This window comes from Folsomia candida, unplaced genomic scaffold (assembly GCF_002217175.1).
Source record: "Folsomia candida strain VU population unplaced genomic scaffold, ASM221717v1 Fcan01_Sc001, whole genome shotgun sequence".
In the NCBI taxonomy this organism is placed as follows: Eukaryota; Metazoa; Arthropoda; class Collembola; order Entomobryomorpha; family Isotomidae; genus Folsomia; species Folsomia candida.
In genome coordinates, this window is record NW_019091193.1 from 1568974 (window position 1) to 1709357 (window position 140384).

The 140384-nt window shown below is 37.4% G+C and overlaps 18 protein-coding genes and 1 long non-coding RNA gene across 29 annotated transcripts; 11 read left to right on the top strand and 8 right to left on the bottom strand.

Annotated features, from left to right (window-relative positions):
• Positions 1 to 2731: 2731 nt before the first annotated feature.
• On the top strand, positions 2732 to 18532 carry LOC110854074 (phenolphthiocerol synthesis polyketide synthase type I Pks15/1). 3 transcript variants are annotated; one of them, XM_022102475.2, is made up of 9 exons: positions 2732 to 2893; positions 4609 to 5067; positions 5771 to 5849; positions 6761 to 6923; positions 7301 to 7698; positions 8171 to 10769; positions 11609 to 16040; positions 16129 to 17220; positions 17685 to 18532. In XM_022102475.2, the coding sequence occupies exons 1-9, from the start codon at positions 2887 to 2889 to the stop codon at positions 18059 to 18061; spliced, it is 9606 nt and encodes a 3201-aa protein (XP_021958167.2). In that variant the 5' UTR covers positions 2732 to 2886; the 3' UTR covers positions 18062 to 18532. The 3 variants fall into 3 exon arrangements, with proteins under 3 accessions (XP_021958167.2, XP_035705545.1, XP_035705542.1); XM_035849652.1 differs by having other exon boundaries at positions 7304 to 7698; XM_035849649.1 differs by lacking the exon at positions 2732 to 2893 and adding an exon at positions 3826 to 3981.
• Positions 18533 to 19947: 1415 nt separating this feature from the next.
• Positions 19948 to 21121, bottom strand: LOC110863398. The gene is made up of 3 exons (XM_022112697.2): positions 20960 to 21121; positions 20454 to 20814; positions 19948 to 20377 (listed from the first exon to the last, which is right to left on the bottom strand). The coding sequence occupies exons 2-3, from the start codon at positions 20809 to 20811 to the stop codon at positions 20130 to 20132; spliced, it is 606 nt and encodes a 201-aa protein (XP_021968389.1). The 5' UTR covers positions 20812 to 20814; positions 20960 to 21121; the 3' UTR covers positions 19948 to 20129.
• Positions 21122 to 24461: 3340 nt separating this feature from the next.
• On the top strand, positions 24462 to 26012 carry LOC110863399. The gene is made up of 3 exons (XM_022112698.2): positions 24462 to 24776; positions 24924 to 25057; positions 25352 to 26012. Exons 1-3 carry the CDS (start codon positions 24703 to 24705, stop codon positions 25921 to 25923), a joined length of 780 nt encoding a protein of 259 aa, XP_021968390.1. The 5' UTR covers positions 24462 to 24702; the 3' UTR covers positions 25924 to 26012.
• Positions 26013 to 27426: 1414 nt separating this feature from the next.
• Positions 27427 to 29730, top strand: LOC110863400. Its single transcript, XR_002549262.2, has 2 exons — positions 27427 to 27970; positions 29466 to 29730. It is a non-coding gene; the product is annotated as an uncharacterized LOC110863400 (long non-coding RNA).
• A 137-nt stretch (positions 29731 to 29867) lies between these two features.
• LOC118439016 lies at positions 29868 to 31488 on the bottom strand. Its single transcript, XM_035860025.1, has 4 exons — positions 31243 to 31488; positions 30888 to 31165; positions 30730 to 30819; positions 29868 to 30649 (listed from the first exon to the last, which is right to left on the bottom strand). Exons 1-4 carry the CDS (start codon positions 31270 to 31272, stop codon positions 30274 to 30276), a joined length of 774 nt encoding a protein of 257 aa, XP_035715918.1. The 5' UTR covers positions 31273 to 31488; the 3' UTR covers positions 29868 to 30273.
• Positions 31489 to 39990: 8502 nt separating this feature from the next.
• LOC118433413 lies at positions 39991 to 41109 on the bottom strand. Its single transcript, XM_035845337.1, has 4 exons — positions 40581 to 41109; positions 40433 to 40501; positions 40275 to 40371; positions 39991 to 40203 (listed from the first exon to the last, which is right to left on the bottom strand). The coding sequence occupies exons 1-4, from the start codon at positions 40988 to 40990 to the stop codon at positions 40171 to 40173; spliced, it is 609 nt and encodes a 202-aa protein (XP_035701230.1). The 5' UTR covers positions 40991 to 41109; the 3' UTR covers positions 39991 to 40170.
• A 4209-nt stretch (positions 41110 to 45318) lies between these two features.
• Positions 45319 to 50144, top strand: LOC110859372 (thyroid hormone receptor alpha-A). The gene is made up of 5 exons (XM_022108323.2): positions 45319 to 45575; positions 45631 to 46115; positions 46447 to 46630; positions 48526 to 48795; positions 49087 to 50144. The coding sequence occupies exons 1-5, from the start codon at positions 45462 to 45464 to the stop codon at positions 49576 to 49578; spliced, it is 1545 nt and encodes a 514-aa protein (XP_021964015.1). The 5' UTR covers positions 45319 to 45461; the 3' UTR covers positions 49579 to 50144.
• LOC118439300 lies at positions 50001 to 52418 on the bottom strand. The gene is made up of 3 exons (XM_035860502.1): positions 52227 to 52418; positions 51954 to 52024; positions 50001 to 51660 (listed from the first exon to the last, which is right to left on the bottom strand). The coding sequence occupies exons 2-3, from the start codon at positions 52020 to 52022 to the stop codon at positions 50221 to 50223; spliced, it is 1509 nt and encodes a 502-aa protein (XP_035716395.1). The 5' UTR covers positions 52023 to 52024; positions 52227 to 52418; the 3' UTR covers positions 50001 to 50220.
• Positions 52419 to 53151: 733 nt separating this feature from the next.
• On the bottom strand, positions 53152 to 56619 carry LOC118433879. The gene is made up of 4 exons (XM_035846316.1): positions 56520 to 56619; positions 54962 to 55026; positions 54815 to 54885; positions 53152 to 54715 (listed from the first exon to the last, which is right to left on the bottom strand). The coding sequence occupies exons 2-4, from the start codon at positions 55022 to 55024 to the stop codon at positions 53428 to 53430; spliced, it is 1422 nt and encodes a 473-aa protein (XP_035702209.1). The 5' UTR covers positions 55025 to 55026; positions 56520 to 56619; the 3' UTR covers positions 53152 to 53427.
• Positions 56620 to 57183: 564 nt separating this feature from the next.
• Positions 57184 to 59285, bottom strand: LOC110842342 (cyclopropane-fatty-acyl-phospholipid synthase). The gene is made up of 2 exons (XM_022088064.2): positions 58807 to 59285; positions 57184 to 58271 (listed from the first exon to the last, which is right to left on the bottom strand). Exons 1-2 carry the CDS (start codon positions 59246 to 59248, stop codon positions 57475 to 57477), a joined length of 1239 nt encoding a protein of 412 aa, XP_021943756.2. The 5' UTR covers positions 59249 to 59285; the 3' UTR covers positions 57184 to 57474.
• A 5727-nt stretch (positions 59286 to 65012) lies between these two features.
• LOC110842343 (immunoglobulin-binding protein 1) lies at positions 65013 to 66821 on the top strand. The gene is made up of 4 exons (XM_022088065.2): positions 65013 to 65096; positions 65234 to 65377; positions 65454 to 65870; positions 66261 to 66821. Exons 2-4 carry the CDS (start codon positions 65261 to 65263, stop codon positions 66732 to 66734), a joined length of 1008 nt encoding a protein of 335 aa, XP_021943757.1. The 5' UTR covers positions 65013 to 65096; positions 65234 to 65260; the 3' UTR covers positions 66735 to 66821.
• A 1457-nt stretch (positions 66822 to 68278) lies between these two features.
• LOC110863502 lies at positions 68279 to 71138 on the top strand. Of its 7 annotated transcripts, none has more exons than XM_035846055.1 (4): positions 68279 to 68454; positions 69390 to 69436; positions 69551 to 69584; positions 69825 to 71138. In XM_035846055.1, exon 4 carries the CDS (start codon positions 69860 to 69862, stop codon positions 70835 to 70837), a length of 978 nt encoding a protein of 325 aa, XP_035701948.1. In that variant the 5' UTR covers positions 68279 to 68454; positions 69390 to 69436; positions 69551 to 69584; positions 69825 to 69859; the 3' UTR covers positions 70838 to 71138. The 7 variants fall into 7 exon arrangements, with proteins under 7 accessions (XP_035701948.1, XP_035701949.1, XP_021968527.1 ...); XM_035846056.1 differs by having other exon boundaries at positions 68279 to 68448; XM_022112835.2 differs by having other exon boundaries at positions 68279 to 68440.
• A 238-nt stretch (positions 71139 to 71376) lies between these two features.
• LOC110856765 (zinc finger protein 37) lies at positions 71377 to 75621 on the top strand. The gene is made up of 9 exons (XM_022105312.2): positions 71377 to 71424; positions 71496 to 71719; positions 71796 to 71919; positions 71987 to 72176; positions 72254 to 72379; positions 72714 to 73073; positions 73793 to 74074; positions 74409 to 74522; positions 74592 to 75621. The coding sequence occupies exons 2-9, from the start codon at positions 71505 to 71507 to the stop codon at positions 75491 to 75493; spliced, it is 2313 nt and encodes a 770-aa protein (XP_021961004.1). The 5' UTR covers positions 71377 to 71424; positions 71496 to 71504; the 3' UTR covers positions 75494 to 75621.
• A 2282-nt stretch (positions 75622 to 77903) lies between these two features.
• On the top strand, positions 77904 to 83374 carry LOC110863486 (solute carrier family 23 member 2). The gene is made up of 12 exons (XM_022112806.2): positions 77904 to 78396; positions 78496 to 78696; positions 79564 to 79927; positions 80238 to 80364; positions 80431 to 80551; positions 80983 to 81124; positions 81232 to 81345; positions 81897 to 82264; positions 82590 to 82675; positions 82753 to 82808; positions 82956 to 83064; positions 83131 to 83374. The coding sequence occupies exons 1-12, from the start codon at positions 78346 to 78348 to the stop codon at positions 83246 to 83248; spliced, it is 1857 nt and encodes a 618-aa protein (XP_021968498.1). The 5' UTR covers positions 77904 to 78345; the 3' UTR covers positions 83249 to 83374.
• Positions 83375 to 92581: 9207 nt separating this feature from the next.
• On the bottom strand, positions 92582 to 97670 carry LOC110842184. Of its 3 annotated transcripts, XM_035846831.1 has the most exons (11): positions 97535 to 97670; positions 97288 to 97418; positions 94722 to 94784; positions 94550 to 94636; positions 94292 to 94452; positions 94130 to 94220; positions 93925 to 94072; positions 93661 to 93836; positions 93412 to 93571; positions 93195 to 93325; positions 92582 to 93115 (listed from the first exon to the last, which is right to left on the bottom strand). In XM_035846831.1, exons 1-11 carry the CDS (start codon positions 97587 to 97589, stop codon positions 92783 to 92785), a joined length of 1536 nt encoding a protein of 511 aa, XP_035702724.1. In that variant the 5' UTR covers positions 97590 to 97670; the 3' UTR covers positions 92582 to 92782. The 3 variants fall into 3 exon arrangements, with proteins under 3 accessions (XP_035702724.1, XP_035702725.1, XP_035702723.1); XM_035846832.1 differs by lacking the exon at positions 97535 to 97670 and having other exon boundaries at positions 94883 to 97414; XM_035846830.1 differs by lacking the exons at positions 92582 to 93115; positions 93195 to 93325; positions 93412 to 93571; ... (3 more) ...; positions 94292 to 94452; positions 94550 to 94636 and having other exon boundaries at positions 94739 to 97418.
• Positions 97671 to 101417: 3747 nt separating this feature from the next.
• LOC110856456 (carboxypeptidase A2) lies at positions 101418 to 105031 on the top strand. The gene is made up of 12 exons (XM_022104939.2): positions 101418 to 101569; positions 102002 to 102211; positions 102277 to 102358; positions 102443 to 102827; positions 102883 to 103040; positions 103308 to 103367; positions 103432 to 103516; positions 103585 to 103707; positions 103772 to 103855; positions 103927 to 104143; positions 104202 to 104558; positions 104847 to 105031. Exons 1-12 carry the CDS (start codon positions 101490 to 101492, stop codon positions 104959 to 104961), a joined length of 1956 nt encoding a protein of 651 aa, XP_021960631.1. The 5' UTR covers positions 101418 to 101489; the 3' UTR covers positions 104962 to 105031.
• A 998-nt stretch (positions 105032 to 106029) lies between these two features.
• Positions 106030 to 109030, top strand: LOC118433495. Its single transcript, XM_035845470.1, has 5 exons — positions 106030 to 106474; positions 106559 to 106700; positions 106760 to 106891; positions 106962 to 107057; positions 107439 to 109030. The coding sequence occupies exons 1-5, from the start codon at positions 106398 to 106400 to the stop codon at positions 108783 to 108785; spliced, it is 1794 nt and encodes a 597-aa protein (XP_035701363.1). The 5' UTR covers positions 106030 to 106397; the 3' UTR covers positions 108786 to 109030.
• A 1457-nt stretch (positions 109031 to 110487) lies between these two features.
• LOC118433918 (regulatory protein NPR3-like) lies at positions 110488 to 112178 on the bottom strand. Its single transcript, XM_035846423.1, has 7 exons — positions 112128 to 112178; positions 111986 to 112051; positions 111489 to 111893; positions 111086 to 111216; positions 110908 to 111014; positions 110688 to 110818; positions 110488 to 110622 (listed from the first exon to the last, which is right to left on the bottom strand). The coding sequence occupies exons 1-7, from the start codon at positions 112176 to 112178 to the stop codon at positions 110488 to 110490; spliced, it is 1026 nt and encodes a 341-aa protein (XP_035702316.1).
• Positions 112179 to 135696: 23518 nt separating this feature from the next.
• LOC110855813 (cytochrome P450 4C1) lies at positions 135697 to 138872 on the top strand. Its single transcript, XM_022104206.2, has 8 exons — positions 135697 to 135853; positions 136038 to 136193; positions 136273 to 136385; positions 136608 to 137081; positions 137206 to 137364; positions 137471 to 137711; positions 138097 to 138279; positions 138625 to 138872. Exons 1-8 carry the CDS (start codon positions 135841 to 135843, stop codon positions 138780 to 138782), a joined length of 1497 nt encoding a protein of 498 aa, XP_021959898.1. The 5' UTR covers positions 135697 to 135840; the 3' UTR covers positions 138783 to 138872.
• The last annotated feature ends 1512 nt before the right edge of the window (positions 138873 to 140384 follow it).

Genomic DNA, 140384 nt, shown 5'->3' on the forward strand with positions numbered 1-140384 from the left:
ACTACTCAACACCGCCACGAGGTGAATGATTTAATTAGGGACGATATTGATGTTGAAATGCGCATTTATACAATCATACCCTCCATTAAAATTAATTTTTCGTAGGTGAGGCAAAAGTAACAATGGGTGCCCGCAAAAAAGCGTCACCATGGTTACGGCGAAGCCTAAGTATGCTTTCGTATACACCCTTTGAAACTGTCAGCGAGGCTAGAGCCTAAACGGTTAATCCTACGCAAATGGTGTAAAGAGCAATCGTGCAGAGGAGAATTAGGAGATGTGGTTTTTCAATATGCCCGATAGAAAAGTTTTATTCTTCGCTCTCAAATTTGGACTTGAAACCTTAAAATCAAAATTTGAGATACTTGTGCCACAGGACTATATGCATAAAACCTGATTTTATCATGCAGAAATCGGTTGTGCGTCATTTAAAACAAATCCGACTAAGATCGGTCCAAAACTGAAAAAGTTTTGATGGAAGCATCTGAAACCATTCATGTTGCTAACCAAGAATTACAATATTCCTAGTTGGTTGCTACTAGCTATCAATATAACAATTTTCCAAATACAAGTAGTTGTGTTAGGCAATTTTAATTTGCCAAATTAATTGGTCAATTGTAATTTCCATTTTTGGCCAATCGCACAAAAACTTTCTTCCTGATCAGTGTTGGCACGATTATTAATCTATATTAATTACAAATTCTTTTGCAAATTCAAATTTCAATAATTTTATATTTAAGTACTGTGTCAAATTTACAAATTTTAAATTTGAAAATCCTATATGCATATATTTTGGATTTAAATGTTTATAAGTTCATTTTGTAATTTATAATCTAATCCAGATTAAATAATCTTCCTCCCTAATCCAGATTGTTCTCGTGAAATAACTAATCCTCGTAAAACCTAATATCTGAAAATTATTATCTGCTAAATTAATTAAAAAATTTGGATTATTTGATCCTTAATCCGTTTTTAAATTAATTTTGCGACCCCCTGTACATATTTTCAACTAATTTTGTAATGAAAAAGATTCAAGACATTCGGTCTTCATTTCAAAAAGTTTAACAATTTTGAGGTGCAATTAATTGTCTGAAAATGTGCATCACCTAAAATTCATGAAATAAAATAATTTTAAAAAAGCTTGCTTAGGTGAGGGGCTGCTAAAAGTGAAAAACAAGGCCTCTGGCATATCTTTTAAATATCTCGTACCTTTATCATTGTAACAGGAGTTGGTGGCTTTGCATCACCGCGAGGCCAAACATTTTACGCCAAGCCTCTAGCAATAAAGAATATATTCTAAAAAATTCACAAGAACCTAATCTGGGTTCACGTCAAAATTAGCATTTATCACGTTTTAGTTGAAACCGTTTTACTGAAAACTAGTTGTTTTAATATGTAAATAAAATTAGGAAATACCCTCGCGTTGTTATTCGTGCGTCGGCATCTTAATTTTTTGCATAACACCTATTGAAAATTGTGCACATCCATCAAATTTTTTTAGCTACTTGAATTACTATCGAATTTAATTATGAGCTAAATAAACATTATTGATCATATTGGTCCTCTGCATAATAATTTTACAAACTCCACTCAATTTTATAACCCTTTCAAAGCAATAAGTTTGTTTAAGCGTTTATACATATAGACACAATTTTAATTAGCAATAATTGAATTTCTTAGCAGAAAATGTAAGTAATAAACGTCGTGGTATGGTAAACGGTAAAAATGTTTGGCCTCGCGGTGATGCAAAGCCACCAACTCCTGTTACAATGATAAAGGTACGAGATATTTAAAAGATATGCCAGAGGCCTTGTTTTTCACTTTTAGCAGCCCCTCACCTAAGCAAGCTTTTTTAAAATTATTTTATTGTACAACAAAATCCCCAAAAATGGAGAGAGACAGAGAGAGGAAATCGAGGTCTGTGATCTTCCTTTTTTTCACTCGCTCACCTTCCCAGCTTATTGAACCCTCTCTCCTGGAATCTTTAAACTCCTTAAACTTCGTAAACCACGCAAATACATAGTCTCCTAAACACACTTTTACTACTTACTTACAAACATACCTAGTAATTAATACGATTAGCAGGGCATGCATAATAAAACAGAATATGTATGAGTTGTTTTTCCCTCAAATTCAATACTTATCATCATCGATAAGTATCTCGGGTCTTGTTTGTGGCAAGTTTTTGGCTACACTCCAGTAAACCGGATGCCAGCCTCAAACCCGAAATATGCATACCTACCTGTGCCTGCCCACCTGTTGACCAGCATGCAGACCAAACCAGCCAAATGCTAATTAAGTAAGAGCATACATACATAGCACGAGCAGTAAAAAGCAGCACCCTCCCCAAATAAGCGAACCTGATAAACTAATTAATCCCATCGCTCTTTCTTTCTTCGTTCGTATTAGGTAAGTAAAATGCCATGATGAAAACGGGCGATAAGTGAAAAGTTATCCTTCCATGACAATAGTTGCTCCTTTTCGGCGGAAACCTATGCTATTTACATATGTATCTAAGGATTTGGATTTGGCAGGTGGGGGCCAAGTTAGCTTTCATGGATCGCTATTTTACTTATTTTGATGATGGAGAAGTTGCTCGAAAATTAAAAATATCTCTGCTGCAATAAAGGAACGGATGTAAATCACGGTGTACGAAAGATTGGGTTCACTTGGCAGGCGAGTTTATAAATATGGGGTAATCTTCCGAAATTGAATTAGTTAGCAACCAACCGCTTCTTCTGCGTTATCCAACTTTAACTAACTGCAGCCATCATCCGTCCATCAAAATCCGTCAAAATTTAGATTCTCCATAATTCGAGCTCTCTTCGAGTGTGTGTGCAATCATTTTGTGCAATTTTGGAAAGAAGAAGGAAATAGTGAGAAGCGAAAATGTCTGGTGAGAGAATGAAAATTTTTATGATTTTTTTTTCATGCATTCTAAAAAGGGGAGAGCATTTTATGAGTTTTTATGCATTTTTTAAAAAACAAGAAATGATGCAGAGATGGCATTTTAGGGGATTTAATTTCAGGATTTTTACCAAATTAAGAAGCCATTCTCACGGGAATTTCGTGTGCATGCAGGCAGTGACGTAATTTTTAGTGTAGGCTGGAATTAATTTTTATGAAACATAACACACGCGAAATTATTAAATATGTATGTATTTACGTAGGCAGGATAATAATTTAATTAATTAGGGACATTTGCTTTACTTTACTTTGGAGTACATTATTTGGAGATTATTGCGTGTCGTATTTTTTTTGCAAGTACGTACGTATCCATCCGGTCACACCGATTGAGATTTGGGAATTCAAAAATGATACGGATTTTTTTAAGTTGAGGGCTGAGAAATTTTAATTGAGAATCCATGCAAAATTTAGTAGTTCGACAAATACCGAGGTGACTGGTTGGTTTTGGGTGCTAAGAGGGATTTTTGGTGCTTAATTTGGAACACATCTTGTCTTAAAATAAAATACAAATTCGCAATTCTGAGGAGAAAATGTCAGGTACATTAACATGCAGTTATCTTGTTTTAAATAGAAGCAATCGGTACGAATATAAACCGGTTTCCATGGAAACTATGTATGCAGGCAGTGACGTTACGTATTGTTCGGAAAATTTGTTTTGTTATACCGAGTAATCTTTGTAATTATCTTGGTAACATAATTAGTGGTTTGGATTTTCCGAGAGTGAACTTGCCCTAATTTCCGTATTAATTGTTGAATGCAAATTTTCCTCCAAGGAATTTGGCGCGTGCAAAAAAGTAGATCTCTTGATAAATTAAATGATATAAATCCAGGACAAGGTCAAAGTTACACATTCAGCATTCATCATTCAGTCGTGAGAAAAGTCCGGGTTTCGGTTATAACTGTACAGAACACACAACTAAATAAATATACTTGTTGGGAAGAATATTTAGACAGAAATTTTATGAAATTTTGAAGAACTAGAGTTTGGAGTTTAGAATCGAGTGAAAAAAATGTCAAGTAATTTGAAACCTAAATTATAATCGTTTAATTATGGATAATAATATTGGCTAGACGGAATTTTACTGTTTGGGACAATTCACGCTTGGCTTTGTAACTGTGTAAACTTCGTAAAGTTGGGGGCATGTTAGACAAAATGCTAAGGAATACACAAATTATGCAAATGGAAAAATTAATTTCATTTAACAAAAGTAACACAGGCAAAGTGCGTTTTATTAATTAGGGACTAGAATTTACACAGTTTACAAAAAGTGGCAGTAAAAAGTTAACCAATTCATTTGCATTTGTATAAAATTATATTGCAAAGTGTGGCAAAGTTAAGGGATCCCTTTCACCAGTGTAAATTTAAATTAGCTAATTTTTATCTTTCGCAACCTTTTTAAATTTACGACTTTACAAATGTACACAAATTATCTAAACATAACTGTGCACATAGAATACTGCTTTAAATTGCAAAGTTTACTCTTTGTGTGTACCTTGAGTTTACACGGTCCATGTGAATTGTCTAAACAAACCCACATTGAAATAAAACATTTATTTTTGCAAAATTACAAAGTTTACACAGTTCCAATGCACACATAACAAGTTCGATTTTATTCTCAATCTACCCCCGTTTCTAATTTCCAGGCTGTCTCCAACAACGCTGGGTGACCTACGCGGGGAACGATGAGGAAGCATGGAAATGTTTCTTACTCGCGCGCTCGCTTAAGCGGTCCCTCACGACGCGACCACTCTGCGTCATCATCAGCGACAAGGTGTCGCTCGCCTTGGGGCGCAAGTTGCAGGACGAGGTCCTCCAATGCTACTGGGTCGACCCGGACGACCACCCCGGCCTCCAATTCCGATCCGTCGCCAAACTTCGCGCCGAAAAAATGAAGGAGCTCCACAAATCGGTTTTCCTCGATGTCAACTGTCTCGCCCTGAAGAACTGTGACGAGCTGTTTCTCAAGAATGGGACGCAATGGGTGGGGCGAGATGAGAATATTAAGGGGTCATCGCCCCACGCCGCTATTGTGGTCAAGTCGAGATCCTTTGGCCAAACGGAGAAGCAACTGGTCACCGAGTTGGTGGTGCAAGGGGAAAATCGTGAGTGAAAAATTTAAACTTTCAATTATGATTTTTAGACAATTTTGCAAAATATGTTTGGCCAGATTTTAATTCTAAGAGATAGAGAGAAGAGTTTAGAATATAGTTCAGATACATTTATAAAAATTGTAGGCGAAACTTTTAATTATGATTTTGGCATAATTTTGCAAAATATTGCTAGATTTGAATTTTGAGAGAGAAAAAAACTTTTACTTTACTTTACTTTATACTTTTATAAAAATTAGGCTAAAATTAAGTTTGTTCATAAATTTGCAAGGATCGAATTATTTTCTACAATTTAAATTAAAATTGTTTAAAGCCAATATTGGAATGTGGCTTAAATTTACAATTTATGGTTACAATTGAATGGAGATAAAATGTTTCTCAAAGATTTTTCAAATTTGTATTGAAGTTAAAATTATGAAAATTATGGTAGATAAGAACAAAACATTCATAATTTTTTATATCTATATTATACAACGTTTCAGTTTGAGGTACATGGATGCATAAATTTAGATAACATCGTGTAAACCAAGTTCCTCATGTACATATTTCTTTATTTGCACGAGGCTTTGCATGCAAGAAAGCTGTTTACAAAATCCCCTGAAAAGTGCATGTTATGCAATAATGTGTAATTATTACTTAATATCATGTTTCTCCTCCAGTCTTGTTTTCTCACAATCTGCCTCGTGTGTTATTCTAGCTGGAAAATTTTCCATCAAAAATCCCAACCATGTGGAAGTTAAGGAACTAGATTTCTGCTTGGAGGTCAATGTCAAGGCGTAAGTAAAATTAAATTGTTACCTTTAGTTTTAATTTAACCTTTAAATTGACCTGCGACATGGAATTAGCTTAAATTAGGACTTATTGGTTAAAAATGAGATCAAAATATTCATCAGGGGCCAAGTGAGACATTCGACTTAAATAAATTTCTTACACCGATAATTTTTTTAATTGCTTCGTAATTTCGTTTACATTAATTTTTATCAACACGTAATTTCTTGCATCGTGTGATGCGCAATTTCATACCCAGTTTGGTGTGAAAATTGAATTCATGAGCAAAAAGTGTGACAAAAAACTTGACAGAAAGAATAACAATTTCACACTTGCTAACTTAAGTAGCTTGTCCGTCTTTATTAGGAGACACACCAACCATGAGAAAGCATTCCGTGACCACGCTTTGTGTAAATGTACATGGTTTTTTGAGGACATGTGCTTTTCCCATAAAAAGGTTTATTATCCATCAACACGTGTTAATTTGTTCATGATAACTATCTCAAAATAATTTGCGATTCATTAGTTTCTTCGTGGAAAAAGTAATTTTGCAACGACGTTTGCATGATGAGAAAGTTTATTTGGGGAATTTGAGACAAATGCATAAATATCGTATTTAGCTTTCGCAAAATCACAAACAAAATTTAACAAATTTATATAGCTAAAATTTGCGTCTAAAAATTATGGCTTGTAAATTCAAACAACTTTTTTTTCGCCAATATGGATCTTTTTCATGGAGAATTTTTCTCACTAAACTAGCTTATTCCCAAGTTTAATCTCATGTTATTTATAATCATAAAAACATGTATCATGTCACACTCTGACACGAAATCTCTCAATCAATAATTCTGAAGAAATGATGAAATGATGGGGAATATGAGATTTATGTATAAACAATATGTTAAATTAATTAATTCAGCAAAACTCCAACTCCTTTGGGTGGATGGGATTTGAAAATGGTGTGCTTTACCAACGGCCACCCCCACGAGGACATCGCCACTCTGGAGAAACGTGGCCCCCTCGAGGCTGAAATTGCCCGTGTGGTCCGAGGCCTCTGTCCCGAACTTCACTCTGGGAACATGGTAAATTTTTACTTTTTAAATTGAAGTTTTCAAAAAATTGTAAGTTAATTTTCCTTAGAAATATGTCTAAAATTTTGTAAAAGATTGTAAGTTTGCGTAATTTACAGATTTTGCAATGTTACCAAGAAATGCGTTATTTGTCTCATTTTTGCAAAATTTAAATATTTTAGAAATATAAAGCATTTCGATAAAAAGATTGTGGCAAAAACTTACACAAAAAATATTAGATGCATATTTTGTGTATAATAAAATTCTTAAAGCTGTAATCAGCAATTATTTTGTTTTGTACTTATTGCTGAAATTAATAAATTTTTCATGAAATTATGAAATTAAATTATTAATGAAAACTAAAGAAAATTAATTTTAATCACTTTCAGAAGGTCAACAACCAAAGCCTGACCATCCCGTCATCCTGGGAGCTCAACAACTCGATCGCCATTGTCGGCATGGCATGTCGATACCCGTGCGCCAACACCATCGCGGAATTTTGGAACCTTCTCGAACAAGGCTTGGAAGGGATCCGCAAAGTCCCGGAAGGGCGTTGGACCAAGGACAAAGCTTTCATTCGAATGGACAACATGAAAAACACGGAAGCCGGCTTCCTCTCCTGTCCGATCGACACCTTCGACGCCAAGTTCTTCAACACCAACGCGGCGGACATGCATTACCTCGACCCCCAGCAACGCCTCTCCCTTCGCGTCGTGTGGGAAGCCCTGGAGAATTCGGGCATTGATCCCAACACGCTTAGGAACACGATGACCGGCGTGTTTGGCGGGTAAGGATAGAATATTTATGAGTTACCATATTAAATATTAGGGGTATTCATTGCGAGTGTGCAAAAAAAATTGAAAAACTTTTTGCAAGTTGGATACGTGCTACTTTTGGAGATGTCCAAGTTTTTTAATAAATAATATCAACTCGTCGTGAATACTCCTAATGTGCGAAAATAATACACTGGACAAATGTCAGTTTTAGAAATTCTCAAATTTATAAACAATTTTTCAAACCAATTTTGTTTAAAAAAATTGCGCAGTTGCGAATTTTATTTTTAACCAACTCGTCATGAATACCCTTAACGTATGAAAATAATAAACTGGAATTTTGGAAACCAATTTTGGAAATTTTCAAGTTTGCAAATCATTTTTAAACTAATTTTTCTTTTTTTTAATTGCAAACTTATTTTTTTTGTCTTCGTGAATATCCTTAATGCCTGAAAATATGAAACTAATCCTTAATTTTTCTTACAGTTGGTGGCGTAACGATTACAAAGAAATGTTACAAATGCTCGGCATCGCGGACACCGACTTTCTCCGAGGCTACCTCGGCAACGCTCTGGGTCCTCTGACTGCCCGAATCTCCCACTTCTTCGAACTCATCGGACCCTGTTTCTCCACCGAGTCGGGCTGCTCCACCTCCGTCGTGGGAGTCGACATGGCGTGCGACGCGCTCCGCAGCGACGCTTGCAACTTGGCCATCGCCATCGGCGCAAATTTACTGCTCCACCCCTTTTCTCCCAGCGTGATGGAGGGCGTCCTCGCGCCTGACGGCCGATGCAAGACCTTCGATGCCTCTGCCGACGGCTTCGGACGTGCCGAGGGAATCGGTGTCCTCGTTCTGAAGCGATACGGCGACGCCGTAGCGCATGGCGACCGCATCTGGGGTCTGATCCGTGGCTGCGCTGTCGTGCAAGAAGGCACCTCAAAAAGTATCGGGACCCCGACCGTTGACGTCGAAGCGCGCGCCATGGAGCTCGCCCTCGAACGAAGTGGCGTCGACCCGAATGACATCGAATTCGTGGAGACGCACGGCACCGGGACCCCGGTGGGCGATCCGATTGAAGTTGCCGCCGTCGCGAAGGCGTACCACCGCGAGCACGGGCGCGACAAACCCTTAACGATCGGCTCCGTCAAGACAAATATCGGACACACCGAATCGGTCTGCGGGATCGCGGGGATTCAAAAATCCGTCCTCGCCATGAAGAACGAGCTCATCCCGAAACATCTTCACTTAAACAAGCTCAACCCCGAAGTAAATCTGGCCGCCATTCCGGCCCAGATCCCGATCGATGCGATTCCCTGGAAGAGAAGGAAGGCAGGAAAACCAAGGATTGCGGGGATCAACTCGTTCGGCATTACGGGCGCGCAGGCGCACGTGATTGTGCAAGAGCCTCCAACTCCGGATGAAGTTCCCGCGGCAAAACTACCCTTCCGCGATACCCGGGGAACGCACTTACTCACCTTTTCGGCAAAAACGGAAGACGCTTTCCGCGTCCAAGTCGGCAATTATATGAACCTTTTGAAGAACCCGGAGTTCCATGGGGCGAACAGCAAGGCGTTGAAGGACGTCGAGTTCTCCATGCACACTGGGCGCCCCCATATGAACTTGCGCGCCACCGTGGTCGCCTCCTCCGGCCCGCAGGTGATGCCTTATCTCGCCGAGCTTAAAGCCACTCCCGTTCCAAACACCCCGCCGCAAGTCTGCTTCCTCTTTACCGGGCAAGGCTCGCAATACCCCGGCATGGCAAAATCCCTTTACGAAGAAAACATCGTCTTCAAAACGAACTTCGACTGGTGCGACGCCATCTTGAAAAACGAGCACGGTTTCTCCCTAAAATCCGCTCTTTGGTCCGACCAACCCAACGACCAGTTAAAATCCACCCTTTACTCGCAAACCTCCATCTTCTGCGTCGAGCTATGCCTCCTCCGACTCTGGCAGAGCTGGGGCGTCCACCCCGACGCCGTGGTGGGCCACTCCCTCGGAGAATTCGCCGCCGCCGTGGCCGCCGGGATGATCTCCCCCACCGACGCGCTCACCCTGGTCGTCACCCGATCCAAACTGATTGACGCGCTCCCCCGCGCCGGCATGCTCGTCGTGGGCGCCGAGCTCAACACCACGCTTGACGCGATGGACAAGGCCTTCAAGAATGAAAAGAAATGGCTCGACATTGCCGCCGTGAACTCCCCGACGCAAACCGTGCTCGCCGGACCGACCGATATCATCGCAGAGTTTAAACTGTACTGCGACAATAATGAAATCAGAACCCACGTGCTCGACGCGTCCCATGCCTTCCACTCCCGCCTTATGGACCCCATGATTGCCGCGTATGAAAAAGTGGCGGCAACCCTGACCTATCACGAGGTTAAGAAGGGAGCCCCCACCTACATTTCGGGCGTGGAGGGTGGCGTGATCACCAAAGTGGATGCCGCCTACTGGGTGAAACATACCAGGGAACGGGTTCGATTCCTGGAAGCGTCGCATACCGCGGTGAGGGAGAATCAGTCCGTCTTTTTGGAGGTTGGGCCACATCCCGTCTTATCAACGTTGGTGATCAACAATGTCGACGATATTACCGATGGGGTCGTAACGCTGGGGTCCTTGCGGCGCAAGGCGGAGGACTGGGATACCATGTTGGGTTCCTTGGGGAAACTGCATGCGATGGGGAGACCCATAAATTGGGAGAACTTTCACCGCTACTCGAGTGGCGAGTGGGCCGAGAACTTACCCGGGTATCATTTTGAGGAGACGCCGTACTGGATGGGCATCAAGGACGAGGGGTCCACCCCGTTCCACCCGTTGTTGGGGTCCTTCATCCCGAACCCGTCGGAGTTGGCGATCTTCAAGAGTACGGTGAATGTGCAGAGGTTGCCCTTCTTGAAGGATCATAGTCTCGGGGATAAGATCATTTTCCCCTGTGTGGGGTATGTTGATATGTGCATCACGGCCGGATATGCAGCCACGCATTGTTCCGAGGGGAACTATGTGAAGCCAACGATGCCCATGTGCGTCAGGAATTTCAGCATTGTGACGCCCGTCTGTTTGAGCGAGATGGTCCCGACGGAATTCCAGGTGGGTGAAGGGCGAATTATGATTTGGAAATATGTATTTTTTGTTAAATAAGGGAAATTCACGTGGAGAAATTCGTAAACTTTGCAAATATTGCGGTGTAAAATATGCTCATGTATAAGAATATATTTTGAGTGTCAGGTTTCCCACAAGCATTTATCTTGATTGGTAAAATATTCTTGTAAAATTCGCCAAACTACGAGTGAATTTTCACAGTGAGACTGCTACTCCGATTTTGTAAACTGTGTAAAACTTGTAAAGTTTGCAAAGTTTGCATAGCATGCAAATAACATAAGTAATAGTAGTCAAGCCATCGCAAATTAAACATGCCTCTCTTTTGCTTTATAAAAGTTTATAAACTAGTTTTTTTACCATAATTTTCACACTTGCGAACATACGCGTAAGCCTTATGCAAAATAGGTAAACTGTGTAATACAAATTTACATGCAATTTTTCACTAAATATAAAATGGAATGAGGTAAATTTTTCGGAGTAAATTTTTTATCAATCATTTTAAAAATTTGCACACTTTACAAACTTTCTCTTGAGTCTTTTCTCAAACAAGCAAACTGTGAAATGTCAGTTTTTTCACCAAATGTAAAATGAAATGAGATAAAATTTCCAGATAAAATGTTTTGTCAATAACTTTGGAAATTCACACAGTTTGCAAAAATCCGCGTGAATTTCCTGCATTATGCGTTTATAAAATAAATTTACAAATTATGCATTTTGTAGATTTATAAAATAAATTTACAAATTATGCGTTTTGTACATTTATAAAATAAATTTTGAAAAATAGATTTCATCCCCAAAATGTAACAACGTCTCTCTTTCCCCCTTAGGTCATCGTCTCCAAAACCCCCGAGGGCGAAACCCTCTCCACCATCTACACCAAAGTCTTCCTCGACGACGGCACGTACAAATGGATCCGCAACGCGCACGCCACCTTCAACACGTCCCCTCCCCCACCCCCGCCCGCCGACCAGCTGGACCTCGAAGGCATCAAGAAACGCTGCTACTTCCTCCACGAATCCCGCATCTTCAACTACAAAGAACTCGAAGACTTCGGCTTCAACTTTGGCCCATCCTGCCGCACCGTGAACTCCGGCTACCGAAACCCCGACTGTGAAGGGGAGTGGATTTTCCCCTTCAAATCCCACGAAACCGAGGAGGACGCCGAACGGTTCCTGATCCACCCGTGGTGCACGGACCCCATGTTGCAATCCCAAATTATCGCGCTTGGCCTCCTCAACGACGACCAAGTCCGAAAACGTCTCGTGGTTCCCGTCCAAATCGACAATTTCACCTGGTGGGGACACTCCGCCTTGACCGGGTACGTTTACCAGAAGAACACGGCGACCGGAAATGCCGCCTACCTGCTAGATTCCGAGGGAAAACTGATGGTTTCCATGGTCGGGACGGAATTCATGGATACCACGTTGTCCAACATTTTGTCGTTGATTGACTCTCAAAAGAATCCGTATCCTTCCATGGCTGAGACGATTTGGAAGGAGAAACTAGGCGTGGAAGAGAGACGTATCCCCGCCGGGGAGCTGGGAGAACTTAAGATTGATGAGATTGTGAAGGAGGCAAATTCAAAGGGGCAGGAAGACCAGGAGACAAACGAGTTCTTTAACGGGCTGAATCAGCTGGTTGGGTTATACTTGTTGAAGGGGATGAAGGACCTCGGGCTGGATAGAGAGAAGGAGTTTGCTTATCCGGAAATTGGAGAAAAATTGGGCATCGTTCCCGAACAGATGAAGCTTTTCGAGCAGTTCTTACAAGAAATGGTGGAAGATGGCTGGCTCGGAGTGGGCGGGAAAGGGTACAAGATTAGACAAGAGTTTCCCTCCGTGGCGGCGATTACGAAACAGATTGACGCCATGAAGAAGGCATGCGGGACTTGGGCAGGGGGAAAGGTGGATCTCGACACGGTAACGTCGTTAGGGGAAGGGCTCGTCCAGTTGTTAACGGGGAAAGGAGATATGCCCCTAGTGACGGAGAAAACCACACATTTCATGAAGGAATCCGCTCTAGCGGGAGTTTCGAAAGGGGGTGAAATCGTGGAGGCTTCCCTGCTCAATAAGTTGTCCACCCTGGGAACGAAATCGGTCGTCAGGGTGCTACAGGTCGGCGGGCGATCCGCCGCGGGAATGGGCCACCTCATCAAATCCATGGTGGACAGTGGGGTGTCTCACTTTGACTATACTTTTACCTCAAGACACCCCGCCGTTTTGGCGGATGGGGAGAAAACCTTTGACGATACGGGGGTCGCGGTGAAATTCTCGATCCTAGATGTCGACCAGGATCCCTTACAGCAAGGTTATCTTCCCGCCCATTACGACATCGTGATCGCCTCCTGGGTCATGGCGGGTTCGAAAAAGGTGGAGCGAGCGATAGGAAATTTGAAGAAGTTGCTCCGACCCGAAGGATATTTCGTCATGACGGAACTAATCTCTTCCAACAAGGGGCGAACGTCCCCTTCCAAGATTGTTAGCATGGTTCTCGGCGGGATTGAGGATTCCTGGAAGCACGAAGACTTTGCGCTACGTCCGAAAAACTGCTACTTGTCGCTCGAAGGATGGAGCCAACTTTTGAAGACGGCCGGATTCAAAGACCTCTTCCCTCTACGACAAAACAACGAAGGAAACACCATCCTCTTAGCTAAACTTGGGTCGGACAAGGTCGTCTCCAAAACGCAAATCGTCCCCAATGACGACGGCAAGATCGATACTTGGATCCTCTTTGGCGACCCGACCTCCCAACTGGCCACCCATCTCGCCAAGAACCTAACCCAAATCAACTTCCGGGTAATATCCGTCACCCGGCCGGAAGTCGAGGGGGACATGGAAGAGAAAATCAGGGTAATCCTCCGCACCGCCATGTCTGACGAGACGATCAACCTTCACGGAGTAATTTACGCGTGGGGCATTGACGACCCCAACGCCACCTCGCAGTCGTCTTGCGAACCCTTCCTCTACATTGGGAAACACCTGGCCCGCTCCCAACTCCCCCTGCGGGTACTCACCCTCACCCGGGGTAATATGAGTATCGGATCGGGCGACTATTTCCAACACCTCCCACACACCTCCCCCCTCATCGGGATGGCCCAAGTGCTCGCCAACGAGAATCAAGACCTTATCTGCAAGGTCGTCGATATGGACCCGATCCCAACCACGACGCCGCAACAGTGCGCCATTGAAGCAGCCGCGGAACTCTTTACGATCGATGACGAGGTCATGGTCGCTTACAGGAAGGGGACGAGATGCACGCCCCGCCTGAAACCGTATAAGATCAAAACCGCCCCGCTACCAATCCCATCTTGCCCCAGGTACAAATTGGCCCTGCCGGACTCTCATTTAATCTCGGATTTGAAATACATCCCCTGCGATCAAGAATCTTACGGGTATGGCGAGCTCGAAATGGAGGTGAAAGCGTACTGCCTCAACTTCCTGGACGTCCTCATGGTCACGAAACCTATCCCTGAAGTGTTCGACAAATACAACTACGTCGGGGTAGACATTGCCGGTATCGTGACGGCGGTCGGACCCGGATGTACGAGCAAGGTGGGCGATCGTGTCGTGGCGGTGCGCAGATCAGGTGTTTCCATGCCGTCGCATCTCATTTCCCCGCAGAGTTTGACCTGCAGTATTCCGGATGATATGACTTACGCGGAAGCGGCGACGTATCCCATGGGGATTTTGACCGTGGGAACGTGTCTCGTCGATGTGGCCAAGGGTGGTCCGGGAGATATTGTGCTGATTCATACCGCATCCGGAGGCGTGGGATTGGTGGGGATTCAAATTGCGAAAAGCTTAGGGTGCGAGGTCGTCGTGACGGCGGGAAATGAGAGGAAGAGGAACTATCTAAGGAATCTGGGGCTTAAACATGTCTACAATTCTAGAACGACGGATTATCAACACGACATCCGGAAGGCGTTGGGCGGTCGAGGGGTCACCATTGTGTTGAACTCGTTGACCTCTCCCGGCTTCAAGGAAGCTACGCTCAACCTTTGCGAGAAGGGAGCAAGATTCATAGAAATGAGTAAAATGAATATTTGGACAAAGGAGGAAATCAATAAGATCCGGCCCGACGTTTTCTACGAAGTTGTCGACGTTTCTGCCCTCACGGACGAGAAGGTTAACACGATTTCGAAATATATCCATGCCCAAATCCTCGCTAAACCGGAGGAACGTCCCACCCCTGCGCCGGTCGTGTCGTTTGACGCGTCTGAAATTAGAGAAGCCTTAGAATACATGGAGAAGGTGAAACACATTGGAAAAATTGCCTTGATCATGCCCGAATTCAAGTCTCCCGCTGGTGTCGGGACAGACCCATATTTCCCCATCTTTAACGATCGTTCTACCTATCTTATCACCGGAGGATTGGGCGGGATCGGGTTAGAAGTCGCGAAATGGATGGGTACCATGGGCGCCACAACGATTCTTCTGCTCGGTCGAAGCTCGCCGAAACCGGACGCTCTCGAAAAGATCGAATCCCTCCGCATGTCCGGTGTCCGGGTGGAAGTTCGTCTCCTCGATGTGGGCGATGAGGACAAAATGCGGGAACTTTTCACCACCGAGTTCGACGCGAAGGACAAACTCCCCCCGCTTCGAGGAATTTTCCACGCCGCCGGAGTTTTGGATGATGCCACGTACGAAAACCAGACCTGGTCCAGGTTCGAGACCGTGTTCCAAAGTAAGGTGAAAGGTGCCTGGAATTTGCACAAGCTCAGTCTCGAACTACCCTTCTGTCTCGAACACTTTGTCCTCTTTTCCTCCATCACTGCCACGATTGGGGCGTACGGACAGAGTAATTACGTAGCGGCGAATCAGTACCTCGACGCCTTGGTGCACTACCGATACTCGATCGGTCTTCCCGGCGTGGCGATCAATTGGGGACAATGGGGACAAGTCGGAATGGCTTCGAACGTCGTGATTGCCATGAACAAACCGATGACGACGCATCAAGGAATTGCCGCGCTGGAGTATGCGATCAAATCGCACAAAACTCAACTTGCCGCGCACGAGTCGGATCTCGGCGCGATGAAGCAAGCCCTCATTTCGACGAAGGGTTTGTTAGCCGATGTCGAACAAGATGGCGCCGGTCATGTGAGCGGGGAGCTGGATGGGGACGAATTTTGGCGGGAGTATGACGCCTGTACGGATCGTGACGAGAAGTACGATGTCCTTCGTAAATTCTTGAAGCGGCTTATCCGAATCACCCTCCACATGGATAAGAATGAAGAGATCGATGACAACGTGAACTTCCAAGGTATTCGATATATACATATTAATATATATTATTAATTATTAATAATTATTTATTAATTAATTAAATATAATTATTAATTTTCAAAAAGATATCGGAATGGACTCGTTGATGATGGTCGAGATGAAGAACGGACTACAAGCCTCCGTCGGAAAAAGGGTCAAGATATCCATCAACGCTGTCAAAGACTGTAAAACTGTCGCCCAATTGAGCGATCGTTTGGTCGAGTTGATCTCCGGCATTGAAGAACTTCCCGCCCCGACGGATGACGAATTAGTCGCCCTCGTCAAGAAGGATGCCCGCCTTCCAGAGAACATCCAGGTGGACGACGCCCTCGCCAAGACGGCGGGATCTTTGCAGACCGCCTCCACCGTGCTGGTTATCGGTTCAACCGGAACGTTAGGTCCTTACGTCATGCGGGAACTTGTGAAACGTCCCCACATCAAGAGGATCATTTGCGTGATGCAACCCAACCCGCTCATCTCCCCGACGGAACGTTTCCAAAAGGTCTTTGAGAAGAAGGGTCTTCTCTCTTCGATCCCGATGGAGCGAATCACCTGCGTTCCTGGGGACATTAAAGAGCTTCGATTCGGCATGAGCGCTCCCGACTATGAAAAATTGACGGCCGAGGTGGACGTCGTGTTCAATCTCGCCGTTAAAGTCGCGTTCGATGAAGTCTACCGAGAAACGCAGGATCCCAAGAGTTCCCGAGTCGTGAACGTGTTCGGGATGAGAAATGTTCTCCAATTCGCGGTGGATGGGGGCAAGTTGAAATATGTGTTCCATGCTAGTACTTTTGCGGCAGAGACGATGGTGGATGACGAGGGTGGATTCTGGGAAAGCTGGCCGAGTGAAGATGAAGTCTTGATGTTCCCGAATTCGGCGTACTCGATTTCGAAATTGATTTGCGATCGGTTAGTGGAGCAAGCGGTGGAGCGAGGGGTGCCCTGCAAGGTGTTCAGGTTGCCTCAAATTGGCGGGGATTCCGTAACCGGGGGAAATATTCAGCTGGACTCGTTCCTCATGATGAGATGTTTGGCGTACATGTATATCGGATCGATGCATGCGCAGTCAATCCCGCTCAGTTTGATGGCAGTGGATCAATGTGCGAAGTTGTGTGTGGATCTCTTCTTCCATGCGGGAACGAGATATGAGATGTATAACTTGTTGAACCCGCATTTAGGTGAGTGGGAAGGGTTTTTTTGGTTTACGTGGGTTTTCGTAAAGCTCAAAATTTCCGAAATTTCATGTTCTCTTTTTTGCAAAATTAAAAGGAAGCTGGGAGGAATGCAGTTTGCAAATTTATTAACGCTCTCGAGACTTTCATACTTTCTAAACTTTAAATTATAAAAAAGACTGGGATATATGAGAAGAATTAAGTTTGCAAATTTATTAATTTAACATTCACTCGAGTTTTCGCAAACTTTGTAAAATTTTGACAAAATTATTTTTGCGAATATGTGCGAAAATTGAGAGATACGTACATCATGTACGGTACATGTGTGAAGTTTGTGATATATTTATCTGTTTAAACTGGTCGTTAGAAATTTTACAAGGTTTACAAACTTATTTAAAAATTTATCTTATTTAAAAATTTCTCAAAAATAAATTTCCACTAATTTAAATATTTTTAAAAATTTCTCGCAGGCGATGAACGCGAATTTGAGACGCTCGCCCGTGAATTTGGCGTCGCCGTCAAAGTCATGGACTCGTACCAATTTTTGGACAAGTTCAAATCCATGGACTCGAACGACGAAATGTTGCAACTCGTGAGATTCGCGACATCCAAAGATTCCGAACTGCTGCACCTGAAAGAGCAAGAAATGCCGTTCTACACATCGTGGCGAAATGGAAATAAGAGGATCTTCTATTCGAAAAAGTTGGAAAAACTTATCCCCGAACAATACCCGAGTTGCATAACGCCCTCTTGGGACGTTCTCCGAGGTGATTTGAGATTCGCCAAGGACTCCGGTGTCTTCGACCGGTACAAGATTAAGCACAGCAACCCATACCTTCTCTCTTAAGTGTTTTATAAAAATTTCTGAAAATTATGTTTTCTCCGTTTCAAGAAATTTTTAAATTTTCCAAAATATTATTTATTCTTGCTCAGTTTTACATAAAGATTTCATCTGAATTACGAAAATGTGACAAATTAAATTTATGTAGGTATGTATTTTCTACAAAATGTAGCCGTGTCAACTTTCACTTTCTCACAACTGTCACGCCATAACGTGTTCGAATAGAAATATGTTTGCCATGTGCTTGTTTAATTCTGATTTATATTTAATCATGTGAAAAGGTTGGTTGCCTAAGATTAAATTATTATGACGGGTTAACCTTGTGCATGGATTTGGATGCGATGTTCAGATTGATATTGAATTTTTGTTTTTTGTTCTTGTTTGAGGGGAGAAAGTGGAGAAAGTTGGATATTGTGTAATTAATAATTAATTAGTAAGTAGTTAAAAGTATACTGAATAAAAACTGACGTCAAAAAATTGTGTGTGCAAATTTATTAAGTAGCTTCAGCTACTTTATTTAGCACGTGGGCATTTTATAATACAGATTATAAAGCTGCAGAAATTATGATTGAGCTAACATAAACTTTAATTACTGTTTAAAAAAGGGTGGATAAAAATATGAGAACATACCAATTTTCGAGGATTTTTTAAATTTTTAAATTTTTAAATTTTTTTAGCAAACGACGCCATCAAAGTGTAAGAGTGTCACTTCGTAATTTTTCTATAAGGTTTAATAGGTAGAAATATTGGGGGTATTCATTAGTTCCAGTTCGCATGTTCGCATTTCAAAGTTGGCGTTAGTTCTTGTATTGATAAATTTCATATACATAAGTAAATAGGCATGGATTTAACAAGTATGTACTTACTTAATGACTTAACTTGTTTGCTGGAAAAGTAAATTTGTTGAACTTTGCTTTTAGTGGTTGATTTTAATTTGCAGAGGAAACGATTAATCTGTACCCTCGAGCTGGAATGGTTATCTGATTTTAGTCAGTGTGGTGAGACCGATGGTTTCTTCCACCCTTCAGTGAACACTTGTTCATTTATTAGGCGTATAAATCCTGTCTCACTCTGCATAAATAAATGCACAAGCAAATATGTAGATATGTACATATATCGCATATTTAGAAGTTCCCTATGCGATATAATAGGCCTACTCACTGCAAATACTTTTGCAGGCCATGGAAAAATTAATTTCCAAATTTTCGAAAAGAAATTTCTGGGATTTGTGCAAGCATGTATGTATGTCTTACAGATAATATACACATTTAAAAGTGTGGGCATTAAATAAGTGCGTACGTGTTTATTTCGCAAACTATAAATAAGTATTTCATTTTTATGCACTTACATATAAATACAGTAATAAGTAAGTGTTATGTAAGTATGTTATAACTAATGTTATTTTATGTAATACATAAATTATTTACTAATTTTTATATTATGTAATAATGCATCTGCTAATACGTTAAGGCTTCGTTGATGAATGCTTTCAGCACTATTGGACTTTAAACAATTTAATTGTGTTTAATACAAAACCTGCGCTTGGCATGTTTCTAACAGTTTCATATGGAAAAGTTAATATTTATTTCAGTCACATAACCTTCCCAAATTTTCTACTAAATAATTTTTCTATCATCTAATTTGATTTCTATTAATTAACTTTGTAAAAAATCATTAATTTAAACATGAGTGGCATGTTTCTGATTCATAAAGTTTATATGGAAAAGTAATATTCATTTTAGTCACCTTTCCAAATATTCTACTAAATACTTTTTCTATTATCTAATTTGATTCGTATTAACTAAATAATTTTGTCAAAAAATATCAATTTTATTTAAACATGAGCATTATTTCCTCCGTCTTCTTGCGGTTTCAGCTTCTTCCTCCTGATCCTTGGCACTTTAACTTTGCTCTTCTCCAAAACGACGCCATGGACTCGTTTCAAGTGCTGGTTTAGCACGCCCACAACTTCGAACGCTTTTCCGCACTGGTCACAAGAGAAGGGCCGCTCTCCCTATGAATATGAATCTTCAGAAGGGTCCAATGTTCAAATTCTCTATCGCAGTGGGGACATTTATGCATCACGGGGGGAACGTAGCCCGGGGTGTGGGTAGTCGGCGTCGTCGTCTTCATTAAAATTCTTGTCTTCCGTTTTTACGACATTTTGCTGAGAGAAGGGATTATAGTCGTCACCAGCAAAGAATTGGTCATCGAGAGGATCGACATTATCTACTTCGTCACGTTCCATTTTGACTTGCACATTGTCCGGTATAATAAAATTTGTGCCATCTTGTTGTTCTGTCTCTTCTTCTGCTTCTTCTCCTGATTGGAGCAATTAATAGCGAATATTTAAAGAAACAGTCGCTAGTTAATTAATTGAAGTTAAAAAATGTCTCACCTGTCACGCGGAGGATTATGTTACGAATTTGTGAAAATTTCTCTCCTCTCTTATTCTTTAACTGAGATGAAGTGTCAAACATAATGGCCCGAATTTTTTCAACTTTAGTTCCCATTTCCTCCTCCAGTAATATAATTTGACCCTTAATTTCTTCTATTGTGTTAAAGAGAGGATAACAATCTTGGCAAAAGTCGCACATCTCTTCATTATCAAATTGTGGTTGATGAGAAGGTTCGTAATTAGGGTGAAATAGTTTGAAGAGGGTTTCGATTTTGATTTTTTTGACGGATTTTATGGCAATAGTGTCGTCGTCGTTGGCGAAGACTTGTGAACACAGGAGGCACAGTTGGCTCGACATGACCTGAAAATGTAGAATATATACAATTAATTGATTATTTTAAATGAATAGTTAGTTTATTTAATTAGATAAATTGAAAAGCTTTTAATGTACGAATTTACGCAATTTAACATGCGTTTATCTAAACCAAATGCAATCTATCTAGTACCACTTGGATTGTTGAGCAATATGTAGCAGAAAATTAGCACTTCTTTAGTTAATTTTGAAGTTTTGAATTATTTGAAATCAGACGAGAATTTGGAATATTTTTCTTTTTTTTGTTTTTATTTACAAAAAGTTAAGTTCAAAGTTGTCAGAAGAGCAGATTGAGTCAAATTCGTGCCAAAAGAGAAGTCTCAAAATTATGAAACAAAGTATGCATATTGTTACTCCATGAAATAAGAAGTACCTATTTTCATGCAAAACGAACCGCATTGCAATTATAATGAAATCTCTTCCGTTTAAAATCGCAGTAACTTGTTACAAGTAAACGCTATATTTTTATTTATTCTTATCTTTGATTCGTTAACTGATAACAAGAAGAAACATATGTAGTACTTATGTACCTCGTAAAATTGTCCTTTCATAAATTAAATGTCGTTCAGAGTTATTTTCTCTACGAGTTGGACACATTTAATTACATAGTTAGAGTATTTATTTACGACGGGTGGGTTGAACAAGTAAATGTTATCCAATTAGATATCAGGAGATAAAATCAAGCTATTGACGTATGTATGTAACTGTTTATCCAGTGTTTCGGGTTCAAGTACCAACGTGCAAGAAATAACGGCAAGAAAGCACCACTTCTCTAATTATTTAAAATAGCGTTTATACCTAATTAAGTGCATACGCATATTTGCACATAAATATATTTGCCTCCATACTATTTAGGGAACGTATATTGACTAACAATTTTGTACTTGTCCACTTGATTTGGGATATTATAACTTATAATTTATAACACTTCAAGTTAAAGAACCGCTTAGGACTATCGAAATATACATAAATTGTCATAAGTACATAAATACATATACATGTTCTGTCCATGTTTATGTTTGTGCATGTTTTTTTATGTCTACCCTAATCTAATTAATTTCTAATCGATTCTACATAATCCATCAAAATTGTTATTAGTGTAATTTCCTTCATTTCCCTGTCTCATTCTACTTTCAATCGGCATGGCTCACGCCACATTTTTCTTGTCCATTCTCCAATTCCTGGGATATGTTCCCATTTCATTTTCAAAATTGGAAACCTATCCCCAAAAACGTGGCAAGATTTCGAAACTGTTTTCAATTTGTCTGAAGTTCTTTCCCGGTTTGTGTTACTCCTTGCTTTCATTCTCTGTAGTTATAACCTTCTTGTACCGATACGCGTACTGCCCACCGTCAGAAATTTTGGTTATTTTGAAAAGTCGGGGAACATTTTATTTCGTCCTGATCTTCAAATGTTTCACGCATTTGTATTTTTCTTCATTTATCAAGTTGGACATGTTAGTCCAGCACAGAAAATTGGGCCGATTTTGGAAAAACTTTTTCAATCTTACTTTTCAAGTTTCTGGAGGGAATCGATACTATAAGCGATTTATGATTGAATTTTGCCTATTTTTCGGAATAATTGGATACTGGAGTTTGGAAATGTACTATTTCATGCATACCAAAGTTGGGAACGATTACGAGTTTGCGTTTCTCATGGTGACCCCCGTCGTCGTGGGGTATTACCACTCGACCTTTTCGTTCCTCCAAGTGTACGTGTTGATCTGGTATTTGGAAATTTTGAAACGGATTCAAATTGAAGCGAGAAGAAATCGAGGGAGAGGAAAGGATGCGGGAAATAAGCCTATTTTGGTGGGAATACGGTTACTTGAAAAAAATTGGAAAAACGAAGTCAAAAAGTTTCGGGACAAAAAGTGTTGTATCTGTGTATAAGAATGCAAATCATTTATTTGCGTACAATTACACATGATTTAAAATCATGACGATGTGCGAATAATTAAATTGCTAGATAAAATACATACACGCTATTTTTAGGTATGCAAAATTTAAAGACGTATTTTTTTTAGTTTTGTAGTATCTATTACAGATCCAAACCATTTTTTGAAAGCGTTTGAAATTTTTTGTATACCTAAAATAATGGTTTCGGGTGAAAGTAACCAGTTACAGATATTTTGACATGCAATCAATTCAAGGCGCCAAGAGAAATGTAGCAAGCTCGCAAGAAACGGATCACTGATAAAATTAAACGGTCGAACGATCACGCCAAGAATTCGTCGAAATATTTTGACCAGAAATCTTGCAATTAAGTCAATGTAACCGTACTCCAACCCAAAATGATTTACATAGCACCCATATTTCGACACGGATAACGAGGAAACGTTGCTTGAAACCAGTTCGACAAGCTTAATCGATCTCTACTCCCAGGTCGAAGTGCAAGTCAAGGATTTCAGCAAACTGTTCGGTTGCTGGATAACGATGGACATCGGACACAGCGTGTTACGCATAATTTTTTCGGGCTACTTTATCGCATCTCTGCTCGGAAAGAAGGAGCCCATGTTGATGCAAGTCGTTCAAAATTTCCTCACCGTGATGGTCTACTTTTACTTGGTCGTCATGGTGGCGAAAAGAGGGTCCGAGTTGAGGGCGAAGAGCGACGAGATTGTGAACGATTTAGATGCTTCGGTTCGGCGCGAGGGGTTGAATGGAGGAGGGGAATTAAAATTGAGGGGGATTCGGGTCAAGACGAAATTCATGGTATTGGATTTAGGCATTGTCATTCCGGTATGTATATAAGGAATTTGGTCACCAAAATCAGACACGATTTTTAATTTGAAGATTCCGTATTTATGATATTTTGTTTTACAGATAGTAGCAACCATTACGACCAATTTATTAGTGCTGATTCAGTTTCACAGTAGTACATATAATAATGGTAATTGTGACTGCGGGAACAGTACACACTTCGGATATTGAGGATGCATGTACCTCTTGTTAAGGAAGGCTTAATAGCATAGATTTAGCAAGTTTATCAGTTAATTTTCATTTACTATTATGCTTAATACTAATTCAATAATTTCCATAATGCCTGAAAAGTTTCCCTAGTTGGCAAACTCCAAATTTCTGGACTAAAGCATTCAATGCATGCAAGCACAGAACGAGCCATGGAAGATATATGTTTCATTTGTACGTATGTAAATATAAATTTTCTAATGCGTTTTATTTGTCATGATTTGCAATGAGTACATATTTGACGATGTTATTCTTAATCTGTGATTTGACATCGGCATGCAAAATTAATAAAAATTATATGTAACCCACTTTGCTACGTCATCATATTGCTAACGCCATTCACTAATGAATATGTAAGCTAATATGTACATACATAAGTACCAACACACACAAACGACAACTCCAGAATTGTTATGTCCAGCTTTTATTGACCAGCCTGTCTACTGCATATGTATTACACGGCATTCTTTTCTTTCATGCGTAAAGCAAATGCATACACAGAAATCGTCCAATTGTTCATTCACCATTAATAATTAATTTTACCCGTCATCATATTTTGCATTCATTTCATTTATCTCACGAAATTTAAAGGAATCTTTTCCATGGGGTTATTATCCTGTCCTACTTAAATTACCACTTCTTAAGCACTTAATGACAAATGAGTTACTCTTAAAATAATTGTATGAATTTAATAACCTTATTTTATTTAAACGAGATTAAGTGATTTATGGAGAGAAAAATCGTTTTAAAAGTTGAACCATTTAAGTCTTTGACTCTGATACGTGTGCATCATTTCCTCCTACACGAGCATATTTACACATAATCCATACAAATTTCGTTCAGCGATAATTTAAAAAAAAATTTAAAACGAGAAATTACTGAAGCTATACACATTATACATTTAATAATGGATTTCTCTCTATTTGAATTGATTTTGATCTCAATTATGAACATCAAGCATAACTATTATTCTACAAGAAGGTAAAAGATAAATATATCTGTAATTTTGAATTAAATTTTTTTGTGTAACTTTAAGTCCAATATTTGCATTTTTAGTATAGTCTGCCATTAACTATAAATAAGTAAGTATTTATGTATGTAGTTGCTTAAATTTATTTTTTTAACTAGCGGTCATAATGCAATTGACGACATCACGAACCCCATACGATCCGAGCTTGGAGAAATCAATAGAAATCATGAATTAGTAACGACTTACCTTAGTACCATAGATGACCATTCGTCAAACAATGCCATATCTGATAGTAAGCTTTAAAAGTGTACTTTTATAAATCAAGCAGGCATTAATTTCTAGATATTAAAGTTCATACCGCTTGGTATTAAAATTATACAAGACCTTAAAAATGTCTTAATACCAAAATGGTAAAACTTTAATACCAAATTACTCTTATCATGGTACATAGATCTTTCCAATACCATTTTGGTAGAGTCATTTAGGTACATGAATACCGCTTGGTATTATTTTAATACTGGATTTCTAACATTGTAGTACATATTTTGTATGTACAATATTTCTAATTCGTGTTTATTAATTTCAGGAAGAACGGCATTTGTTGCATCTTCCCTTGCTCTCACAGCGATTGGAACCTACATTTCGACACAAACTTCGAATTTGAATTCCAGTCGATGCCTATCATCCGATCGGGATTGTTCATTCTACTCGCGTTGTCTTGAGAACGCTATTCCATGCGGGGAAAATGGCTACGCGACCGGATTTGGGACGAAATATTGCACCAAATTTAGCCAAAATTCGTCCAAATTTTCTCCAAAGGGACAAACGTGGATGTGGAATACAATGTCATGCCTACAAAAGGTCCTTGAACCAATCGCTAATAAAGATACAAATATTTCCATGAATTGCAGCCAAATTAAGGAATTTGCGTACAATTCGCATCCAAATTGTTATGTTATATCAACTCCAGGCGGAGTTTGTCTACTTCCCGTTACAGATTGGGTTGAACTCGTCAAAATTGTGGAGATTGATATGCCTGCTTTAAAACAGGCCGTCAGTGTTGCTAAATCTTGTGGAAAAGTTTATTACGGGAAGATTTTGGCTACGACGAAAACTTTGTATGCGTCGTTGCACGATAAATTGCATTCGATTGTTTGACGTGTGTATTTAGTTCCGGGGCATAATAAATGATATTGTTACTAATTTTGAATTGAAAATTGAATACATTTTAAAGTGGAAGGTTTGGATAAATCTGTTGGAAATTTGATTGCATTGTAAAGTTCTTAACATATTAATCAAGCAAGGCACAGTAGAGTTACGGTTTAATTTTTATTGACACAAACCTTATCTATGTAGGATGTAAAAAAACTATGCAAATGTGTTTATGCATACATAAATACACATATATAATAACATATCGTCGTATTAATTCGAAAACGACGTAAGTGCAGTCGTGTGTTAATTCGAAAACGACGTAAGTGCAGTCGTGTGTTAATCCGAAAAAGACGTAAGTGCAGTCGTGTGTTAATCCGAAAAAGACGTAAGTACACAATAAAATCTTGTAAAAGGACGTAAGTGCAATTATAATTTTAACAACAGGTCAGTTTTTTCAAAACTAATTATATTTAATTAAGTTTAAAATTTAAATTTAAATATGTATATTATATTTATTGAAGTAAATCTTTCATCTTCATCAATAATTCCATTAATAAATAAACTGCGGCAACGCACGGTACACAAGTAGCGCAAAAATACTGAGAATGCGATACAACAAAGAAAACAAAGATTGCCGAATCTGAATTATGTAAAAATAACAAAATAATTGAGATTTCCTCATTCTATCTTGCCACTCTGAAGAATAATGCATCTTACATGTTTTACTGTTTTATCAATCCTAATTAATAAATCAATCTTATGGTTTTATATCTCCTACGTGTTCGATTCAATATTTGTAAAAATCTCATTTTGCCCTGACCACACCCCCTAGGCTCGAGGGTGTGTGTCACAACTCGGGAACACTTACTTTAACTCTATTTCATCCATGGATTCAATTTTTGTAAAAGCCTCATTTTGCTCTGACCACACGCCATGGGAGTGAGGGGGTGTGATCCGATTGGCCCCAAAATATGACGGGATCCTCCCCGTAGGGTCATACGTATGATTCCGCAAACCGAGATTTTGAAATTTCACAACCAATAGTTATATATATACATTCAAAATATATATAATTTAATTTTCGACAAACTCCAAAGAGTTACAAACTTTAATGCATAAATATTTAGCACATTCCAATATATAAATATGTATTTAAACTTACGAAGTAATTTTGAACAAAAACTGACCAGTTGTTAAAGTTATAATTGCACTTACGTCCTTTTACAAGATTTTATTGTGTACTTACGTCTTTTTCAAATTAACACACGACTGCACTTACGTCTTTTTCGGATTAACACACGACTGCACTTACGTCTTTTTCGGATTAACACACGACTGCACTTACGTCGTTTTCGAATTAACACACGACTGCACTTACGTCGTTTTCGAATTAATACGACGATATTGATTTTCGATATGATGATGATAATGCATACTCTGCGAATAAAATTAATGCTCCAAGGAATAAGTGTATACAATTTTTTATGACAATATGCTTAAATAATTTGTGCATATGGCGTTAAGTTAATGTCAAGAACATTTATTATGGGATATATCTAATTTGTAGCACTTCTTCACGTACTTATTAGTTGTTAGTGGTACTTATTACTTTAATCGTGGTTTACTGGTTTACATACTCGTTGCTTGTGGTTCCGAAATGAGAACATGAATGAAACATGATACCAAATACGCTGATTAAGTTCAGCGTATGGTTAAATTTCTCAGAAACTTTTCAATTGTAACTGCTTACTTATCCCGGATTTGGTTGTAACCAAAGAGGAAAAAATGCTTTCGCATGTATTTAATTACTAGCTAATTACCACACCACTAAATATTTACATATGTACTACTTAGGGTACACATAACCACAAGATGAGGAAAAAATCAAATTTTCTATAAAATCTCACGATTTAACGTTTTTTGATTCAGTGTTAAGAATTTTTTTCGTAATAAACAAACAACTTGTAAAATTGAACCTGTTTAATCATGAGATTTTCGTTAGCATTTCTTCTCTTCGCGTTGGTATTGTTGGTCAACTTCAGCGTAAATGGTGAGAAAGTTTGATTTAAGGGGTGATCCATAAATTATGTCACGCAAAAAAGCCCTTTTTTAGGACCCCCCCACTCCTGTTGTCACGCCTTTGTCACGCTCGACGTGACCCCTCCCCCCCTCTTGTCACGTCACGCCAGAAAATCTGAATTTTTCCAATTGCAAGAATGATACATACATGTGTTCTATAAAAGAGGAGCGAGTAGTAAATATGGCGTAATATCAAAACTCACAAGGGAATCTTATGTACTCTGTCACCAGGATTTTGCACAAATTAACTTTATTTGGCCGATAATTATGAAACCATGCCTTTATCATAGAAGATGTAGTACAAATTGCGGTTTAAACCTAATATTTCGGGATAACTGACTATGCGATGACGCCAGCGGTCTCGCTCCGATTTTGATGAAACGTCGATAATTATGTAGCCTTAGGTAAATAATTGAACACGTGTTTCGGGATTTTTCATAATGCTCAGTTTAAACAAAGTTATGATGGAATAAGTGGCCGAAAATTCGCATTTTTCTCCCTCAAAAAAGAAAAAAGAAAAACTTCACGAGAAAAATGCGAATTTTCGGCCACTTATTCCATCATAACTTTGTTTAAACTGAGCATTATGAAAAATCCCGAAACACGTGTTCAATTATTTACCTAAGGCTACATAATTATCGACGTTTCATCAAAATCGGAGCGAGACCGCTGGCGTCATCGCATAGTGAGTGAAACCCGTGTAATTTTACAGATAGGAACAATTGTTAGCTTTATTTATACTCATATTACACCCTTGATGAATTGAAAAGTCATAGCGTGGTAGATTTGTGGATAACAACCTTTTCCAAAATTACTGTTCATTTTTTAGTATTTTTAGTTTTTAAAAGTTTCAAATAAGTTGAAAAAAATCCGCCAAATTTTTAAGTTTTCTACTGCGATACATTTTTTAAATGTTAACATTTTTGAATCGTGCAGTTGTCTTCAATTAGTACCCATTTTTGAAACTATCAAAAATACGGTTCATTCGGACGATTTTTTTTAATTGTGCAAATTTTTGGAGATTTAGTAATGTTTTTTTAATTGTTGAATGAATTTTTTTGCAAAATTATGACGATTTTTTAAATTGTGCAGACTTTATGGCATCATGAATTTTTTAAATTTTCAAATAATTGTATATTGTGCAAATTATTTGAAGATTTGAACAAAATTTAGAAACTTGGTTGAACTTTTGGATGCTTTGGATCGAAGGTTTGATATTCGGTTGGACTTGGACATATATTTCGAAATAATTGCGAAACTGTAGTTTGGTCATAGTCGGAGAATTTAAGTTAGGCCTGCAAAACGTGATGTCACGGATCGGCCGAACCCCCCCTCCCCGTATGTCACACTTTGTCACGGATTCTTGGGACCCCTCCCCCCCATCTTCAGCGTGACATAATTTATGGACCACCCCTAACGTTAACAGCAATTGCATTAAAATGAATTTTTTGTAAAATTTATTTCAGACGCCGCACCAAGAGTTCGCAGGCAAAGCGAGACGTCGTCCATCGACGCGGATGGAAATGTGACCCGCTGCACGCATTATCCGAATGGGGCTTATCGATGTCATACTCGGAGCCCGGTGAAATGGACTAAATGGCACAGCTCCTGGTCAACCAAGTAAACTGAATGGATAAAGCATTTTCAAAATTTTGGAGGACGGATTAAAACATTTTCAAATATTTGTACACAATTCTTAAAGAAATGGTAAATAATTGATTGAATAAAATACATTTTGCGCCCTTTATTGAAATAAAACGTTTGAGAAGTATATGTACGGATTTCCATACTTACACGTAAATATAACCATATACATATATGTACGTTTAAATAAACACCTTAGCCAACAACTAATGGAAATATGTAATATGTACCTATGTCAAAATGTTCACACAAGTATGTACTTCATACCAGTTAATATTTAATAACTACATATTTATATGTATAAATATCCAAATTTGCTTTCAGTCTGAGTTTGGAATGAAAAGATTTCCTACATTTTTCAATAATTGATAATATAGAACATTTTGGGAAGATTATTGGCTGAACAATTATGTATTTGACCGAGAATATAAAAAATACATGAAAAATATATGAAAAATACATAAACGATTATAAATTGTCATAGAATATGTATTTAAATTAACAGAGTAAGTCACAGGTAACGTAATGAAAGAAAGTCAAAAATTTTAATGGGGGGACTCATTAATATCAGTACAAAATTAGATATTTCTAACACCGTCGTTTAATCCTAGAGGGGAAGCATTTCAGAAATTACCCCCGAAATACCCCACTGATGAAACCCCACTCCTCGTCATGCTCAACTTTCATATCGTCCATTTCGTCGTTGACTTCCTGTTTGATTTTAATTCCAGTTTCGCCATCTATTTCGTCATCTTCACGACTCTCGGTGGCAACCATTCGTCCATCGATGTCTCCCTCCGCTGCTGCTGATGAGCCATGCATATTTATCAGATGATAACAAATCTTGTCCACCTCTTCAAATTTCACCCCACAAATGAGGCATTTCCTCTCCCAAGTAGTGTGCACGGTTTGAATATGTTGGCTAAAAGCGTTATACGAGTCGAACATTTCGCGACACGTTTTCACCGGGCATCTGACCCTGTTATCTTGAGAGGGATGGGGAGACCTGGAAAAATTAGGTAATTAGTTTAACCGTTTAATATTCAAGATTTTTTACACTAAATTTAATGGACCACTTTCTCTTACCCTTTAATACTTAATGTCCCTCCACTTCCACTGCCACCAGTGGAATTAGACCGACTTGAACACGGAATATCAGATTTCGCCAAGCATTTACTACTTAACGAATGTATTTGTAAATTAAGTAAATCGTTAACTAATTATTCTAATATGATTGCGTATACCTGTCAAAAGTCTTGTTTAGCTGTGATGATGATGATCCATCTCTCGAAAATGTAGGCCTTGATGATAGGATATTTTGCAGGATATGACTTTTTGTAGGTAGAAAGGGATTTTTAGGCTCGTAAACGTTTGCAGCTAGTTTTTTCTCTGCCCTTTTGGCGTGACCAAGGATGTTTTGGGCCATCTTAATTTCCGATAAAGTCATAAATTTTCCCACCTGTTTGAAAAAAGCAAGCTTCTGAGTCGTCCCAGCAGTTTCGATCCAAGAGAGAACGGTCTCCTAAAATACATTTGTTTAATTAATAATTAGTAATTAATTATATTTAGGAGAAAGAGATGGCCTTATGTGTCGTTTACCTTTGCATTTTCCACGTCGTGTGAAGACATGTTTATTATTATTATTATTTAGATAAGTTAATTTAATAATGGTAACGGCAGCAATGAAGGTTTTATTATTAATTGGGTAACTAATAAATATGTGAAAAATTTGTGGCTCGTTCGGCAGTGAAAATTTGGAAGGTGCTCGTTATGTTCTCTCCTTGCGCCAGAATAATTTTTTAATGAGAGAGGTGAATTGAGACGGGTGAGTTATTCACAACAAATTATAAAAACCATGGAAATAAAAGCATCCATGCTTTGTTCATAATATGGAGTACGAGGACTTCATAAATTATTATGAAATTTTGGAGGGCAATGTGGTCCGAAGGCCGGTTTCAAACCGTTGAAGCTCAAGTGGTTGATTCACAATTCAATTGTATGTGACAATTTTCCAGCCTCTTAACACCTATTAACAGGCTAAACTTAATTGTAGGTGTATGTCATATAAAGGAAGGTGACCGGCAGTGTCCTTTCCGGATTTCAATAATATTGTCTCGATCTGCATCGTTTGCCAGTTGCGGAAAATTTTAGCGTTCGATTGAACAAAATCAGTGGATAAATGGGTCATACAAGATAGATCCCTAAAACGGGCGGCTTAGGTGAAGCGAAGGGAATTGCGATTAAAATACTTGCAATATCAACGAACCATAGCAATATGCAATACCACCACGTGAGCAGTGGTACTTGCATTTATGAGTATCGTGGCCATTTCTTATCCGATTTTGATTATCTCAAAGTTAATTGAAAGCTAAAAATATTTAGAAACTTTTTTTCACAGTACATTTTTGATTTAGGTCCTCAATTTTTTCGTATAAAGCAATGTCAATTTTTGGAGGGTGTTTTTTGAGAATATCTTAGGAATGGGTAGGCTCACAACCGACCAGAGTTGGAATCCAAAAGTAGACCATCATAATTAACTCTCGGCACTTATTTCACAAACATCGGTTAAGAAATGGTAAAGTAATGTGGTTTTGTCACTTTTGAACGTTGTAGTAAATGCATACTTAGGTGTTTTTTTAATCATTAGATCACCATAGCTTCACCTAAGAAAAATCATTCTTGATACTCAAGTACGTACGATTAGAAAAGAAGCTATTATTTATTTTGCTGCAAGGCTAAAGATCCATCGACAGATTAAATAAATTTTTAAGCACATTTTCTGATCTAACAGTTTCTATAAAATAGTTGCCATTTTTCAGAAAATTTTTCCCCAACTTATAAATGTTTTTTCTCTGCCAGAATCAGATTTATGACCTGTTCCACACAGAAACTTCCTATGATCATGGGCGTACTTCGTTCGAAATAGTTTGTCGCACCGACCCGCACTTTCAGCGGGGCGCAGCTTTTCAACCATCGCTTCGACAATTTAATATTGGCGCTCTTTCCCACCGAGTAGCGCCAAGCGGACAACAAGTTCAGTGAAGCGTCGTACGAATCGCCGGCAATTTTGAATTCCGTCAAAAGACAGACCATCCCGTTGATGGCGAATTGAGCATGAATCGTGTAAAGGGCGAAGGACACCCGGCCAAAGTAGCGGAGCAAGGTGTACCAGCTGATGATGAGAATGGTCGTCCAGGCCCAAATCATGGCGGGGGTGACGACATGGGACATACAGTAGTTCATCAGAGTGCTGTACACTTGGTAGCGACGGTAGTAGTGAAGCTTCACTTCGCCGAATGAGGCGATTTTTGTTCTGAAATGAAATTGCATTTTTTTGTAATCAAAGATATTGTAATATTCTGTACAGTTAGAGTCATAATTATCCGACCGGGTTTTGCTCTAGCTTATCCCGAAAGTGCTTAAGATTTTAGTTCTGAACTTACTTTGCCGCCCTCAGCATGAACGTTTTCAGGGAGAGTGTCAGATAAAACATGGTCGCCAAATTCGCCAAGACTCCAACACCCATGACCTGATACCAAAACATGGTTTCGATAAAGCCAGAGATCAGCAAGATGATTTTTTCCTCTGGCGTAGATGGTGCCCAAGTGGTCGAATTGCAGGCGAGGAACTGCCACGAAATGAAGCAGGGTTCGCACGGATTTAACGTTGAAAATATCCCGACCGTCATGGGAGCCGAAAAGAGGGCTAGATAAATCATTAAGGTGTGAACTTGCCACGCCTTTCCGAAAAAACCTTGAGTGTAGACCGTATCCAAACCTGAAATAAGATGGAAGTAAAGACAAATATTAAATTGGTTGTAATGAAACAAATCGAAAATTTCTTACAGTTCAAACACATTTCTATCCACATTAGATAAAATTATAAATCCATAAAATGTATATTAACGTGCTGTAGAACGGGGCGTCGATTTTTCATAACGCCTGTGCACTATCTTTACATGCAAATTTCTTAAACGACGTCAATTTTATAGCGTTTTTCGTTACTTACAGCTACATATATAAATGTACCTTAGACTATGTATGTAAAGTTTTGTTATTAGTTACAAAGCTACATATGTATGCGCTCTAAAAAATAGTTTATTTATTTTCCATTGCTTAAAATAAATTTCCACAAAAACGAATTAATTTTTTTCAAACCCTATTTTGTAGAAATTTGCATTTAAAGACATTTGATAAGTGTGCTGGAGATGCATAGTCTTATAAAACCTTAAGTCGTCACCTTTAAATAAATTCAATTATCGTGCATAGCACCTAAAAATGGTTGACAATTAATTTCACAAACAACAATCAATTCGCTTAATTTCAGAATCCATTTCAAAATTTTCAAATTATATGTTTTTTCAAATCCCTACCCTCCTTTGCCGCCTCTTTTTCCAAATTGTGCGCCTCGTTCATCATTTCCACCGTCTCTTTCGACTTCCTCGTCAACTCAAACCGAAAAAGGATCGTGCACATGATGGGGCCCAACCATCCGTAATCCAGCAGTTTATCCGTCATAACGTATTCCCCCGAAGGCCCCACCTGCAGTCCTGCCATCCTCAATAAAAGCCCGACCAGGTAGTGGACCGTTTTTCCAAAATGAAACAGGTACAATAATTTGGTCACTGTTCGTCTCAATCTGCCCCGCACTCCTATGACCTTCTCTTCTTTCCAGGAAATTTTAAATGGAACGATGCAAAACGCGCAGAGCACTTCGAGCGTTAACAAATTCATTCGATACGCTTTTGTCAGTAACACGTTTCTCAAGCGAAACATGACCTGCCGCTTAAAGAAAGCCATTTTCTCAATGAAACTCGCTTCCTATTAAACCTGATAAAAAATTAGGTGCTTTCCTTTTCCCTCGACTAAATCCGTCCCGGTAACAAGTCGCCCTTTTTCTAGTCCAGAAAATTTCAGATTTTTAATCTAGATTCGTTCCACCCTGGAGTAATTATGTTTATTGCTAATGGATAAAGCTCCCTATTGAAACGGGACACGCAAGCTTTCATCATTTCTTTTTCACTCTTCAACTTGCTCGTGAATATTTAAAGTGGTGGAGGTGGTAGTGGTCGTAGTGATCTGTTATACGAAAAAAACGCGTAATTTCCTGATAATTGCTTCGACTTTGTATGTACTTTGGGCGTTAATTGGAAATAAATGGATTCGTGGGCGCCTTACATAACCCTGCGTGCAGAGAGAATTAAGTGTTTCGTTAAGATTTTTATGATTCTTCAACAAGGGTTGTAAACCAAGTAAGTGGCGAAATTTAAAGTAACGATGCACCAATTTCGACCTTCGGTGTGGTGTGACACATTTTGACCCAATGCGCAGTAAGAGTTCGTAGGTGGGCAGCATGTATAAATAGCTCGGTCAAAGTGTCACGAAAGTCCTCCCTTTTCAATTTTGTTTCATATCTGGAAATCTGAGTGGGAGGGTAAATGAAGCCGGGGCTGCAGTAAATATGTTTGCAAATATGTAGGAAGTACGATCATAAATATGTACATACGTAATAAATGGAAACGTTGTGTATTATCAAAGGTTGAGTAGCGTCTTCATTTTTTCAAGCAAAAAATGATGACATTTATACATACTGTGACAGGAATGCATAGCAGGGACGTTGTTTCGTTCACAAATTTGTGTTTCACTTTCCTTAATGACGTCAACTTGGTGTGAGTGAATGATGTGTATATAGTTATTATTCCGGCCTTAAATTTTTCTTTGACTTACACCTTTGGAAATTTGCCAATAAATTGTATTCATCTTATTGCATAACTTGTTTACTCTTTGGTAATAAATTTTCTCATTCATGTTTCTTTAAGGCTACGTAAATAATTAATGGTGCCATGGTCACCATTAAAGACGAGGTAAAACACAATGGGAAATATTTCGTAGCTTATTTATGCATGCATAGATAAGTACTAAGTATTCTCGTCTTCAAATAATTGGTGACTTGACTGACCTACATCAACTGTGGAGTTTTAAGCCTACGCAATTATTTTTACTTTGCAAATCAAAAGAAAATAGTTTTCAAAGTCACCCTTTTCAGTTTGCAAGTCCACCCTTTTCAATTTTGTTTCATATCTGAAAATCTGGAGGGTTGGTTGGTGTAGAAGAGAGGGAACACAATCTTCTGCAGGATGTATGTTTGTTCAGGGTGGTTTAAATATCACACTACAATGGGAAATTATTCAATGGGAAAAGTCCCTAAATCTCCTACAAGATTTGGGACTGGGATTTTTATTAGTTATTATAAAAACTGGTAGAACACTGATGCCAAAATTCTTAAAATATTCAAATTCAGAGATAAAATTTCGGTAACTAATGGAAATTCACGAATTTTGCCGATTAGAAAAAATTTCCCATTGTAGCGTGACATTTAAACCACCCTGTACATATGAAATAGAAATGTTTTAATCCGCAGTATTAAAGTTTAAGTAGCGTCTTCATTCTGAAGGCAAAAAATGTGATGCGAGGACATTTATTTATAGGGTACTTATGTATGTAAAATATAGACGACCATCTCCTCCTCCCAGAAAATTTTGAAAGTAGCGATGATGCAAAATGCGCAGAGCACTTCAATCGTTCGTTAATAAATTCATTCTATACACTGTTAGAAATCTGGTATACTTGTGCATTTATTGATTTCTCAGAATCAACGTTGCTACCGCTTGGTATAAAAGTTATACCGGTCTGTAAAAATTTACTACCGATATTGTAAAACTTTAATATCTGGCTATTACTATACGGTAGAAACTTCTATACCATTCTGGTAGGGTCATATATGAATATCGCTTAGTATTATTTTAGTACTGATTTCTAAGAGTGTACACTTCTGTCAGTAACGCGTCTTTCATGCGAAGCATATCGTGAAGCATAAAGTAGTCCACTTTCTCCCTTTTTCTTTGCTAAAATTGGAGAGAAAGTCAGGCCTCTACTTTCACAAATGATATTCGACGTTAACTTTCACTTTCCGTATGTACAAGGAAGACTTTCTTGCTACAGATAAATATTCCACCATGGAGTAACTATGTTTATTTTTAATTGATATCCAGACACGCGAAGTTTTGACGAATTTCTCACCCAGCTATTCATTATTGGTACATACGTAGGTAACACATATTGTAGAACAGGTTGCAGTGCTTAGGCAATGAATTAATTAGCTGAATTTTTTGCTTATGTAACTCTGCGTTTGAAGCAGATCAAAAGTTTAGATATACATTTAATGATTCTTTGGAAAGGTTACTTGTGGTGAAAGTGAATGTCCAGCTGACATAAATATTTAACGAACAAAATTCTGAGGCCAATTCGAAACTTTTTCCTGCCATGTACATAAATAAGGGGCCGACCCTAAATTACGTAACACAAGAGGGGGAAGGGGGAGTCTAGGCTACAATGATTTGTGATACAATGATATCCAAATATATCTTACCCATGCTAAAGGGGAGTCTGGAAAATCGCGATTTTTGCGTTAGGTAATTTATGGACGGCCCCTATGCCATGGTCAAGGTCTTTTCTTGTAAAAATAATTCTCAAAACATAAATGCTTTTTGAGCTGCAAAGCTAATTTTCGTAAGGATGACATGCATGGTTTTAGTCTTGCGATGTACATAACATATGTATACATGGTTATGGTAACTTACATATCTAGATTATTTCCCAATGATATTCATTTCATGGACGAAGTCAGTTTTTAATTTCGGACTGTGAAATGCAAATGCTCATCCGTAAAAGGTTCAACATAATTGCTGGGTTGGCAAAAGAATCAATCTGTGTGACAATCTGTGTAAAATTACTGCACTTCCGGAACTATATATATTGGCTATGCAGCTCATGCAATTTATCAATGTTTAATTAAGAAAATGTTTAATTGGCACGCATATAGCGGCCACTTGTCAATCATCAGAAAAAAACATGATCCGGAGGGCTCAGGTATAATTTAAAAAATTGTGGATGTGTGCCATTTTCATGGATACACATGCATAGATAATTACTAGGTTGACTCACATACATGTACATATGTAAGTGTAAGGAAGTAAATTACCAGATACCTATACATACAACATATATAGTCAAATTGGTCCATCTTGATACAATACACACAGGAGTATGAAATTGTGTGACCATATGTACATATGTATCTACATAATATCCGAAAGTCTTGCTTGGCCTAATCTTTGGTCTGTTAATAAAACGTTGGGTATTTTTTAAAAATAACAACCTTGTATTTTTCATTGCCCTGTCGGCATGATTTTCGAAAATGTAATTACAAATATGCCACGCCTTGCCGAAAAATCCTTCGTGTCGACCGTATACAAACCTGAAAAAATGGGGGTAAGAATTGAACCTTTTTGTAACAAAATCAGTCAAGACAAGATTTTTGAAATGCTCAAACAAATTTCGGACTGCATTAAAATTATCAATCTGCATACTTTATTAATGCGCTACAGGATGTCAGGTTAATCAGATGAAAAATCGAAGCCATATTATCATCCTAGCATCTTACCCCCATAGCACCTGAATTTGAACAGCTTTAGAAAATTATTTAAAATTCATTTAATCTTAAAATGGTTGGAGTGACAATCAATTCACTTATGTAACATAAAAAATTATTAGTTGCTGCTTCAAAATTTTCAAATTGTAAATTTTTGTTGAAATTTGTACCTTCTTTTTCTGCCTCTCGTTCCAACGTGTGCGCATCGTTCATCATGGCCACCGTCTCTTTCGACTTCCTCGTCAACTCAAACCGAAAAAGAATCGTGCACATGATTGGTCCCAACCATCCGTAATCCAGCAGCTTATCCGTCATGACATACTCTCCCGAAGGCCCCACCTGCAGCCCCGCCATCCTCAGTCCAAGCCCAACCAGATAGTGGACCGTTTTTACGAAATGAAACAGATACAGTAATTTGGTCACATTTCGTCTCAACGTTCCCCGCACTTCGACGACCTTTTCTTCCTCCCAGGAAATTTTGAAGGGCACGATGCAAAACGCACAGAGCACTTCAAGCGTTAACAAATTCATTCGATACGCCTTTGTCAGTAGCACATTTTTCAAGCGAAATAGAATGTGGCGCTTGAAGAAACCCATTTTTTCTCGTTTTTGTTATCGAAAGTCAGACTCTCACTTTCACAAATAATATTCAACTTACGGGAGAAATGTTCTTTTTTGTAAGCAAATATCCACTTTGGAGAATAATTACATGTGTTATATAAATAGCATAATTACGTAAACAACTGTGCACGTATTTCAGCGTAAATACATTAAATACTTCCTACTCATATGTACATAAGTAATAACCGGTATATAACGCACGCAAATTGTCATAATTGAATATTTCCGTGCTTAAACAATTCATACTTTCAAGCATACTGAATATTGAAATTGCATGCCACATAAGTAAGATTTTTTTGAAGGCAGAAATTACTAGAATGGGTCAGTTGCAAATTTTAAATAATTCACAAGAAAAGAATTGAGACGTAGCGTGTGGATCTGATAATAAAACATGCTGGGGCACGGCTAGGCATAATTATGTAATTTGTGGATATATGTATGCTATTTGGATGGTTTAGTATAATTGCTGGGTTGACGCAAAAAAAGTCTAACGAAAGTGAATTAGCAGATACTTAAGTATACATTCAAACTGTTTACAAACATGCAAATTGTATAATAATTATCTATGAATCCATGGACCGGTACGAATGCGGAAATGACCTGGAGCAACATGCCATTTAATTTATTTTTAGATATTAAATTATACAACGATAATGTATCTATACCTTCTAGGTATAGAACAATGAACGTTTGTAGAATACAGTAGGTATGAATTCTTTGCAAACCACCACAATGGTGAATCAAATTATGCAATGAGACCATGAATGGTTAATGGATTAATCCAAGCTTTCGATACTCCTGGGGTTTGTTCGAACTATTCGCCTTTGTACGTGAATAAGACTTTGGAAAGTATTAAAGGATTTAAGAAAGGGAATAAATAACGCAAACTGTTCAAGACAATGAATGTTTAAAATGATGGTTAAAAAATAATTTATAAAACGCAAACTTAATTCTTACCTATGTATGTGTGTAGGAAACGCAATCTTCACATTCACAAATACGCCAATTAAATGTACAGGAGCTCCGCAAAAAATTATGTAAACATATTGCGGACAGCTTTATTGGTACTAACCAATTCAAAGACCATGATACTAATTAAATATTTTAAGAAATATCCATCCACGTAATAAAATCGCTGGAAATATCAAATTTTTTATGCAGCACGGGAAACGAAAAGATGCAAAATGTTGTACTTGCAATAAAGTTATGCAGGGCTTGTTATTATGGTTTTTACTTTGATAACGGTGATAATGATAAATACTATAATAACAACAATAATAATGGTTTTTGCTTTTATAGTTCATCTACTGTATTTCGAACATCAACTCTAGAAGTATACTAAAAATATTTAGCCACATTAACTGGAAAGAAGATTAGATTAACCGGAATTTGCTTTTGGACACATGTCATATGCGTTTAGTCTCTTCTCGGGTTTTTTCCCAGAGGCACCTAAGGGGTTACAAATTACAAGATGACAATAAAATTCATACAAAACAAAAGCGATTGATATTTATTCTCACGGCGTCATCTTTAGTTTTCTGGTCGTAGTGACCCGCTCCTCCTTCATCGCTATGCTCTCCGTCTGAAAACGGTGATGGGGTTACCAAGCCTCGAATCCTATAAGGGCCAAGACAAGAGGTTTAGAAATTGATCCAGTATTTAATTACGCAGAACTTACGCATAATCATCGGGGTTATAGCTGGATGTGGTGCTGGTATCGGACTCATCGTCGCTGTCTGAATCAGCACTAATATATACATAATAACACTTCGTATTAGTTAATTATAATTTGATGTGAACTTAGGAAGATTTAATTGCTAGATTACCTCCTGTCCTTACACAAAGCGTTGTAGAACATGGTTGCAATGTGTCCCTGGGAAAAGTTGAAGGTCCTAGTTGTGTTCACCGTTTTCTCATCAGAATCCAAAATTTGCAGGCATACTGAGCGATTGAAGGGAGTTATATGACTATTTAACGGTAATCCTATCATCTCTTTAGTTTTAGCCCCTTTTTTAGCTGAACAAATTCTCAGATGTCCTAATTCGACTTTCACAAGACTCTCTTTATTACCGATGACGCAGTGAAACCCGTCCGACAGTGCTCTAACCCTTCGAAAACGGCGAGACAACAAATTATGTTCTGTGAGTCGAATTAATCGTAACGCTCTTATCCTTGTCTTCCGGAATATTTTTGGAGGAAATATGTAAAGGTCCTGAATATTTTGTTGACACGACATATTTAGTAATGAAATGCGCGCGCTTCGTACGCAGAATATCTCAATTTCAACGGAGTTTTTTGTCTCCAGCGCCCACGCCCAGGGTCTCCAGCGCCCAAACGCCCAACGTTGGTCCGCAGCGCCCAAGGTATCCAGCGCTCAAACACCCAATCTCTCCAGCGCCCACGGTCTTGGCGCCCAAGGTGTCCAGTTCAGTTTGCAGTTAAGTACCTGCAAACTGATTCTATTGATTTATCCAGATATAGAAGAAGATTCGAAGAAGATTCCAGATATACAAAAGAATATTACCTGCATAGCGAAAGGGATGGATGGTCGGATATCTATATTTATGTTAAAATATTGACTCATATCGCCAAATTAGATTGCCTACCGAATTGACAAATCGGTTATTGATGTGGGTGAAGTTCACGTGGGACGTGGGAAGATTCAAGGGATATTCTTTGTGAAGTAAATATTTTTCACTTGTTGAATTGTTTGTGTAAAAGAACGACAAACCTATGTATTTGCATATTCATTAACTTAAATTTGCACATTTGTTAAAGTAGAAATAACAATAGCGTTCAAGTATTATGTTTTCATTTATTCGTAGTTTTTCCTCGTGGTCAAACAGATTTTGACAATTGTTAAGTTTATGATCACAAATGTATTATATTGAATAGCACTTGTTGATATTTCTTCTTCTGTTGCTGCAGAAGCTGGTTCACATCGGATCAACCGAATCGATCAATAGATGTGAATGAACAACACTTGTACATATTTATTTATGCATGTAAATACTTATTTTTAAAGTACTTATTTCTTTATTTGATCAGATTTCCATACTTGTCAGTAATAATGCGTCGTAGAAAGAAGACCTTGGTATAAATAAAGCCAGTCACATTTCGAATGGCGAATGGACATAGTTTTCATTAATATTTTTCAAAGAATTCAACTTAAAATGTACTTCTTCATAATGAATTTTATTTTATACATTTGCTTGTGTTTTGTGGAGGGAAGGGTGTTTTCATTTTCCCAATTTTTTAACTCTGTCCACAACTGTTATGCAACCTTTCACCTAAACCATGAAAATCCTGTGGATTTCGAAAGCAACTTATTTTTCAGTAAATTGCACTTCTCACTTCCCATACTGATTGAACCGTTAAACTTTTCCAAGCCACCAAAACTTCCCAAGTACCAAAGATATGGCGGAACACGGTATCAGTCAGGATGTTGCATTATAGAATATATACCCGATCCTACTAATATTTTTGGACAAACAAAAGCAGAAACCATATTACAGCTGGGCGAATTTGGAACATCGAGACGAAGTGTTTCACCACTGATGAAATTTCTGATACTTGTCATTCCATCGATTAAACTTCCTTGGTTTGCAACCATTCTGACGACATACGTTATTGACGCTAGTATCCAAGTATTCCTCGTGATGGATGACTTACAAGAGGAGGAAATCGGTGAGACCACGAATCAACTAATGTATTTCAGTACCAAGTCCCCTTTAAGGAATCAGATTATCCTGGACATTCCAACCAATCGGAGTACCTACCTTTCTGAAATTTTGTACGAACTTATCGACCAAGAAAAGCGGTCATATTGCAACTTTGTCCATTCGGCCGACTTAGACGCCTTCACGAAACATTCAATGACACTTCTAGGGACCAAGTCTCAGACACCTGTTGCATCCGGCCCTCTTGTAGATGTCTACTTGAGGAACGTCTCCAATAAAAAAATTTTCGATTTGACTCATTTCTCGCGAGCGACAACCACCTTGAAAACGTTTAGCTCGATGCAACTCTTAGATTTCATCCTGTTAGAAGACATCGTTAAACGGGGTGACTTCAACTCTTCGCCTCTTTGGAAGGACCGATTCACCTTTTCTACCCCTCGACTTTCCGCCTTGAATAAGTATGTCGAATCTGGAAACATCTTCGTGGTGTGGTTCGATTCACTTGAGTATAACTTCTTGACCTGCGACTCCGTCCAGACGAAGATCAAGTATGACTTTTACCACTCACCGTTTGACACGTGGAGCTGGATTCTCATGATTGCGAGTCTCTTAGCAATTTGTGCGGGAATATCTTCGCCATTCAATGCTTGTCGAGTGCTCCAAAATTTGCTAGATCTTATCGGGGTAACTGTAGAAAAACCTATTTTAACCCCTGGAACCCTCTCAACACGGCAAATATTCCTAATCTGTGTCTGGATTTGGGCCGGGATGATTTTAAACACGGGATGGAAAGCGAACTTTACGACGGAAATGATAACCCCGATAAGGCCGACGTCTCCATTGACGACATTTTGGGATCTGGTCAACTTCACGTTTTACAGTCCAATACCGCAAGCTCAATACTTTTTGATTGAAAATCCTGCAAAAGGGTATCCGTTTCCGCAGGCGTTGGAAATATTTCGAAATCTGATCAATTCTAAAGTTCCCAAAATTTTGGAGTTAGCCAAGAATGCGCTTACTTTGTCTAACGAGGAGGGATATGTCAACTTGGTTCCGCTTGCGTACAAATTTCCCGCCTACTTTCTGGGGAATATGACCGCCCCTTCGTGTAAAGGGAAGGCATACATGGATAAGGCAGAGCGGATTGATGAAATTCTCCCGTATGCAAATAGACTAGGTGCGCGGGAAGTCGGGTTAAGTTTTACGAAAGGGAAGAAACCATTGTCATTTTGTATGAATGGTTGGATATGGTTGCTTGGGGGTGATTCGAGGCGGGCGGAGGGTTTAGTAGAGCGGCAAAGTCGTATTTTGTCTTCGGGGATTTATAATTATTGGTTAGGATTATATACGAGATTTAAACCTGTCAAGCTATTTCAGCATTTTGACGAAACAGAGAATGGAAATCATATAAATGCTTTGAGCAATGAAGGTGAAGCAACGGCGTTAGGATTGGATTCAAACATTTTATCGGTCAAAATTATTTTTAGTGAGATGTGTGCCTTTTGTGTGGGCGTTTTTCTTATAGAATTATTTCATTTTAAATTGGGAAAGAAGCTAATTAAGTATAAGTTTCCGTATATGTATACTAAGTAATTTTAAGAAATTAAGTTTGTGAGTATAGTAAAATCACAAAAAATGTATATACGTACGTATGTATTGCGTAAGAAACATATAAAGTTGATTAAGTAATTAAATTTTATAACTGCATGAATAGCTAAATCTTTGAACTTTATTTATGTTTTCAGTACATGGAACTCGTATGTTGGAGGAAATAATTTAATAACATAAAGTTTAAAATGTGTAAAATGTGTGTATTTTAATAAAACGCATACATAAAATGCATTCGATTATGTTTTCCACACTTGATTGCAACAAAGTATTTTAAAGTACATAAATCGTTATTTTATGTACGCAAATGTTTTACTTCGTCTCATTGAGACTTTAATCAATCACACACACTGAACTCCATTTTTTCATAAATAAACCTACCATAATACCCATTCTTTGTATTAACTTGCACTCAGGTAAAACTCAAAGATATGTGTGAGACATCATCTCACATTTCAACAGCAATCCGTCTAGGACATATACATATGTATGTACATATTTCAGAAATATATTTATAATTTGGAAACAAATCATCAACCTCGGTGGTACACTCTTAGCAAAATGGTAATGAATCATTACCGGCCGGAGTGCACAAATAACTTCGCCGGCACGGTAGTAACGGGTATAACCATATAGTAATGAGGTACACCGATGCGGTATTAAAAATTTACCACTTATTTAGTCAAAAACTCGTGCATCAAAGAGATTTGACGTAAGTACATACACATGTACATATGTACATATGTATGTAGGTATTTTAAATTGAACATTTTTTAAATTTTCGTTACATGACAGCGTTGCATTTTTTATAACCGAGCCACACCTGTTTGTTACATAAGTTTTCGACTTATTTCCCTTTGGTGACAAAACGTCTCCGTAATCATGACCGAAAAATAGGGCAACATATTACATCCGCAGTACCGATTTATCTCCAAGTTATTCAGAGTGAACATAAATATCAATGTACGTACCGAGTTTTGAAGTAAAGGTTTTTATTACTATGTATGTATGTATGTACTTTAGTATAAAGCTTTCATATCAATTGAGGTTTACTCTGTGTACACATGCAATCTATTTAACGCAAAAGCTGCTTAACTATACAAACCAAATAAAGTTAGACACTTCTTCTCTCCTGTATTGCGTGTATTTGTACATACATAAATATGATCTGTTACATACGTAATTTTTTGTACGAGATATCAGTTAAGTGATAATCGTTGTTATATGTTTGTACATACGTACGCTCATTCACTATCCAAGGTCTCAACTCAACCCCAGCTGCCAGTCTACATTTTGACGTAGATTTGCAGACAAATTTGTCATACTTATTTCGCTACATTGCGTCAGTGTATCAGGTCAATTGGCACGTCCAACACATATGCACAATTATCGATTTCTAAATTCAATTGTTTTTACACAATGGTTAAAGTTAAATACAAAATTAAACGAAAATCTCGCAATGATTCCAAAACTAAGAAACCGGTGTCCAAAAAATCTAAAAAATTCGGGGGACGAATTCCTCGAAAAAATATGGTACAAATTTGCTCAATTAATTTCTGAACAGATTTTTATTTGTATTTCCTTTCAGCCATGTGGCGTCTGTGGGGAGAAAGCAAAAGCTCAAAATTACGGAGGCATTTCTTGCAATTCTTGCCGGTCGTTTTTTCATTATTTTGTCATCAACAAGGTCGAGAATCCTACGTCATTCCGACATCTTAAGAAAAATTGCAAATTTGCAAAAAATTGCACAATTAACAAAGTTACGAGAAAAAAGTGTAAAACGTGTCGATTCTTTAAATGCGTAAGCATTGGAATGTCGCCGGTTTGGGTGTGGAAGGAGTATCAAAAAGCACAAGAGCTTAAACAGCAAAGAAACCCGACAAACATTTTCAAGATTGAATTATCAGTATTAAGCGATGAGGATGTTGAAAAAATTGGAAATTTATCAAAATTCTATCAAACGGCGTGCGAATTAATTCCCTACACGTTTCTAACGCGAGAAGAAAATGAAGTCTTGAGCTATACTAAAATCTTTTTGATTGATATTGGCTTATTGTCTACGGCGATTAGAAGGTAAAGAGAAATACACTCTTAAAAATAATGTTACCTTTTGCGAAGTAAATGCACTCTTAATTCTGAGTTAAGTAAAATGTGGGAACGTCCATATATTACGCCATCAAAAAACGCCAATTATTAAACCAGCTACCTACTCTATCCTACTCCTCATATTTAGTTTAACACAAGTAGGCGACCCAAAACCACCCACCCACCTTTTTTGATGACGTAATATATGGACGTTCCCTTTACTCAATCCAGATTAAAATCCTGATCAAGATTACGTTGCACTGAATTTAGTATAGTTTGCTTATTATAATATTAGTACCAGTATTTTTTGTATATTCAGGTTCGTATGTTTTGCAAGGATGCTTCCCGAATTTGCAAAGCTTAGCTTGCACGATCAAGCAAATTTGTTGAGGCGATCGGTCATGGAAATGTTCCTTTTGAGAGAAGTGATAACGTATGATATCGAGAACCGCAAGTTCGGTTCGTACACGGACGAATTCCCTGAGAAATTACCCGTCCTCACGGTAAGCTTGGTTTTCATTTTTCTTCGTTGTACAGGTAAATATATGTTAGATTTCATGCACCTTTTCGCACTTCTTGCAAAAAATATGAGAAATTGACGCCACGAATCGGAAAGAAATCGTCTGCTTAGTGGGGCATATTTCTTGAATTTGTTGCACTCGTGCTAGAAATTATTTCCACCGTAAAATATAAATTTTTGGAAGTGACTTTTTCTACCAAAAAGACTGAACTCTTCTAATTATGTACATTGTTGACAACCTTGTTTAAATTCGTACAAAGCAATTTATCTGCAAACTACTTTTACTCTTATTCAAGTCGCCGGTATTTAAGCGAGAATTAAGCAAGTATGTACATACATTCTTACGATTAGACAACTGGTATTAAATCATTACTGATCGGAGTATATATGTGACTCTGTCGACACGGTGATAACGAACATACCGTTTATTAATGTTGAGGAAATATACATAAAATTCACCACTCAGAAACAAACCAAAGTTATTACAAAATCGATATCAGCACGGAGTATGTATATACTAGGTGGCCCAAGTAAAGTGTTAGTAGATTGAAACGCTGTAGTTTCAACAGTTTATGTGTTACAAATTTCTAGTAAATTTTAATGGAAACCCAGTTAATTTCTAAGTGGAAAACAATTTTTGGTTTTCGAAATTTCCACCCCTAACATTAATGCAGAGCTGAAGACGCGGCCAACAGCCCTCGATTGGAGCACGCTCAGAATCCGTAGCCTAATTGTTCCATTTCGTGGTCAAAGAATTTTTTACAGCTTTCAGGCTTCTACGAGGGTTAGAGCACACATTTGCCCATAACTTTGACCATTTTTCATAGTCCAGAGATTCAAATCCAACAAGGAGGATGACAATTCCCAAGCGGAGATAAAGTTCGGAATTTGATTTTTTAGCCACGCTGACATCATTTTTTGCCCTATGCACTGGTACTGAGTCCTGCTGCAAGGTCCTATCGAATTCATTGAATAGGATCTCACTTAAGGGATGTACTACGGACTTAAAAATATATTTTGAGAAATTTTATTCCTTCACCTTCTCCCCATTTTCAACAAAATGTGCAGGAATTACCCAAATTAGCTCCCACCTGCCAAACCCATCACAAAACCTAGTTAATGTGACTTTTTGACCTTTTGTCTATATCAGAGGATATATTTGACCGATTTTGCTTAGATCAGGTCAACTCGTTTGTTAAAATATTTTCCCGATGTGAAAATTTCCTCATCTGTAAAAAAAATCCTCTTCACCTTTTTGGCGCGTACCGCTTGAGGAGAGCCCTTCATTTCTTTAGTAGGGCTTTCTTTCTGGATATTATCCAGAGGTGGAAAGTACTACATTTTAAAGCCCTAAGCCTAAGCTTCAGTTTGAGCACCTATTGGATAATCTGCGTCAACAAGGTCAGCTCTGAGGCTATTTTCCGTTGGAATTTCGCTGATTTCCTTGGTTTCTATGCTTCAGCGCCTTTACGATGGGCGTGGTCCTTAGAGGTTATCAAAAAATCTTTCTTCGACTGTTCTTAGTCGATCCGGTCCCAACAAAGGTTTTTATAGTCAGTTGGGCTAAATTCAAGTGCACGTTTGACTCCTATCACATTTTTCAAATTCGCTATTTATCTTCCCATTTTTTTGGTGAAAAATTACCGTCACCCGTGTCCTTTCTAGATTTTCTCTGTCGATATGCTTTGCAAACAGTTAAAAACTGACTTATGGTATTTATGCAAAATCGCACGAGGAATCTAACGCAGTTATCAGATTTTCATTATCTCCAGCGGTTTTAAAGTTATTAGCTACTAACACTTAGCCTGGGCCCAGTAGGTATGTGACTCCACTGGATTTTTACACAAGTTTATCAAATAAATATTTTAATTCTTGCAGGAAGACGAATTCATATCCGTAATTCCAAAGCACGTGATGGAACTGTATTTCAACTTGTACAAAAGAATTCGAAGCATTGCCCCCGACGATGAAAGTGTCATGCTTCTCATCCCAATAGCATTGTTCTCAGACTCTGGTGGAAACGAAAATTGTACCGATTTTGATGACAGACCAGCAATCAATTCGGCACAGGAACTTTACACCGCATTATTGGAGAAATATTTAAATGCAACGCAGGGAAGGGACAAGGGAAAGATGCTGTTTCCCAGGGTAAGTTTCCGAAACGATAAGGCAAATTTCAGCAACAAATTTCAAAATTTATTAATCCGTTTCAAATTTTTTATTTGAAAATATTTTCTTCCATATTACGCATTTACATAATCTTAAATCTGTCTCTGTAAAATGCTAAAAATTCAGTATCCAAATTATGAGCCAGAAAACATGCGTGCATATCAAAAATTTGGAAATTTTCACAGAAAGCAATTTTATTATTGTCGTTTCGCAGTTTTTCTAGCTTTTCTGAACGAACCATAACAAATAAAAAAATGTTCCTTTACGCAGTTGCTATCACAACTTAGCGCAATAACGGAAGTGAGTCACCTGCATCAAGGTCTGCCCCTCAACCTGAGCGATGACCAAGTTGATAAAATGCACCAACATTTGCACCGACTTCAGATGAAAACTTGTGAACAACGTGTCAATAACCTTCGGAATGAACAGCTTAACGAAAACAGGACACACATGGAACAACAAACCGGAGAACAAAGGGAGTGCTGCAAAAAATCTGTTCTGTTTAAGAAACCTGTTTCGAAATTAGAAGTTCCCACTACATCCGAACCGGCATCCGAAACACTGCCCGCATTAATTCACACCTTTGTCAACATATCGAATGAATTTGGAATTAAGCAGGATTATTTTGAGTCAGGTCCCCATGTCGGCGTCGAAAAAGCTTTCATGCGTCGAATGCCACAACTTTTGAAGAATCCGTGGGATTCTTTGGTAAATGAGGTGGACAAATTAGTAATTTCGGATGGTATAACACTAAAAAAATGATAAATAGTTGTACACACTCTTAAAAATGATAATAATATGACGCAGTCGGTATTCTATATTAAATAAAGTATACTAAATCCAGAGTAACGTAAGTTTGATAAAGCGTAAAGTTTACGATGGGAATGTTCATAAAATAAATACGTGATTTACAATTTATTTTTAAGAGTGCGCTTTGTCAGCAGTGTTAGTGTAATTTACACAAAATTGAACATGTATGTATGACGTGAGAATATAGATATGTACGGGTAGATGTTTAAATATGTATTCATTAATCCTAAGTGTTGATACTACATATTTATTGTTCTTTCCATGAATTCATTTTACATAGATTTATTTCGAAAAAGCTAAACGACCAGCGCCGTACATAAGTGTCCCTATCACATAAGTACATAAGTCTTGATTATACGTACATATGTACATTATTTATTTAATTAATTATTATTGCATGATTTATTTAATCCAGCAATTATTATTTATTTATACATACTCATTGAAAGATGTGTCACACTTATTGATTTTTAGGCGAAATAAGTAAACGGAGTAAAAGTTTGTCAAAAATCTTCCCACAAACTTTTTAGACAGTTTAAACTGTTCCAAATTTGAACCCTCTTAATATCGGCACATTTTACCCACACTATTATTCTACATCCCCTTATCGTCACCACCCTCACAAATTCGATACGATTTATCCAATAAGCCCAAATCCACCCCCATCTGGACCCACTTTCTCACCGCGTCACACCTAACTTTCTCTTTACTTTTGGCTAAAAATGCATACTGCAAATTAGGAAACGTGGCTGCCACGTGGTCCAAAAATGTCGTCGAGCTTTCCCACTCGTAACAATTACAGACAGGATTCCGTACATCGCCGGAACATCGATCCCTCCCAGATCTCATACCCCGAAACTTAAATTCGTCCCCCGGCGGGAGCGGGACATTTAATTCGCGTAACGTTTCGCACACCGCGATATTTCCCGGGCTGAAAGTATCATACAAAAACCGGACCGTCGCCTCAAAAAAGTTTTCTTCATCGTCCCCTCGTTTAAAAAATGGTACACACTTCATCGAAATTCTTGCCAAGAGAGGAAATTGTTTCTCATAATTGATCTTAACTCCTCTGATGCGATCTTCCGTTTCGAAGTGTAGTCTCATCTTGCTCCAGCCGCACTTAAAGGGGCGTCGACTTATCTTGAAAACCCGGAGTTTTGGCATCATCGGAATATGCACGATAACAGAGTCACCTACTTCCGTGATGTGAAAGTGTTGCAGGACGGGGGCTAAAATCCGGAGTAGGTTTGGACCTATTTGACGACGCGTGGGGTAATTTGCGACGGCGAAATGGAACTTCGCGATATTTAAGATAAACATTTCTGGCGGGGGAATTAGCGAGAGTTCGTCTTCGTTGGGTTCATAAAGAAAGGAAAAGGAGGTCAATTTCGGAAAAAAATGGTGGGGTTTCTTGGCAAATATGAATTCTAGTTGTTTCCATCTCATCATCAGAAAGTGGAGGTGAGTCAGGTTCGGGAATATTGGCGAAATTGCAGAAATAATGGTAGCAAAAGTATCATGATCTAGAAAACTTGCCGAATTGAAGTTTAGCTTGGTGACCGAAGGTAGGATTAAATTTTCCCGCGAGAGCGAGGCAAAGACTTCGAGTAAGTTTTCATAGTGGAACGTTAAGGTCAAAGATGTCAAAGATTTTCCAAAAATGGGGAAAATTTTGAAAATTTTGTACGAATTAATTCCCCATTTTGGAAGAAAGTAGAGCTGTAAATGTCTCACTTTTCCCTTATTTTCTACAGCAAAGTTTTCAAATTGGGGGAGAATCAGGGTGAAATCTTTATCTTTGAGCCAGTCCAATTCGACCCGTTCGTGATACTTGGATCGGACCTGGGTTGTTTGCTGGTACTTTTGAAACGTGGTGCTCGGACGACCGAATAGCAAATTTTTAGCTTGATCCGAGATGAAAACTGTGATTCGAGAGAGGAGATGACTTCTAGCTTCGTTTTCCCATGTGGAGTTGACCCTGGTGGAGGTGAAGAGGTCAGGCGTGGGAAGAAAGGTCATGACCTTGCGTAGAATCTGTAAATAAATAGTGAGGGTAAATATTCATTATTTCTTCGTGTCCTTGATATCTTTTTAAATAGTATATAAGAAAAAACAAGGGGTGAAGCTTCGTATGAAATTCACACTATGAATAGTGAGCTAAGTAACTTGATTTGTAATGACGAAATCTTACGATGCTTATCTAAACATGCCTACAGTCTCGTAACCATGGCAACTTATTTTAAGATACGAAGAAATAATGAGTGATACATAAATAATTTGGTGAATTAGCGTAAATTTAAGTGGGTAATTAATTGTGAAAGGCAAACCTCAGATAGGGAAACGGCCAAGTGGGGGGTTGAATTGTGGTGAAGGGTTGTGCTGGTGGACAAATCCATACCTTTAGAAAATATGAATATTATTATTTTACGTATTTATGTCAACCGCGTATACATATTTGTGCATGGAAATTGATAAATAAATTGAAATAATTTTGCTGAGAGTTCCAATGGAGCCTTATCCAATTTTGTAGGAATTTGTATGTTGGTGATGACTCCAATGGAAGCTTTAACCAGGATACAAATGTCTCTATATGGAAATACCTTGGTAGCAACTTTTCTTCAAATTTCTGGTTAGTTTTGAAACGAAAATTTATTTCCTAGCAGGGCAACCGATTTTTATGTCGATGGATGGAGGTAGGTTTTTACACTAAATATGTACAACAAGTAGATCAACATTTATCCTAGGCATACATATGTATTTACATACATGAATGAATGTATGTATGTACATATGTACACTTTTTTGTATTCTCGGGTAAAATATTTGTGAAAGGGTTTGAAAGGATTTTTAGACACATTAAATTTCTCAGGTCATGATTTCCACTAGATTATGTGTATGTATGTAAATATGTACATAGACATGCATATATATATGTACATACGCTCATCCTTAGTGTGACGTGCCTGCGCAATTGTACATTAAACGAAAATATTATATGTACATAGGGATGTATGAAGGTAGGTATGGACCTGTTGAATTCCCAAATTCCCATGCGTATGTAAATATATTTGTATATTTGTGTATCGTGCCTGATTTAAAAGGAGCGATATATTTAAGTAAGTTATGTGGTCAAGTGGTACACAAATTAACATACTATATGTTAATGTTATTTACAATATGTACAAATGCATGCATGCAGGTATTTAAATATATGTGCGGTATCTATATACCAAAAGTATAGTAGAATTCGACGAAATAACCAAAATGCAGGGCGTGCATATGCATGTATGGGAACGTTCGTAAAATACGTAACAGCAGGAGGGAGAGGTCGTTTTATTGCAATACAAATACATACAGGTCAACTTGCGCCACATGCTAAAGCGAGGGTGTAACCCGTTACGAGGGGGAACGGACAGGTAAAAAATTCTCAATTTTGCCTTACTTATTTTATTTATGAACGTTCCCTCTGGGTCTAATGTATTTATTTAGTTTACAAAACATATGTAGAACTGAAGGTGCATTTATTTACTTTTCAAAAGGGTAATATTATTGTTCAGAGTGTGCTTTGTCTAAGTAACGCTAAGCTAATGCAACTTAAACAAAATTGAACCAAGGTGTGGGCAGACATGTATTACATCTTGGTACACAAGTAGCAATTTTTATTTATTTATTTGTATGTATGTATGTCACTCAAAGAATTTTCACTGAAATCTCCCCACGTAATTTTAAGAATTTCGTTCGAACTGCTTGAAATTTTTACCCTCTTCATCTCGGGATATTTTACCATTATTTTTACACCGTTTATCTCTCTTTATCCTCACTAACTCTATACGATTTGTCTAACAAGCCCAAATCCACCCCCATCTGAACCCACTTCTTCACCAAGTCACACCTAACCTTCTTCTTACTCTCGGCTAAAAATGCATATTGCAAATTTGGAAACGTGGCTGCCAAATGGTCCAAAAATGTAGTCGAGCATACCCACTCGTAACAATTACAGACGGGATTCCGAATATCGCCGGAACATCGATCCCTCCCAGATTTCATACCCCGGAACTTAAATTCATCCCCTGGCGGAAGTGGGACATCCAATTCGCATAACGTTTCGCACACCGAAATATTTCCCGGGATGAAAGTATCATACAAAAACCGGACCGTCCCCTCGAAAAAGTCCTCCTCGTCGTCTTCTCGTTTATAACCTTGGGTTACACACTTAATCGAAATTTTTGCCAAGACGGGAAATTGTTTCTTGTAGTTGAGTTTTACTCCTGTTAAGGAATCTTCAGTTTTGAATTGTAATGCGATTCTGCTCCCGCTACACTTATCAGGGGGGCGACTTCTCTTGAAAACCCGGAGTTTTGGCATTATTGGAACCTGGACAATTTGAGGGCTACTTATCTCCGTGATATGAACGTGTTGCAGGACGGGAGCTAAAATTTGGAGGAGCTTTGGACCTACCCGACAGAGCGGGGGGTATCCTTCGACGGAGAATTCGAGCTTGACGATATTTACGAAAAACATTTCAGGCGGGGGAATTAGCGGGATTTCGTCCACGTCGGGCTCATTCTGAAAGGAAAACGAGGTCAAGGCGGGAAATTGGCGGGGTTTCGTGACAAACAAGAATTCTAGTTGTTTCCACCCAATCATGGTGAAGTGGATGTTAGTCACGTTCGGGAATATGGGTGAAATTGCGGTAATAATGGAAACAAATTTCTCATAATCTTCAACATTGTATGTATCGACCTCAAGCTTGGTGATGGAAGGTAGAATTAAATTTTCCCGGGAGAGCAAGGCAAGGAATTCGGGTAAGTTGCCATCTTTGTTTGATATTTTGTTTACATTGTCACTCAAGACTAATGTCAAGGATTTCAAAGACTTGCCAAATGTTGTGATAATTTTGAAAATGTGATACAAATCAGGTCCCAAATTTAGGGAAAAGCATAGATCTAGATGTCTCACTTTTCCCTTCGCTTGGACAGCTAAGTCTTCAAGTTGTGGGAAGAGGCGGGTCAATTTGCTACTCCAGTACACTACGACTCGTTCGTGATAGTTGGATCGGACGCGGGTTGTATGCAAATACTTTTCAAACCTGGTGCAAGGATGATATATAAAGTATAACAACTCTGAGATTGGCTCTGTGATGAAAACTGTGATTCGAGATCGCAGATGATTTCTAGCTTCGCCTTACCATGCGGTGTTGACCTTGGTGGAGGTGAGCAGATCGGGGGTCGGAAGGAAGGTCATGACCTTACGGAGAATCTGTATACATATAGTAATAATTTGGTGAATTAGATTAGAATGAATTTGAGAAGGTAATTAATTGTGAAGTGCAAACCTCAGGTAAGGATACGCCCAAGTGGGGGGTTGAATGGTGGTGAGGGTTGGTGGGAAAATCCATATCTTTAGAAAATAGGTGATTGTTTTAGATACATATGGTTCGGTCGGAAAGTAAAGAAACATTTGAAAAATGCCTGTAAAATCCGGAAAACTTAATTAATTCCAATGACACTTTTTAGGGTTAAGAACAAGGTCCTTATCGTTCAATTTTTTGCTTCATATGGTCCATAGACCCCCATCCTTCTTATCTGGCGAATTATTTGCCTCGCGGTCCCCAAAAGTGCTTTGCCACTCTTTCTCGCTACCTCTTTTGAGGTTTGTGTCCAAATGTGACGGAATCTTACCAAGTTTTTGGGTGGTTTTGTTCGACAACTATATTCTCTCTTGCATAATGCCCAAAATCTTTCAATTGGTCTTGCCCGAGGGACGTAGGGAGCATATTCCTTTTTTGCAACAAAATCGATTTTTTTCGACTGCAGGTAGTCCAGAACAACTTTTGAAGAATGACACGTTGCTGTGCCCGGTCAGAAAAGTACATTACGATTATTGATAAAGGGTATCAAGATCTTCTTTACACAATCGTTCAAATATCTCTCCGAGGTCATGGTGGCTGTGGTCACGAACGGCTTTGAGACGTCCCCCAATGAGTCCAATGCTTGCCCGATTATGTGCTTTGTGGGGAATTTTGACTTCGGCGTGTATTTGAAGGAATCTTTAAACGTTTTCTTATTAGTACATGAGTAGTACTTCCTCGCAGGGACTTCATCTGGATCATTCGAGCAATTGGTCTCATCATTCATGACCAGATTCACGGGCATGTTTTGCTTGACTCGTTTTTCAACAATCTGCCGAGAGTTGGGCTTTGCTCATTTTTGCTGACCTTGGTTGTACTTTGGTGCAGGTGTCGCCCTATTGGATTTGACCCCCAACTTCGTAGGTTTAATGTCATGTAAACTTAATTTTGATATTTTCAATTTGTAGCCCAAATTACTATCTGATATCCCAAGGTTATTTTTGTTTTCCTTCTGAACTCTACGTATCACTTTGGGGGTCGCTACACGAGCAGGACCATTTTTTAATTTTTTGAATTCAGCATTCCTCCTCCCCTCATACATATCTAAAACTCTGCAAATTGCTCCATTATGAATTTTTTCTTTTTCGAAGTGGCTATTAACCATTATCCGGACGCGCTCGCACACTTTTTCGTAGTAGTGACAAAAATTTTTTGCGAGTTCCTCTGAATTTTTTGTTCTCATTTTTGAACTAATCGAGATATCGACTTCCGGTTGTCTGATTTGGATAGTCAATCGCATGGACTACAAAACTACCGCGTTCCAACTCAGTGACAATTTTTCTTTCAGACAAATAAATATACTTTTTCAAGTGTTTCTTTACTTTCCGACCGAATCCTAATATGTTAAAATAATGAAAAACTTTACACATATCGTCGCTGAATCGCTCCAAATGAGCCTTATCCAATTTTGTAGGAATATGTATGTAGGTGGTAGCCTTAACGAAAACTTTAACCACGATTCATAAATATTTTTTATAATTACCTTGGTAGTAAAGTTTCGGCAAATCTCGGGATATTCGTTCAACAAATTTTATTTCCTGGCAGGCCAACCGATTTTGTTGTGTGGATGAGTGGAGGTAGGTTTTTACACTGGATAAATATGTATGTACCACAACTAGATCAACATTTATATGCATTCATACATGCATGAAGAATGTATATACATACATACTGGCACTGGGGTAAAATATTTTTGAAAGGGTATGAAAGGATCATATATGTATGAGCGATCTTGTAAGGATGTGCTATTCCATGTGAAAGGATTAGACACATTAAATTTCTCAAAGCATGACTCCCTCGCATCGCTTGGATAGTTGGGACTATGCTCTATGCAAGTACACAGAGGACGGCGTGCCTACCGGCATTTATAATTCCACCCCACCCAAATCCACACCATTTCACATCTGCGCTCCCCCCAAGTAAATTTCGTTTCCCAGAAAATAGTATACTAAAATAGCTTTGAATTGTATTCCATGAAATTTTATGGAAGCCACCAGGAAATAAACTCAGATTGGACTTTGGCATTGACCATGGGAAACGGGTACCAATATGTATGCCTAATATGCGTCTATCTAAGGATCCTAAGTATTCATGCATAGGTAATCCATACACGCAAGATTTTCATTTATTTTTCACTCATTATTTATTTTGATTTTCACGCAAGAATCCTACTCAAGATTTTCATTTATTAACAAGATAAATGTACATACATAAATAAATATTAACATATTTACATAAATCAATGTTGTATTTTTTAGTGAGCATATGAAAACAGGTAAAGTAAATGATCCAGACCAGCTAAACATTCAATTCGATCATTTATGTACGTTCCTTCAAACTCAAAACCTAAACCACCACTTGGAAACCACTCTAAAAAATATGCTACTCATTTTTACCTAAAATTGAACACATCCTAAATGACAACTTTTCCCCTCCCCCTACCGGGCAGCATGATACCCACCCTTAATCCCATCCTTGCTCAAAACCAACTGCCACAAATGCAAACTTCTCGTCTCAAACAGTGCACTGCTCGACTGCAAATACAATTTCCACATGGTGTGAAACCTTTTTCCATACCTCTTCTCAAACTGCCCCCAACTCTGGTCGAATTTTGCTTCCCACGCGTCAATCGTTTTGGAATAGTCAAACCCCAAATTTTGCCAGTCCTCGATCACCCACTTGTCCTCGATGGCCCCACAAAGTTCGAGATAATGGGGACAATACGAATTCCGGAAGATGTACTTATGCAACCAGAAATCTTTCGGGTTTAGGGAATTTAGCAAGTTTCCAATCGTATGGAGTAGAAAAATGCCATCATTTTTTAACAGAGATTGACACAAGGTGAAGAAATCTGCATAATTTTTGACTCCGATATGTTCAAACAGTCCGATGGAAACGATTCGGTCGAAGGAACCGGTCATGTTGCGATAATCGGTGAGCAGAAAGGTGCAATTTGATAGGTTTTCCTTTTTCGCTAAATTTTGCGCGTATTTGATCTGTTCCCGCGAAACGGAGCAGCCGACGATGGAAACGCCGTAGTTTTTAGCGAGGTAGATTCCCAAAGTGCCATAGCCGCAGCCCATGTCGAGCACGGACATTCCTGGAGAAAGGTTGAGTTTCTTGGCGATCAGGTCCATTTTCGCGATTTGGGCGTCCTCCAGATTTGTAGCGGTTTTCCAATAGCCGCACGTGTATTGGAGGTTAGAATCGATCATGGCGGTGATGATGGGGTTGGCTGAAAATTCGAAGGGGAAAAAATGTATAGATTTTAAAAGTATAATTATTTGAATAAGTTTCATTTTCAATATTCCATATGTGCAGTTATGTAGGTTGTTAAATTATTTTCGCGTTAAAAAATGTGCCAGAATTTGTGATTACGATAGCAAATTTCTAATATTTAACTTGCACAATGCGTAAAAAATGTCTAAATAAGTATGTATTACTTGAAAATTTGGGAAAATTTTTCCAACATGAAAAATATCTTGTCTTCTTTTTTTCATACATTTTCATAAAATGGGCATACTCAAGTCAACGCAATACGAATGTATGTACATACATAGATATAAATTCAGCCCTAACTTCATTCCAGAAACGTCGTTTCCCCCTCCAAAGTTCTTAGTCAGTATCCTTCTTTGGATAAAGTATCCATCCGAACGGAGTCAGAATCATTCGTTTCGGTTTGACTATTTTTTAACCGAAAAACTCGGATTCACTTCGGACGGATAATTTTTCAAGCGAATAAAACCCGTACAAATTTCTTATCCACTCACCATCATCATAATGCGATTTTCCCACCTCAAACGCTCTCGCTTTCGTTTGAAGGTTAAACGCCTTGAAAATCCAGGCCAACGGATGTGCAAACTCGGCATGTCTCCGACTCGAAAAAATGATACTCACAAAGCCCCGAAAGTCCTCGATATCCCAATCTCCATCTAATCGACCCTCCATCAAGCCGTAGCTCCGCTCGATGGCGACCCGGGTGTAAAACCGTCTTCCATTTATGACCTGAATGTCCGTGGGGCTCGGGCCGTCCACAATGATCCCCAGCTCGGCCAACTTCTCGTCCACCATTTTTTTCGTGTAGGTAAAAAATATGGTGTAAACGACCGTCAGAATTTGCGAATATAGCGAAAATCCGGTCAAAATTAGAAAAAGGGCGAAATCGGAGACATATTCGGTCAGAGTTTTTTCCTCCTTGGCAAAAAAACCCATTGCAAAAAAGAATGACACGTTGTGCACAGAGGAAGTTTGTGAGATAACTGATTGTTTAATTGTGAGTATAATTTTATTATTAAATCTCTTTTTAAGCGTGACGATTAGTTAAGATTGATTGGATTTAAGGAGTTAGTAAGTACTTAATTAAATATTTGGAGAAGTACCTTAAATTTAGTTGCGTAACTTTGCGTAAGTAAAGAAATAGTGATGCATTTTTTGTTTGTTTTGGGTACATGATTTTTGAAATTCTGATGTAAAGGTTATTTTTAAGGTAAAAGTGGTTTTATATAACATCTTGTGAAAGACGACTGCTTGGATTTTGCATTGAGTCTGGTTCAGTTCCTTTTATTGTTATTACTTTGATCTTATTGTTCACAAGTGTGGCGACGTCTGCAATAAGTTTAAGAAGCTTCCCAATATTGGTAACCTACATAGTTATTTTCCACTTTGCTTTTTTTAATCAAGCACAAATTGGGTGACAGTTTTCTGACCTATTGCGTGGAACATGGAGATAAGTGAGAAATATGCAGGCATATGTAGTTAATTTCTAGCTGATGACGAGGAAAAATTGGTTTAATTTCAGAAAGTCAAATGCATGCAAATATTTAAGTACGCGTTTTGTCCCCAGATGTGTATTTTATTTGTATCTTTATAATTTAAATGAACGCATATGTAAACTTGGAATTCGAATATTAGGAAATATGTTGATAAGCATTATCTGTACAACGATTCCGACTAAATATGTAACTCAATTTCCACATGGTCACCAAAATATCTCCGACTTTTTAAGAATCGTGATAAAATTGACTTCGATGCACATTGTCCAAAATCGCCAGATTTGAGGAAAAAAGTCCCCGAGCACTTTTCTCCTAATATTTTTGCATATTCTGAGCCCTAGGTGGCATAGGATGTGTTCATAAAAAATTCGACGAGCCACACCCACTTTGGGTGAGGTTCTTTCCTTGTGGGTTTATGGCCAATCGCCCAAACGAAATTTGTAGCCCAAGCGATTATACACTTTCAGTAAAAATTTCAACCAAATCGGTCCATAAACCAAAAAGTTATTAAGGGTAAAACTTTGGCGAAAGGCAAAAAGGGCCTACTTTGGGGGCGCGGTTGTCTGAGAGGGGCAAGTAAAGAACTCCAGAAAGCATTGCAAATAGTGATCCCCAGGTAGATCTTCTCAATCCAAAAAGAACTGAGTTTCCATATCTGCCCCTTTCCAAGATATAAGGCCGGGAACATTGAAAAAAATCTTGGCGAAATTGTCCAATACGGGCGAAATCAAACATGACGTAGAGCGATAAAATTTAATATCTAGCTTCAGCTGGTCATAAAAAGTACGTCGCAGGTGAAATTGAGCCATGTCGTCATGGAACGATATCGACATGTCGAAATTTCGACATGACTGTATAGCGCTCAAATTCAAAACAAATACTCCCCTACCTCTCCACAAACGCATACAATTTTTTTTTCATGTCGACATCCAATTTTGGAAAAAATTAAATTCGTTGTGAATTTGAGCGCTATACAGTCATGTCGAAATTTCGACATGTCGATATCGTTCCATGACGACATGGCTCAATTTCACCTGCGACGTACTTTTTAGGACCAGCTGAAGCTAGATATTAAATTTTATCGCTCTACGTCATGTTTGATTTCGCCCGTTTTGGACAATTTCGCCAAGATTTTTTTCAATGTTCCCGGCCTTATATCTTGGAAAGGGGCAGATATGGAAACTCAGTTCTTTTTGGATTGAGAAGATCTACCTGGGGATCACTATTTGCAATGCTTTCTGGAGTTTCTTACCCTTTCAGAGAACCACGCCCCCAAAGTAGGCCTTTTTTGCCTTTCGCCAGAGTTTTACCCTTAATAACTTTTTGGTTTATGGACCGATTTGGTTGAAATTTTTACTGAAAGTGTATAATCGCTTGGGCTACAAATTTCGTTTGGGCGATTGGCCATAAACCCACAAGGAAAGAACCTCACCCAAAGTGGGTGTGGCTCGTCGAATTTTTTATGAACACATCCTATGCCACCTAGGGCTCAGAATATGCAAAAATATTAGGAGAAAAGTGCTCGGGGACTTTTTTCCTCAAATCTGGCCATTTTGGACAATGTGCGATGGCCCGACTAAGGTTCCCGAGTATTCCTAAATTTCAATGTCTTTTTAAGACACACACCAATGTGTAGGGCAAGGTAAGCTACCCTGAGGTTGGATCACATCAGGTGTAATCTTTTGTTAAAATATTCCCTTAAGATTAAACAATTCTGATAAAATCAAACGAGTGCAGAATTTTACATTGATATATTTACACATGACATGGATGGATGAGCCGATATGTAGACCGAACTTTAACACATACTCTATTTCAACATTGCATGTATGGTGGTAATTTGTTAACTAATGTGTAAAATCAACAGCCAATTTATTATTTATTATCTACTTAGGTATCATTTAGGTAAAACCTTACAAGGTGCTAATACTTGAACAGTACTGTGTTTAAGTTGGATAATTACGATACAATTAATTATAGAGATAAGATAAATTGTGCATTTTTTTGCAAACCGATAATCACATACTAAATAGATATGTAATTATACAAATTTTGGATACATAAATAAGTACATATTTGCATACACATGTTCGCACATGATAATTATGCGTTTATGTCAAGATTGATCTGGATCAATCAAACCATTGAACTACAGTTCTCAAATGTTAAGGTGATGCTAAGATCACAACCATAATCAACATGTTCATCCATATGTACATACATATCTATGTACTTGGATATGAAAAGGACGAAATGCAAGTATTTTAATAGGTATTTAAGTAAAGAACGTCCGGGAATGAATGGGAATGCGCGCTCTAGCGAGTATATTGACAAATCAATAAACCCGCGAACTATAATAATTTAAATTTCTGAAAGCCCACTTCATTAGGGTCAATTTGGTATATCACTCTTAAATTTCAAAAATGGATAAGGGTAGAAGAAGCTTGTTTGAAAGGGAGCTGTTAGCAAAACGAGTGATGGAGTTCTACAACACGACAGCCAACCGAGACTCCAAGGTGACCTGGAACTTTTTTAAGCAGGAAGGAATTCCAAGTTCAAATGTGTATTCCTACATAAAAAAGTTCAAGGATTCCGAAAATGTGCAATTCAAGAAGCCAGCTGGTCGTCCGGCGAAGCTAGCGACCACTCGAGTGAAAAATAGAATTGAAAAAATTTTCAAAACCAAGCCATCAACGTCAGTAGCTGTAGCTGCCAGGAAAGTCAAAATTTCCAAAAGCTACGTGGGGGAAATTAAGGTCCATAAACTAGGAATCAAAGCAAGGACCAAAAAACCTGCACCAAATTACAAGCCCGTACAAGAAAGTCGGATCAAGGATTGATGTCAAAAATTGTTGAAGAAAATGCGTGGAAAAGTAGTGATCCTGGATGACGAAACGTATGTTCCGGTTGACCCTTCAAATCTTCCAGGGCGTCATTTTTTTCATAGCTCGGATCCCTCTGAAGTCGCTTATGAAGAAAAAGTACGAAAAAAAGACAAATTTCCAAAGAAATATTGCATTTGGCAATGCTTCTCCAGTCACGGACATGTATCAGACCCGGTAGTTCTCGAAGGGAATATCAATCAAGATATTTATCTGAAAAATTGCGTCAAGGCTGGATTGGAAGCATTTATTAATAGGTTTCACAAAAATGATAAAGTTTTGTTTTGGCCTGACCTCGCCACTTGTCACTATGCAAAGAAAGTGACCGAGTACCTCAGAAAGAAAAATATTGATTTCGTACCAAAAGATATCAACCCACCTAATGTACCCCAACTCCGCCCAATCGAAAAATTCTGGGCACGTTCTAAGTCAGTATACTCCCGGCTTCAAGATGTGCCTGACACCTTTCGAAAATTCAAAGGACGATGGAAGAAAATCACCTCGGAAGTGGCAAAAACTTCGGGAAAAAATTTAATGAAAAATCTTCGCAAGAAAATCGAACTAGTCGCCAACGGGGGTGTGGCGGCCTTAGCTATTAATTAAATTATGTAGGTACGTATTTGGTATTATACATATGCAAAAAGTTTAAAATTCCGATAACTAATTGTGATTTTATGACCACATTTTCAGACCATTCCCATTCATTCCCGGACGTTCTTTATAATACATATGTACAAATGCTTGTGTATGTACATTTTTATGTTATAACTTAGGTATTTTCTTGACTTATTTGACAATTTTGCATGCAAATTTGTACAATACCAATTTAAAATCAATTTCTAGTATAAATTTTGCTACGATATAAATAAATGTATTGCCCATTTTTTACCAGAATTATTAACATTTTCAAAAAATAGCAAAACGGAAATGAGTCATTTAGTCTTCATGATTCTACAGAAATGCAAACCTTGACAAAGGAATCTTTCGGGCAGAGTGGAATGCATGCCGGGAAGAAGAAGTCAAAAAATCGACAAAAATAAACAACAAAATAAACTTCAAACTTAAAAAATTCTATAAATATTATTATATGCAACTAAGGAGGGGAGCTTGCGAGGTTGATAATAACAGATCCTGATGCCCTTTGGATATGTGGTAAGGTCCTATGAGTGTACTAAAACCCTGAAGTGGTTTGACTCCATGGCCACATTTGCGCCCGCCACACCCACTCAAAAATGCTCAAAAACCGCTTTCACTCCGGTTTTCACTCACTCAAATCCACGCCAAAAATCCAATTTTGCTCGGATTTTGAAATTTCTTTCACCATTACACTCCCAGATAGTTGCTTTCTTCAATTCGATATCAAACTCAATATTTTCGAAATTATTAGTATTTTTAAAATTTAAAATTCTGAATGAGCATTGTTGTAGTAATCCACAACGCAAATTATGCCTGCGAAATAATCATCATCAAAATTGAGTTTGACATTGGATTGAAGAAAGCAACTATCTGGGAGTGTAATGGTGAAAGAAATTTCAAAATCCGAGTAAAATTGGATTTTTGGCGTGGATTTGAATGAGTGAAACCTGGAGTGAAAGCGTTTTTTGGGCATTTTGAGTGGGTGTGGCGGGCGCAAATGTGGCTATGGAGTCAAACCACTTCAGGGTTTTAGTACACTCATAGGACCCTACCACATATCCAAAGGGCATCAGGATCTGTTATTATCAACCTCGCAAGCTCCCCTCCTAAGGAGGAGAGTACGCCAACCTGATAATGACAGATCTTGATGTCCTTTGGATATATGGTAGTACCCCCTCTGAAAGTAAAAAGTGTGAAGCGGTTTGATGCCACGGCCAAATTTACGTCCGTCACACCCCTTTGAAGGCACGCCCGATGCCAAACTAGCTGCACTAAAAAATTCGCCAAAAATCCAATTTTGTTCGGATTTTCATAATAATTATATATTTGTGATCCCAGATAGTCCCTTTATCATATTCAGTTGCAAAATTAACTTTTCAGAAATTTTCAATATTTTCGAATATTTCCTGAAAAGGGCATGGCTTAAAAAAATTCAAAATTCCAAAATAGTTCAGATTGATATCTGAACTATTATGATATGACAAAGCAACTATTTGGGATCATAAATATGTAACTATTATGAAAATCCGAAGAAAATTGGATTTTTGGCGAATTTTTTAGTGCAGCTAGTTTGGCATCGGGCGCGCCTTCAAAGGGGTGTGACGGGCGTAAATTGGGCCATGGTATCAAACCGCTTCACACTTTTTACTTTCAGAGGGGGTACTACCATATATCCAAAGGACATCAAGATCTGTCATTATCAGGTTGGCGTACTCTCCTCCTAAGTTGTTCTTAATTTCAATTCCTCAAATTAACTAAAACGTATTAACGGTAAGTAGATACATCTAAATGTGTCAACCTTATCACAAGTTGGGATGAAATTTTAAAATGGTGCTGTTTAAGTAAAATTTTCTGCGTTCATAATAGTTCATTTTACTTTGATAATTATAAATTATTTATTATTACAGATTTTACATATACTTATCACGATAAATATGGCAAATACAGAAGAACAAAGTGGCATTAAAACATTGTCCCAACTGTTTGACGAGGTTTACGCCGACTTCAAAAAACTGGTCGATCACGTCGACCTCAATTCACCTTCCTCTCAAGCAAGTCGCATCATTCTGCACATACATTAACTGACTAAATTCAAAATTATTAACTTTAGCTGCTCTCATTTTGCAGGAATTCATCCTCACATGTATAAAAACATTGGAACACATTACTCTTCAAGTCTCCTCGCTCGACATGTTCTCCAGAAACGAAAACTTTAATGAAATTGACCCCAGAAAACTAAAATTCCTCCTCCTCCCCTACATGCTCGCCTCCCTATGGCAATTTAAAGTTGGGCGTGACGACCGGAAAAATATTTGCCAAGTTAGCTCCGTTTATTTCAAAGATTTCCTTCAACGGTGCATCCAGTATGAGATCATCACCTCGTCGGATCATTTAATACGTGATGACGACAACCAGGATGAGGAAAATGATGTCCAAAAAACAACCCAAAAATTGACCCCGGAAGAAAGACGAGCCCTAAAAATACGGAAATTTAAGCAAAATAAGGAGTTGGGAGAAGCTCTAGAGAATTATTCGTACTTTTCAGTTAGTTACATTCACGCAGTCCTTGGTAACTAGTAAAATCACCAAGTTATGTTAAATAATTTTACAAACTTTACAAAATGAAGGGACGCCCGAGCGACCTGAGTAAGTTTACAAAAATTTGTACTCTAATTTTGCTTGCAAATTTTTGTAAAAGTTTATTAGTTTACAGATTTGTGGATTTTTTACAATGTTACCAAGGCATGCATGAATTGCCTCGTTAATCTTTTTAAATAATTATTTTACGAAGCAATTCGCTCAGATGTTGTATCTTTGAAAATTGTGCAACAATTCCAAATTTTACTAGGGCTACAAACATCTGAATGAATTTCCTCGATTTTTTTTTGTATAAAAATCCGATTTCTAATAAAATTGTATTTCTCCCCACTTCAGGAAGATGACGGTTTTTCCCAAGAAATTTATCTCGCCCTGATTAAACGAGCCATTCTCGACTCGGAAGACCAACTCGAAGCAATTCGAGCTGAGCTGGATTTGATAAAATGTCATGACGAAAATCCGGACAATTTTGTCTCGTCGTCGACATCATCCCCTCCGTCGAAACCCCTGCAACCCTTCATCATTACGAAGGATGCGGCACAAAAGACCGTTTATGGCATGGGCTACCCCTCCCTGCCCATCATGACGGTGGAGGAATTGTATGAACAACGACGCCAAGAGGGGCAGTGGGGGCCCCCTCCGACGCCACAAACGGCCCGCAATCCTGAGGAGGATGCGGAACTGGAGCGTCGCATGAAAGACTTGATGGAAGAACGTGATGATCCTGAGGAACTGGAGAGAAAGCGGAATTTCGACGAGTACAAGGACGAACACCGAAGGGGGTGGGGAAATCGGTTCAATCGAAGTTAATTAATTGTGTAATTAATTTATGGATCTCCTAATCGTGGCAATGTTCATGTTAAACTAATAATAAAAATAACAGGAAAAGTCATAAATACCGAGTTTTATCGCAAAGAAATTATACACTAGAAAGTCGAGATTATTTATTATTCATTATTATTTTGGTTCTAGCATAATTCATGGGAAATATCTACATATATACAGATGTACTTCTGTACATATGAATGTAGATTTGTGATGTGATTCATTTTGAAACACCATACTACATACATCAGGGTGCATAAACTTTTTTGTTGTCCGTGGTTTCTCCTAAGGGGGTGATGCAAGGATGAATTTTTTTTTTAAATTAAAAGTTCGGGAATTGCATGCGATTTTGTGTTGAATTTCCATGGCAAAATCGCATGCAATTCCCGAACTTTTAATTTTTTTGAAAAAAATTCATGCTTGCATCACCCCCTTAGGAGAAACCACGGACAACAAAAAAGTTTATGCACCCTGTACATACATACATAACTACATAAGTCGTTTACATTGGTACATACATAAACAAAGAGGGTATTCATTATTTCTTCATATCTTTAGTATTCTCCAATGGAGAATCTCCATATCGTAAAATAAGTTACAACGGTTACGAAATTTTGATAAATTTGTCCGTAATTTATGTAAATACATAAGCTTCCGTCGTAATTGCTCAAATTAATCATTTGAGCAAATAAGGATTAGCTTAAAACTAATTAGTTTTAGTATGGATTAATCCATAAAATTATATGTGACCATTAACACTGTATAAGCACTTTATAAATGCTTATGTTCATCATATGTAAATATGTATGTATGATACAAATTATAACCTTGAAACATGAAATTTGTATACATTTGCATGTATACATAACACGGTGAAAGAAAAGCTATCCTAGGTATTTATGTATCCACTGCAGTATTTTAATATTTCTAGTTATTCACGAACATGACATTGCGTCAATTTCACGGCAAAATACTGCATGGTTCCGTGTACATGTTCAGGCTAATGCATTTAGTAATGCATGAAATAATCCTTCGTTAAAACAGAACATTATTGATACTTTGACTTTGACGTCATGTGTATAATATATTTAGAAGAGTTGCTCATCTTGTACTCATCCAACTAATGGTAACTAACGATAATTAAACGCATATACAAATGGCAATATTGTACAGCGTTAGATGTATATTTGCAGCGTAGGGTAATAAATGCACAGGTCGGTTATGCATTTACGAAAAATCCTGGCGGAAATATAAATATATACCATATTCAATATTTACGAAAAAATGCCAAGATATGTATAAAAAAATTATAAAAAAATAATAATTTTCACAAAATTGAAATCTTTGAAAATAATGCTTGGTTTTTTCGGGAAATCTATAAATATTTAAAAGTTCAAATTTTTGCGATTTATGAAAGTTGAGGAAGGGTGACCCACCCACAAAGCTTGACCGTTGGTTGTCATAAAAGTTGCCAAATGTGTAAATACATATCCGTCCTCTGGTCATAGGTAAAAAGAGACGTGCACGTGTTGCTGAGGATGAGTGAGTCACTTTCTTTCTCACTTTCTCTCTATTGAACTAATGCGTACTACTGCTGCTGCCCAACAACGTGACGATTTGATGTTTGACGTAAAATAAACTCCTCAGCTGACTTCATCACACAAATTTATCAGACAAAAGCCAAACTAAAAGTAAAATTTTAAGTGTATACATATTTATTAAACAAGGAAACTAGCAGGGTTGGCCAAGATAATTTAACAAGATACAAGATATCAGATACAAGATACAAGATATATCTTTTATCTTGTATCTTGTGTAACGGAGTTTATCTTATCTTTTATCTTGTATCTGAAGGTTTCGCAAAAGTATTTTGTATCTTGTATCTTGTATCTGGAGAATTTATTTCAACCATATTTTATTTGAAATACTAGTCAAGATACAAGATACTTTTTTTAGTGAAAAACCGGGAAACTTGCATATTTGGTAGTATTAAAACTTGGAATTATGAAGATTTAAAAACCTCGGACGCAAGGTTCTGTTATATAACGTCGTAATATTTATTTATCCACAGTAAATAAACCCTCGCACGTGGTCAAATTTTGTAATTTGCATTATATTCCTAATTTGTACCACCATTAGAGCAATTATTCCTAATTTCAACTGAATATACTGGTAAGAATAATTTCAGCTCCATAGAATAATTTTAAAAAATCAGTATGGGTCACCACAGATGAAATCCTCATATTTGTTTATAAATTGTAAACAGAGGGTGAGGACTTGCATTATAAATTACAATGCAAGTTACGAGTCTATACTATCATTATTAACAAGTTACTCGGCTACAATACAAAAAATCAAGTTGTGCTTCGTTATTTCATGTTTTTTGCAAGCTCCGAATAATTTATCTTGTATCTTGAAAAAATTATTTCAAATAAATATCTTGTATCTTGTATCTGGGATCACAGCAGATAAAATCTATCTTGTATCTTGTATCTTGTGTAACTCTAATTATTTGTATTTAGTATCTTGTATCTTAAGGTTTCGTTCAAATATTTTGTATCTTGTATCTTGTATCTTTGAAACAAAGTATCTTGGCCAACCCTGGAAACTAGCAAGTAAAAGACTGTATACTTTCTCCAGCCTAGTGAACAAACAAATCATTCCGATTTCATTTTGTACAATTTTTGGTAAGTTTTCTCGTAAAAAATATAACTTACGTATTACGACTTAATTTCAAAGGTAACTATTACATATTATTTATTAAGTTATGTAAATTAAATTGTATTTGTTGTTTATTCCAGATTTGAAATCTAAAAAGGAATACGGATCATAAACGTAAGTACCATTCCAGTAACGGTACATAGTTGTCATTAGTATTAAATAACTTATTACACATTAATATTTAAAACCGGTAAAGCAATAACTTTAGCGTTCAAGTTGTAACTTGTAACTTAAACGTAATTTTGCAACTTGACATTAATTAGTGGTTAAAGAACTACTATTATAATTATACTTTCTCTTCTTAAAATTTCCAAAATTGCGGATGAAAAATGAATTACATATTTTGTTCCTCAGATAATCACCAACCGTCTTCTCCCCCAGGAATAATAATGTTGACCCACACCAGTAGCACGAAACTACCCAAGAAAACGACCAACAAATCCGGCCATAAAGCCAAACTTGGTACTGGACCTGTCCCCACCGGTGACACTGGCCAACCCGCCTCCTCCCTCTACTATTGCGGCCTCCCCCTCAATCCATGTCGATGTGGCGGCTGCCCCACCAAATTCTGCGGCCCCACGGATGGCTGTCCTTGTTCCGACTGTGTCGCCATACTCGGCTGGAAGGTTAACTCGTCCGGTGACCTGGCCAAACCTGGGGGAGCCCTGGGCGATGGAGGTGACACCACGATGCCGCCAGAAAATCTATTCTACTGTGGAAAATGGAAGATGCAATGTCGCTGTGGGACCTGTGACGGTCAATGTGGACCCTTAAGCGGGTGTCCGTGTCACTCCTGCATAGGCCTCGTCGGTCTTCGGGTGAATCGGGATGGCGCCCTGTGTCGCAAAGGGGTCGGACAAGGCGTCGGCGTCGTAGGGATGAAATGGTGCGATCTATATTATTGCGGCAAGAGGAAGATGGAGTGTCGATGTGGCGGCGAGTGTGGCGAACGGTGTGGTGGAATTGGTCAGGGGGGAAGTGGGTGCCCCTGTGCGTCCTGTCTCGACCTAGTCACCCATCCGGGGGGTGTGACGAAGGGGAAATTCTTTGAAGAAGAGGAAGCCATGGCGTCAACTTCGACAGAGTTTGCGAATAAGTTGAACATTTCGGAGTGTGAGGGTGCAAATGAGGTGACGACGACAACGACGAGTGAGCTTCCCACGGCGCCGGAAGAAGGAGGAGAAGAAGAAGGCGGGGCGGCGGGCGGGGTCGGGGAGGAATGTGTCATTTGTCTCGAGCGGAAAAAACAGTACTTGTTGCTGCCATGTGGACATTATTCGTATTGTGCGAAATGCGTCGGGACCGTGAAGGTGTGTGCGATTTGCAGATCTCAGATTACTACGAAGGTCAAAGTTTATGAGACGTGAGGGTCAAGGGATGAGTTTTAAAATGAACTGAGAATTAAAGCGTGCTTATTGTTGGGTTCTTATTAAATATTTAGAAAACCAAATGATCAATCAATGCCATTTATAACGAAAGGGTACAAAATTATGATAAGTTTAATAATAATAAACTGGAGTCATTCTTTATGTATGTGAATATTTAAATGCAATGAATTTTATCTAATTTACTAAATAATTTGTGATGATTTGTTAACTCTTGATACAAATTTTTAACATTAATTCGTCTATTCGATGTGTAATAAAAAGTTACGAATTTTGAAAATTACGATACATAATTCTTCATGAAATATTCGTCACAAATAATTTAATCCAGTATGGGAACGATAATTGTTACGGGAGCATAAATTTCAAAAACTTGACATTCAGTACTCTCACTCAAAAATTACAGTTATCCCCTCACATAAACTAGCAGATAAGTCAAAATACCTTATCTTCGTGACCATGTCGCACTTGCACGGCCCCTGGTCGTATGGCATCATCACTTCCAGTTTCACATTGCACATGTCCACTAAACCCCGCAAACTTCACCTGATTTCCAGCATCTCGTCAAAGTAAACAATATTTTTGATTTCTTTTGATTTTAATTTGTAATCAAAAAAATAATAATTTTAAATTTTTTTAGTTTTCCGAAATGGAGGAAGCCACTACTACGACTGGATGTGTCATTTGCACGGCGAAAGTGAAGGGAAAAAGTAGCGATCCTCCACCTGACGAGGACTTAACAGTCGTCTTTTTCCTCACGGATTTGCTCCCAAAGGAATTTCTCCTCCAATTGGGGGCACGAAGGGGGGACATTTTCAGAAACAAGGGTGCAAGCCTCCTAGTCCTGGCGGATTTGTTGAAAAGGTTTCGCAAGCAAATGTGCCAAATACATGTGCGAAATTTATGTAAATAAATTTGAAATTTTGATTTCATTCAACAGCAAAGGCTCCCCATCGACATGGATATCTTTTTGTGACGAGTGCTCAATCATTGTGGACGAGGCGAGAGAACTTCGCGTACAGATTGATGCTTTTCAATCAAAATTAGACGGATATAGGAAACGAGTTAGTTAATAATTGTTTTTAATTGTTTTTAATCATCCGTTTTTAATGGTAATTTGTTGATACATAGGTTTTGGACGTAGTAGAAGACACTTGGGTCAGGAAAGAAGGAGAGGATAAGAACCCTACAGATATAGATATATCTAAACTAAATGAACTCGAAATATCCGATCGTGTCCGAACTGCGGTTGTTATTAGTAAAAAGAAGGCCGACATCATAGGGAGAGAGAGAGAGTTTGAATGCTTACCTGGTGACGAAGGTTAGTTAGTTAAGTTGTGGATTAATTTGAATTTGAGATTTATATTAAAATAAAATTATGACCCAATTTCTATGTAGTCCTGGTCAAGGCTGAAGCAGAGTCGGACGCGGAGAATGATGACTTTTTAGCAGATGTGATGATATTCCCTTCACAAGGCTGGCACGATTTGGATCTTAAAGGTTCACCGCCTAAACGTGCAAAAAGTAGGGCCATTTTCTGTTAAAACCCATAATTTAGGTTATAATGGGCGTACTCAGGAGAACCTTCGCAAATCAAGATAACTTACAAAATTTTTGCTAAATTAGATTTCGCAAAACTTTTGATAGAAAATTGTAGGACTTGTATTCACAAAATTTATATTTCGAAATTTTTTGCAAACCATGTAAACAAATTCAAAATTATATGACAAGGGTGTTGATAACTTTGCAAAATCATATTTCACGACCCATATTTTGTTACCTTTGCAAATTTCCTAATTGAGTTGCGATGCTGTCATGAGTACACCCAATGCTTATTCAACCAATCATTATTGTACAGAAAAACCCAGGAAGTCCAAGACGGAGGGAGGCATCACGCCCAAACGAGCCTCTACCAGTCCGACGTCATCGTACATCCCGAAGAAGAAGAGATGTGTGCAAAAGCCGATAAAGTCCCTCCTCGAGAACATTCCCGAACAGGATGACATGCAAATTGGGCCAGAGGCGGATGCGAGTGTGGATGTCAAGAAGGAAACTAATCAGGATGATGACCCCACCGTGATCCGCACCCAGTCGGGAAGACGAGTTAATAGGCCGGACTATAAGCAATTGTTGATGGGTGTGGAAAGTGACCCGGAGGAGGGGGAAGAGAAAGACTTGTTAAGGGTGAAGGATGAAAGAGAACTTTTAGAAGTGGAATGTAAGAAGAGATTAATTAAACATGATAATTAATTATTTAATTGTATTCAATGTAAGAGATTTATTTAATGTAACTGACCTTACAAATTATGTTAAGTAAATACATAAATATTTAAATAATTAGCTTCGAGGTTTCGGTAAACTTGAGAACTTTGCAAAGTTAATGCAGTTACAAATTCGTGTATTAATTATAGTTATCCAATAGTTGTAAAGTTTGGACACATTTTTTGTGAACTTTACAACTATTGCATAAATAGAATTAATACAATAATTTGTAATTGCATTAACTTTGTAAACTTCTCAAGTTTACAAAAATCCCTCCAGCTATTAATGAAATATTTACATCTAATTTGTATAATTAGTTAACACACTATTAACTAATTCCCTTAATGTGGACAACATTTTTGTCAATCTGGTAACTTTTAAACAAGTGAAATTAACCCCATTTTATGTAACGTTGCGAAGCCTCAGATTGAAATAATTTGACTTTAAATTTGTACGTACGTCATTTTTATAAATTAAATTGCATTTATCTAAAAATTTCCAAGTTATAAAGCTTTACAAAAATCCCCAAGCTAAATCGCGTCACAGAATTGTGCACATTTTTAGTTTCCTAAAAATTTATCTAATTACAACGTTTCCATTTTAAATTTTACACAGTTATTAATACAAAGCTTGGTTCGCCAATGCAGATAAATAATTTCCTGATTTTTTTTCCAGACTCGGATTCCGGATCAGAAGATGACTTTGTAGCTGACCCACTTTCTTCTGGAGATGGCAGTTCTTCTGACTCTGAAGAATCTAAATCCAGTGGCGATGAAGAAAACAATGACCTACTTCTCTTTCCAAGAATGAAGAAAGAAAAGAGAGTCAAAAATCGAAATACAATCAGTTGTACGCAAATAGATTGTCCCAGAATGTTTAGGACAGAAGAACAAAGAGACAAACACTTCACAAACAAACACGCACCTGGTTGGGAGGAAAATGAAAGGCTTAGAAAAAGTATACCGATGAATATTTATTTTTGCACAAAATAAGTCGTAACTCTTTACAAATTTTATTCAGAAACTTTTGACATTACTAATTTTTAGATTGATTTCATTGAAGTAATAAGATATAAAAGTTGCAACAACTGAAACAATGCATGAAAAAATATTGCAAAATAATAGATTGTTTTAAATTAGGCATAAAATTTACAATTTGTTCTATGGGGCTCCATAGTTTCGAGTATTGTGGAAAATTTATTAATTCAAAAACTTTCTCCCTAATTGTATTGCTGCACAAAATATCAAAGTTACAACTAAATCAATTAATGGTATACTGCTTTTTATTGCAGGTGGGAAAAAGTATCCATGCGAACACTGCGATAAAGTCTACCCCCGCAAAAAAATCCTTAAATCCCATTGGTTCGACGCTCATGGAATTACTCCCAAAAAACGTGGCACTTACGGTACAATTTTGTCCTTCCATAATTTCGCTACCTACCAAATTCTTCAATAATTTCATCATTCTTTTCCAGACGGGAAAAAACACGTGTGCGAATTCTGCGGAGAAAAGTACCGCAACGGGAACGAGCTCGCCATCCACCGTCGCACCCACACGGGCGAAAAACCCTTCGCCTGCGACCACTGTTCCGAATCCTTCATCTCCACCCTATTCCGGGAACGCCACATCGAAAAGTACCACTGGACCGTGCCCCCCATCAAGTGCGATTACTGCGAAAAATGCTTCTTCCGCCCCCACCGTCTCGCCACACACATCGTCACCCACACCAAAGAGAAGAACTACGTGTGCGAAATCTGCGCTCAGTCCTTTTCACAACCCACGTTTCTCAAATACCATCAAACCACGCACCCCGAACTGAACTTGGAATCCTTCAAGTGTACCCAGTGCGACAAGACGTTTACAAATCCGACCAATTTGAAAAATCATCACAAAGCCGTGCACCTTAAACAGTATCCCATTTCGTGTGAAGTTTGTGGGCTCGGATTTCTACAGGAGAGTCATAAAAGAATTCATATGAGGGCTCACACGGGGGAAAAACCATTTTCCTGCGACTTCTGCCCCCAGACGTTCCGATTCAAGGAGCGGTTGACGATTCATGTCAGGTCGCACACGGGGGAGCGGCCCTTCGTGTGCAAAACTTGTGGGAAGGATTTCGCCTCCAAGAGGAAGTTGGTGCGGCATGAGAAGATCCATGGGGCAGGTTTGGATGGAATTGGGGGCGCCCCGGTGCAGAAAAATTTGCAGTTTCGCTGCGAATATTGTGGCAAAGGGTGTGCAGAGTTGCCGCATTTGGCGTCGCATAAGCGGTACTGCAAGGCGAGACAGGTGCATCAAATGCAGGAGCAGGCGGAAGCTTATGTCGGGGAGAGTATGGGGCCGGGTGGGCAGCAAGTGGGTGGAGGAAGCTTGCTGTGAGGAGGTTCAGAATTATTGGGCATTATTTTCATAGGTTTTACACTAGTTTGTAGGGTTTTATACAAAATGGAAGTTATAATAGTAATGTCTAATGTTTTGAATTAATAAATATTTGTGTTTAATAATAATGATGTATCTGTCTAATTTAATTCATGCGTGTCTGCGTGTATGAGTAACTGTTGTGCATGTTACATAAATATGTATACATTCGTAGTAAGTTTTTATACATATGAATGTCGCATAGCATGTGTGACATTATCATCAGTGACATTATTTTTTAATTATTTTTTTTTGCAAAATCTACTGAAAAACACACATATATTCATTTACATATATGTATGAACATAGAGCGGGTCTTATATATACCCGATCACTTGCAACTGCGGCCTTAAAATTGTCAAAAATAAGTTTTGAAATCTCAAATTTCTGTAAAATACTAAAAATATATCTAGCCAAACATATCCAGGAACAATTAGGACTTTAATCCATTATCCACTTTGCATTTAACTTTTTTCTTCACACCCGCCGTTACTGATTTTTTGGATAACTTTGCAACTTCATTGTTAATTTTCTGCAACCGGAACCAAAATTTTCTTAAAGTATCGACTGTTTCCCAAAGCTAGAAGTATTGCTTCTTACATAAAGGTCACATTTTTTTATTGACCGAAGATGAGGGATATATGTAGGGTTTCCATTTCATTTCCATTCCATTCCAGGGACGCCAAACTGAATTTTTTTTTATTTCTTGCTTGATAGTTGTTGGATTGTGGAATGGTCCAAGGTCGGTCTAAAAATTACATTTTCTATTTAATAATACTCCTTGATGAAAGGAATCAGACGGTCTATCCACCATTCCCGAAAACAAACTTGTACCTCCTCACAGCCCTTTTTAACTGAGGGGTCGGAAACGTGCCCAAATTGCCCGAACGTCAACCAAACCTGAGGTTTTTTGAGAAAACATTTGAATTTCTGCACGGTTTTCAGTTGGGAGATATATTTCCCATGAAAAATTGCCTTCCCGGAGTTTCTGTTACGTTTTTAAGAAGGTAGGACTCGTCGTCAGTGATCAACTTTTTTGGTGAGATTTTGTTGTAAAGCTTGGGAGGTCATGCGACTACTATTTTTTCTTCAGTCCCCCTTTGTTTTGCTGAAGATTTCTTTGCATACGCTTTGACCCCCATTTTATAGGCCTTAATATGATACAAGTGGTTTGTATTAATCTTTGACTTCATGGCCGCATGCCGCATCAGGCACCGACGTGGATGGAGAATTTTCTTAAACAAATTTTTCGTTTTTCATTTTCGGAGGAGTCGAAATGATTATTTTTTCTCATCCTGCGTATTTGGGGTTGACATTTTCGGATTCTCCATACTTTTTTATGTATGTCCTAATTTTTGCACGGCCACATCCCTCTCGTTAAAATGTAGTCAGGCCTTCAACGAGACAATGTCAAGCAAGTTTTGGGACTTACAAAAACTTATTTCCCGACTTAGTCGTTTTGAAATGGTCTAGGAAATTTTGCTTTGGAGGAAAACTTATGACATTTTAGGGACACGTAGCCAGATATATTTACCTTATTCCACAATAATTTCAGATTTCAAAACTTGTTTTTGACCATTTTGATACCGAAATAAAAAGTGATCGGGTATATATAAGACCCGCTCTACTTAATTGTACTTACGTATGAGTAAGTGAGTAGTCGACGTGGGTTGAGTACATATGTATGCCCAAAATAAAATATAGCATAATAAAATTACCACGATTTGTAAAATAATTTTGCAATTTACAAATTGGCATATATTTGTACAGTGTAAACATTTTTGCACAGCTTCCCCAATACGTATATATGTAGGTACCTATGTATTTATAAATACATCTTGCATTATATGTAAATAAGTATGTATTTAGAACACAACCTACGGTTTCATGAACCCTGCCTGTCTCCATTTTATTCTTGAAACAAGGATAAATCTCACAAATTCCAGCCACATATTGCCACATAAATACGAACAAAACAAGGTTACACATACCTACTCGTATGTACATATCCTTTAATACGATATCATATCGTAATTAAGACGCATCCTCATCCTTGCCCGTCATGCCCTAGTACTTCTTCTTCCATGAAACTAAACAAACAAATACACGCAGACTATCCTCCTCATTAATAGTATTTTATCCTCATTATTTTAATCACCTTGCTGACACTGTGTGCAAAAATTGTCGTCGCCCTTAAATACAAATACCCACCACAGTCGAGACGCGTTATGAAATGAAATGAAATGCCATTCTTGTGAAACCTGTTCCATGATTTTTTTTATGAATGCATGCAACGAAACATTCTTTCTGTAATTTTTTAACGAGTTCATTTAGCCATTAAAATATATAAAACACCAGCAACCGCCTTACCAACTCGTCAATCAGCACAGTTAATAAAATACTTTTTACTTTACCAACTTTTTCACAGGATTGGATTGAATTCCATTCTGACAAGGATTTTATAAAGCAAGTTTTGTACCTGAATATGTATTCCGTGGCGTGCAGTCAGTTTAAGTAATTCGTGTGGGTGCTGTGATACGTGATGTATTCTTAATCTGAACCGAGTTATGTAACCAAAACTAGAGTTGGTCGTATGTATGTAACCGAAAGCAGAATTCTTATGTAAACCAGTTCACTGCAATCTTTGTTAAGGTCAAGTTATTCTATTGTTTTCTTTCGTTGTCAGTTTGTGCGTGATGGTGGAAATTGGAAAAATTTTGCGAAAATAGGATCAAATTTAAATAGTTTGGAGTTCAGGACCTTACACAACATTTGCATAAGTGCCTTTAAATTAGTACAGATACCATTGGATCATGGACAACAGGGGGTTCACTGGGAGTAATGGGGACATGTATAGGGGAGCTGTAAGACAAAATACTTGATAAGTTTCATATAATGTATTATTCGCAAAAAAATTGCGAATTGCGAAAAAATAATTTAATTTGTTATTTTTTTTATCCAAGGGGGACGAAGCAGAACCACGTGGAGTGCGAAATGGTCGAGATAAAGGGAACCATGCAGTGTTGGAACTGCATGAAAATCATAATAACCACAACACGACGACGGCGTCGGTGGTATCGGAGAAGATGGAGTTAGAAAACCCGTTGTTATACGCGATGGATGATAAGCCACCTTGGTACATGTGCTTAACGCTGGGATTGCAGGTGAATATGTAATTAACAGGATTTGGGAGGGTTATGTAAATTTGGCAAAATTTGCAAAAAATAGCGAAAAATTGCACATGTGTAAACATGCATGATAAGCGTATTTACCTATGTAGGAATGCATTTTATATTTCATCCATCAATACATCATTCGAACACAAACGAATAAGCGATGATGATAGTGATGAGAGGTTTATGCAAATTTGGAAAAATTTGCGAAAAAATTGCACATGATATTTGATGTTTCACTCATTCACTCATTCATACGTCATTTGAACAAACAAAGGAATTTGATTGATGTATGCGATTTTGTGTTTTCAATGCACAATTCAGGTTTTAATTATCTTAATGACTCCCGAATTGTTAAGTCAATTAAGTAAAGCCACAAAGTTTCTATAGCGAGAGACGCACAATTAAGACAATTATCCCATGGTTTTCGTTGATTTTCATGGTGCATGGTAGCATGGTGGTCCACTTCGGAAGTACCTTATTTTTTAATTGGTGGGATAAATTTATGCACATTCTGTTCATCTTAATTTGCATAAATTATGAAACCATTAAAGAATAATTTACGTAACAATGAGACAATTCACCAAGCTGTCCTTGCAAAGCTACGAGTTGTATAAAATAATTTTACAAACTTTTTTTAAATAGATAGACGCCTTTCGTCTGAGCATATAAAAACTACTTTTCTTTGGAAATATTTGTAAATTTTTGCAAAAAGTTTGCAAGTTTACAGAGTTAATAACGGATTATGTATGCAATGTTGCCAACGAATTCATGGATTTCCTCAACAAATCTCCGATTTTATATTATACATAAATACCTTAAATTATGCAACATTTAAAGAAATTCAAATGTTTTCAGCATTATTTGGAAATGATTGGCGCTACGGTTGCGTGTCCGGTCATCCTGGCGCCGGCTCTTTGCATGCTGGACGACGACCCCGATAAGGCCAACATCATTTCCACCCTCGTCTTCATGTCGGGGATTATCACCATTTTCCAAACCACGCTGGGTACCCGGCTCCCAATTGTGCAGGGTGGCTCGTTCTCCTACCTGTTACCCTCCCTCGCCATCATGAACCTCCCCCAGTGGAAGTGTCCAGACGACGCGGTCATCAGCGGGATGGGGGACGACGAGCGCCGCGAGTTGTGGCAAGTCAGAATGCGCGAAATCCAAGGCGCCATCATTTTCGCGGCCTTGTTCGAAATGATCTTCGCTTTTACGGGTAGGTAAAAAAATAAATGATGTGTTTCTGAAAGTTGTCTGGTGAGAAATTGTAACCAGGGTGGTGTTGAAAATCTGAATTTGGTTAAAGCAAATTGTTACCAGTTATGAAAAAGTCAATTGGTAAAATTTTGTCGCAAAGTTTACTAAATTTGTAGATAACTCGGTACAAAATTAGCTTATTACTGGACGTTTGTAACTATAAATTTTACAGACTTTGAGACTAAACTAATTTTGGTTTATCACTGATTTGGTGACAAATTTAAATGTGATTTGGAAATTTTTAATTGATTTTTTTTACTGATTTTTAGGTGTAATTGGATATTTGACGAAATTTATAACGCCGCTTACCGTAGCGCCAGCAATTGGGATGATTGGGCTGTCATTGTTTAAAAATGTGACGGTGCAAATGGGAAAAAATCCTGCGGTTGGATTCGCGTAAGAAATTAATTACTGATGTAAAAGTTACAAGAAAATAAGTTTGTAATAAAAATGAATTTTTAGCATGTTGGGACTCTTGATACTGTTTTCGCAACACTTAAAAGAAATCAAGGTGTGGTTACCGTTCGGGAAAAGGGATGCTGAAGGACGACGTAAAAAGTTCCCGTTATTCCAAGTTTATCCAGTAAGTTGGCATGGTAAATATGTAGTTTGTTATGTAATTTTGTAAGTATTGTACAAACTTTAGGAGTACTCATGCCAATGCATAATTTTGCATTGGGACTTACTCAACAAATAATTTCCTAAATCAGCCCATAGAAAAATTTAAAAATGAAGATCTACTGATTTTCTGAAAATTAAGTTTTGTGAAATTTCGCAAATCTATGCAAAAGTAGCAAAGTTACATATGTACGTTGAAACGTTGGATTTGCGAAATTGTGTGACACACGTAAATGTAAGGCTTCCAAGTTTATGAATTTTGCAACGTTTATTGAGTTGCAAATGACCGAGTGAAGAATTGTCATTTGAAGTTTTACATTTTACATAATATGTATAAATAAAGAATAATTATAGTTAAGGTATTTGTGAAAATTTATGCACATAACTTTTCAACAGGTCCTCCTCGCCCTAATTCTTGTTTGGGGTGTGACTGCAATTCTCACCGTTAGCGACGCTCTTCCCAAAGGTGACCCTGCGAGGACGGATTACAAAATTAAAATCCTGGACCAAGCCCCTTGGTTTAGGGTTCCGTACCCCTGTAAGTTCAAGTTCATGATTTATTGGTAGACACATCATGAATCTTGCTAGATATGTATAGCGAGGTCCATAAACAAGCTAATGACATGATGTCACTGGTGACTTTAGTTCAATGGGGCTGGCCGACGGTGTCAATTGGTGCTGTGATTGGCGTCCTGTGCGGCGTGATGACTTCGACAATCGAGTCCATTGGAGATTACTATGCTTGCGCAATTGTGGCGAGTAAGTCGTTTAGAAAATTACATAGCTATCCAAAAGATGCAGAATTATAGGAATTCAATTCACTACGAGTCAATTCATAGTCTTTGTAACATTGCAAAATCCATAATTCTGTATTCTTACGAAACAAACCCTTACAAATATTTCCAAAGAAAATCAGCTTACAAATTTTTGTAAACTTCCTCATCGTCAGATCAAGGGAGTCCTTTTATTGTGTAAAAGTTTGCAAAATTATTTTTACAAAACTTACGGATTTTACAAGTTACCAATGAAATGACTGCGTGATTTGCCTCAATATTGCATTCGTACATAACCTGCATAGTAAACTGCGTAAACTCTGTAAAACTCCAAGGTTAATTTTTTTCAAGCTTAAAAAGTTTGTGAAGCAATTTTACACTATTTGCTCAATTAAATTGGTGAATTGCTATTAATTTGAAATTACAAGCTCAATTTTAATTCAAAATTGTCATTAATTCGTAAACATCTTTCCTAGTCACATAAATAACATTCTGAATATGTTACTACATAACATTAAAACTTTTTGACATTAACAGAAGCCTCAGTTCCTCCCGCGCACGCGATCAATCGCGGGATATTCATGGAAGGCTTGGGCTGTGTTTTGAGCGGATTTTGGGGCTCGGGTAATGGATCGACCTCCTACGCCATGAATATTGGCACCATCGGGATTACGAAGGTGGCTTCACGTCGCGTCATTGTGACCGCTGGAGCAATCATGATTCTTTTCGGGATGGTGGGAAAAGTGGGGGCGCTTTTTATTTCAATTCCAGACCCGATTTTGGGGGGTTTATTTTGCTACACGTTCCCCCTCGTGGTCGCCGTCGCGATCGGAACGCTGTCCGAAATTTGCTTGGAATCAAGTAGAAATATTTTCATCGTGGCGTTCGCAATTTTTGGGGGATTGGTAAGTACTTAATGGCAATTAAATGCACTCTTAGAAATCCAGTATTAATATAATACCAAGCGGTATTCATATAAATATGACTCTACCAAAGTGATTTTGATAAGTAATACCAATAGCTCGGTGTTAAAGTTTCCCGTATCAGTAACAAATTTTTATGGACCGGAATAATTTTAATAACAAGCGGTAGCAACTTTAATATCGAGAAATCAATCCTGCGTGACTATACCAGATTTCTAACAGTGATAGTAAAGTGCAGAATTTCAGAGATCTGAACAAATTTCACTTGATTGTAAAATTTTCTAATTTTTGCTAATTAAAAATTTAGGCAGTCTCAGAATGGGCTCAAGCAAATCCGACTGCAATTCAGACTGGTTCGGCCGATATGGATAGTATATTCCAGATTTTATTAAGGTATGCATTTCAAACTGTTCAGTTTTCTCAATGGAATTAAATTTCGAAATATTTTTAAAATTGTTAAAAACTTGCAGCACCGGAATGTTTGTCGGAGGTATTACTGGATTCATTTTAGATAACACCGTTCCTGGTAAATAAATACTCACGTTTGTTTTAGTTCAAACAATTTATCTTTCCAATTATCAAATTACGATTAAATACTAAATTAAATTGATGAATTTCAAAGTCAGTTAATGGATCTTGAAATGTTGAATTATTGTTTTTTTTTAAATTCTAGGCTCTGACGCTGAACGTGGCTTAGCTAGGCGGAAATTGGCTGAGGAAGCCGCCACGATAAGTGGTGACCCCACGTATGACATCCCACTCGTCATGGGGTACATTAACAAGTAAGGAAATATATGAATACGTCTTCATATTCAAATTTACTACAATGAATAAATCCCACTTTCAAGGGCAAAATGGATGACTCTACTCCCAATTTCTCCGACTTATGACCCCACAAGGTTATCTAGCATTTGGGGACAGATTTTCGGAAAGCGATGTGCCGGTGGGGAAGCTAGAGAAGAATAAGTATAATAAACAATTTGAAAAAGTATGTGATATGTAAAATATTTTGTGTTGGTTAAGCATGGGTTTATGTATTTTATTACAAAAATGACATTGAAATAAAGTTTTTGATTTAATTTTGAGGTTTAATTCCATAACAATGTATAGACTTCTTGTTTTCTAAATTAAGAGTATACGCGTGTACATATGTTGTACATACGTTACGTACATATTATGTACATACATAGACATCTACATACATAATAGTAAGGGATATTCATTAGTAATGCATTATTACTAACCTTAAAAAATTTCATCAGAAATCATATTTTACATACAGGGTTTCGTTTTCCCTTCCGAAACTATATTTTCCCACGGTAAGTAGGAAAAAAGTGGGAAAAACGGTTTTTACCGTCCAAATGGGAAAGTATCAGGCTTGGGCAAGATAGATACTTTAAGATACAAGATACTAGATACAAGATACAAGATACTACTTGTATCTTGTATCTTCCAGCCGCCCCAGCAAAGTATTTATCTTGTATCTTGTATCTGAAAAATTCTCAATGAGTATCTTGTATTTGTATCTTGTATCTGATATTTTCCACCAAGATGAAAGTATCTAAGATACTTTTTAAGATACAAGATACTTTTTGCAAAATATGTTACCCGCGACATCTAAAGTTCGCCTTTCTTATGATTTATGAGGTAGTAATTGTAAAAACATATGTGTTATTTTTGCTAGTGGAAGGTGTTTTTCAATGCCTTACTACTCAATTTTGAGTCTTACTTTTAAGTAAGACTTTCATCTTACTGGGGATGCCTAAATGGCAAAAAATATGAAATTTTACCTTTTTTCAATCTAAAAAAATCAAAAGTATCTTGTATCTTGTTGAATATCTAAGATACTTTATCTTATCTTGTCAGTGGCTAAGCGAGCCAGGCCCGGCCCTGGGGATAAAAAATTCTGATCAGAGCTCCACGCTGCCGATTTTCGCCGGTGCGCCAAAGACGCCGACATCATTTTTGGTGCGGCCACCACCGGGAAAAATCGTTCCCAAATTTCTTGGCATGCTGCCGGGGAAAAATTATTTCATATAAACGATACGGATTGGGTTTGTACACTCGATTTTGACGGTTTATGTGAATTTTACTCTAGAGGCAAAGTTGAAGTAAAATATGTATATCATTAAGTATTTTTTTAAGCAACATCGTCTTGATCAGATCAAATAGTAATAGATAATTTTACTGCACAGAACAACGATTTCGTTTCGTTAAAAAATTATCCTCTCATGAGATGAAATTATGCGTTCGTGCATAAATTGTGCCGAGACAAATTACGCAGACAAATGTCAAAAATGCTAAAATTTGAAGTTTGACGGATTAAAATTTATTAAATTTGGCCCATAGTGCTGCGTGGAAAACTGAATTTGTCCGAATCCATGCCGGATCCAAAGAAAAATTCCTTCACAGATGAACGAATGAAGTAAAACTACGACCATGGCCCTTAAATTTAACCTTGGACTTATGTCTTTAAGCTGTGAGGAGAAATCATGGTTACATAAGTGTACGCCAAGTAAAACTAAGCGGAAGGTCGCTGATCATGCGGTACGCGTTTGAAAAATGGAATTGCTCAGCTTCGATCAGCTAAGCACACTTTTGTGATTGAGGCCAAATAAAACAGCAAAAGGATCGTGCTGGCACACCATCAGTCCAGACTACCCATAAAAATTTCAAAAACGTTGATTGCATCCGCCATCGTGCTTCTGTGATTTTTTTTATTGGGCGTAAGTTGGATTTGGTCGAAAAAGTTATTTTTTTCCTCTGAGGGTGAACTTTGGTGTCAAAAAATATTTTTAGAAGTTGTCGAGCGAATTGTGGATCCCCCGAACCACTCCCAATTCAAAAACAACCGCTAGAAATTCAAGAAGGACTCAAGTCGTGCTCGTGAGTCCAAAATACTTATTTGGTGGTTGAAATAAAAAAATTTCGACTCCACCTTCATATTTTGAGAAGAACGTACAATAATTGGGGCGCATGTTTGCAGGAAATCTAAATAATTTTGACATAAATGTCTAACTGTTCTTGGGAAAATTGAATTTGAATTTGAAATTAAAAATCGTAACATTAAATAAATTGCATACTGTAATTTTTCATAACTTTTTTCTTGTGCCAACGTCTGAAAATATCCTAGCCCCGCCACTGTACAGGACTTCAAAATTCACACTCTACCACACTATTGAAATGTATGAGGAAGCTGCTGAAGCAAATACTAAACATATTGAAGGCCACACCCCCGTGAAATCCTATCCCAAAAGCGTATATTGGGTTTGTACATGTTTCATAATGCATGCTCCCAAATCCATTATCAATTCAGGTAAATAGTTAGAAATTTATCCTTCTAGCGTGTTCCGAATTGAAGCCCATAAACTAGGTTTCACTGCTCATACAGACAAGAAATTTCAGAATTATGTGAATGATCAAGAAAAATGGAAGAAAACTGGTTGGCTAAAAATGCAAGAAAATGCATGGAGAAATTTCTGATCATTGACGGTGAAATCTAGGTCACTTTTGACCCATCCCAATTTCCTGGAGGCGTCCTTTTTCATGCAATAGATCATAATGAAGTGGATTATGAACAGAAATTAAAGAAAATAACTAAATGTCCGAAAAATACTTCAATGGTTCTAGGCAAGTATGACTTTGGGAATATTTTGGAACCCCAGGTATCCGGGGGGTTTATGACCACAACGTGTACGTACAGGAGTTTGTAAAAAAAGGATTATTACTCTTCATCAATAAGCATTAGAAAAAAGCAGATGTCCTATTTTGGCCGGACTTATCAATGTGTCATTATGCGAAAATTGTGGCGAGAAATTTGGAGGGGAAAATATGTACTAAATATGCTCCCAATCAAAACAACCATCCAAATGTCCCTCAAACTCATGGGATTGAACTGTCTTGCTATGCCTGCATACAACAATACTCTAGTCCAGGTCAGGAGCCAAAAAAACTAGAAGGTTTCAGAGTAACTTGTATGAAATTTTGAAATTGGTTGCGGAGAAAGTGTGAAAAAAGCGTAATTCTCATGCTCCCAAAATAATTCGCTCAACCGGACACAAAAGGGTAATAGAAGCTATAAATGGCATTACTAACTCTTACAAACAGTAAGGATTTCTGCTAAATTTTGCCTTTTAGTCTGTACGAAGTAATTCGAATATTAGACGAGTTTAAAAACTGTTAAGTTACTTTTGACACGGAGTATATTAAAAGAAATTTTAATTTTTTATGCAAATTTGTAAGTCAGTCCGAATGGCCCGGCCCCTTCGGGGCCCGGCCCTGGGGAAACTACCCATCCCGCAGCTACTCACTTAGGCTCTGTATCTTGTATCTTGTATCTTTACAAATATTAAAAAGTATCTTTTACTTAGTATCTAAGTATCTGTGGCAAAAACAGAGAATAAAGTATTAATCTTTATCTAGTATCTTGGATTTTTTCCAAAAGTATCTTTATCTTGTATCTTGTATCTTAAAATAAAGTATCTTGCCCAAGCCTGGAAAGTATGCTAGTAGTAGGTCACCTTAGAAACACAATATGGCATCATGATGTATCCCGTTTCGTTAAAAGGATTCAACGACAAATACATTTAGTAGTAACTATTTTTCATCAATTCGATTCAATATCACTGAATTCCTTAATTTGATTAGCGAATGAATATCATGCAAAATATACCGGGAATAAGATTATCGGAAGATGTTGACTTTTGCACGTATAAAGAAAAATAAGCCTCCGACAAGGCATTTGCATAATCAGGTAACTTTTAAAAAGTAGTGTTTAAAATATGGAAAAGGAAGTGTGGGTTTTAATCGAGGGCGGACAATGAGTTTCTGGTTGCATAAATATAAGTATATTGAGTTAATCTGAATGGTTTTGAAATGCGGCTAAAGCTTTAATAAGGCTGACCTTCTAAATTACGTATCTATATACCATAACAAAATGATTGAAGTAAATAGTTCACCTCCAGAAAATATGTAGAGGCTATTTTTCTTGATATTTTAAACACGTAAAAGGCGGCATCACATTTTTTATCGTCTAGACGAACGGAAATTTAATTATGTCTATGGTAGAAATAGCAAACCCGTACGTGTTTTACCACCCTGTAAATGGTTGTATATGACAATACAAAAACTTACCCAAGCTTTAACATCGCACTACTCTGTGGAATATCTCGACTTCTCCAATGTTTAAAGACTTGTACGTCCTCCATTTTCGCAATATTGTCCACATCATACAACGAAGCTCATTTTATACAGCACGCTTCATTTCGTGGGATGAGGAAACGAAGCGGGCAACCTTCAGGAATGGGCGGGGATACCGTCTTTTCCAAATGGTGTATGCCTCCTTTACCTTTCCCATCCTACCACTTTTAGTATTCCAAAGCTTCAAAGTTTCCGTGGAAGAAGGTCTACACGACAGACAAACAATAATCCTGGCCTATCTTTTTACATTGTCCATATGGACATTTGTGCCGTACAGTTGGGTACTAATGAGGTACTCGGAAGCATCTAAACTTATACAGATTGCTGAGGCCACATCAAATCTGGATAAACAATTCACAGGTACACAAAACTGAGAAATTCTTAGAATATAATAACACTGAGAAAAAAGTGATACCCTATCAATATTGATATAGGCTGCACCGAAAACTACTCAATCGATGACGACATCCACACCTCATTGTTGCAAATTAGCCGTTAGGCAAAAAATATCTACTTCTGGCTTGACTATTTTATGCCGGTCATAGTTTTATTTGCCAGCTTTTCAGACTCTAATCCAATTTTCGGTACTGTCGTTCGGATTCGAGGATACTTCATGCCAGGTCCAGTTGGTGTGTTCCTTCACTATGCGGGATTGCTTGCGGTTGGATTTTTTACATGGATGGGGGCTTTGATACTATTCGCGGGCTTGGGGTGTAACATGGTGGTAACGGCGTTTGGAATTGCATTTGTTCATGGATGGACACTATTCCTGATACCCAACAGGTGTGATGGAAAATTTCGTGGTGGAATGTGTTTCGAGGAAGGAATCAAAATGTACAAGAGTATTGGTATAATGTGTAAAATTCACTCCGAACTTGCCAGAGAGTGCATTTCGACTTGCATGCATCATTTCTATCTTGTTATATACTGCAGCATTGCAATTTGGGTGTTTATCAAACAAATTGTCGATAAGGAGGGAATTTCAATTTTCCTGACTGTTGGGTCTTGCACGTGTATTGGTGCGACATTTTTAATAGAATGGTTCACAGTTAGTTTTATCTCCACGGCGGCAACGGGATCGAAAGAGTTTCTATATCGAATGCAATACAATGAGAAGAATAAATATAGAAGAAAAGTGTTGACAGCCCTTTTGCCAAATTCCATCAATCTAGAAATAATTGGGTCCGTGGACACTATTAGGGATGGAATTCAAAGAGATTACTTTCTTAATTTTGTGTCAAGAGTTACAGATTGCACCATTCGTTCGTTGCTAGCAAAGAGTAAAACTGACATATTTTAAATTGTGCAATATATTAATAATTCAAGAGATTGTCCTCCCCTTAAATATCTTATCAAAAAAGTATTTATGCATAGGATTCCATAAGGTATTTAAATCTAATCTAAAACATAAACAAGGTTCGGACGAAATCCAGGGTTTTCGTTTGACAGGTTTTTGGTTATGGTTTTAGTATGGTATGGTTTTGGATATGGTTTTTATTAGGTTTACTGGGCTTGTAAGGGTTTTATTTGATTTTTACTACTAACCTAACAAACGGTTGCCGCAACTAGTGTTAGTGGATATCCAATGGGACATTAGTTGTCCTCCGGGTTTTAGAAAATTATTACATATATTCCGTATATTATTACATATATTCCGACTAGTTACGTAGTAACTAGTCTCCTAAAAATAACATAGTCCAACACATGGGCGACGTTTTTGATATGTAAAATATTTGTTTAAGGTAAGCTAGCCCAATTAAATACCGATGAAACCAATTAAAAATCGAAATAAAGTGTCATGCTAAAACCCAGTGTGCTTTACTTATGATTAGTTCGGAATTCATGAAAACTCAAAAACACGAACTCAACAGCAAGGTAGGAATAGGGATTATTTTTTTCAAACTTCTTGGGAATGTGGAATGTGAATTAAAAGTCAAGAATTACGGTTTGAGAATTATGATTAAGGATTAATTAATCCCCAATCTCAATCCTCAATCCCGGATTAACCAGATTCTGATACGAAGTAAGCTTAACGAAATTGAATTGGGGTAGAGTGAGATTACAAATCCATTACGCATCAAATCAATACATCATTATATAAGTAGAACCTTAAACATTACATGTCCATCAAATTAATTAACTACTTGATTTTCTGCTGAAACCGATCTACATAATATATTTACCAGCAACTCCTAATGAACCGTCTTTCCCTGTTTGATCAATGTGAGTGATACGGTCTCATTGATGCAGAATGTCTGCACTACTAGTGGAGTCCCACGATCGATAAAGTTCGATCCGAATTTCACCTTGAGGACGGAACAGCCCCGGATTTGTCGCTTAATCAATGATTTCTTCCCAGACAATCCGCTCGCCTTCTTCGCCAAGGATTCCATCACCTTTTCCGACGCCGAGTTGACGAACGATGCCAACGTAAAAGCCAGTACGTTGTTCATCCCGCAATTGACGGCGATGAGGGGAAAGACCAGGAATCCGGGCATCGCGATGTCAGAGTGATGATTTAGCGTGACATACAACGTGATTATCTGGATTCCGGGGATGCATAGCATTATCGATGGCAAGATTTGAAGGATTTTTCCAAGATTTGAATCCGCTGATAGAATTGAATACACGTGTTCAAGTCTGCCTTGGTTTCGATGGCTTCAATTTTCCTGGAAAATAGGCCAACTCATAATTTAAATTTTATTACAATATTTTCGAACAGAAATGAGCACTATGGTACATAAATATCAAAGGTTTCTATTGGGGTATTTGTATCTACAAATATGTACATTACTTTTAACATTCTCTTTAATACAGGTTTCGAAATTTAATTTTTGTGTCTCAACTTTCCCTTCTTTTATCTATTCAAATGGCCATTTTGAAACCTGTTAAGCTCGGATCTTTACAAAATTAAGATTGTATTGCTCCCAAAAGTCGATCATTTTAGAGTCACGAAGTCAAGCGGTTATAATTTTTTTTCCAACCAATGAGAACATTAATTATTTTTACATGTGTATGTATTTTATTTTTCTATTTTCTCATGGAAGAAAAAAATCAAAATTTTAACCCCCTGACTTTGTGAACCTAAAGATAATCGACTTTTTGAAGCAGTAAAATCTCAAGTTTGTTAAAAACGCATGGAGACTCACCTCCATTTGAATACATGAAAGAAGGGAAAGTTGAGACACAAAAATTCAAGTTCATAACCCTCATACAATTGGACGTTAATAATTAACTCTGTATAAAAATATACTTGTTAAGAATGCTGAAGTAGCTCAATATCGAGACTATTCCGGTGAAGAGGACGTAGATAACCCAGCACCCTCCGGCCAGCATCATATGCCAGAACATCCATCCTTCGAACATATGTACGCCCAGTTGTACCACAATAAATCCCGCCTTATTCTTGCAATTTGGTTGCATCGACAGGATGAATGGAGGCGTACAAGGGACATAACGGAGTAGTAGGAATTGCAGGAGAGCAACGGTAGGTAGAGAGATTTCACCGGCAGGTATGAAAATCCGCATCATCTTGGCGCCCAGTGATAGTGGTGGCGGCGCGTTATCTAAAAAGTTCAATTCTTCACAATTACTCTATTTTTTGAAAAACTTGTGTCAATCGGCTTACCCGCCAATAGTTCATCCTCATAGTCCAGGAACGCGTTAATCACCTGAATCCCTGCAATATCCAGGTTCCAATTCCACTTTTGGATGGAGCAAAAGAAATACAACGAGAAAAAGACGAATCCCTGCAACCGTTCGGTCAACGTTAACCAACCGAAGCAAATATTGGCCAACATGGCTCCCGTGTAAACAACGGAGAGCACGCTTTGAAGTCTAAACATACGAATGTGGGGCATATTTTTAGTTAAAATCATCCGCCCCAACTTTGTGTCGAACTCGAAGGGTACGCATTTTGCGAATTGGCAACTTTGAAAATGGAATTTAATGATTTTCAGGTATGATGTGTACATCTTGGAAGGAAGGAGCCCAGGCGGATTGCGTTAAATGAGTGGTGGTACTATAAGTACATACTTATTTACATATACATATGCCTTATTGCTTGCACGTACTTATATAAGCTTTGAATTAATTAGTTACATATCACGGTTCTGTAATTCTTGACATTTTCCGCTTTATATCAAGTATCTATATACTGTCAACTGTATATACGTGGGTGTTTTATTATTGATTTTCAAAAGGTATGTTCCGCACTGTTTCTGACCAAACTTTTGATGAAATAACAAACTTCAAATACATGTAGGATGCTGTGATTTTTTTCAGTTCTATAGGTTAACATTATCACTAGCAATAGCTCATCAAAATTTACCTCGAAAATATGCCAAAATTTACGACTTGATTTTATTATCATCAGAAAACCGTTTCCCCCTGATGTCTTTCTTTAAGTTTCGAAACGAATAATAATCACCAGGGGTCATGTCTGGACTGTACAGGAGGTGGTTTATCTAGGTGAAGCGATTTCCGTCTGCAGCAGCCCTCGCAAAATGCCAGGTATGAGGTGGGGCTTTGGCGTGCTAAAAATGCACCAACTCTTTTTTTTGACCCCACGTTTTTCTTCAACCAGAGCACACAACTCCTTCGGGATTCCTGCATAGGTTGCCCCATTTATCATAGTATTTTTACCAATAAATTTTATAAGGAGGGGACCTTTGATATCCTTGAAAATGGGAATCATCAATTTTTTGGCAGGTTTTTGCACTTTTGCTTTCATGCACTCTAAACAAAATTGAGTAAGTATTGCGCAAATTTGATCAAACTTAACACAACACCGGGTTAAAAAAGGGGATGACTCACCTTTCGGTTAAATTTTACTTCTCTAGGCTGAGTAAAAGTTTTACTCAACTTTTGGACAAAGCGTGCTCTTCAAGTCGTTGAATTTTTGTTACGATAAAAGCACAAAAGTTACACCATCAAATAGACGAATTTTGCTAAAGTAGTTGTTAAATATTTACTCTTTGTTCCAATCAAATTTTATCACATTCAGGAATGATAATTGCACTTTTGTATGATCGAATTTTGACCTTTTGATGATTATTGTTTATTCCATATGCTTACTAAAATTTGCTCTTTGCTTTATCATTGAATGCTCTTTAATTTATAATTATTTATTATGTTGTTTACTAGAGCTAGTACATTTATAATTTATAATGACAGTGATATTAATAATATATTACTTATATTACTGTACTTATTAAGCGTATTAACAATACTGACAATAAATAAAAATAATACCCGTACATAATACCCGTACGTCTTATTTTAATTAGTAAAATTAAATAATCAATCTTCATTTAATCCTTCGTCCATGGTGATTTGTGACGAAAGCGACAAGACTGAAGACGATGACGACCTAACTTTGTTAGTTTGGAAAACTGTGCAGTCGAAAAACTCCCAAACACTCTTACACTCTTCGGGAAATTTAAGTTCTAGGACGTAAAAGATCTTGAAACAGAGATCCACAGCTTTTACGAAAGACTCTGCAGCAATGAGGCGCCGTTCCACCATGACGAAAGCTTGTTGGATGTCAAGAAACTTCAAGTTTCCTATACAAATAACAAATGGCTGCGTTCTCACGGATTCTGCTAAACGAAATTCTTCAAGATCTTCATTTCTCTATAATAAACACAAAGTAATTAATATTATTATGAAAAAATAATTTTATTTTTTAAATTAATTTAAAGAAGGAACTGACTTGAAAAAACTGTACGAAGAATTCAGGAGAATGGGCTCCGGTAATTCTTCGTCTCTTTTTGCCATCTTGAGTATAAGCAGATTTTGAAAACAAATACGGAAGCAATAGTAAAGATCCGGAATTTATTTCGTCTATAAGAACAAGTAAATTAATAATAATTAATATTTATAAAATACCGCTTAGTTTAATTAAACGTCATTGATAAAATAATTAATACCCTTCGACCATTCCTCTACGTTCTTGGAAATCCCAATTTCCCCATGAATATTCGCCCTCGTTTTTACTGCATATTTCCAAATTTGATTTGAAATACAAGTCCATTTGTGCAGCATCATATCGCCTTTGTCAGGATATCGAATGGAAAAATCTAGGTCAATCTGACACACAATTAAAAATGGAGGTATTATTATTAAGGGAAGTAATTATGTGCAAGTCCGTGTTAATTAAATTATTTTGGAAAAATTACCATCCCAGTAGTATCAATTAGTCGCGGCCATTCATTTAAGGTAGTCAACAGATCATTTGTCTTTAACTCTTCTGATCTCAATCGAAAAGTCTGCGCCATGTATTCTGCAACTTGATTTAGTGGAGATGAAGTATAACGCAACCACGATTTCTTGTCTTCTTCATCTTCTGATGGCTCTGAATTTAAAAATTAAATCATTTTTTAATAATAATATAAAATGACGTAAGTATAAGTAAGTACATTTAATATATACATTTCACATACTAGTAATCTCCAGACACGATTCAGGTTTCCGAGGCTTAGTGACGTTACGTTTTCTCCGCAAATGTTTCAACCTGTCTTCAATGAGCCCTGACGCCGAATTTTTTTTCTTCGTTTTTTCTTTCACCTCAGATTTTCGGTAAAACATATTCTAAAACCAAAGAATAGATTTCGGCATTGATAATAAAAGTGCATAAATATTTCTTACCTCAATGTTTTTTTGCTGCTCACAATTAAGATTTTGAAATAGCTGCATTGCAACACATTTCGCCAAGTTCTCTTTAACTTCTTTTGAAGGACTGAAAGAAACAAAACACAACAAATCAATTATTACTTCCAAATTATCGGTTTATATGTAGGTATAACTTACTGATATGAATAGTTCTTCACCAGAAAGTTAACAATACGACGCTTTATGAGAGTTTTTGTGTCGGAGGTGAGGAGGCTGGATCGCGATATTTCTTCAAGCACATTCATTCCATTTGCAGTTCCTTTGTCTTCATCAGAATTTAAAATGATTTGTTTAATATCCTAAAATCACATACATTAGAATGTCAGGAATTGATCTTTAGAAAAAAGTCTTAAATTAATCTTCCAAATAAAATACTTATATAATTTTAGCTCCTACAAAAAGCGGATTGAACGTGACAAAAGTAATTTCTACGTGCTCCTCTTTATCTGGTTCCTGACCGCAATTTACGGAATTGTCATCCCCCTGAAAATATAATTGTAATTTAAACAGCTTATTTCATTTAAATGGATATAAATGAAATCATATTTAAATAAAACCAAAATTTTACCAGCATAATATTCATGTTACCATTTGGTGCACGCTGGCAAGTTTCGGAAGTTTGTTTGCCTAGCTAAATATTTACATAAATGTTATTCTAATTAAATTAAAAATATACGCAAACTCATCTGAACACACATATTTCTACAATTACATAAAAAATCAAATTACACAAATTCTATTGGACAGCAGATAAGACCGTGGCCCTGAGGATCGTCCAAGCAATTAACAACGACTAAGGGACTCTCTAAATAAATTTTTTCAGGGTCAATAAGTACAGGATTTTCAAAGCTAACTATTTTGAACAAATATGAATTCCTAAACTTTTCCTCGTACTTCACCTGCCTGACTACTAAATGTGTTCTCTCATTATGAAAAAAACACAGACTAATTTGAACAAACTGTACACTTGTTGATTCATTTTTTAAAATAAAATAATTTTCAGGTTTTATTTTCGTACCACAAATTGTGACCGAGTCCATGCAAAATATTTCGTCACATGCATTTAATGAAAGTTTTGAAAAATCAAACGATATTCTCAGATCTTTAAATGCAATTTTGGAACCAGATCCATAAGTTATTTCTCCAACTAATTCGCATCCAATTGAAAATGCCAAATTCAGTGCCATTCTTCTTGAAACAGTTTTTGCAATATTTCTGAAATTATAGCAATTCTTGCCAATTGTTTTTGCAAGACGGTGTTTGGCTTCAAACCGCATACACCAATAATTCTTAAGTGGCCCTAATTGTCTTATAGCTTGTGCATAATGCAATAAGTGATGAAACTTTGGGGTTAACTTAGATTGAGACAGTTTGAGAAATGCACTGTGATGCTCAGCAATTAAATTATTTAACAAAGAAACCCCAACCCTATTTATTCTTGGTGCCATTAAAATACGTATAAAGCGGCGAAGCATGATAATTAAATCCCAGTGCTTATCATTCCTACTAAACTTATCACCAAATACTGCAGGAAATATTAAGAAAAAATGGTTCATTTCGGAAGCAGAAAAGCAGGATTTTTTGTCGCCGTCAACAAAACTGGAATCGATTTCAGGCAATTTTGATACTGCATGACTATTCTTTTTAAATGAAGATGAGAGCCTGTGATTAATCTGCCTTATAGATAAACTACCATTATTAATGACATGTTTCAAAAATAATTTCAGTTCGGTGATGCAGATTCCTTCTAAAATATCATGCATGATATCAGGAGCAAAATTATTAGTGACATGAAATCCCTTAATGTCATTAACAATTGAACTTTCCCTAATCCCCGTCAAACTAACATTTTCCAAGCCTAAATCATTTTCATATAGGGATAAAATGCGCCTCTTATGGATTGATGCTACTACAGATATGTATGTATTTTCCTTCTCCATTTTGCAAAAACGACAGCGAAAATTTGCGTTAAAACTTTCCACAAATCCTAAAATAGTATGCAAACCAAGATTATCGCCACAAAACTGGAGTACTTGAACGTGACTAAATTGGCTATTTGCAAGGACAGCTATCTTTTGTGAACTTTCATGCAATGAATTTAATTCATCAACTAATGGTCCAAGAATTAAATTCATTCCATATTCTTTGACAAATTTGGATTTGACTACCACAAGCGGAAAAATATTTTCAAGCTTTGCATTTAATTGAGGTGGAAAATTAGCAATTACAAAATAAAATAAGGCCAGTTTGTGGATTTTTGCTTTTGTTCCCAACGGGTTACAAATTTCCACATCATCATAATAAATTTGTAAGCATAATGGATTATTTTTAAAAGTTTTAAACAGATCACCTGACTTAAAATTTTCCAAAATTTCCGGATTTATTCCTACATTGACACTATCGGCGATTTTGGAATACTTTTTAAGAATGATTGGCAATGTTTTAGATAATTCAAAAAGATATAGGTTGTCTCCTTTTTCTTGCATCAGTCCTTTATTTTTATCAAATTTAAAGTGAGAACCCAATTTTATTTCTTTTGGTTCGACTAAAAGAGATTTTTGTTTTAAAATTTTCTCCAATTCATATTGTGAGGAAGAACTATTTGGAAAAGGGTCCCTTAACGTATTTAAATTAACTAAAATTTGAGCTGAATTAGAACTAGTTTTTGAAAAATCTTTTGCAACTTCAATGATGCTGTTGACTAAAGAATTTGCATTAGATAAAATTTCATTTGATTTAAGTAATGAAATTCCACCAGACATTTGCAAAGATTTTATAAAAGCTAATTTATAATCTAAATTAATTTCATAGATGACATTTGGGGGAAAAAATTCTTCACTACTGCACTTATCATTATGTTTAGTATTATTTTCTAGAGTGTCAGAATTATTAAAATATCCTGAAACATTTCTATGTACTGAGCAAACATTTCTGTGAATATGTTTTTGAAGATTGTCTAATTCAGTAAAAATCATTGAACACAACGGACAATTTAATCTAACTTTTCCTTTTCTAATCTCATGGAATTCCTTAATATGCTGCCAATACTCTTTGAACGAACTAAACTTAAATGCACAAATACTACAATTAAAATTAAGGGTAATCTGCTCAAAGTTTGACCCTGACCTACTAACCTCTCTAGCAGCAGTTATTATTTTTAATCTGTGACCGACTGATGGAATAATTTCGGCAAACAAACGTTCCTCCGTTGATCCAGCGGCACCGTCCAATAATTTAAAGAATAATAGATCGTCAACGTCGTTCTCTATTGAAAAATAATTAATTACACAAAAAATAATTAGTTATAAAAAAAATTATGTATATGTAGTTTAATTATAAACATACAAATCTATGAATTAATCAAAAGAATTTACAATTTACCTTTCAATTTATCCGTATATTGTTCCAGGCCAGTATCTCGAAGAATTTGCTCCATTATTGGACACGTCGAAAAACTTTCAAAAAAAGAAATAATTTATTTTCGTTGTTTCTCCTTTTGCTGGTAGACAGCAACTGTGGCACTTGAGCCACGCGGAAGATGGAGACGTACAGTGGGGAGAGTTGACTTTGTGCACCTGAAGTGTGACTATTACACCAAAAAGTTGACTAAAATTTAACTCCGCCGATAGAGCAAAGTTTACACCATTTATTGACAATGTTTAATCTAGTTTGGTCTGGTTTCTACCCAGAATTGATTAAACTCTATTTTACTCAACCTGAAGTCAAATTTTATCCAATATTGAGTAAACTGAAAATTAATCAACTCAACCGTGTAAAAATTGCACTCTCGAAGTTTTGCTTTAATTCGAAATTGTGGAAAATTTGATCAACATAGTTTTACTCAACCGGTTGAGCTCAATCTTCTTTAGAGTGTGGGCTGGGGCGACCCCCCGTGCTTCCATTGTATGAATTATTTGGTCTCCGGGTCATAATAGTAAACCCAAGTATCATATCCAACTATTAAAATATGAATCAGGTTCCAGGTTTCATTTGAAAGGGCAAAACTTTCATTCCAAAAGTCGATTCGATCCTGTTTTTGAGATGCCGAAAGCAATTTTAGTACACAACGGGAGGAAGCCATTTTCATACCGAAGTCTTCAGTTAACATGGAACAAATTGTTAGTTTTGGAACACCCATCTCATCTGCTAAATAGGACAGTTTCAATCGCGGATCTCTCATTATTGGTTCCTCTAGTTTCCGGAGCCTTTCTGTGGGAGAAACAGATTTTGGGCGTCCTAGCGGCTTTTTGTCCGAGACCTCTTTTCGCCATCATTTGAAATTATTGACCCAATTGAATTTGTGTTTTGTGTTTAGCAGTTTTCATTGTAAATTTTAAGCATACGATCATAAATCTGCGACACCGATTACCCCTCCAGCGTTAAAAATTAAATTACACTACGATATTTAATTTGCAAATCTGACATTTTTTCCGTCGAGGTAAAGTTTGATGATTGATTGCTAGTGTTAATGTTAACCTAAAGATCTAAAAAAAATCACAGGATCCTAAATGTATCCGAAGTTTGTTATTTCATCAAAATTCTGGCCAGAAACAATGCGGAACATACCTTTTGAAAATCAATAATAAAACACCTACGTAGATACTTGCGATAATCGTCCTAATCAAGAAATGTATGCATAAGCAAAGCAAGTAACCATTAATCAGTGGACTGCTTAGTATTAATGGAACCATTCGTACACTCTTAGGCAACTGGTATTGAATTATTACGAATCATTACCGAACGGAGTACATATATGACTCTACCGGCATCGGTAATATCGATCGTTACGGGGCAGTAATGAGGTGGTAATGCAATCTGTACCACTCAGAATCAAACTATGACCAACCCGGTAAAGAATCATTACCAAATCAACACCAGCTCGGAGTACATATGTGAATCTACCGGATGCTTTACAGTGTATGTATCTTATACCCTTTTCGTACATATACACAACTTTCATACGCTGTAAGAAATCACATATTAAATGAATTGGTGCACTATAAAGAATCCGGTAGAGTTATTTAGATACACATAAATATGTATACAGAATTTAGGATTTGTAGTAGCTCCTTACTGGGTAGTAAATTTAGCATTACAATGACATTGATGAAAGGTAATTCTTATGTATTATTACCGTGCTGGTATAGTCATACATGTACATACATACACACTTATCTACTCCGATCAGTCATCAGTAATGATTTAATACCAGGTTTCTAAGTGTGTACAAACCTTATTACGTTAATTAAAGGTGCGTCGGTGTGATGGCTGCAAATGAATTGGGTTTACGGACTACATATATTATATTATCTGCCAATCTGGCCGTTTGTTATTTAAAGAATGACAGTCGCGTATGTAAATATAAGTATGTTCAGGCAATAAAAATAATATGCAATCAATTTATATATGTACACACATATACTAAAATTATTATTATCTATTTGCATACAATTTGGGCTTTGCTGCAGTCCTCGAAATTTAAAGACTGGAGTTGTTAAAATTGTACATAAAGTCCTTCAGGAGGTGTAATTCAATTCAGTTCTGCTTTACCTGCATGCTCAATCTATTTAGCTTGCCATAAAAAATCGACTAATAAGTAGGATTTATCCTACGAAAGTATAACCGATCATCCATTTGCTAATTTCTCCTGTTCAAGGAAACACAACAATTGTAAGGGAAAATTTCTCTAAAAAATACCTACACATTTTAATCATTTAGCTTAAAGAAGATCGTCTAACTTTTGTAAATTTGTCTGTCATCTTGCTCATGTTCGCATCAGCGTTTACAAAATTCTGTAATTAGGGCGTGGTTCAGGTGCATAATCAACAAGCTACTTCATAGATATATAGGTACACCGTCTCAGTAAATATACAAATATACAAATACATAACATTAACATACTTAACATTCAATAATTTATGTACAAACATATGTATGCATGCACCAATGTGTTTCCTTTTTTGCATGAATTTTGACTGAAAACTCAACAACAATCGTATTTCTTGTATTCCTTTACCCTTACCTTTAGCATAATGTCCGATTAGGGTACCAATCTTGGGATTAGTGAACCTGAGATGCGGCGGGGTTACTGTCGTCGTTTGCGTTCCAAACTGAATTTTTATCAGTAAACCTACTCTCGTGACATAAAAGCAGAATATGTATGTCACTAATCAAGATTATATTCCTATTGGTCGGGGCTGGCTATGTACATATGTAGTTGATAAGTAATATCGAAAGGAATGTGGATTACGTTTAAACCAAATAAATATGTGGATAGATATACATACATATGGAGCTAAATTTTGTCCGATTGTCCCACCAACATGGAATATAATTGGTAATTTTTTATTTCGAACTTCACTTCGAATAACTTCATTAGTGCAATGCATTTTAATTTTAATAGATAAATAACAAACATTTATAGTATTCAATCTTTAAATTAATTACATGCACGCACGCGTGGTAATCATAGTGTCAAGATTTTTGTCCTGGCAGAAATAAATGCATTTGCATATTAATAAAACATCCGGGTGTAATAAGGTTTGCAATGAAGTGGCTCATATTTTACTTGAGCTAAGAATGCGTCGCAAATTTAGTTCCAGAAAAAACTAGAATGGGTCAAACCACTCGACTTGGCGTGGAAAAGAACAGAATTTATGAGTTAACACATATAGTGCACGAGGTTGATAGATAAATATGTACATATTGATATTGGCATGTGAATTTACCAATAATCAGTATATTGGCTACATACATAATGCCAATTGATAACTACCAATTAATTAATAAATGGATAAACTTGACCAAAGTTAGATTACGCCACAATGAAGTTGAAAACTTAATGACTAGCTTCACCGTATGCAGTTTTAATTTAGGGAGTCATCATTCTTTAGCAAGTTATGTGCATTAATAACCCAAATCACGTTTTTGAGATGCGTCTGCAAACTGTGTATCTAGTTCATTTTTAAGAAACACGTGTATTTTACTCGAGCCATTCATACATAAAGGTTGGAAATACCCATGTCATGTCATCTGCCTTGACCACTTTTGCATCCGAGAAATTGTTCTGCCAAATTGATTTTAACTGATTCCTTTTTATCAAATACGATATCTTTGTCGTGCCAGTTATGTATTGTGTTGCTCACGTTCACCTGTGCATTCCAAATTTGCGCAGTAGTTACATAATGTCATCTGTCAACCATCACGTTGCACAATACAACAATCTAATCTCTCTTAAATTCCATACAGCCCACATAATACATACATTCATAAATAACTCTTTTATAAACTGGACCCTCTTACGTGGCACCAACCACTCCCTGCTCATCCCGGCACCATGAAGGTAGCAATTTTCCTCGCGCTGGCCCTTGTGGCCCTCTCCTCCGGACGAGAAACTGGACTTCGGCACTTCAAAGGGTGAGCTCCAAATGCTTAGAAATCCGGTATCAAAATAATACCAAGCGGAACTCATATTAGTCTACACTCTTAAAAACCAGGTGTTAATCGTCACGGAACGGTGTGCATGGTGACAAGTTGTCACTGGCTGGTGTTAATTTTACCACCATTGGGTGCGAAACATTATCACCACACGGTGAAGTCACATATGCACATCTTTCCATGAGGTGACGATTAGCACCCGATTATTAAGATTGTATCAAAGTGGCAATACCATGTACCATGAATTCTTACGGACCGGTATTCATACTTTTAATACCAAGCGGTACTAAGTTTAATACCGAGAAATCAATACATACTAGATTTCTTCCAGTGTACAAAATTACATTACCATCACCTTCACAATTTAGCATAATATAACGTAATTAATTTGCATACCTTATACTCTCACAGGTACAAAGTTTTCTCCGCGTTGACCACAACCCGGGATCAGTTGGAGGCTTTGAGAGTGCTCTTCTTCAGTGACGAGTATGACTTCTGGACCACGCCCAACGGCCTTGGAGTGACCGACATCATGGCGGCGCCGGAGCAGATCGCACAATTAGTTGAGGTTTTGGAACAGCACGGAATGAATTACACGATTAAATTTAACGATGTTGAAAAGTGAGGGGAACCCAAATCAGAAAAATTTAAAGTTTCCTAAAATTCTTAATCCTCATTTTTTTTAGGTTGGTGGAAGAGGAACGAGAAGCAAATACAAGAGCTTTCTCTGGAAGAATCGATTGGGTCTCGTACCCAAATTATGCAGCGGTAAGATAATATTTTTACTGATAAAAAACAATTTTTTCAAAAATTATCAATTTGCGTTCAAAAAAAATATTATTTTTTTACCAGATTCTCGATTTTCTGACCACGATAAACTCCAATATTGCCACCGTATCCGTAATCGGACAAACGACGGAGGGCCGTGACATCCACGTGGTCAAGATTTCGAGTGGCGGGCCGCCCAAAAAGTCCATTCTCATTGATTCCAACATCCACGCGCGAGAATGGATCGCGGGGGCGACCGGAACTTGGATTATCAACGAGCTTATCACCAACGCTGACACGTATGCGGGGATTTTGGAGGAAGTCGACATCTACGTCATCCCCATGATCAACGCCGACGGGTATGAATACTCCCGCACTAACGATCGCATGTGGAGGAAGACTCGCAGCGTGAATCCTGGCAGTTCTTGTATGGGATGTGACCCTAACCGAAATTTCCGCTTCATGTGGGGTAAGTTGAGATTATGGCGGGAATTAGAATTCCACACTTTAAAAAATCCTAACAGGTGGCGAGTCCACGTCACCGGATCCATGCTCTGACATCTATCACGGAACGGGACCATTCTCCGAGCCGGAGACGCAAGCCATCGAAAATTTCGTATTGGCGTCAGAGGCAGCGGGAGTACAGTTTCTGGCCTACATGACGCTTCATTCGTATGCTAACGTATGTAAATAATAGTGGGGGTATTCATTACGAGTTCGTAACTCTATAGAAAAAAAGTTCGCAAGTTCACAAAAAACTGGCTTGAAAATTCATTAGCGAACTTGGCAAAATTTTGCAAAAAAAAATTGCGAACTGAATTAGATATTTTGTTAGAATTTTTTTTATACTGCGATGCGAACATACGCACTCTTCTTGAATACCCCCAATATATTTGTGTGGAATGTTAAATTGAGAAGTCTCTAATTTAAGATGTAATTATTTTATCAGATGTGGCTCCTCCCATGGGGTTACACTGGCGGTGTTTATCCCCCAGATTTCCCAGCACAGGTATTTACTGGTCGATTTCTGGTAAACTGGATTTTATTTATTTTATTCTCATATTTCCTTCTAGTTGAGCTTGGGGCAAGCTGCGATCGCTGCGTTGCGCGCTGTTTCCGGAACGATTTACGAAACTGGACAGGGAGCTGATTTGCTATGTATGGAACGATTTTAGAGCTGCTTCTTTTGGAAATCTTGTGACAAACTATGTTTCCAATTTTTCTAGATGGTGTGGGTGGAGCTAGTGACGACTGGGCGAAGGATCATGGGATCAAGTACACCGCCACGATTGAAATGCGAGGAAATTCTTTTGTTCTCCCGCCAGAACAGATTATTCCAAATTCGCGCGGTTCGTAGAAAAAAGTCATCTCACCCCAGTACCCTAATAATATTAGTTTTTTCTTATCTTGCAGAGGTATGGGCTGGACTTCAGGTCGTTATTCAGAGGGTTATTGAGACCGTTCCTGTAGAGGAGGACCCCACCCCTGTCGAGACTGGTACATATTAATAAAATTAACTATCCCATTACATTCTCCCCCTAACTTTTCACAATTATTTACAAAAACAGTGACCACCTGCGGCGGTGAGGTTGAAGCCAGCTCGGCCCGAATTAATTTTCAACTCGACGCCACCATCCCAGCCGGACAAACCTGCATCTGGGTCGTCAAACCTACCTTTGACCGCACCCGGGTGAACCTGGTCTCTTCCGGGCTTCTCTTTGGATCGGGAATTTACTTCACCGAATTTAACGCATATTCGGGAACCCCAGGAAACCAAGTCGAAATGTGAGAGTTTCAAAACATTAAAACTTTTAAAACGAAATTTTCAATATTAATTTCTTAGCGTGAATGTTGGGGAAGATTACATCCTCTCTGGAAACTTCTTCCTCGTCACGCTCACCGTTGGAACTGGTCCAAACCAAGGGTTCAGCCTGGACTGGTACTCGAGCGGGTTAGCCGGCGGTCCCCCCGCCTTTTCCGGATTTGCCGCCCTCACCACGCCCACCGGCTCGTACAGCTACCCAGTTGGGGGTGGCCAGTATGGAAATTCGGAAAATGCCCTCTTCATCGTCAGCCCGGAAACGGCGGGAGCTCGAACCTTGACCTTTACCAGGATGGATGTTGAAAATGATTCGTCCTGCTCGTACGACGCTGTTTCCGTGTTGACCTGGGTCAATAACCAGTACTCCCAGATTGCTAGGTATGGCTTCATGCACTCTTAGGAATCCGGTACTAAAATAGTACCAAGCGGTATCGAGATAGGACTCTGCCAAAGTGGTATTGATAAGTACTTAATACCGAATAGCTCGGTATAAAAGTTTTATCATATCGGTAGCAAATTTTTTCGGACCGGTATAATTTTAATACCAAGCGGTAGCAACTTTAGTACCGAGAAATTAATATCTACCGGACTTTACCAGATTTCTAACACTGTGGAAATGTATTGAAATGCACAAATATGTATCTAATAATTTCTTGTCGGTCATAGGTTCTGCGGAAATTCGCTTCCCACCCCGTTCAGTCTCCCAACCGGCTTGGCCTTGGTGACCTTTACGTCCGACAGCAGCGTTACCGGGACCGGATTCGGCTTCAGCTGGGCTTAAATCATTTAAGCTTGATTTATTGTGCATAAGTTGTGAGGATTATTGAGAATAAAATCAAATTGGTCATTTATTTCTTGATTGTCGTATGTGTTTTCATAAATTAAGGTAACTATGGCATGTTTTACCAAATTTATTGGTAATACAAATATATTATGAGCATAATTTGCATAAGAATGAGTTAATCAGATTGATTTACGATTAGATAACAGATTAACTTAATCCTTTGCGTGGGGAAATTGCGACAGGCGAGTTTTCTTGTCCGTTGAAGTCGCCCGCAGTCTTCAGTTATTTCAGGCAAGGATGCAAATTGAGCAGGTTACGAGCTAAATAAATTTCAAAATTTAAGCCAAGGTGAGAAAAAATTGACAAGTTTTTACCAATTTGACCCCGTCAAATTGATAGGAAGGTTCTGTATTTTCAAACTGGTAAATTTTTACTAACTTAATTCCATCGCTTACGGCTGATTAGTTTGAACTCAAAACTTTTGAGTTGTTTTTGAAAAAAATCATAAACATCAACAAACGACTTACTAAGGAGGACAACCCTTCACCGACAGAATCACCGATTTCGATGCCCTTTGAGTATGTTGTAGTCCTAGGTGAGTCTAGCAAAAGTGAAGAAGGATTTCATTCCATGGCCCCATTTGCGCCCGCCACACCCACTCAAAGAGGAATCCCATGCCAAACTGGTCGCATTAAAAAATTCACCAAAAATCCATTTTTAATGATAATTTGATAATTTTTGCACCTTTTTGATCCCAGATAGTTGGTTTATCGTATCTAACATGAATTTCAATTTTTTGAATTTTTTGAATATTTTCGAAAATTTCGTGGATTTCGAAAAAATCAAAATTTCAAAAAAGTTGAGTTTGCTATTGGATATGATAAAGCAACTATCTAAGGTCACAAAAATGCTTAAATTGTGAAAATCCGACCAAAATTGGATTTTTGGTGATTTTTTGAATGAACGAAAACAGGGTATTTTTCGTGTTTTACGCACCTTTGAGTGGGTGTGGCGGGCGTAAATGGGGCCATGGAATGAAATCCTTCTTCACTTTTGCTAGACTCACCTAGGACTACAACATATCCAAAGGGCATCAAGATCGGCCATTCTGGTAAACTTTAATTGGGTTAGTTTTTATAATTTTGTAGACAAAATGATACTCACTTTTCACACTTGTTAAAAATAATTAATATTTTAATTGACTATCACGGCATAATTTAAATACAGGTAATACATTATGTATTACTAGTATTTAAATTATCTATTTTTCTATTATTTAAAAAATCTTGCTTTTTACGTTTTGGTTTACAAAATTGAATATTTTATCAATCTTGTTTTAAAATTAACGACTAATAATAATAATAATTCATATTTAATAATTTCCGCTTGCAGAGTCATCGAAATAATGGCAGCCAGGTTCATCCGAACCCCGGATGGTGTTTTTAAAGCTAAATTTAACACGGAAGCTGATTATTGGTCGGTTGTCTTGCCCTACGTTGACCATAAAAAGGTTACATTATTAGATACGAATTAATTAACTGTAATTTCATACAGGTGTCATTAATTAAATGCAAATTTCAATATTTAATTACAGTACACCATTGGCCACGTCGTGGGAGACGCAGGGGGATTTCATCTTTTTCAGGACCACGTGCACCCAGTTGGGCACGTGGAACTGGAATTTTGGCCTGGAAATCTTATGCGAGGATCATGAGTATTGGGTCAAAGCGTTAAAGGTTGGAGGTATTAAACTTACTTCATAATTAAATATTTTGCTAATAATAAAATAATTTAGGGAGACGAAATTTTTAAAGACGGCGTAAAGCTGGATGACGAAGTAAAAAAGCCGCTAAATTTTGGCGACACATTCACTATGATCAAGCGCCGCAACGATATTTCTGGTGGACTTGCCATCTTTTCGTTTGAGGTAAAAATAAATTTCAAAATTACACCATATCAACTAATTTGAATAATTTTTAATTTTGTGGTAATTTTAGAAACGCGAGTACCGTAACCTTTTAGAATACTGTAGGAAAACTTGTGCCTCGGACAATGCGAAAGAATTAAATTTCATGTTGGATCGAAATCAACTGGTAAGCAAAATGTGAAATTGTTTAATACTTTACACCTCTAATTTTATTAAAAAATGGTGTCTTATGCAATCACCAACCTTTGAAAAATTGAACTTTTGAACAATTTTGGACTCGCGGATAAATTTGGGGATGCAATGGTTTAAGTTTAAACAAAGTACACACATTTTATGGAAACCAGACTTTTGATGAACCAGAAATTAATTGTAGACAAGCTGACATAAGAAATTTCAACTTTTATTTTTTGATTTCGTTGCTATTTATTATACCATCGCATTCAAAATTTATCTAGGAGTGAATTTTTCAAGTTTCTGACTAGTTATATTTGGTGCATTTAAGTAAAGCCAACTCATCGGCAAAACTAATTTTCCCCTTAATTTCCAGATTTTCTCCAAAGTTCTGTCCCATCTCTCCGTGCGAAGCTTGAAGAACGCTCGGCTAGTTTGTCGACACTGGGATGAAGAAGTGACTCCAGTGCTGCAAAAGAAATGCGCCATAAAGTTTGTCGATGATTGGAAAACTTTCAATCCTTCTCTGAAATTTTCTCCATACATTGGTGAAATGCGGAATGTCTCGGGTTGGCCAAACTGGAAGATAACCTTTCCTGACCTACCAGCCAAGGAGGATGACCAGAAAAATTTTGGGGCTAAGTTCGTCATCGATCTCAACTGGTTTCTCAAGCCGAGAAGGGGACATCTCGTCAAGACTTTGTCCTTGCGGGGGGACATCCTCTCCGATCAAGATTACGGGTTACGTCTCGATACCGTTTCTAGATTTGAAGACACCTTAGAAGAATTGTGTGTCCACTTTGAGATGAGACTTTGCAACTCTGACGGCACCGAAAAGGAATTTTCAAGTCGGCCCGGCCTATGTTTCAAAGTATTGAAAAAGTTATCTCTGGAATTGAGTGAGAGTATGTTTTCCTCTTCCCAAGCACGACCGGACACACTGACCGCGAGCTGGATGAAAACTTGGGCCGACGCGGTAAAACACGTGACCTCCATTTCTATTATTGGGGAGGATATTTTGGGGTCAAGATTTGTCCAGGAGTTACAAACAACGGGAACTTCTCGGTATAAAAATTTGAGGGAAATCACTCTAACTTGCAAACCAGAGGATGGCATCAATTTTCTCGCCGATTTGAACCAACCACTGAGCAAGATGACGTTGACGATACCTCTGAAAAACCGACATCTTCCCGACTTTGAGGATCTGCTAAAGAAATTCGCCCCGTCCCTGGAATTGCTGAGTTTTCGTGTCTCCATGGATAAACTGAAGAAAAAGTCGCGTTTCCTCATGAATATGCCACGTTTTCCTAAATTGAAAAGTTTAGATATTCACTTTGGAGAGGACGATTTCTTAGAAGACGGAAATTGGTATTGTTTTATCAAAAACGTGCCTCGATTAAGCCTCGCATTTCCTCCGTTGCCGGGTTCACGTGACGACGTTATCGACTATGGACGCCACCTTCCCGAGATTCGCTCCATCGTCGTGACACCAAACATGGGTGAGGATGATGAGGATGATTTTTGGGACACGTACAGCGACCTTATTGACAGTCTGCTTCCCAATGAAGTAGGACAAAGTTGTAAAACTCTGCAAAATTTTGTTATTTTGAGGGATGATATTGAACCTGAGACGCTATATCTTCAAGCTGCCCGGCTGCCGGAAATATTTCCCAATGTCCGGAACGAATGGATGGTGAGTTTGAGGGGGATGATTGATAATTAGAGAAGTAATTACTCATTAATCTGAATTTATATTTATTAAATTTGTTAATTAATACATATCATATTAACCACTTAGTGAGTAATGAATGAAGTTTGCAATGAATGGGTTTGCAATGAGTAATTTAATTTAGATCCTTTAAATTTCCTAATTAAATTCGCAGCAGTAATTCATTATATTAATTTGTGGTTTTTGTTACCTCTCATTTTCATTATTAGTGAGTATGTATTTCAGCTATTTAACAGAAATAAATTCACATGTCCATCAAATTCCGATACATATTTGCCATCTTGTTTTAATTCGATTTTTTATTCTCTAACCACATGATTTCCGCCAGTATTTTGCAACCTGCAGGATTAGATGTGCATACTGTATTTTCATATATTGTCTTTTGTATTTGTAAAAAAGCTTTAAAATTCAAAATATACGATTACCGGATTACTTGCACATTTCGCGAAACTGGTTTATGAAAAAACTAATTTTCAAAATTTAACTGATCATACGGATTTTAATGGTAGTGTTTACTGAGGATGGGGCGTCCCCCTGATAACGTTTTTGATCATTAATATCTCTGGCGCTATTAGAAATTTTGAATTGAAATTTTTAGAATTTGTTCACCTTATAGTCAGCATTATGGGTCTAAAATTTCAATTCGCTAGTGTAAATAGCACCAGAGATATATTGATACGAAAAAATGTTTCTGTTTAAAAGAGTTTCCAAAACTGATTTTTTTTAAATTTCAGAATATTTTTAAAACACTCTGGAATTGCGAATTATTCATAGAATTTGATCTGGGTGGTATGAAAATTTGTGGAATCTATGTGGCTTTCATCAACAACTCATAAATCTCCCAAAATGTTTTCAACTCATTCCATACCAGGTGGATTTGTTTAAAAAGCGTGAGAAAAGTTTTTTTTGTGGTAAATGGAATTTTATAAATCTCAATAGTTGAAATATTTTCATGTTTATTATTTTTGCAGTTAGAGGAGACCTTACTGATGGTAATACAAACAGATTTTGGAGTGCAAATATTTAATTTCGTGTTATGGAGTTAGTTGGAAAAAATTAGCGACATTTTGACACATTGGGGGCTGTTATAACTTTTGGTCTGAAACTCTACACAGTAATGTTTTTATCAAACTTTAAACTGTATTGTGTACTGCAGACATGGGGTCACATAATTTGCTATTTCCTGACATTTTTAGGTTATCAACAACTGCCCCATGTGCTTCCATAGGGTAATTTATGTCTGGAACAAAAAAAATCATAAGTGTTTTACTCTGGGGTTAGTGGAAGGTCTGCCATGTACACTAGCGAATTGAAATTTTGCACCCATAATGCTGACTATAAGGTGAACAAATTCTAAAAATTTCAATTCAAAATTTCTAATAGCGCCAAAGATATTAAAGGTCAAAAACGTTATCAGGGGGACGCCCCACCCTCAGTATTATCAGAACTTGCAAAGACACAAATCCAATAAATAAATTTACTAATCTAACACAATTTAATGCACATTCTTTTATTAGTGTACAAATGTTGATTACATTCATTTCATAGTTCCATTTTACTCTTCAGATTTCAGAAATTCATCTTAAAATAATTTTACCGCATACATAAGTAATTAATTCATTAAGTATTTAAATTATAATCGGTAAATAATAATGTGGTCGTTTTCCCATTGTAATAATTCCTCACAAATTACAAACTATTGATGAGGCAAGGATACCGAGATTTTTTGGAAGGCGTCCAATCCCACCGAGTCGATCATCTCCTGAGGCGACGAATTGCCTGCGAGGAGTTGATTATCCACAATAAATTTGATAACTTTCTCCTCCAAAGTCTGTAATGACACGAAATTCTAAATATAACTTAATCAATTGAATATATGTACTTAATATTGCGTACTAAAGCGTTCGCGGAGGAAGCGTTCCTCGCAAAAAAGGAAGCATTTTCCTCGTTGATGTTGCTGATCAGAATTTTCTCGCATTCATGACGAATACTGACTTCGCAGTAAGAGTCAGCTAATTTCATAAGGTCTAAAAATATAAGTAAGGCTATAGATCAGTTCTTTTGTAATTTAAAAATATTATTTCCATTCAGAAAAATAAATAAATGCACATTGTACCAAAAATATTTTCATATTCGTCCTCCTGGAATTTGACCTTGTCACTGTAAATGTAGAAGAGTAGTGCTTCAAATATGTCATGCCTTGTATCCTTGACCATAATCGTCCTGCAAAATTTGCACGTAAACAATTAAACTTTGCAAAAAAATAAGTTCATACTTATGTCAAAAGTTCTCACGAAGATCCTCCCTTCTCCTCGTTCCACTCTTTGCTAAACATAATTTCGAAATATTCACTTCTTCCGGCAAGAATACACTTGTTCGCGGTGATGGACTTCCCCTCCACGGAAAATGTAACGTCGACATGTTTCTGTGATAGAGATAAATCAAATATAGAGGTAATTCGCGTCAACCTTCGTAAACTTATGTACGAAGATCAGCATACGAACGAACCAAAAAACATGCTTTTTATGCATCTTTGTAAGATTTTATAACTTCGTAAGAAAAAATTATCTTAGAATTTTTCGTAAGTTTCGTCAAAAGTTCGTAAGTTTAGTAATTTTACGTCATTACGGACTTACGAAGGCTGACGTGAATCGCCCCATAAATTTTATAAGCAATATAATCTAACTTTATACCAACCTTATTTTCCCACAAGTTGCAAATGTCATCGCTCACTCGGCGTCGTGGCGGTGGTTCAATTTGCGCCGAAATAGTCCGGTAACTTATTTCACCATATTGAAAATAAAGTTCCTCCATTGACGCATCAGTTCTTGGCAATGTAAGAATATTAAATAACGGGTATGGATAACAGTTGGGGTCGTCTTTATGACAGTAGGAAAACACAAAACGTGTCCTATTCTTCAACTCGACAACGACGACGTCTTCAGTTCCACTACAGGATGGCGCGATATCTTCAATTTTGTGATCCTCGAAGAGTCTCTTTATGATGGGCGACCCACACGAACACGATGGGATATCCACGTCCAAATAGTGCAGCTCTCCTTCTCCAGTGAGGGCAAAAATATAATCGCAGCTTCCCGTTATCTGCAAGACAATTAAAGTTTTGTGCAGTCATTGCAGTGAATTTACGTGTTTTTATAAGAAAGTGGTACTAAATAATAGGTTTAAAATGTTACCTTTTTAAACGGTACGGATCCCAAGACCTTTTGAGGTACCTTGTCGCGCAATTTCCATTGATATAACTGTCATCAATATAGCATCAAAAATTAATAAGTGGAAAATATTGTGTAAAAAATCTAGTAAAATGATGCTTCCCACCTCCCCTTTTGAAGTCAAAGCGACGCGACGGAGGGTGTCTTGATAGGTCATCCGGATATTTTTTCTTCATCTCTCGTGAGTTCCGTGTATATAGCTCTCTGCTAGCTTTAGGATTGGTCATGGCAATTGAATTACAGTTAATACTTTTAAAGTTGGGGACAAAAGGAGGGTTTATTTTTTGAAGTTCACTTTGTTTCAATTTAGTATTGTCCTTTCCAATTTTTGTCACATATTGCATTTGTGCATGAGATAATGGTTGATTTTGAGCACGGATGTCCAATTTTATTTTGGGAAAATTGTTACATATTTTCTGGTAGGTTTCCAGGTTTGAAGGATGCGATTTTACATTTGGAGGAGGACACATAAATTCTTCTTCCATTGTGCTCACAGGAATTAATGGTCTTGCCACTTGTTGGTACTGGAAGTCTCTTTGTTGTCTTTTTAATTTACAATTTTTATTTGTTAGTTTTCTTCGTCTTAGCGTCCTGGCTGATGGTTTTCCCTTTTTAGAAAGATTAGCTATTTTATTCAGTTTATATTCTTTATATGTGATTCCTTTTGACATGTTGAAAAACTAATTTATTTTAATGTCAATTTATTTTAACTTGAATCTTCCACTTTCACTTTTTTTTTATACTAAGGTAAACTTAAACTATATGTGTAGTTTAACTATTTCACTTTGTGCAGAATATATCTTTTTTAGCAAGAAAGTGAATAAACGTTGTGGTGCAACGTAATGATTTTGTGGAACATAAACTGCTGGAAAATTAGAAAGTTTCTGGTGAACCGGAACTATTATTTTGGGCTAAAAGTATATAGAAAAATGAAAAATTCTTATGTGATGACATATGGTAATATTCTTAAAATAATATTCAAGTAATAATATTTAAGTTAAATTGGTTGAGTTATTTTTAAAATCCTTTAAAAAATTTACTAATTGTTAATAAAATTTAAGAAATCTTAAAATTAGTAATTTGTATTATAATATATTAAAATTAATAAAATTCGTAAAATTTGAAAATAATGTATATTTATATCTATTTTAAGGAAGATTATTAGTTAAAAATTTTAATTCTTAAGTAGGGCTCTAAACTATGTTAATAACTTCTTATTTGTTCAGATCCTCCCAATATTTTTCTTTGCTGCAATTAAAAATAAATTTGTTTAAAAATCAATTTTTCTCAAGTAATGTATTTCTTTTGCGACTTGTCGCGAAGGGTAAGAAGGAGCAGAAGCATTAGAAGTGGTAGCATTAGTTTCAATAGTGATTTGATTTACCTTTAAATTATCTAAATTTTTATTTTTTACAAAAAATTATTTTTTACAAAAAAAGTTGGGTCTTTCTTCATTTCAGTTGTGTCTAATTCAATATACGAGTCGTATTTTTTGTCATTAAAGTATTTTCCGAGAAAGAATATTTTACGTAATTTAGGAAATTTTCGTCCAATAAAATGTCGATTTTTTGTGATGAGAAAAAAAGTCAATATAAGAAATGCTGATAAAGTTATAAAGAATATTGCAGTGTTTTTGTATTTAGAAATTGGATCCCATGTAATATCTTATAAAAGTCTAGCTAATCGTAATTGCTCTGAATTAAAAGATTGTCCGTTTTGTTTTAGCCTTATCATTTCGTCAATTCTAGTTTTTTGTTGAAGTTGCTGCATTAAATTAATTAATGTTGATTCTCCTGATATGTCTGATACAGAATAAACTCCTGCTTGATCAAATGCCAAATCTCTAATTATGTATTGAGAATCGGTTTCTCTTGGAGACGGTAGATATGGGATGTTGGAGGCCGGAAGAGAATGGTTGGATAGTTGAATCACTTGTGATCCCATGTCAAAAAGCCACAAAGGCGGAGGGCATGCACTAAATGTTGGTTTGTCTAAAATCTCATGGCTGAGACCCTGTAGCCAGCCTTGTGATTGAACATGTTGATACATGTAAACTACTGGATACTCTAAAGTACAGTTGGTTTGCCTCAGAAACATGTATTCCCATATTTCAACACATTTTGTCACACTTAATAAATTTCCACGTAGAGTAGATCGGTAGCGTCCATCACGGGTAAGAGCACGAACTGTTATTGAAGTTGATCCTGTTTCAGCCATAGCACGCAACATCTCGAGGTCTAATTGCTGCGATCTACAGGTATCTCTATGTATAGTCTGTAACGCGTACGTAACATCATCTCGAAGCACATCATATAAATATTGAAGTTCTCCATTTATTTGTTCGGAACTTTTAAACTTTGGTTCTTGGAGTTCTGGCATTTCACTTCTTTTCAGTCGCTCTGTTCCACGAACCGCTCTTTTAAGCGTCTCTGAGACCACGGTTAAAAATTCAACTTGTCCTTTCTCAGTCGGGGTAAACAGTAGTCCTTGATCTGAATAACCTACCGTTCTTTTGCAGACTCTAGTTGAATACGGGTTAGAAATGGCTAAATTCACACCAGGACACGAAATTCTCGTATCCGTCATTAGACATTTTGTGGTTTCACCTTCAGCTAGTCTACAATAATCCACTTGGCTTGGTATCCAAATCAAAATTCCTTCTGAAGTTGTACAGTGCCCTTGATTAGCTTTACATGAATCTGTCACTTTTGTCATTGTTATTATAGTGTCGTCTTTATTGTTAATACTAATCTTCATGGCAGTGTAGTGGTAATTAACCGTTAACACTTCCGTAGTTTTCGGCCAAGAGTAGTCTGGGACAGTGTGCTCGTTATTTGTCCAAAAATGTCCATCTGCAATTGCTTTGAGAGGTTGTCCATTGGGTGCTTTATCCTTGAAGACCATGTTGTGGCAATCATGGACAGAAACGGCTTCCCTGGTTGACCATTTATCACTACTATAAGTTCCAAAGAAGAAAAAACTACGTCTGTCGTAATTTGTCTCTTTGTAGCACTCAAACGCTGATATTAATTGTTTAGTTATGTCTTGCCACCAAAAAGTAAACTCAATCACTTTAGAAGGTTTAGTAACGTTAAAAAGTGGGCATTCAATTTTAGGTGTAATCTCCATAAAACTCCCTCGCTAAAACCATTGCACAAAATAAGTGGTACTTCTTTTCTGTCCATATTCAGAAAATAGTCTTGAATTGGCACTTCAGCTTTCACATTGTTTATTACGAAGCACAAGATTACCAATCTGATTAAATTCGTCATTTTAAAGGTTAAATTCATAATCGTTATGCCAAACTGGTGTGTAACGGATTCGTTTAGTTCGTCGGGAAGGAGTTATTATTAGACTTCGTTCTGCCTGTTCTGTAGTCTCTTCGTCGTCGTCGTCGTCAGATTCAGTTTGCTCGATTTGTATTTCGTAGGTTTGTCGTATTTCATGTAAGATATTTTTTGAAATTTCTCTCAAATCTTTAAACGAAAATTTAAAATATTGCAACCACGAAGCCAAAAATAATGTTAAAACGGGGAATAAGTGAATATCAGTGTAGATAAAAATTACATATTTACATAAAAACTGCAAGATATCGAAATCAGATCCGAAAATTAGTAGTTTTGTCTTACTTAGTTTGCTTTTTAATTGCAAAATTATCTCTTTCGAAAAAGGGGAATTAATATTCATCTGCGTAATTTTCTTTCCCTCAATTTCAGTAGATGATTTTGAAATTAAGTCGTGGGATGTATTTATTTTAATAAATGTAAATACTTTACAAGAATTTAAAACTAATAAATAACTTGTCGGTTCCTTTTTTACAAAATTCAAAACCTCCTCTTCGTTCATGAAATTACCGATACAAATATCAAATGGAAGATATGGGATTGTGTTAAATTTACATTCCGTAATTGGTTCTATATTCAAATTTTTTAATGTGAAAATCATATTATCCACATTTTCTAATTCTTTCATAAGCAGATTTAGTTGTTGAAAATTTTCGACATCCTCATCGTCTTCGATTAAAAATACCTTTACAAGACGCATTCTATTTACACCTGCTTTAATTATTCTATTTGTTTGTTTACATTTTACAGTGTAACTGTGGTCATTTATTTTTCCGATCACTTCGTATTCGCCCAGATATATTGGAATAAATTTAATTGATTGACCGATTCGTTTAGTCTTCTTGGGATATTTTAATTTAACTATGTCTCCAACGTTAAACTCGACTGGTTTTCTGTACTTATCTTCTCGTAGTTTATATCTCAATTGTTCTTTTCTCAAAATGCGTAAAACATCAGTTCGCAATGCCTGTAATTCTTCATATTTTAAATGAATAGAACTCGAATCATCAGGATTATATTCATATAAAAAATTTGGTTCTCTTCCATTCATAATTTTAAAAGGAGATTGCTTAGTACTTTCTTGAGTAGTTGTGTTGTAAGCCATTTGAAGTTGGACTAATTTACTATCCCAATCGTCATGATATTCATTTACGAAGTGAGAAATCATTCTACTAATTATAAAATTTAGTCGCTCTGATAGACCCTTACTTCTGGAATTATATGGGGTTATAAATTTGTGCTTGACTCCAAATAATTTTGTATGAGTATCTAACAATTTTGAAACATACGACATTCCATTATCAGACAATAAATAATTTGGAGCTGTGTGTCGTGAAAATACTTCGTCCAAGAAACGTGCAATTTCTTCAGAAGATTGATTAGGAATTGCTTTGCATTCCATCCATTTTGAAAACATACAAATACAATTAACTATGTATTTATTGCCTGATTTTGAAGTCGCAAAGGGCCCCAAAATATCTGTAGATACATAAAACCAAGGTCGATCTCCCGGAGGAATATTCATTAACATTCCTGGTCTTTTATCGTAATTTGGTTTAAATTTTAAACAAGAATCACATGCTGAAATAAAATTGTACAAATCTATTTTCATAGTTTTCCAATAAAATTTCAACACTAATTTATTGTAACAACGACTGAACCCAAGGTGTGCGGACATCGGAATTGAATGTATATCTGACAAAATTTCAGCTCGTAATACTTTAGGAATTACCGTTCTTGAATATCCTTTCGAGACATTACATAAAATATTATTTTTTATTGAAAATTTTGATTTTAATTCTGGCATATCTTTTATAATGTCCTTTCTTTATCGTTGTGCTGTAATTCTGTGAGATGTGAAAATTCAATTACTAATACGGGAATATCTAATTTTTCGTCATTAACAATTGGTAAACGAGATCAGAGTAAAGTGCATCGGCTAAAGTATTGTCTTTACCTTTTTTGTAAACAATTTTATAATTATAGTCCTGGAGAATGAGTGCCCATTTAGTTAATCTGCTGGAAATTCTCTTAGTATGTACTGCGAATTTAAGTGCTGTCAGTGGTTCGTGATCAGTGTGAATTGTAAATTCTTTTCCATATATATACGGATGAAATGTTCGTAACGCGAAATAAATTGCAAATAGTTCTCTTTCTATTGTACTCCATTTTTGCTGACTGGCGGATAAGGTTTTGCTCGCATAAACAACTGGTTTTAATTGCGCTTGCTCATCTAATTGTAGTAAACTCGCACCTATGCCGTAGAGAGAACTGTCCGCAAAAATATGACAATACTTCTCTGGATCATATAAAGTAAGGACTGGAGGAGAACAAATAGCTTGTTTCAAGTTTACAAAGGCTTGCTCTTGTTCTTCTCCCCAAATATAAGGCTCTCTTTTACGTGTTAATTTTGTCAACGGATATGCCAAAAAACTATAATTTTTGATATATCTGGACAAATAATTACACATACCTAAAAATGTTTGTAATCTTTTAATTTCAGTGGGTATTTTAGGCGCAGGAATATCCATAATTGGTTTAATTTTCCTAGTGTCTGCCCTAATTGTACCATTTGAGATATAATGACCTAAAATATATGTTTCAGGTTTTAAGAAATCACATTTTTCTATTGACAATTTTACTCCATGTTGTCTGAAACGTTCAAAGGTTTTTCTCATGTTTTCAATATGTTCTGATATAGTATTATCAGCTAAAAATATGTCATCTATAAAAGCTAACACATTCTCCCAAAGTAACCCACAAAGAATGATTGACATGGCCCTTTGATAGGCTGCCGCCCCATTGCAGACTCCATAGGGTAAACGTGTAAACTCAAATAGCCCCAATTGTGTAATAAATCCAGTAAGGGGAATAGATTCCGGATCTAATAACATGCTCCAGAAACCACGCGCGACATCTAACGTTGAAATAAATTTTGATCGTCGACCAATCCAATCTATGATCGTGTTTATGTTGGGCAAAGGAAAAGAATCCTTATGGACCTGTTTGTTAAGGGGGCGATAATCTATGGCTAGTCTGGGGGAGGAGGAGGGGGAGGAGTCATTTTTTGACCTATGACCGTCCAGAACGATGACCACACCGCAGCCCCAAGGCGAATGAGATGGACGTATAACTCCTTTTTCTAATAATTCTTTCACTTTTTCGCGTTCAAACTGTTCTAAGCTAGCTGGTTTTCTATATGGAGACTTCCTAACAGGTTTAGCCCCTTCTAGTAAAATAATTTTGTGTTTATAACAATTAATTTCACCTATCTCGCCTGGTTTTGCAAAAATATCGTTATATTCTTTTAATAAATCTGCTACTAATTTTTTATTTTCTGTGTCAGCTTCTGAATGTATTTTAGATAAAATTTTCTTAATATGTTCCTCATCATTTGATGTGTTAACGTGTTCTTGTTTAGGAGTTTCTGTGTTTAAGTGTAAGGTAGTTTCCTCTATTGGCAAATTTTCTAAACATTTTATTTCTGCAACATTTGTGTTTCTTGGAATTATAATCTTTTTATTGGACAAATTCATAATAGGAATTGTAATATTTTCATGATATTCTTTTCTAACTAGTATATCGGGCATGTGCAAATTTAATTTGATTAATTGATGGCTCATTTCAATTATATTTAGTTGGTTAAGTTCTCCCCTAAATTGTACTTTGATTCTTTTAATTGTATTTGCTGGGATCCGTTCATCCTTCTTTGAAAACACTTTAATTAATATTTGCGGGTTTTGTTCCTCACCTTCTTTTTGTAAAAATTCTTATTTAGTTTGACCCCCCTCTGTATGTGAAAATTCTGTATTTGGTTGGGCACTCTCTGTATGTGAAAACTCTGTATTAGGTTGATCACCCTCTGCATGTAAAAATTCTATATTAGGTTGGGCACTCTCTGTATGTACAAATTCTATATTAGGTTGATCACCCTCTGTATGTAAAAATTCTGTAATGGGTTGGTCCCACTCTGTGTAACTGTTCATAAAATCAAAATTGTCTTGGTTAAGCTCATTATGTTGCCCTGTATTTAAAGTCTCATTTATTGTAAAATCTGCAACATTTAATGAATCTTCCTTATTCATAATCCCAATATCGATCGGCTCCATGCTTACATGTGTATCATCAATTAAAATGTCATCGTTTTTGAAATCTAATAATACCCCATGCAATTTGTGAAAATCAGTCCCTAATAGGAGATTGAATTTAAAATTAGGAACTACGTATACTTTAAAATCTATTTGTTCCGCATTAGGGCCAATTGTAATTTTAATATTTGAAAATCCTATTGTTTGCATGCTCGATTGAGTGACTCCCGTAATATTTACAATATACGGCAATGGCTCAATTGTATCGCAATAGGCCGCATCTATAATAGAAGCACTGGAGCACGAGTCTAAATGTATATATGCAAATTTATCATTAACAAGACCGGGCATTTTAGTTAATTTATTTGCTCCGATATTCATCGTGTATTCATCATAGGTGGGTTCCTCCCTTGATTGTTCATCGATTGATTCTGTGGGGCAGATTGGCTCGTTTGACCTGAAGTCTGAAGATTGGGATTGATTTGCGAAGGCGAAGCTCTCTGATTGACGGTCGTCGGAGAATCCCGCCCCTCGGCGTTTCCCGATCTACAATTATTTGCATAATGTCCATGTCTATGACATTTAAAACAAAGAACTTGAGCTCTGCATTTACTAGCAGTATGACCTTGGCGTCCACATGACCCACAATTTCCCGAACGACATAGCTCTTCAGTGTGGCCAAATCTGGCACAGTTTCTACATTGAATATTTGCCCTACAAACATCAAATGTGTGGCCAATTTTATTACAATGTGTGCATTGGGCTCTGGGAGTAAGATTTTGAAATCTTTGATTTTGATGATTTGGTACAAAATTATTATTTTGAAATCCTTGCCTTGGTTGATTTTGTGAATAATTTTGGTTTGAGAAGTTTTGATATTGATTATTTCTAGGAGTAAACTGGGGGTTTTGAAATTGTGGTCGGTTTTGTGGTTGAAAAATTGGTTTGGTATTATTTTGAACAGATTTTAAATCCAAAATTTGCTTATTTTGGATGGCCAATACTTCTAGAAGTTTATCCAATTTCACCTCACTTTTCTTGTTTTGCATATCTAATGCGTTGGTAAAATCGTTCAACGCCTTATTTGTATGTGATTCCGTAACATTGATATCTTCAAATTTGGAAATTAAAAATTGCGTATCTGATATACGTCTAACTTGGTTTAAAACTTCGTCTACAGTAGTAAAGGCCATGGGATATATTTTTTCGAAAAATTGAGGTTTTAAACCTCCTACCAAATGTCTGACTTTAGTTTTCTCGTCCATAGATGAGTCATAGTCATTAATTAAATCCAATTTCGAATAAATATAATCGTCTGGACTTTCTCCCGTTTTTTGCGTTCGAGTAATCAACTTGTCCTCCGCTATTTCTTTGCTAGCTACGGATTTAAAGGCCAACTGTAATGCGTCTGTTAATTCTTTCCGGGTGATTTTAACTGTAGTTACAGTACTAGCTTTTTTCTGAGTATTAATAAAATGCTGGTACCACAGCAAGGCTGTGTCCTGTAAATAATTAGGAAGTTGAACTACTTTAATATCGTTGTCCCAGTTATTCGCAATCGCACAATTTTCGAATTTTTGCAAATATTTATAGGGGTCTTCCGAACTTCTACCGGAGAATTTTGGTGGAACTACTCCTAATTTGATTGGTTTCGTCATTTTTAAGGATTAAATTGGCTATTCAGTGTTATACTATATCCCTAATCTAAGAAGTTTTTACTTTTTCGGGGTATAGAATATACTATGACCTTTTCGATAAGCTTTTGGAATATCTACGCTTTGGTTGGAATCCGTACTTTTGTTAAAAATTACGTCTATCTTTTTGCCTTCTTTAGTTTTCGTAATTAATTTTTTATCCTCATTTAATTTAACCAAAATGGGTTCATTATCATTCTTCGGTTTTTTATTGAACATGGTGTAATTTGTAAATAATAATGATTTTGAAATGTAAAATTAGTTGCAATCCCTAAAATTTTAAATTTATTCAAAATTTCCGATTCCACGAATAATTCAAATACTAAATCTAAATACTAAATATTTGGATTTTTGAGATTCAGAAATTTTAAAATCAAAGCCATTTATTTTGCCTCACCTAAGAAAAATTCTTTATTTCGATGGGGCGTAAAACGTGCTATTACCTACTGTGTATGGTTTAGGAATTTCCTTCTCATGGTATGAATTGCCGGATTCGTTGGATGAAGTTAAGCTAATTTCTACCCATTTGTTTTGCTCCAAAACAAAAGCTAGCTAAATTGTTTTCTAGCTAAATCTATTTTGCCAATTTTTGGTTCTGCTTGTTTTGATGTGGATGCTGTAGCCTTCCACATTATGAGAAAATGTATGATAAAACACCAAAAATTTACAAAAATGTATAGATTTTATTTAAGTTCGTAAAAATAATGTATCATTACACCATCCCATTTGTTTTCTTCATGAATTAATAAGTTAATATTCAAAAAAAATTTTTTGTAATTTTGAAAAGGAACCGAAACTAAGTTTTGACAAAATTGAAGTGGGTATTGATCATTCTTATTATCAAAATAATTGGGGTGAGATTGACGGTTGATCAATAAAATATTTAATACCAATGTCGTTGATTTTAAAATAAAAATCCCTTGATAATATACTAATGATATTTGTGTAATATCCTCCTTCTTGATTTCACAAGCTGGGAAGATTATATTGAAAGTCTGCATTTGAATGGTTGCAATAATTTTGAGATTCTGAGAAAAATTTAAAAAATTCCATGTTTGTAAAATATTGTAAACAATTTGTGTTTCAATTCATAAAGAAAAATAGATTTAAAGCATAAGTTGAAATATCTCAAGTTATTTAGTAAATAGGTTGTAATTTATAAAGAATTTTAGTCAAAAATTTGTTAGTGTGTAGAAATACGCTATTGCATTTTTAAATATATTTAGTGTACAGGAATATAAAAATGTTAAAAGTTTATTGGCTGCATATTGAGTACGCCGAAAATAAGAGAAAGTTGTTTGAGTAAGCTATTCAGACGTATGTATATAGGTATAGTGCGTAAATAGGAATATTTGCTGGTTGAAGGTTGTTTTCATTAATACGCCGTTCCTAAATAGTTGAAAGTTTCTGAAAAATATAGTTTCTGCTGAAAGTTAAATAGTTTAATTTCAAAAAAAAATTTTTTGAAATTATTGATGAAGTGTGAAACAAGAGTGCGTATGTAGATTTGCTGTCATTTTAAGCAAAAAAAAATTTTGAAAAAATTAGTGGGAGCTATATTTTTAGGAAATATTAGACTGAAATCTGGTTAGTAAATCCCGGGTTTTACGGCAACATTTATGTTACGCGTAATAATTACAATGAACAAAATGGATTTGGAAGGGAATTTTCTGGTTTTATTTTATAAAAATTGACGCTGCCTTACATTTACAAATAATTGTTTGTTTCACAACTGGTTAGCTGTTGCCACCATAAGTGTCCAAACGGTACGAAATGAATGGGTATTGTACATAGAAAATCTGGGGTTTTTATACTGGAGAATTTGTATGGGGACTTGAAGGGTCTTCATGCGTCCGGTGCGTGATAGTCCAAAGTCCAGGGTTGTAGAGATCTAGTTGAGGAGACGCCCTTGAACTTTTCATTACGAGTATAAGTATATAGCTTCATTTATAGTTTCATTTATACATACATACGTACTTATTTTAATTATTAGAAATCTCTGTTAACAATATTATTTAATATTTTTGACATACATATGTATATGCCGAATGATGTGTACATTATAAAATGTGCATAATAATGCGTAACAGCGGCCTAATTGATCGACAATTTCCTGAGTGTGTTTGTTTGGGTCGTCAGGTCGGCGGGGCCAACTTGACCAGGAGAAGAGGCGTCCTTCCTCCGTTAGGGCAAAGTTAATTTTTCGAGTGAAAAATTCTGGAAACAAAAAAAATTAAAATTACAGTTAGAGAGGAAAATTTGGCCACGAAGCCTAGAAAACGAGTTTTTCAAGCTTCTACTCCCAGTCGATATACAAAAAACGTTTTTATTAAAAATTGGCTAAAATGTGAGTCAAATAGAATTTGGAAAAATTCGATTTTTTACCGAGCCCCAGTGAAACAATGTATTTTTGTGATCAATCAAAATGTGTATGTATGAACTGTACCTTTAACCCGGATTCCGGAAAGTTCCTGAATTTTGGAAACCTTGCACACATACCGACCAGGGTTAATATTTTCAGGGAAAAAGCAGTAAGTTTCGTCTGTCTTGGTTACTACGAATCCAAGCTCGTAGTTGGCAGCATGTGCCAATTTTGCCGTTTTCAAAATCTCCTCTCCAGCCGCCCCCACGTTTCGAAATGCAGACCATAGTTTCAAGCTTTTTTCTGGAATGACACCAAACGAAGTGGTGGGTGGTTCCATTGCAAATCAGGAATTAACTAAATGGGGGATTTTAAATCGATGTGCTAAAGTTTGTAGTTCAAAGTTGAAACCTGGGTGTGCGTGTGTTAGCATTTGAACTTGGTGCTGGGACTTCACGTTGCCCCCGAAGGGCTTAGAAATTGTGAAAAGTGCGATTCATAGAGTTATAAATATATCCAGAGGGAGTACCATGGCTCTTTGTCCAGTGAGAATGCAAAGCACGTGATGTTTTGATTTGGTTGAGAACATAAACATTACGTCATCACTCCACCACCATCTCCGCACTGAACCCACCATCACTAGAATGTACAGGGTGTCCAGGCATGTGTTGTATGTATAAAATTCTGCGAGGTTTCGAGACTCAGTTTCAACGTGTGGTCCAGGTACCATGTTGCCAAACTTGTTATCAAATTACGATAACCTTCAAATTTTCATTATTTTTTCATGACAAATATTTACGAAATAGTTTTTAAGTAATTCTTAACTAATGTTTCTGACCATGGTCAATAGACCAACATTGTGGTTGTATGGAGCCCCTGTTCACATTCATTTTGTTTCCAGCATGAGAGCCATCATACAAAAAGTAAATCGTCATTTTAGTCTGTTTAGTTTGAGGACTCTCGGTATGGTGGCTGGTACGCATGCAATTTTAGATCACCCAATGAATTTCATAGCTCTTGTCACCCGTTGGTGTGATTATTATTTAGTTGTACGCTGCGGTGACCTTATGTGGCAGATTCTAGAAATTCCCCGAATCTTTGGTTAGAAATTCCCAGAAAAAAAAACATGCATCGTAAGAATGTTGGCTGGACTGCCTAACCTTAAGTGAAAACCGTAATAATGCATGTGACTCTACCGAATTTGACAGCGTACATAAATATGTTCTCCAATATTTCATACCTACATACATAAATATTGAAAAGTAATTAATAAAAAAGAACATTTTGTACAAATCGTATATATTCCCCATCAAGCACACGCTCTCTCACGTCAAGATAGGTTAAAGTTCAGATATGCCAGGTTTCAGCCGGATTTCTTCCACAGATGCAAATATAGTAAATGCGTCGCATTCACTGATATACACATATGTAAATAAATACATATGTACATATGTGTTTAAATGCACAGTATATACATATGTATGTAGATACATATGTAAATTAAGTCATATTTATTAATTTGCAACACCCACATCGCACTTATTTTTACAAATAGTCTCAGCTGCCACATGCATACAGAAGCAGTGAAGGGTTTGTTGTTAAGGGTCGGGGTCCTCGGGGGGATTATGCCTCTGGGGGACGGGGGATGATACCTCGTACAGGAACCTCCGGGGATCCCACGATTCCCTTAAACAAGTCCTTCTTGTTATTTTAGGGATGAGGGGATGAGTTGATGATGCTGCTGAGAGAGGGCCGGAAGATGATGATGAGGAAGTGGGCAGAATTGGCCACTTTTGGGGTGTGGTGGGGGTCGTTACAAGGATCCCACAATGAGTACACCCATACGGTTGAATAGAGGTCCTCTTCAGCTCTGCTTGGGCCGATGGTGGGAGCACCACCACAAAAGGGGGAGACAGGGGGAGTGGTTCCGTTGGGCACTTTGTCGGAACTCCCCAATAATGTTCAATGATGCACCAAGATAGTTAGCGTGTTCAGAATTGCGTACGTGCACTACAATGAATCAAGGATGAAGATTCACTATCACCCAATAAATGTTAATGTTCTCAATGCACGGTTTCCGAATCTTTTCTTGAACACTATTTATTGTTACTAATTTATAACACTATCAATCCTTAACAAAACTAACTACTAAATGTGTAATTGTGTGTGTACTTAAGTGTGTGTATAATTGATACAAAATGAGAGAGATATATATAAAAATGTGAGGAGTTCCCGGAAACTACAATGGGAAACTTTTGGCGAGTCCGCAGAGGCTGCGATGAGAGATGTGCATGCCTGAGAGAGGGGAGCGCGACTGCCACGAGAACGGCGTGGTCAGGAGAGAAGAAGAGCGATGGCGGATCGACGCTGGAGCTGCAGAGTGGTGGTTTGGCCATGCTCCTGTGGCTGAGTTGGGGGTGAGGGAGGGACTACGAAGTTTGACGACGCACATCATTGCTTGGTGTGCGTTGTGTAATGAGTGGGGGGCGAGCAACTATTCCGTCCCCACATATGCCCGATCGGAGATAAGATGGTCTCCATCTTTTGGGCGTCGTGGTGGAAATTGTGGGGACGAGTCGACAGGGGGGGATGAAGAGAAGAGACTGCGGATTTTGGGGGCAGTGGAGCTGGACGTGTCCGGATTGGCGGCAGAAGTAACACACCGGAGTGTTACTGCCGTTGGGATGAAAGATGCGGAAAAGATCGGTTCTTCGCCCGGAGTACGGGTAATTTCGGGGGACATGGCGTTGCGGAACGCGGCGGAAAGTGTGGAAGGGAGGATGACCAAGGCGTAGAGCCATTAATGGTTGCGGAAGTGGTCTGTCGTGTCGGACACGATTCGGGACAAGACGGGATCGATACTTTTTCTTGACGGGGGGGTTAATTGATTTTTGATCATTCACGATGGTAATCGAAAAGTCGGGCCAGGAAGAATGCACGGGCGGCGGAAAATCGTCATCATTGTTTATTAAATTTTGGGGGGTAGTTTGGTCGGCAATTGTTTCGACATTAATCGGCTGGACTGAATTTTGGGGGGATACGGGGGGTGAAATATTTGACGGGGACGATGGGGGCGACGCGACGTGAAGTTGCTGTAACTTGTCGGTTAGGTCAGGTTGCGGAGGAGATAAAATGTGCTCTTCTTCCTCCAACAGCAGAACGTCGTCGTCCTCCATCATCAGAAAATTGAGGGGGGAATTTTTCAGGGGAATTTGGATTTGAGATAGCGAATTTTTAGGCGGTGAAAGTTGACTATCTCTGGGACTTCTTTTAGCTGTATCCACAGAGTGACGGATTTTCCACGGGAATTTCGGCTCGATTCTGGTCGGGTTTTCGGCTGTCTGCTCGGAACGGCGGCGGCTATTTTTTCATAAGCTTCTGGGGGGTTTTCTCTCGAAAAGTGGCTCGTTTTTCTGGAACGGCGGCGAATTTTCTCTCGGATTGCGGGTTGTTTCTCTCGGATTATTTGCGTTTCTCTCGGGGAATTTCAGTGTTTAAGAGGGGAAAATTAGGGAACTGCGTATACAAAAATTGGCACACATTAGTTAAACATACAAAAAATGATAAAATACTAAAAAGTAAGGTTCTAGCGGCTGTTTAGCGTACAAAAAACGGCAAAGAGTTCAAAATAACGGGAATTCTCTCAAGATTACGGCAAAAAACGGTACGGAACTCATAATTACGGCAAAATACGGGTATGTACGTCAAAAATACGATATGTAACTCAAAAATACGGCAAAAATACGGCTAATTCTCTCAAAACTGAGGTAAAACGGCAATTCTCTCAAAATAGAGGTACAAATACGGTAAAAACGGCAAAAGGTTAAAAATACAGGTAAAAAGGTTAAAATACGGCTAAAATTACAAATAAGTGATAAAAATACGGGGAAAAAAGGTAAAAAATTGTAGTTTCCTCTCTCAAAAAATTAGCGATAGTCTTTCGGACTGTAGCGAGATACTGGGTATTTTGTACGTGTCGAACGTCTCAAAACTGTGCTGTCTACTTCAGAGTCGGCAGATTGATTCTGTGCAGCGTCGGAGTGCGAAAAATGGGCTTCTGGGGCCAAACTAACGACTGAGACACTCGGCTGACTGATTACTGATTCTGCTGAGCTGGAATTAGACTGAGAATCGACATTTTGACACGACTTTGGGAGGATTGATTATAATAAGATTGTGACTTCTCTGATTCTGCAGAGGATAACTTGACTTCGTCGGCTTCTGAGCGGACAGACATACGACTATCGGACTGAGACTTAGACTGAGACTGAGAGGGACTCGATTCCAATGGGGGCGGGCGTCCCAAGGAAGAGTTTGCGCTGCGGGGAGCGATAAAAATAGGAACATTAGTGAATTTGCGATTGATTTTGTGAGATACAGAAAAATCAACATAAAAATCGGATTCGGAGTCAGATTCTGAGTCTGAACTCGAGACGTCGGAGTCGTCTTCGGACACATCTCCGGGGTGAATTTCATCATTGTACGGCTTGAGCTCTCGGACGCTGACGACGAGCTTGAGACGGCTAGTGGGCTTGCTGCGGATGTCGACGACTTCGCACATGTTGTCGGCGAACTGCTGCACGACGAGATACGGTCCTCTCCACTTAGGACGGAATTTGGCGACGAGACCGGCACGGGTGTCGTGGTTAACGCGGAGGACTTTTGCTCCGGGAGGGTAGGAAATTGGTCTGTGCTTGAGATCGAATTTTTCTTTGGTCAGGTTTTGGAATGCAATTGTTCTTTCTCGGGCTCCTGCCCAATTTGCGCGTTGACCTGTCCTGAGGGCGATTGGCTCGAACTGGGCGTCGTCCACAATCAGGAACGGGTTTTCGACTTGCGACGGGAGGATGGGGTCTCTTCCGTAGACGAGTTTAAAGGGGGATTCTCCTGTGACTTTGTGTACGGCAATATTGGCGGCGTAGGCGGCGGCTGGAACAAACTGGTCCTAATTGGTGTGAGATTCATTTACATATTTCGCAATGATGCCCTTGATGACTGCGTTTTTTCGTTCGCAGACGCCATTAGAGTCAGGCTTGTACGGGGCAGTTAATTTTAGTTTAATACCCTTCTTACGACAAAATTCTTTGAATTCGTGACTAGTGAAAGAGCTACCACGGTCAGAGACAATTTCAAGGGGACAAGAATGGCGATTTAGGACGTGTTTTTGCAAAATAGAGATTGCGGATTTTGTGTCTACATTTTTAGTCGGCCAAGCTTCTACATATCTCGTTAAGTGGTCTACGGCTACAAAAATGTATTTGTTACGATGGGGCCAAGTGACGGGAAATGGGCCCTGAAAATCGATGCCTATGCGTTGAAACGGGACTTTCGGCGGTGGATCTGGCTTTAACTCTCCAGGGGTGACAAAATTACGTCTATTGAAAAATTGGCATTTCTGACAAGACCTTACATATCGGTGACAATGAGTGTACATATTAGGCCAATAATACTGCGATTTTAACAAAGAATACGTCTTAAAAAATCCTAAATGACCTATTATTCCATCATGAACCTCTTTTAATATTTTTAATCTTAATTTAATACAGGGTAAAAATAATGGTGTATCTTCGTCGGAACTTATTTTACACAGAATTCCATCGCGGATTGAAAAGTCGGCGATTTTAGATTTTAATATTTGTTCGGGGTGTTTTGGGAAGAGATTTAGTTCGTCAAGTTGAGACATTATGAGACTTAATTTAGGGTCAGAACGTTGTAAATCGGCCAATTTACTCAACGTAAAGTTAGTATTTTTAGATTTGTCGGTGTGTAGACTAAAGAAATGCTCGTCAATTTCTAACGGGTCACATTTAGAGTTCGGGGAATTCACGGGATTGCGGGACAAAGGGTCTACGTCCGTGTGAATACGGCCAGCAATATGTCGAATTTCAAAATCGTACGGTTGGAGGCGCATAATCCAGCGTGCTAAACGGTCTTTTGGGTCTTTCATGCTTTCTTTCAGTTTGAGAAGATGACACAAAGAATGGTGGTCCGTCACGACAGTAAAGTGACGACCATAAATATACGGTTTAAAGTGTTCTATTGCATAAATTACGCCTAATGCTTCTAACTCGGTCGCACCATAGTTCTTTTCACATTTAGTTAAACTACGTGATGCGTATGCGATTACCCGGGGTACATTATTTTGAATCTGCACCAAAGTTGCTCCGAGACCTAATTTACTCGCGTCTGAGTGGATTTCGGTCGGAGATTCGTGATCGGGGTAATCTCAGATTGGGGGGTTTACGAGCTTAGATTTTAGATTATTAAATGCGTCTTCACAGTGATCGTCCCAGCGGAATGGTTGGTCTTTTTCGGTGAGTTTTCTCAGCGGGGCGGCGATTTTAGAGAAGTTAGGAATAAAACGGCGATAGTCAGAACACAGTGAGATGAAACTCTGGACAGCTTTCACCTTTTGAGCGTGCGTTTTCTTGAGATACGGGGGTGGAAAATTTTGTACGGCGTCAGTTTTGCGGGGATTCACTTCCATACCGTCTGCGGAGACTACGTAGCCTAAATATAACAGTTTTGGCTGTGCAAATGAACATTTTGAAGGTTTTAATTTTAGATTTGCGGCCCGGAGAGCGTCAAAGATGAGGGAACGATGCTCAAGATGCTCGGGGAAATTGCGACTAAAACACACTATGTCGTCCAAATATACCAACGCGATGGTCCATTTTAAACGGCCTAAAACGCTGTCTACCAGGCGGGGAAAAGTGGCGGGCGCGTTGCAGAGTCCAAAGGCCATGACCTGCCATTGGTAGAGGCCATCAGGGGTCGCAAAGGCGGTCTTCTCTTTGTCGTCTTCATTTATTTCGACTTGATAATACGCTTGGTCACAATCCATGCTTGAAAATATACTAGCACCATTAAGTCTGTCTAACGCATCGTCTATTCTACACATAGGATAACTGTCTTTTTTGGACACTTCATTTAAGTTACGGAAATCACAACAGAAACGCCACGAACCATCAGGTTTCGAGACTAACACGACGGGAGATGCCCAAGGAGAATTTGAAGGTTCAATAACTCCACGGTCTAACATGTCGGCACAATGACGGGCGATTTCTTGTCGTTCTTTAAATGAAGCACGATATGGACGCTGTCTAATTGGCATTGCGTTTCCGGTGTCAATGTAGTGTTTTGCGAGATGTGTACGTGTTACGTCCTCAGTAGATGATGCGAAAATGTCGGAATAATGCAACAAAAGTTTTTCTAGTTCGTGTTTCTGCTCTGAAGAAAGATTTTCACCAGTTCTAACGTGAGATAGGGACTCGGGAGGAGGATTTTCGGCATTATTTTCGGCATTAAAGTCGTCAGGAGACTCATTTTCAGGATTTTTATGCATAGAAAGTAGTGATTCTAACCTTACACGTTCTAAATCGTCTAGATTACAGCGAATTTGAGAGTCTGAAAACTCTTCACAACTACCAATAGGAGTATTTTGACATATTTTTACAGGTTTGTTGGTTAAATTAGCGATATAAGTAGAACCAGTACCATTTTAAAGCGTAATAATAGTTTTACCAATAGCTACATGTTTGCTACGTTCTAATTCACGACGGGGCAAAATGAGAATATCGCCAGAAAACGTACTATTAACAAAAACGTCTATTCTACGCATGGAATTCGGCTTAATATAACATGTGCGACTAATTTTAACAACTTCCTCGGCAGTAATAGTACTCGGCATTGACTCAAAATCAGAATTGGGAAGGGAAAACGTGCTGTGCGTTGTATTGTCGGCTGTGGAATCGTCCATATGATTAACATGGGGAGGAAAAACGGCAATTTTTGGAGGTTTTATGGGAATTTTCTCGGCTTTTTTCGGCTTAGGAGGATTTCGTGCTGTTACGTGAGCGTTTACAATAGGTTTAGGAAGTGGCGGATGAGTTTCGTTAACTTTGACTTGCTCCCTATTCTTATTAACATGGGGAGGAGGATTTTCAGTATTTTTCGAAAAAAATGGGATTTTCTGCAGATTTTTTGGGTTGCACATACAAAGAAGTTAATTGTGAAGGCGGCGGTGGTGTGTTAGATCGTGGTGGGAAGTATGGAGTGGGATTTTGAAACACTTCAGTGGTATATAAGTTAGGATCACTACCTACCATGATGGGGTGAAATGAGATTGGGATTTTTTCACACCATTTTCGATCAAAAATTTCATCACTAACACCAAAATTTAGTCTTTTACGCCTTACATCTATTGTAATGTGGTATGCATATTGAAAATCGGTACCAAAAACAACATCATGTGCTAAATTTGGACAGAAAAAATCTCCATAAAAATCTACGACCTTGCAAAGTAACTACAATTTCGGCTGAACTATTAATATAATAAACATCCTCATTATTCACAGAAACTCGGATCCTAAACGGAATACACGGCGAAATCCGATGCACAGAATTGCATGAAAGAAGCTTGAGAATATCAGGGTTTATTGCAGAAATCCCTGCACCAGTATCATGAAGAGCGATTTTCACAATATTTTCAATTTCTACAGGGGTAATACAGGGGTAATACGTAATGAGTCTTTTGGCTCATCGTAAAAACGAAGGGGAAATTTTTCTCCTAAATGATTCGTAAAGGGGACTGACGCAATCGTTGCACCAGCTGAGGAAAGACACCTATTCCTAATTTGAAGAGAATCTAATCGGCAAATATCGTCTAAAGTAACAAACGGCTTATTTTTATTTGGAGGAGGAGAAGTAGTGAAAGGAGGAAATGGATGTGTGAAAGTTTGGGGGAAATGTGAGATTAATTTGGCCTGGGGAACCCGCGTTTCCAGGCCCATTAGTTTTCCGAATTTTCAAAGTGTGATGAAGATCCACTCTCAAAAAGTCCATTGAGAGCAGGGTTGTGTTGTTGCTGTTGATTGTTGCTGCTGTTCCATTGTTGAGGAGGGTTGTATTGTTGAGGAGGGATGTATTGTTGCTGCTGTAGTCCATAATTGTTGGAATATTGTTGTTGTTGTCCACCATGGTTGTATTGTTGCTGCTGTCCACGATTGTTGCGATTGTAGTTGTTATTGCGATTGTAATTGTTCCCATTGTTGTAATTTGCATTGTTCCCATTGTTTGCATTGTTACCATTGTTGTAGTTGTTGCGATTGTTGTGGTTATTGTATGCAGGGCGGTTATTGTTGTACTGTTGTTGATTGTTAGGCTGCTGCTGATGATTGCGACTATTTCCCTGATTTGGAGGATTCGGGGAATGTGAGACTCTATTCAAAACTCGGCATTGTTCACTAGTATGGCCTAATGTGTGATGATATCTGCACCGTGGTTGCTGTTGTTGACCATTATTGCATTATTCCATCAATCTTAATCTTACCAATGGCTGCGTCTCTTTGGCCAACGATAGCAAGTATGCAGCCGTATAAACGTACGGACAATGCGTTATCTTGTACGGACTGGCGAACTGTGAAGAAAAACAGGGCTTTTACACCCTTCAAACGGGAAAGAAACCAATATAATATTTTATTCAGAGACTTATCTACCTTACGATTCCAGTTCCCCCGAAATCCATCAAGTTGTGTGACGATGACGACCAAGTGAAAGTAGTGGACAAAGAAAAATGTGGACATGACGATACGTCATCACTCGTCTCGACACCGGTTTGGGCAGTGATTCATGGTTAAAATTCATGGTTAAATTCATGGTGACATGGTTAAAATTAATGAATTTATATTAAAATCTCTAGAAACCCCCGGTGCGATCGTGGTCGTGACAGCGGTCGATACGTTCAAGGCATTTGATTTAGTGGATCATAAAATTCTAGGTCAGATTTTGCTAGATTACGGAGTGGCTGAAATAGACATTCTGTGGTTATTGTCATTTTTGAGAAATAGAGGCCAAATTGTAAAAAATGGGAATATATTATCTGATATCAAAAACTTAACTTGTGGAACACCCGCAGGTACAAAATTAGCTCCATTATTGTTTATTTTGATTATGGATGTGGTTTTAAAGGCGTTAGAATCTGAGTTAAAAAATGATCCTAATTTTTGCTTAGGTAGCTTTGTGGATGATCTTGTTTTAGTCGAAAGAGTGATAGATAGTTTACCGAATTCGCAAAGGGTCTTAAATTCCTTAAGTTCAGTTACGGGTCAGATTCGAATGAGGCCTAATCCGGATAAATGCGAAGTTATGGTAATTAACTTTGGTGGTAGGAAAGTAACCTTTTCCCCTGAGTTTTACGTAAATAATGTAAAAATCCCAATTGTTAATTCAATAAAAATTTTAGGTGTTTATTTAAATAGAAAATATAATTGGGATCTACACATTAGCAAAATTACAAGCGGTGCGAATAGTAAATTATTCAAATTGAGGAAATTGCTCGCAACTGGATTCAGCTTAACTGAACTTGTGCAAGCGTACACTGTGTACATCAGATCTAATCTAGAGTATTGTAGTGTTTTATGGGGCCCAAATTTAAGTTCATTGTTATGTAATAAATTAGAACGTGTCCAGAAACGGGCATTGTCGATTATATTGAGAAAAAGGGTTGACAGTCAAAATTATGATGACGCTCTTTCTCAATGTAAAATAGAGTCACTAAAAAATCGTAGGCTAAATATGTTAAAATCTTTTGGATTTAAGTTAATTACTGGAAGGTACAATTTTTTCTTGCCTCCGTTAAGGGAAAATGAATGTGGCGTGAATTTGAGAAATAAGAAGGATGTAATTTATCAGCCATTGATTAAAAATGAGTTTTATACCAATTCTACGTTACCTACTTTAATAAGATTAATTAATTCAGAGTATAAAGAGAGTGGATCTGTGTTTGGTTATAAAATTGATACTATTCTATCGCTAATCAATAATTAAGTTTAAATAAAATTAGAAGTAGTGGCTTAAATAGGGTGTAAACTGTTAAAACATGACATGTTGTTTGTATGTAAGTTATATTGCTAAGTTAGAGCTATCTTCTCTAATCTTGGTCATTATTACGTGTATCACTTGTTCATATAAATCAGTATAATAAAACTTCAATTCAATTCTGTTCTGTGTAGGGGCCTTGTTTGTCCTCGCCTTCACTGCGGTGGGAGGAGCATGTGTTTATAAAAGGTATGTAAATGTTGACAATAAAAGTCAAGTGGAACGATTAAGTGTCACGTATAAATTGGATGCATGAGATTTCTTTGTCTTGAAATTGGGCAAAAAATTTCCATGAGTAGGGCACGAATAATTCTTAGAATTTGATTTATCAGGTATCACTAAGGGGCCATTCATAAATTAGGTAAGGCGGGACGGGGGTGGGGGTTTAAGGTGTCAGTGATAAATATCCTGCCTATGTTAAAGCAGGGTCTAGAAAATCGTGATTTTTACTCTACATAATTTATGAACGGCCCTTAAGTGTCGATAAGTAATACGGTAAGTAACATTATTAGTGGTACAGATTAATGTATGTATACTATTAAACTTGTTACCGAGCCATAGTAAATTTGTTACCACCCTCTTGATAAACAATTTTATTTGTATTTATTTATTTATTTTTAACTCTCGATGTCATTTATGTACATAGTTAGTGCAAATTGAGAAGTTCATTAGAGTCATTGAATTACTATTACATACAACGCGAAAAAAACGACACATGTTCATGAACTTCTCCGGCACATATTTTTTAATTTTTGATAACCACAAGTGTTGATAAACAACCCTACAAAGTTTGGGGGTTGACGTGCTCGAAATGAAAAAGTCATAAATAAATAAATAAGCCAGGGTATGGTTATTATTTATAGGTATACAATTTTTGACAATGTATGATTTTATGTATCTTCTCTAATTAAATGTCTCAGATTAGCAAAACATGAAAGTTTGGTATGCATCACGAAAAATGGATAAGCCCAGCCCAAAATGCACACATTATGAAGAAAGCTATATGAGCCATGTCATTTTTTGGCGTGATTATCAGTAATTAAAAACGTACTTCGTAAAAATCGGAGAAAACAATTCATGCATAGTCATTGTTAGAGTACAAATATGTACATACATACACGTCTGCATTACCATATTTGTTTTATCTACAAGGAATTATTATCTAATATTATGAAATGCAACAGTACAAATCCCGTATGTACCGTAACATCGATAATTATTGATTGACCTTTGCATCGCATCGGGCAGGAACGCAGATAAGACGAGTTGATCAGTGAATGGCCACAGATAACAGTCATCCTTCTCTCTATCCTGAGCGTGAGCGTGAGAGTGCACAAATTATATTTATTTATAAGTCAATTCCATCATCTTTCATATTTCAGTCGTATTAAAGCTCCAAAACATTAATCACACATTTATTTTTCGTTACGTCAAGTTACGTGACACCATCCGGATGGAGAACTTGGGTAATTCACATATTTATTATTTACTTAGAAATTTTAGTCCTACCCTAATTACTAATTTTGTTAGTTTAATTACCTTAATTAATTATTCACTCTTAATGTATATTTATGTAAATATGTACATATGCAGTACGTGCCGCGATTGTAATATTATCATAAAGTTATTAAAATTGCTCTTTTCTTTAAGGTTTATCCATTCTCTTGGCCATTTTGGCCTTAATTTGTGGCATTTCGTACGCTTATATGACATTAACCCGAAAGGCAAGATTGCTGGGAAGGTTTCCATGTCCGGGAAAGTTTCCTATTGTGGGGTCGATTCCTTACATGTATGGTCCGATTGATGGTAAGATATGATATTTTTAGAAAGAAAATGTAACAATATTTTAATGAGTTAATTTAATTCACGAGTTTATTAATTTCAGATGCTGCTATCCGTTTTGAAAATTTGGTGAAAAAGTTTGGCCGACGTGTCGTAATATGGTTGGGTCCGAAGCCGATTGCTATCGTAATACTGGCGGAGGCAGATGGTGCACAGGTAATTATTTAAATCACCAATAATTCCATAATAATGCTGCTACCAACAAGTAAAAAAAATTCATCATGTCTAAAAATGACTATATCTACATATGTACAATATCTTTGGCGCTTTACATCCCCACCTCTCGCCTTGCATAATTTATGAACGGCCCTCTTGACATACGAGTCTACGAAAATTGTATAATTCTTAAATCGTGTAACGTTTGTATCAACCTTTCAGAAAATCCTGTCATCCGTAAAATACATCGACAAAGGCGTCGCCTACTCCCAATTCGAATGGCTGTTCGGCAAAGGTCTCGTCACTTCGAATGGACAGCTTTGGAAAGATGACAGAAAATTACTTGGTCCTTCCTTCAAGTATCAAAAACTTACCGGATTTCTGCCATATTTCAATAAACATTCAAAAACGCTGGTCGAAATACTGACAAAAATCTCGCATCAACCGACAAACCTTCACCCGAGATTGGCTCGAGCAACGATGGACTTCATCTCAGAGTCGGCATTTGCGCAAGATTCTAATTTTCAGATAAATGACGAAGACAAATTTCTAGCAGCGACACACATGGCGCTGGATTCGTTTCGACTAAGGCTCGCGAGACCATTGTTGGCACTTATTCCAATAATTTGGGACCGATTTGGGTTAGGAAAACAGGATAAAGTTTGTTTGGAATTGACTAATCAAACTATGTCGGAGGTAAGAAATATCAGTTACGTCATGTTTTACCCGCCAAAATTTGATAAGATTGCATTCTGCCCATTATATAACCCTCTTTTACATAATATTTAGTACAACGTAATAAATAATTTTACAATTTCAGGCAATTGAAAAACGTAAGATTGCTTTGGCTCAGGAGCAAAAGTCTGGAATGTCCGAAACAGATGAAGATTACGCCATCCAAAAACCTTTCCTAGATGTGCTCCTGGATTCAAAATCAGAGAAGGATATCATCGGCCACATTGTGACAATATTCGGGGCGGTGAGTAGAGAAAAACTGGCATTTCAGACTTGTTCTGATCAAAAATTTAAATTCATCTAGCGATGAATAATTCATCTCTAAATTTATTAAGAACTAATAATTTTAGGGCTTTGAGACCACAGCCAGCGGGATGAATTACACCTTGTTTCTCCTCGCTTTGAATCCAACCGCTCAAGAAAAAGTGCACCATGAGCTAGACTCCATTTTTGGCGGGGACATCAACCGTGACGTCACATTGAATGACTTATCGGACATGAAGTATTTGGAAATGTGTATCAAGGAAGCGTTAAGAATTTACCCACCCGTACCCATCGTTGTTCGAAATGCTCAGGAGGATATTCCTCTCGGTAACACTTTATTACTATTCTGGCAAAATAGTACGTATATTACACGCTGATGAAGAATATGAAAACAATTCTTCACCAGTCGGAGAATATGAGTCGACAGCTATAATGAAAAATTTGCTACCTGGTGATAATTTTTTATTGCATTGGTTATGTATCGGTATAACTACAACCGTGCAGTACAAAGACTCCTGGTGCGGTAATAAATTTTTTATAAGTCGGTAACAAATATATGCCCATGGTGGCAGAGAAGGATGTACTATAGTAAACGCTTTGTGAGACCTTGCTGCCGATTAGAATACATGGAATGAAATATTTCTAAATTGCAAAGCGTGTATACCTTGAAATACCTTAGGCTAATACCAAAAATGATTTTTTTCTTATTTAGATAACGGACAAATCGTACCGAAAGGAGCTCAGGTGATGGTCCTCATCCGCGAAATACTCCGAGATCCGAAACACTACCCGGATCCAGAAGCGTTTAATCCGGACAGATTTCTCCCCGACGAATGCGCAACTCGACATCCATACGCATACATCCCATTTTCCGCAGGCCCGAGAAATTGCCTGGGTAATTGTACATACATATGTAATCATAAAAATTTACACAACATTCTAAGAAATCCGGTGACAAACGTGATGCTGGGTTTTTACGTCTATCCTCTTGTTGCTACATGTCACCTATGGTGGTGAATTATTTCCATGTGGTGACCAAGCTGTAACCTAACGTCACCATGCAGTGGTCACATTCAATCACATAGCGATACATAATCGGGACTACAATTTTTTTTAGAGTGTGCTAAATGTAATACGAACTTTTACCACGTTGCCACCCGATTACGCATACATAAGTTGACCGTTTAATTGTAAGTCTTTCTACGAAGAATAATTAAAATTGCAATGAAATTCTTTTCAGGAATGAAGTACGCCCTGATACAAATGAAGGCTTGCCTGGCCCACATCCTTCGCCGATTCCGTGTCTCTACTTCGCAAAAACGGGAGGATATCAGTCTCCTTTACGGGATGGTTATGGAGCCAAAACCGAAATTGGAAATTATGCTAACACCGAAATAATTTTGATTTTTACAAGTCCACAAACTATGTATTTATAATTAATTTATTAAAGGTGCTCGTAATTAATAAATTGTGTACACCATTATTGCATTCAAGATTTGGAAAATGTACAGTAATTTTCTCAAATGCGGGAAATTTTTGATTACACAAAGCATGATTTTGTTGTTACTTTATAAAATTTTGTATCTCAAATTCGCAAAAAAAAATCAAAAAGTTGGGAATGTGTCTCGAAAACTGGCTATTGTGAATTCTCGAAGTAAACGGGACAGATTTGATTTTGAATTTCAGCCACGGATTTTTTATCCACTAAAAATAACGTACATATGTACATATGAAAATCTTAATCTACGTACGTATGTTGCAGATTTTGTACATATCCAAATCGTTACAGCACAAAAAACACCACACCATCTGTCAAAAAATAGATATGTACATAAATCATTGGACCACCCTTTTTATGTAGCCTTCAAATTACTACTTTCAATTAAATTATTATTCTAACAGACAGCGTGTAATTTTCATCTGTAACCTAACTTATAGTTTTTAAATTTTGTAAACTATTTAGCTTTGACTTTTATTAATTGTTTCCGGGCCATGTGGGTTAGGGGGCTCCAGCTCCCTTAGTTATAGCCCCCCCCCCTATTGCTGCTAGTCTGCGGAGTAAAATGCTGCAGATTACAATACGAGGACGCGTAGTCATCAATTCGTGATCATTTCGTGTCAAAGGTTAATTTGAATGTTGACGCATTTATGCGATTGAGTCTGGACTGCTTTAGTTAAGAATAATTGAGTCGCGTTGAGGCCTCTTACATCATTTTCCCAAATTTGCTCGTTATCCATGCATGAATGAAGTGCATGCAATTTACATATATATTTATTTTATGTACGCATATAGATGTATGCATATTTCGCTGTTGTTTGTGTACACACAAAAATTACCCACATACATACATTGACACATATGTATGCAGAAAAGAAGCGATAAATTTACTGACCACGTCGTCGATTTTATTCAGATTGTTCTTACTCTTGCACGAAATTAGTGCACGAAAATGTTTTTAAACGTGTCATAACACGCATCAAAATTCCGGAAAAGTGCATGGAAATGAGCGAAATGCACAAAAATAATTTCAATACAAATAAAAGTATTTGATTAATTGATAAATTGTTGTATTTACATTATCATTTTAATGTTTTAGTGTGAAATTATTTTCGATTTTTAATATGAAAAATATATTAAGTTTTTATACTAATTTTATGTTATTCATTGTGTCACACAAAATTTGTGTGTGCACAAAATTTAAAGTCGATACGTTTAATTTTATAAGCGTGATCGATAGACAGACGGACTACGACGCCCTCACCCGGGATAAAAAGCTATGCTGTAATGTTTCAAACCAGCATACAATTTTAGATAACCGAATCTTACCCACATTTGATGGGGGAGGAAAATATGCAAATTTTTGAAAATATTAAATTCTCGGCATAAATTGGGTTTCATGGATTTTGATGCGTTTTTATGCATTCATGCAAATATGTATAAACTTTTATGCATCATACATGCATAAAAATAATATTGTGAGTGTAAAAGACACTCTGCTC

Coding starts and splice junctions, on each gene's coding strand:
- LOC110854074 (XM_022102475.2), top strand. Junction 16,041..16,128: donor TGACAACGTGAACTTCCAAG/GTATTCGATATA, acceptor ATTTTCAAAAAG/ATATCGGAATGGACTCGTTG. Junction 17,221..17,684: donor CTTGTTGAACCCGCATTTAG/GTGAGTGGGAAG, acceptor AATTTCTCGCAG/GCGATGAACGCGAATTTGAG.
- LOC110863398 (XM_022112697.2), bottom strand. CDS start 20,811: ATGTCGAGCCAACTGTGCCTCCTGTGTTCACAAGTCTTCGCCAACGAC. Junction 20,378..20,453: donor CATAATCCTCCGCGTGACAG/GTGAGACATTTT, acceptor TGCTCCAATCAG/GAGAAGAAGCAGAAGAAGAG.
- LOC110863399 (XM_022112698.2), top strand. CDS start 24,703: ATGGATTTCTCTCTATTTGAATTGATTTTGATCTCAATTATGAACATC. Junction 24,777..24,923: donor AACTATTATTCTACAAGAAG/GTAAAAGATAAA, acceptor TTTTTTAACTAG/CGGTCATAATGCAATTGACG. Junction 25,058..25,351: donor AAACAATGCCATATCTGATA/GTAAGCTTTAAA, acceptor TATTAATTTCAG/GAAGAACGGCATTTGTTGCA.
- LOC118439016 (XM_035860025.1), bottom strand. CDS start 31,272: ATGTCTTCACACGACGTGGAAAATGCAAAG. Junction 30,820..30,887: donor CTAAACAAGACTTTTGACAG/GTATACGCAATC, acceptor TTCGTTAAGTAG/TAAATGCTTGGCGAAATCTG. Junction 30,650..30,729: donor GGGACATTAAGTATTAAAGG/GTAAGAGAAAGT, acceptor TAATTTTTCCAG/GTCTCCCCATCCCTCTCAAG.
- LOC118433413 (XM_035845337.1), bottom strand. CDS start 40,990: ATGTCGTGTCAACAAAATATTCAGGACCTTTACATATTTCCTCCAAAA. Junction 40,502..40,580: donor GCTTTGTGTAAGGACAGGAG/GTAATCTAGCAA, acceptor TGTATATATTAG/TGCTGATTCAGACAGCGACG. Junction 40,372..40,432: donor TATAACCCCGATGATTATGC/GTAAGTTCTGCG, acceptor TGGCCCTTATAG/GATTCGAGGCTTGGTAACCC.
- LOC110859372 (XM_022108323.2), top strand. CDS start 45,462: ATGGTTAAAGTTAAATACAAAATTAAACGAAAATCTCGCAATGATTCC. Junction 45,576..45,630: donor GAATTCCTCGAAAAAATATG/GTACAAATTTGC, acceptor ATTTCCTTTCAG/CCATGTGGCGTCTGTGGGGA. Junction 46,631..48,525: donor AGAAATTACCCGTCCTCACG/GTAAGCTTGGTT, acceptor TAATTCTTGCAG/GAAGACGAATTCATATCCGT.
- LOC118439300 (XM_035860502.1), bottom strand. CDS start 52,022: ATGGATTTGTCCACCAGCACAACCCTTCACCACAATTCAACCCCCCAC. Junction 51,661..51,953: donor TGGCCGTTTCCCTATCTGAG/GTTTGCCTTTCA, acceptor ATTTATTTACAG/ATTCTACGCAAGGTCATGAC.
- LOC118433879 (XM_035846316.1), bottom strand. CDS start 55,024: ATGGATTTTCCCACCAACCCTCACCACCATTCAACCCCCCACTTGGGC. Junction 54,886..54,961: donor TGGGCGTATCCTTACCTGAG/GTTTGCACTTCA, acceptor ATATGTATACAG/ATTCTCCGTAAGGTCATGAC. Junction 54,716..54,814: donor ACCAAGGTCAACACCGCATG/GTAAGGCGAAGC, acceptor TCCTTGCACCAG/GTTTGAAAAGTATTTGCATA.
- LOC110842342 (XM_022088064.2), bottom strand. CDS start 59,248: ATGGGTTTTTTTGCCAAGGAGGAAAAAACTCTGACCGAATATGTCTCC. Junction 58,272..58,806: donor AAAATCGCATTATGATGATG/GTGAGTGGATAA, acceptor TCGAATTTTCAG/CCAACCCCATCATCACCGCC.
- LOC110842343 (XM_022088065.2), top strand. CDS start 65,261: ATGGCAAATACAGAAGAACAAAGTGGCATTAAAACATTGTCCCAACTG. Junction 65,378..65,453: donor TCAATTCACCTTCCTCTCAA/GCAAGTCGCATC, acceptor CTCATTTTGCAG/GAATTCATCCTCACATGTAT. Junction 65,871..66,260: donor AGAATTATTCGTACTTTTCA/GTTAGTTACATT, acceptor TCCCCACTTCAG/GAAGATGACGGTTTTTCCCA.
- LOC110863502 (XM_035846055.1), top strand. CDS start 69,860: ATGTTGACCCACACCAGTAGCACGAAACTACCCAAGAAAACGACCAAC.
- LOC110856765 (XM_022105312.2), top strand. CDS start 71,505: ATGGAGGAAGCCACTACTACGACTGGATGTGTCATTTGCACGGCGAAA. Junction 71,720..71,795: donor CTGGCGGATTTGTTGAAAAG/GTTTCGCAAGCA, acceptor TTCATTCAACAG/CAAAGGCTCCCCATCGACAT. Junction 71,920..71,986: donor TAGACGGATATAGGAAACGA/GTTAGTTAATAA, acceptor GTTGATACATAG/GTTTTGGACGTAGTAGAAGA.
- LOC110863486 (XM_022112806.2), top strand. CDS start 78,346: ATGGACAACAGGGGGTTCACTGGGAGTAATGGGGACATGTATAGGGGA. Junction 78,397..78,495: donor GGGACATGTATAGGGGAGCT/GTAAGACAAAAT, acceptor TTTTTATCCAAG/GGGGACGAAGCAGAACCACG. Junction 79,928..80,237: donor AATGATCTTCGCTTTTACGG/GTAGGTAAAAAA, acceptor ACTGATTTTTAG/GTGTAATTGGATATTTGACG.
- LOC110842184 (XM_035846830.1), bottom strand. CDS start 97,589: ATGGAGCAAATTCTTCGAGATACTGGCCTGGAACAATATACGGATAAA. Junction 97,419..97,534: donor ATATACGGATAAATTGAAAG/GTAAATTGTAAA, acceptor ATTTTTCAATAG/AGAACGACGTTGACGATCTA.
- LOC110856456 (XM_022104939.2), top strand. CDS start 101,490: ATGAAGGTAGCAATTTTCCTCGCGCTGGCCCTTGTGGCCCTCTCCTCC. Junction 103,041..103,307: donor CGCTTCATTCGTATGCTAAC/GTATGTAAATAA, acceptor TTATTTTATCAG/ATGTGGCTCCTCCCATGGGG. Junction 104,559..104,846: donor CAGTACTCCCAGATTGCTAG/GTATGGCTTCAT, acceptor TGTCGGTCATAG/GTTCTGCGGAAATTCGCTTC.
- LOC118433495 (XM_035845470.1), top strand. CDS start 106,398: ATGGTGTTTTTAAAGCTAAATTTAACACGGAAGCTGATTATTGGTCGG. Junction 106,701..106,759: donor ATTGGGTCAAAGCGTTAAAG/GTTGGAGGTATT, acceptor AAAATAATTTAG/GGAGACGAAATTTTTAAAGA. Junction 107,058..107,438: donor TGTTGGATCGAAATCAACTG/GTAAGCAAAATG, acceptor CTTAATTTCCAG/ATTTTCTCCAAAGTTCTGTC.
- LOC118433918 (XM_035846423.1), bottom strand. CDS start 112,178: ATGACCTATCAAGACACCCTCCGTCGCGTCGCTTTGACTTCAAAAGGG. Junction 111,894..111,985: donor GATCCGTACCGTTTAAAAAG/GTAACATTTTAA, acceptor ATTGTCTTGCAG/ATAACGGGAAGCTGCGATTA. Junction 110,623..110,687: donor CTTCCTCCGCGAACGCTTTA/GTACGCAATATT, acceptor GTGTCATTACAG/ACTTTGGAGGAGAAAGTTAT.
- LOC110855813 (XM_022104206.2), top strand. Junction 136,194..136,272: donor CATGTATGGTCCGATTGATG/GTAAGATATGAT, acceptor TATTAATTTCAG/ATGCTGCTATCCGTTTTGAA. Junction 138,280..138,624: donor AGGCCCGAGAAATTGCCTGG/GTAATTGTACAT, acceptor AATTCTTTTCAG/GAATGAAGTACGCCCTGATA.